Genomic DNA, 133,488 nt, shown 5'->3' with positions numbered 1-133,488 from the left:
GAAGTCCCTCTTTTCTGGGTGTTCAACATTTTTTTATATTAGTTTGACGAAATGTAAATGTAAAATAGAAAAAGAAAATAATGGGGAAATAAGGGAAGAGAAAGGTGTAGGACAAAGAAGAAGAAAGAAAAGCATTGACTTTTAACTCCTTTTGGTGCATTAAGAGAAGAGATTCTCAACTTTTTTGCTTTGATATAATAATGCAAACTAGCTATTTCTGTAGCAACTGTTCTGTCGAGCTCTCTGGCAGAATCATCCCGAAAATTCACAGATACAAATTTCAGACACACACACGTTTGAAAATTCAAAACAATGTTCTTTATACCGAAAAAGCAAATAAACTAAGCACTCTTTGTATAGCAAAGAGCACTCGTCTCCAAACAAACTGGTAATTTGTACAAGTCCCTTATCAGTTCTGAGATACTTAGCTTGCAGCTGTGAGGCAATTCACAGTCCTTCTTTCACAAAGTGAAACACACTTTGCTCTGGTTTAGTTTCAAAGCGGGGAAAAATCAGTACACAAAGGTAGAAGTCAGCACGAAACACAAGGATCAGATAAACCTCCACAATGGCCAAACCCACAGGCTGCTATTTATAGCAGCCTCACTAATGACCACAGCCCCACCCAACCACAGGTGGCCTCATTTTCTTTGATAATAATCTCTCAGTTGTTGTTGCCTATGCATCGCTCTCCGCATGTGTGGCTGTATCATTAACTCTTGTTCTGAATCCAAGGAGGAGCTAGAGAATTGATCTCCTTCTGAGCTGTCTGCCACACTCTCCTCCCTGTCACTCCTGTCTTCTTGGTCAGAGGAGCCTTCATCATCAGATTCCACCGGGAGCAAAACAGGCATGCGGCATGTGGATGTCTCCCCCACATCCACAGTCCTTGGGGCAGGAGCTGGGCCAGAGCTAACCACAACAGCAACAAACCTATCTAATTGGCAAAACCCAAAAATAAAAATTTCAGGGGGGTTTTTCCCTCCATCTCAAGCAAAAAGTCCAGAAGCGGTTTCCACGAAGAAACAAAATCAATTGTCTTCTTTTCTTTAATCAGAGCAGTCGATTTAGGCATCTCTACCCGCTCCATCAACTTTTGTGGTCATTTCATCCATTGTGGGAGAGAAGGCCCTCTTCTTTTTTGAGCAAGGGTGGGTGGATGGCGGATTAGAGAAAGTGGCCTGACACAAATAGGTGAATTGGATATTTGTATTTTATTATCAAATTTGGAAACTACCCATCTCTCACACGACAATGGATGGTGTACAAAACTATTAAAACAATGATGGCTTAACTTTTGGGCACCAATTGCCCAAACCAGAACATGTGTGCATTCGTGTGCGCTGGAGTGCCAGAAACCAAAAACCAGCTGGCTGGTACGTACATGACTGTTTTTTGGCAGTTTTCAGGCTGTTTTCAGCCCCAGGAATAGCCTACATATGACCGGAAAACAGCCCAGAAATTGGCCCGTTTTTCAGGCTTGTTTTCAGGCGGTTTTGGCCTGGAAAACAGATGAAAAACAGCTTGGAAATGGCCCAAAAAGGCTGGGAAACTTTTTGGGGCATTTTCAGCCCATTTTCCATTGCAGTGAAGACCAGCTGGCGAAGGCGTGGGTGCCCACAGAGAGGACTCTGCCTTTCACCTCTGGCATGTGTGCCATAGGTTTGCCATCACGGCATTACGACCATAACTGAGCCTACAACTTACATTGCTAAGTGAGAGATTTTTTAAGGGAATTTCGCCCCATTCTTATTATGACTTTTCTTGCCACTGTTGTTAAGTGAATCCTTGCAGTTGTTAAATTAGTAACATGGCCGTGGTGCGAATGCGGCTTCCTCATTGTCTTTGCTTGTCAGAAGTTTGCAAAAATAGGGATCACATGACCCAGGACATCATGGCAACCGTGATGAATATGAGTCGGTTGTAAATCACGCGGTCGGAAATGTGAAAAGTGATTATAAATCACATTTTTCAGCTTTGAACGTTGTAGCTTCAAAGGGTCGCTAAGCGAGCTGTTGTTAGTTGAGGACCACCTGTAAAAATGTTATAAGTACCACCTCTTTCCTGCTACCATATATATATGTATGTATGTATGTATGTATGTATGTATGTCATTTTTTTTTGCTGAATTTGAAATTTAAGGGAGACTAGGATAGATCTATTTCAGCCTTATTTTGGCCTCATCAGCTAGCCATACCCACTGGGACTTGAACCTGCAAACCTTGTAAGGCAGAGAATTATCCTCTAGGCTACAGTATCCAATCCCTTCAGCTCTGCATCAGGGAAGGGTTACATATTTTTATGTCAAATCAACCTGGTGTATTGAAGGAGCATCACAGCTCCTTATTTGCCTCTCGGCCCAACCCAGGGCCATTTCCAAGGCAGTTAATTTTATTGATAGCCAACAATTCTATCTGTATGCGTCACATGTTTTTTTTGCTGAATTTGACAATTAAGGGAGACTAGATCTATTTTGGCCTTATTTTGGCCTCATCAGCTAGCCATACCCCGTATATATATATATATATATATATATATATATATATATATATATATATATATATATGTATATGTATATGTATACACACACACACACAAACACACACACACAGTGTTCCCTCGATTTTCGCGGGAGATGTGTTCCGAGACTGCCCGCGAAAGTCGTATTTCCGCGAAGTAGAGATGTGGAAGTAACTACACTATTTTGGCTATGAACAGTATCACAAGCCTTCCCTTAACACTTTTAACTCCTAAATTTACAATTTCCCATTCCCTTAGCAACCATTTAGATTATTACACACCACGTTTATTTATTAAAGTTTATTTTAAAAAAATGTTTTTTAAAGGCAGATGAAAGTTTGGCAATGACATATGACATCATCAGGTGGGAAAAACCGTGGTATAGGGGGGGAAAACCGTAAAGTATTTTTTAATTAATATTTTTGAAAAACCGCGATATAGACTTTCCGCGAAGTTCGAACCCGCGAAAATCGAGGGAACACTGTATATGTATATATGTATAAATGTATATATGTATATATATGTAAATAAAAGGCCAAAATATATATAAAAGAACAAGCCAAAATAGTGCCATCCTAGTCTCCCTTAATTTTAAAAAATCAGCAAAAACATGTGAGATACACACACATATATATGCTGTTTTAAAGACAAACAAAACACAATAACAACAAAAACAAAAAAGAATATGCAGCAAAGACATTAAACATGAAAACATTTTAGTTACATTTCTGTTCTTCAGTTTCCCTATTTTTGATTTAATTTACATTTCTCTTATTTCTCATTTTTCTATCAATCCAATTATAAAACTTATCCCACACAGTATAATATTCTTCTTCCTGTTTGTTCTGTAACTCTAAAGTAAGTTTACTTGGTTTTGCTCATTCTAGTATTTTTTAAATTACCCATTGGTTCTGTGCAAAAATCAACCGAGTCTCCGTTAATACATGTACTATCTGATTATTCCTAATAAAAATATCTTGGGCTGCCTTTTATTTTAAAACCTGTGTTAGATTTTAGGCTTACAGTGCAGCTGAATTATAGCAGTCAGAAAATACACCAGGAGAGCCACATAAAAGGATTCACAGCAGTCTATACTTAACCTGACCAAAAGCTGACCACAGCAGCTATAAAAACCTTAAAGTGGGGATAAGATGACAATACAGAAGAAAAATTTGGGTTTGTTATTATTCCCATCCCATTCAGCGGACTGAAATCCCAGATAGGCAGAGAGGTACCGATATACTGCATCAAGCAAAAAGATTCAATACATTCAAGAAAATTGAGCTACTTGCCTAATCTGTTATCACACAGAACCTTGAGGGCTCAGTACAAAACCTTAAAATGTTCCCGTGCTCCTCATTTGTCCTTTCTGTGGCTATTCCAATAATGTGACTTAATCCACTGAAAAAAAGAGTCCAAGCACCTATTTGAAAACTTATTTTGGTCAATAAGCCACTCCCACCCAGCCACATGACTTTTAATCCACCACCCAGTCACATTTATTTATTTATTTATTTATTTTGTCCAATACATAATACATATTGAAGAGAATAGACATGAAGTATTATATATAAAGAAAAGATATAAAAGTAGAGGAGAAGATATATGAAGGAAGAAAAGATATATGATATACGAGATAAGGAGAGACAAATTGGACAGGGGACGAAAGGCAGGCTAGTGCACTTATGTACGCCCCTTACTGACCTCTTAGGAACCTGGAGAGGTCAATCGTGGAGAGTCTAAGGGAGAAATGTTGGGGGTTAGGGGTTGACACTACTGAGTCCGGTAATGAGTTCCACGCTTCAGCAACTCGATTGCTAAAGTGTGGATGCTGTCAAAGTCCCTAGTGAAGACAATGTCCTCAAAAAGTGCAACCCAGCCATGTGGGGTCACTCATGAACGCGAATCCTAGAAAGAAAAACTGGACACATTCTCTCTCTGGGTGAAGTGACATGGTGTAGAGCCAAGTATCCCTTTTTATTTGGGAACATAAGGAAATACATATACATGTCAAATGATACATCCAATAACATAACTTCAAACGTATCTTTTGAGTTCTTCCTTTTCCCATAGATATCAAGAAACAATTTCCTAGAAAACTCTTCCCAAGAGCAGATGTTCCTCACACCTAATTTCTCTGAAGTCTTCTGCCTTATCTCACTAATCTTCCTTAATCACCCTGTCCTGTTGTATGCTTCAGGCAATGTAAATCCCCCCCTGTCCGGAGTGGTGAAAACTTTGTGAGATGTTTATTGAGCCCTTTTGTTTCCCTGTTGTAATTGCCAGGAATGCAGATTAGGCAGGTTAGTGCCCTTCCTGTCCTGGGTTATAGAATCAGGGTAAGCAGGGTATTTTTATGCTAGAGGTCCAGATATATAATTATAATACAATCCTATTCTAACATTTATGCTATACTGCAACACTAAAGTCATATTTTTTACAGTCAAGCTTGAAGCGATTAATATTAAGTTTGAATTTGTTGCATGTTCTTGTGTTGTTGCGGTTGTCAAGCCACTCCCACCTGGTCACCTGGCCGACAAGCCACTCCTACCCGGTCACATGACCATCAAGCCCCACCCCCCCAAAATAAGCCACACCAACAGTGTGGCAGTAAAAGTTTTGGCAGCCCATCACTGCCTGTGAGCATTAGAATAGAATAGAATAGAATAGAATTTTTATTGGCCAAGTGTGATTGGACACACAAGGAATTTGTCTTGGTGCATATGCTCTCAGCGTACATAAAATAAAATATACATTTGTCAAGAATCATGTGGTACAACACTTAATGATTGTCATAGGGGTCAAATAAGCAATGGAGAAGCAATATTAATAAAAATCTTAGGATATAAGCAACAAGTTACAGTCATACAGTCAACATGGGAGGAAATGGGTGAAAGGAATGATGAGAAAAAAAAGTAGAATACAAGTGCAGATTTAGTAGAAAGTCTGACAGTGTTGAGGGAATTATTTGTTTAATAGAGTGATGGTGTTCAGAAAAAAACTGTTCTTGTGTCTAGTTGTCTTGGTGTGCAGTGCTCTGTAGCGACGTTTTGAGGGTAGGAGTTGAAACAGTTTGTGTCCAGGATGTGAGGGGTCAGTAAATATTTTCCCCGCCCTCTTTTTGACTTGTGCAGTATACAGGTCCTCAATGGAAGGCAAGTTGGCAGCAATTGTTTTTTCTGCAGTTCTGATTCTCCTCTGAAGTCTGTGTCGGTCCTGTTGGGTTGCAGCACCGAACCAGACAGTTATAGAGGTGCAGATGACAGACTCAATGATTAGTGGGGATTTTTGCTCTGTGCTTCCTTAATTAGGCTGTTTACTGTCTGAGCTGGAGTTCCTTAATTGGAGCATTGTTTGAATCTTTTAACATGAAACCTTTGCATTTAAAAAAAAAAAGCCAAATCCTTTCTTTGGCTGCCTTTCCAAATACCCTCCGTCTAGCAAATATCAACCAGGGCTACCAGGGTGGAGCCTCCCGAGCCCAGTGCTAAAATGAAAACTTCCAGACGTTCTAAGAAACGCACCTTTTGCCAAGAGGAAACATTAAGAAGCGTTAAGTGCACCGAGAACAATGGAAATCTGGGAGGGTGAGAGAAGCTTTTCCTTAATTGGAAGCAGAAGGCTAGTCATTCGTGAGCGTTTCGGCGGCCTAATTACCGTTTGCAATTTGGCGCAGCCGAAGAAGTGAGGCAAAGATTAAGAATGAAGAATGCTGAGGGGGATTTTGTATATATATATTTTTTGGAGACAGGGTGGGAGAGGCAAAAGCAAGGAACTTGTCCATTCTGCCTCGCCATTCATTGGCCACGCGAAGAATTTCAATAATATCTACGGTATTTAATATCAATTCAAAGTGTTGGTAATGACCTATAAAGCCCTACATGGCATCGGACCAGAATACCTCCGGAACCGTCTTCTGCCGCACGAATCCCAGCGGCCGATAAGATCCCATAGAGTCGGCCTTCTCCGGCTCCCGTCGACAAAACATTGTCGTCTGGTGGGCCCCAGGGGAAGAGCCTTCTCTGTGGTGGCCCCAGCCCTCTGGAATCAACTCCCCCCAGAGATCAGAACTGCCCCCACCCTCCTTGTCTTTTGTAAATTGCTTAAGACCTACCTGTATCGCCAGGCATGGGGGAATTGAGATACCTCCCCTAGGCTTATATAGTTTTATGTATGGTATGCTTGTCTTGTATGGTTTTAATGACAGGTTTTTTTAGATGTGTTTTAAATATTAGATTGGTCATATTGTTATTATTGTTGTGAGCCGCCCCAAGCGGGGCGGCATACATATCTAATAAATAATAATAATAATAATAATTATTATTATTATTATTATTATCATCATTATCATCATTATCATCATCATCATCATTATTATTATTATTATTATCATTATTATCATCATTATCATCATTATCATCATTATCATCATCATCATCATTATTATTATTATTATTATTATTATTATTATCATTTATTAGATTTGTATGCCACCCCCTCCGAAGACTTGGGATATTATTAGATATTAGACATTATTATCTAAGGAGTTTCCCTTGTTAAAATCCTTAATTCTAAACGCTCCCCTGTTTCTCGTGTTAATTCCCCAATTCCTCTTGTATTTTGTATTATTTTACTGTAGTGTGTCACCCTGGGTCCGGCATATAAGTCCAATAAATTAAATTGAATTAAATTAACTTTGCCAAGTTGCAGGGAAGTTCTTTGGGGAAGAAGTGATTGGAAACCACAAGATTTAGTTATGTATTGTATTGTATTGTATTTATATGCCACTCACTCCAAAATGGACTGGAGGATTCTGTTACAGCTTCCCATTTCTTTGGGAGGCTTGGTTGGATTGGGTTGAGTGCTGACAATGACAGGGCCAGAATTAAAAGGCATGACAATAGTCAAAAGTAGACACCCCTATATTTTGTGTATCTCTCCTCCAAGGCCACCTAGCTAGAAGCCAAGAGATGGTGAATTGTAGTCCCACCTTAGCCAAATGGCTGGGGGCAAGAGACTGACTATAAACTGCTTAGACCAGTTAGGTCCCACAGAGTGGGTCTTCTCTGGGTCCTGTCAACTAAACAATGTCGCTTGGTGGGACCCAGGGGAGGAGCCTTCTCTGTGGCGGCCCCAGCCCTCTGGAACCAACTCCCCCCAGAGATTAGAATTGCCCCCACCCTCCTTGCCTTTCGTAAGCTTCTTAAAACCCACCTCTGCCGCCAGGCCTGGGGGAACTGAGATACTCTTTCCCCCTAGGCCTTTACAATTTTATGCATGGTATGTCTGTATGTATGTTTGGTTTTATAATAAGGGTTTTTAACTGTTTTAATATTGGATTGTTATACGCTGTGTTTTATTACTGTTGTTAGCTGTCCCGAGCCTATGAAGAGGGGCGGCATAAAAATCCAATAAATGAGTGAATGAATGAATGAATGAATGAATGAATGAATAAATAAATAAATAAATAAATAAATAAATAAATAAATAAAATAAAGCACTGTAAAGAAGTATATAAGTCTAAGTTATTGCTCGTGTTATTGCCCTTCCTCCCTCCCTCCCTCCTTCCTTTCCAGTGGTTAGATTGCAGTATTGCAGACTGACTCTGCCCACTGCCAGGTGTTCAATCCTGACCGGCTCAAGGTTAACTTAGATTTCCATCCTTCTGAGTTCTGTAAAATGAGGAGACCCAGATTGTTGAGGGCAATATGCCCACTCTGTAAACCACTTTGAGAAGGCTGTAAAGCACTGTGAAGCGGTATATAAGGCTAAGTGCTATTGCTATGAAATTTTTGTTGGGTGACTGGGCCAATCACCAGGAGGAGATGAGTTCCAATCCCATTTTAGGTATGAAAACCTAAATTCTAATCCCATTTTAGGTATGAAAGTTGGGTGGTTTTGGGCCAGTCACTCTCTTTCAACTCAGCCCACCTCACAGGGCTGTTGTGGGAAAAATAGGAGTAGGAAAGAGTATTAGATATGTTCACTTCATTGAATTATTTATATAAATAATAATACAATATATAAATAAATAAACCTGGGATTCCCCCCTCCCCTCTTAGATATATTTTAATGCTTTAGACATGAATTTCCAAAAGAGATAATAACACTTTACGGAATAAATGATAATGCTGTTTTACCCAATATGTTAAATCTTTAATTGGTTCCAGTTTACCATAAATTTGCATCTATTGTGTGCTCTTGTATTGTTGTGCTAGAATCTGAAGCAGTTGGGCAGGTAGGACGTTGTAGCAGATAACTTTGTGTGCTACACTTAAGTTTAACTGAGTTAAGTTTAATTTAAACCAAGTTAAGTTTTAAATTTAACCGAGCCAAATTGTGGCTCAGTTAAATCTTGGGTGACATATTATGGAACCTGCTGTGGTCACTGTTGTGTTGCCCTTTCCAAAGCTGATAGAAATTCGTCGCCCTGTTTCTTTAGCAATTAGTCAGTACGATGAATATCTCTGCGGACCTTGTAAGCGGTTAGGCATTTCCTGGAAAAGGGCTGCATTCATTTTGCACCCTGAGCAGGCAAATTGGAAGCTTCCGCCAGGATGACGGGAAGAAGAAAAATGTTTGAAAAGTTTCAATGCCATGCCCTTGATTGTATTTTTGCTTGCAGGATGTAGCCTTTTCCCGAGAATTTGGTACTCGTGACTGGACCTGACATGCTCTGAGACCTTAGATAGGAAAGTGCTTCGTTTTTCTATCTAAGAAAAAACGGATGTGTGTGGACAAATAGTGGATGGAGATTCCTAGAAAGAGAGAGAGAGACACACAGAGAGAGAGAGAGATAGGGATATAGAGATATAGATGATGGGTGGAAGAGAGAATGGCAATTGTAGATGGATGAATGGGTGGGTGGGTGGGTGGATACATACATACATACATACATACATACATACATATATACATACATACTGTAGATACACAGATACTTAGAATAGATAGACAGACAGACAGATGATGGATGAAGAGAGAGATGGACAATGGTGGATGGAGAGATACGTAGATCAGGTAGGTAGGTAGGTAGGTAGATACATAGATAGATGCTGTAGATAGATAATGGATGGATGATAGATAGACAGACAGACAGACAGACAGATACATACATACATACATACATACATACATACATACATACTGTAGATACACAGATACTTAGATAGAGTAGATAGATAGACAGACAGATGATGGATGAAGAGAGAGAGATGGACAATGGTGGATGGAGAGATACTTAGATCAGGTAGGTAGGTAGATAGATAGTGAAAAGTCTGGACTCCGGTAGTCTTAAATCAAACTTGTTTATTCATGGCAAGAGAGAATACAAACACTGGAACGGTAGAATTGCCGGAATGAGGGCAACGGCTAACCCGTTGCCCTTTTATACTCTTTTTAACGCGGGCTTTTACCAACTGACACACATTTAACTTTCGCGGCTATTTTCTGAATAGCCGCGTCTTAACCAATCGCAGATTTTCTGCGAATATTTTTAAACAAACACAACACCCCTCCCTCTTCGGCTGAGACCATGATTACGTGTTAATCCACGTCACATAGTCCTGCAAGCGGATTGGTGGTTTCACAGATCTCTGGGACCTGCGCAGTTCATTTTGCTGGGAGCTGCTTGCCTGGACGGCTGGCTCCGTTGCTCCGCTAAGGCTAGTCTCTGACGGGCCTGGTTGCGATGATGCATTTTGATCTTCGCCGGCCGCCAGGGGCAACAAGCAGCCATCGCTGGAGTCTCGAGGTGGTTCTGGTAAGTCCTCTATTGGTTTGTCTACAGTAGGTAAAATGTCTGGGTTAGTCTTCATTCTTTTGCGTAGTTGGTCGACATGCCGATGCCAACTGCGCCCATCTGTTAATATTACAACGTATGTTTTTAAACCTGTTTTATCCAATACTGTGCCATCTTTCCATTTATCGTTTGAATCATAGTCTTTGGCATAAATTAAATCCCCGATGTTAAACTGTCTTTCACTTTGCATTTTTATTTCTTTTTGGTCATTCTGGTAATGTGGGTGAATTCTGTCTAATTTAGAACGAAGGTTTCTGCCCATTAAAAGTTCTGCCGGGCTTTTGTTTGTTGACGCTGACGGCGTAATATGCTGAATGGTTAAAAATTCATCAATTTGTTGTTGCCAATCTCCTAGTGGTGCTTTGTTTAATGCTTCCTTTGTGGTTCTAACCATTCGTTCTGCTTGCCCATTAGCTTGGGCAAAATGAGGTGGAGTGAGCACATGTTTTATGCCCTGGTCTGCAAGAAATAGTTCCATTTGACGGGCTGTTAACTGAGGCCCGTTGTCAGATACCAAAATGTCTGGAATACCATGTGTGGCAAACATTTTCCTTAATGCCTTTATAGTTGCACTAGTAGTTGTGGATGCCATGAGTTCAATTTCCAGCCACTTGGAGTATGCATCCACAACCAGTAAAAAGGATTGGCCCCTGATTGGTCCTGCAAAGTCAATATGTATTCTAGACCAGGGCCCTCTTGGTGTTGGCCACTCTGATGGTGTAACTTTTGGTGGGTTGGGTCTTGTTCTCTGGCAGGGTATACAACCACCCACCCATGACTCTATGTCCTTGTCCAACCCTGGCCACCATAAATGACTTCTGGCAATAGTTTTCATTTTGACTATTCCTGGGTGACCTATATGCAATAACTGCAATGCTTGCTTCTGTAAGGCTTTTGGAATAACAACCCTGTCTCCCCACAATATACAATCTTTTAACACATTTAATTCAAACTGTCTATTCTTAAAAGGTTGAAATTGGTTCGGTTGTTGTTCAATTGGCCATCCCTTTAGTATCCATTGTTTAATATATTTCAAAATTGGGTCTGCTTGTGTCTGATTGGCTATTTCTGTTGCTGTTAATAACGTTTGTTTACTAGATTCAATTAATAAAACGCTTGAGGCAGGGGCTGGATCATTGACTAATTCTGTTTGGGGGCACCTGCTTAATGCATCAGCATTTCCTATGTCTTTCCCCCCCCTGTGGATTAATGTATAATTGTAAGCGGCTAGAAAAATAGTCCAGCGAGTCATGCGAGGAGAAAGAAAGGCGGGAGTTTGTTTGTTTCCCGCCAAAATGCCTAAAAGCGGTTTATGGTCGGTGATTAACGTAAAGGGCCGACCACAAAGGTAATAATGAAAACGTTTAACTCCAGCGACAAGGGCTAACGCCTCCTTGTCGAGCTGGGAGTAATTCCTTTCAGCTGCCGAAAGAGTTTTAGAATAATAGGCTATTGGGGCTTCTGTGCCGTCCGGAAAGTTATGGCTGAGGACGGCTCCTATGCCGAACGGTGAAGCGTCGCAGGTTAGGGATAAGGGCATAGCTACATTATATTGCACTAGGACACTATTGGAGGAAAGTAAATTTTTTACTGCTTGGAAAGCGGCTTGTTCTTTTGGTCCCCACGTCCAGGCAGAGTCTTTCTTTAGGAGGTTATGAAGTGGTTCTGCCACCGTCGCTTTCTGTTTAAGAAAGACGGAATAAAAGTTAAGGAGTCCTAGGAATGCTTGTAAGTCTGTCTTATCTGAAGGGGTGGGGGCATTTCTTATGGCATCAACTTTGTCATTTGTAGGGTGAATCCCAAAACGATCTATTGTAAACCCCAAGAATTCAACTTTGGGCACAGCCCAAGAACATTTGTCTGCTTTCAAATGGAGTCCTGTTTCTTTAAATTTGGTTAAAACGCGCCTGATTCTGTCCCATAACTCAGATTTGGATGTGGCAGATATTAATACGTCGTCGAAATATGGAACGACCCCAGGAATATTATTTAAAATGCGTTCCATCAAACCCTGAAAGATACCTGGGGCGGTAGAGACTCCAAACTGGAGCCGGGTGCATTTAAAGGCACCTCTATGAGTTACGATTGTCTGGGCTTCAGAGGTGTCTTGATCTACGGTGAGCTGTTGATATGCCTGTGCCAGGTCCAACTTCGCGAAGATGGACCCATTTCCTAAGGTGTGCAAGAGTTGTTGCACTACTGGGATTGGATAGGCATTATGCTGTAGTGCTTTATTAATCGTGGCTTTATAATCTGCGCAAATTCTAATAGAGCCATCCGGTTTAACGGGCGTTACAATAGGAGTTTCCCATTTAGCGTGGTCAGTGGGAACTAAAATGCCCTGAGCTATTAATTTGTCCAATTGTTCATCCACTTTAGGCAAAAGTGGAATGGGGATTCTGCGGGGCTTTAATCGGATGGGCGAAATATTTGGGTCCAAATTAAACGAAATGGGGCTGCCTGTATATTTACCCAGAGCGCTAGAGAAAACTTCGGGAAATTCTTTCAATAAATCATTTGGGTCAAAAGAGTCACATACATTGTTAACCCCTGAAATTTCAATACCTAAAGGTTGTAACCATCGAAGTCCCAGTAATGAGTGTTTAGGACCGTCAACCACTAATAGAGGTAAAAACCCTTGAAATTTTTTAAACGCAATAGGAACATTTAAGCATCCTAACACTGGAATTGAATGGCCCTGAAAATCACTCAAACCCGGTTCCCACGGTTGCAAGTCAGTTTGTTTTACACGAGGTAAATATAATTTAAGTTTTTCCCAAGGCATTATGGAATGTCTGGACCCGGTGTCTAATTCCATTTGGCAGGGGTGGCCGTTGAGGAAAAGGGAAACAAATAGCTTGTTTTCCGCAGCGGGAGAATTGCAGTTTACGGAAGAAGGGGAGTTACCTCGTTGGTTAGAAGAGGGCGAGTTGTCAGCCGGGCGGGAAACGTTGCGCGAAAACGGTGGTCGTCGATTCCTCGGTGAAAAATAGGGTCGTTGGTTTTGTTGAGTTGCTGGAGTTGGGTTGGCGGCGCGGCAGACTTCGGCGATGTGGCCGCGGCGCTGGCAACGGCGGCAGTAGGCGTCCTTGAAATGGCAGCGAAAACGAGGGTGGTTTCCGTTGCAGCCGGCACATCTGTCTGCACGGGAGGCTTCTTTGGCGTCGTGGTCGGAGGCTCTTCGGATTTGGAGACAGGTGTCGTCTGGAGTAGCGGATTCTGAGTGTTTTTCATCAGAAGGGCAGGCGTGCCAAGGTGATTCATCAGGAATGTGATGAACGGTTGAGGTTGCGCGTTTAATTTCGGCAACAGATGTTTCAGATACCTCGGAGGCTTTTGCTGCCTTAAGAATGTCTTGGAGAGAGGCATCCTCATCAACTAAGTATTTCTTCTGGAGCGTGATATTGGTTAGACCGAAAATAAGGCGGTCCATGAGCTGTTCCTCTGGATCCTTGTATTTGCACTTCGGGAGGAGTGCGCGTAGGCGAGTTATAAAATCGTTGGTGGATTCTCCGTCCGCTTGCCTCATCTGAGCGAATTGATGGCGGTATACGCGGACAGGAGTCGTCGGCTGATAATGGGCGGCAAGTTTTGCTTGTAGAGTTGACCATGCGACGGTTTCCAGGGTGTCTGGGTCAACGAGTGTAGAGGCTAGGCTGTAGACTTCTGTGCCGCAATAAGCGAGGAATATAGCTTTCTTCCTCTCGTCATCGGCGTCATGTAGATTGCTCGCTTTCAAGAAAAATGTAAATTTGGACATATACGAGGTCCAAGCTTCCGTCTCGGAGTTGAATACGGGCGGCGGTGGAGCCATGGCCGAGTTCATGGCTGCGTTAGCGGGAGTTCGACCTCTTCGTCGCCACTGAAAAGTCTGGACTCCGGTAGTCTTAAATCAAACTTGTTTATTCATGGCAAGAGAGAATACAAACACTGGAACGGTAGAATTGCCGGAATGAGGGCAACGGCTAACCCGTTGCCCTTTTATACTCTTTTTAACGCGGGCTTTTACCAACTGACACACATTTAACTTTCGCGGCTATTTTCTGAATAGCCGCGTCTTAACCAATCGCAGATTTTCTGCGAATATTTTTAAACAAACACAACAGATAGATAGATAGATAGATAGATAGATAGATAGATAGATAGATAGATAGATAGAGTACTGATTTCTTTGTAAAAATTAGATAAACAAACCTTCTCCATAGCAGGTTGGGGAAGCTGAGGTCCGCAAGACTTAAAGTGGCCAAGGTTGGAGACCTCCTGCTCTATAGGGTCCCTTACTGTAGACCCCTGCTCTATAGGACCAAGGTTGTAGACTCTATAGCAGTGATGGCGAACCTTTTTTCCCTCGGGTGCCTAAGGAGCATGGACGCATGCTATCATGCATGCGTGAGTGCCCACACCCATAATTCAATGCCTGGGTAGGGCAAAAGCAGCTTCCTCCGTCCCCTGGAGGCCGGAAATGGCCTATTTCCCAATTTCTTGTGAGCCCAGTAGGCTCATGCTTTGCCTTCCCCAGGCTCCAAAGGCTTCTCTGGAGCCGGGAGAAGGTAAAAACGCCCTCCCCCATACCCCCAGAGGCTCTCTGGAAGCCAAAAACACCCTCCCAGAGCCTCTGTGCCAGCCAAAAATCAGCAAGCCAAAACTCAGCTGGGGGGGGGGGACTTCCCAATGTAGGATTTGGATACTTGATGTGCCGAAAAACAGCAGCTAGGGAAATCCTGAGAAAAAATTTAAATAACCGGCCTCAAATTTGTGTTTTCAAGCTGGCCCTTCTAAAAAAAACTTTTTAAAAGCTTAAAGGTGACATTCTTGGGAGTGTACAGATTTCAGCTGGTAGTCAAGGAGCCAATTGTGGACGTCACCCCAATGTCCATTTCTGGAAAACATGTGTCTTTGGTCGCTAGAACAGGAGTGTATTTGCATTGTTCTCTCCCCTCTCTCTGTTTCTTTCTCTCTCTCTCTCTCTCTCACACACGCACACTCTTTCTCTCTCTCTTTTTTATTTTTTATTTTGTCAAGTACATATTGGTAGTATAAAAAGAAAGAACAATATATACATGATATTAGTAAGAGAGAAACATTAGGACAGGGGACGGAAGGCATGCTGCTGCATTTATGCACGTCTCTTACTGACCTCTTAGGAATCGGGAGAGGTCAACAGTGGATACTCTAAGGCAGGGGTAGGGAACGTTGGCTCTTCTGTGACTTGTGGACTTCAACTCCCAGAATTCCTGAGCTAGCATGATTGGCTCAGGAATTCTGGGAGTTGAAGTCCACAAGTCATAGAAGAGCCAACGTTCCCTACCCCTGCTCTAAGGGTAAAGTTTTGGGGTTTTGGTGATGATACTACGGAGTCAGGAAGTGAGTTCCAAGCATCAACTACTCGGTTGTTAAAGTTGTATTTCCTGTAGTCGAGTTTAGAGCGGTTTACTTTAAGTTTGTATCTGTTGCGTGCTCGTGTGTTGTTGTGGTTGAAGCTGAAGTAGTCGTTGACAGGAAGGATGTTGTAGCAGATGATTTTTTGGGCTGTGCTCAAGTCGTGTTTAAGGTGACGTAGTTCTAAGCTTTCTAAACCTAGGATTATAAGTCTAGTTGCATAGGGTATTCTGTTGCGAGTGGAGGGCTCTTCCAGTAAAGTATCTCTGGACATTTGCCATGTATTGTTGTGGTTGAAGCTGAAGTACTCATTGACAGAAAGGACTTTATAGCAGGATTTTATGGTCAATTTTTAGATCACAAGCACCAGCTAACCCACTTGTTTTAAAGAGGGCGAAGTAAGATTTATTTTATTTTATTTCATTTTACTTATCAAACATGTATAGTGTTGTGGTTGGCTCTGGCCCAGTTCCTGCCCCAGGGAATGGGGAGGTGGATGCAGGGGAAACTTCAACATGTCACACGGCTGTGTTATTGCCGACAGTATCAGTTCCTAGTTTTGTTTCCTCGGATGAAGAAGAAGGTGGGAGTGACTCGGCAGAGGAGGGCTTGGCACACAGCCCAGGCAGTCAATCTCCCTTATCTTCCGTTGATTCAGATGATGACGTTTTGGACCCATGCAAGCGTAGAATTATGCATAGAAGAGACCAAATAAGAACATATTACAGGAAATAAGAGGGACCACCTGTGTTTGATTGGGGCTCCAGTAATTAGGGCTGCTGCTATAAATAGCAACATGTGGGCTTGGCTGTTGTGGAAGACTATCTGATCGGAGTTGGTCAGGAATCTTGTGTTGCTGAACTTTGTCGCTTTTTCACGCCTTTGAAACCAAAGCAGAACAACATGTGTGTGTGTGTGTGTGTCTCACTTCATTGGAAGAAGAAGGGGTGTGAAGTTTCTTCACAGCTGCTAGCTAAGTACTTAATGACTGCTTAAGGGAAATTGTACAGACTTTTGTACAGACTACCCGGTTGTGTTGGAAAGAGTGCTCTTTGCAATACCAAAAGAGTGCTTTGTTTATTTTGAACTTTGTGATAAAGAACATTGCTTTGAATTTTCACACGTGTGTGTGTCTGAACTTTGTACCCTTAAATTTTCGGGAGGCTCCTATCAGAGAGCCTGGCAGAACATATAGGATAGTATTTTGTATAAAGATAACAAAAGTAAAAAGCAACGATAAAAGAAGATAATAGAACAGTAGGACAGGGACTGTGGGCACAGTGGTGTACTTATGCACGTCCCTTACAGACCTCTTAGAAATGGGCAGAGGTCAACAGTCTAAGGTTAAATTTTTTTGGGGTTGGGGAAGAAACCACAGAGTCGGGCTGTGCATTCTTAATGAACTCCATCTGTATAGTCTGGAGGACAGAAGGAAAAGTGGGGACATGATCGAAACATTTAAATATGTTAAAGGGTTAAATAAGGTTCAGGGGGGAAGTGTTTTTAATAGGAAAGTGAACCCAAGAACAAGGGGACACAATCTGAAGTTAGTTGGGGGAAAGATCAAAAGCAACGTGAGAAAATATTATTTCACTGAAAGAGTAGTAGATCCTTGGAACAAACTTCCAGCAGACGTGGTTTGTAAATCCACAGTAACTGAATTTAAACATGCCTGAGATAAACATATATCCATTGAAAGACAAAATACAGGAAATAGTATAAGGGCATGAGGTCTTTTTCTGCCATCAGTCTTCTATGTTTCTACGTTTTCTATGCATTCCAGGCTTTGATCACTCTGTTGCTTTAAGTCGTATTTTCTGCAGTTGAGTTTGGAGAGGTTTACATTTAGTTTGAATTCAGAAGAATGGAAGGCAAAACCTTTCTCAAACTCCTTTAAATACAATGAATCAGATTTCAAAAACGTTGCTTGAGCCAGAGCGAAGAACTGGTCATTTTTAGGACAAAGAGCTACAACCGTTTGATTTAGTGCGTCTGTCTTCCCCGGGAACAATTGTGGCTTGTCTTCCAGTTGCATATTACCTCCCCCTCAGCTTGGCCTGCGGTTGACACGTTGCTGCCTTGTTTCCCTCTTAACAATGGTTAAGCATTTGTTGGGTTCCTGCATAGATTAAGCAAAACCTGGATGTGTGAACCTTGTCATGTGAGTTCCCACAGCTTTTAAGCTTAACCCACACCGTGGCTTGATGCAATCTGGAAAAACTTGAGTGCTTTTCCCAAAAAGCAACTGGACTTTTTTTTTTTCCTTTGAAAATATTTCGCTTTTTCTCCAACAAGCTTCTTTGTAAACTGGAGAAGTTTCTGGGATGAGAAGTAAAATGTTTTCCAAGAAAAAAAAAGAATAGAATAAAATAGAACAAAGAATGGAATATAATAGAATAAAGAATGGAATAGAATGGAATAGAATAGAATAGAATTTTTATTGGCCAAGTATGATTGGACACACAAGGAATTTGTCTTGGTGCATATGCTCTCATCGTACATAAAATAAAATATACATTTGTCAAGAATCATGTGGTACGACACTTCATGATTGTCATAGGGGTCTAATAAGCAATGAGGAAGCAATATTAATAAAAATCTTAGGATATAAGCAACAAGTTACAGTCATACAGTCAGCATGGGAGGAAATGGGTGATAGGAATGATGAGAAAAACTAGTAGAATAGAAGTGCAGATTTAGTAGAAAGTCTGACAGTGTTGAGGGAATTATTTGTTTAGTGTAGAATAGAATGAAGAATGGAATAGAATAGAATAGACTGAAGAATAGAATAGAATGTAGAATAGAATGGAATAGAATAGAATAGAATGAAGAATGGTTTGGAATGAAATAGAATAGAATTTTATTGGCAAGTGTGATTGGACACACAAGGGATTTGTCTTTGGTTCAAAGATACATTTGTCAAAAATCACAAGGTACAACAATTATTGATAGTCTACGTATAAATAAGCAATGAAATCATATTAGGAACCAGTCAATATAAATTGTAAGGGTACAAATAACTAAGTTACAATCATGCTGTCATTAGTGGGAGGAGATGGGTGATGGGAACGATGAGAAGATTATTGCAGACTTAGTAAATAGTTTAACAGTTTTGATGGAATTAGAAATATGGGGCTTGGATTGTGGTGGTATGTCAAAGACTACCTGCAAAAGTGAATTCCCTAATATGCATTACGATTGGGTGTCAGCGACCCAGCACTGCTGCCATTAGCGACGGTCTTGTTTGAAAACTTTCTTTAAAAGTTGATGCTCTGGTGGTTGTAACTCTGTTCGAGCCGCATCTCTTTAAAAAAACCAAAAAACTTGGGAAAGGATATCTGTTGCATGAGCCAGGAAAACCCTTTGCCCTTCCCTATCAGCTAAATAGCTTATTATGGGGACAATGATAACAGTCTTTCACTTCCGTACAAATAGACCTTGCCCTTATCGCCAAACCGAAGGCAAGGGTGAGGGGGGAAAAAAAGAAGAAGATAGAAGCCTTGCCAGAGGAGATAAGCGATTCCTTCTTGCCAGATTTCCTGCGATGATTTCCTTGGAGAGGGCAGCCAAGATGTGGCCTGCCCCAAATGCAGCGTGTCGAAGCTGTTCCTACCCTCATTTTCTATCCCTTCGTCTTTTCATATTTATGTATTTATTTTATTTTAGAAACATAGAAGACTGACGGCAGAAAAAGACCTCATGGTCCATCTAGTCTGCCCTTATACTATTTCCTGTATTTTATCTTACAATGGATATATGTTTATCCCAAGCATGTTTAAATTCAGTTAGTGTGGATTTACCAACCACGTCTGCTGGAAGTTTGTTCCAAGGATCTACTACTCTTTCAGCAAAATAATATTTTCTCACGTTGCTTTTGATCTTTCCCCCAACTAACTTCAGATTGTGCCCCTTTGCCCTTGTATTCACTTTCCTATTAAAAACACTTCCCTCCTGAACCTTATTTAACCCTTTAACATATTTAAATGTTTCGATCATGTCCCCCCTTTTCCTTCTGTCCTCCAGACCATACAGATTGAGTTCATTAAGTCTTTCCTGATACGTTTTTTGCTTAAGACCTTCCACCATTTTTGTAGCCCGTCTTTGGACCCGTTCAATTTTGTCAATATCTTTTTGTAGGTGAGGTCTCCAGAACTGAACACGGTATTCCAAATATGGTCTCACCAGCACTCTATATAAGGGGATCACAATCTCCCTCTTCCTGCTTGTTATACCTCTAGCTATGCAGCCAAGCATCCTACTTGCTTTTCCTACTGCCCGACCACACTGCTCACCCATTTTGAGACTGTCAGAAATCACAACCCCTAAATCCTTCTCTTCTGAAGTTTTTGCTAACACAGAACTGCCAATACAATTTTATTTATTTATTTGTTGAACAAGTATACAGTAGGACTGTAGTTTGTATAAGCATAACATAGAAACATAGAAGACTGACGGCAGAAAAAGACCTCATCATCTATCTAGTCTGCCCTTATACTATTTTTTGTATTTTATCTTAGGATGGATATATGTTTATCCCAGGCATGTTTAAATTCAGTTACTGTGGATTTACCAAACACGTCTGCTGGAAGTTTGTTTCAAGGATCTACTACTCTTTCAGTCAAATAATATTTTCTCACGTTGCTTTTGATCTTTTCTCCAACTAACTTCAGATTGTGTCCCTTGTTCTTGTGTTCACTTTCCTATTAAAAACACTTCCCTCCTGAACCTTATTTAACCATTTAACATATTTAAATGTTTCGATCATGTCCCCCCTTTCCCTTCTGTCCTCCAGACTATACAGATTGAGTTCATGAAGTCTTTCCTGATACGTTTTATGCTTAAGACCTTCCACCATTCTTGTAGCCCTTCTTTGGACCCGTTCAATTTTGTCAATATCTTTTTGTAGGTGAGGTCTCCATAACTGAACACAGTATTCCAAATGTGGTCTCACCAGCGCTCTATATAAGGGGATCACAATCTCCCTCTTCCTGCTTGTTATACCTCTAGCTATGCAGCCAAGCATCCTACTTGCTTTTCCTACTGCCCGACCACACTGCTCACCCATTTTGAGACTGTCAGAAATCACAACCCCTAAATCCTTCTCTTCTGAAGTTTTTGCTAACACAGAACTGCCAGTGCAATTTTATTTATTTATTTGTTGAATAAGTATACAATAGGACTGTAGTTTGTATAAGCATAACATAGAAAATAGAAGACTGACAGCAGAAAAAGACCTCATGATCCATCGAGTCTGCCCTTATACTATTTTTTGTATTTTATCTTAGGATGGATATATGTTTATCCCAGGTATCAATCAATCTGTATAGTCTGGATGACAGAAGGAAAAGGGGGGACATGATCGAAACATTTAAATATGTTAAAGGGTTAAATAAGGTTCAGGAGGGAAGTGTTTTTAATAGGAAAGTGAACACAAGAACAAGGGGACACAATCTGAAGTTAGTTGGGGGAAAGATTAAAAAAAAACATGAGAAAATATTATTTGACTGAAAGAGTAGAAGAGTCTTGGAACAAACTTCCAGCAGACATGGTTGGTAAATCCACAGTCACTGAATTTAAACATGCCTGGGATAAACATATATCCATTGTAAGATAAAATACAGGAAATAGTATAAGGGCAGACTAGATGGATCATGAGGTCTTTTTCTGCCGTTAGTCTTCTATGTTTCTAATACTGAACTAAAATGCACAGCAACCATCTTTCTAACCTGGTGCCTGAACCATGTTTTTTTAAAAGAAATCCCGCAGTCTGAATGTAAACGTGTCTATTTCCGTTCGGCAAATAGCTCAGGGCGTTTCTTTGTAATCACAGTATTTCTGTCCCGAAGGCCACTAGATCCCAGCGTAGGATCTCCCAGGCAGGCTTATAATACCCAGCTACCCCATAGTTAGAAACTGCCTGGCCTCCTCTCCAGTTCCTAAGTCAAATCTTTAATTACAACACCGGGCCATTTTAGCCAGCGTATGGAGGTGGGGAGGGATAACTGTGTCCCTATGGTAACTGGGAAGCTTTTGAGGTTGCCTGGCTACCCAACCCTTGTTTAGGCCAGTTCGCCTCCACCCTTGAAGCAGAGAATGGAGCCTCTGGCAATAAATCAAATCCAGGGTTTGTATTATCTCCTGGGCATTTGGAGGATTTTGCAATCCACACTTTCTCCTCCTCTTCCCCAAATAGCCTTGTTGTGACCCTTAAGCTGGTTAGAGCAGGGAGGAAATTCAAGGTTTAAATGACAAAAAGAATAAAAGTTTTTCCTGTCATATCTGGGGGAGGAAAAAAGGGCTCTTCAGCTTTGAGCCCTTGAGGCTTTTGTCTGCTTTTCTGAGTCAGAAAACTCAGAATTGAAACTGCTTTCAACGGCTTTCTTTCTTTCTTTCCTTCATTCTTTCCTTTTCTTTCTTTTATTTTCTTTCTTTCTTTCTCTCTCTCTCACTCTCTTTTTCTTCCTTCCTTCCTGTCTCCTTTCTTCTTTCTTTCTTTCTTTCTTTCTTTCTGTCTCTATCTGTTTCTATCTTCTTTCTTTCTTTCTCTCTTGCTTACTCTCTTCTTCTTTATTCCCATCTCCTTTCTTTCTTTCTTTCTTTCTTTCTGTCTCTATCTGTTTCTATCTTCTTTCTTTCTTTCTCTTTCTTTCTTTCTTTCTCTCTTGCTTACTCTCTTCTTCTTTATTCCCATCTCCTTTCTTCTTTCTTTCTTTCTTTCTTTCTTACTCTCTTCTTCTTTATTCCCATCTTTTTTCTTCTTTCCTTCTTTCTTTCTTTCTTTCTTTCTCTCTTGCTTACTCTCTTCTTCTTTATTCCCATCTCCTTTCTCCTTTCTTCTTTCTTTCTTTCTTTCTTTCTTTCTTTCTTTCTTACTCTCTTCTTCTTTATTCCCATCTTTTTTCTTCTTTCCTTCTTTCTTTCTTTCTTTCTGTCTCTATCTGTTTCTATCTTCTTTCTTTCCTTTTCTCTTTCTTTCTTTTCTTTCTTTCTCTTGCTTACTCTCTTCTTCTTCTTCCTTCCCATCTCTTTTCTTCTTTCTGTCTCTGTCTCTATCTTCTTTCTCTCTCTCTCCTCCTTCCTTCCTGTCTCCTTTCTCCCTCCCTCTCCCTCTCTCTCCCTCTCTCTCTCTCTCTCTCTCTCTCACTTTCATTCATTTTATCTCTCTTTTCTCCTTCCTTTCCCTTCCCTTTCCACCTTCTTTCTTTCTGTCTTTGTCTCTATGTCTCTTTCCTTTCCCACTCTTCCCTTTCCTTCCTATACATCAGTATAAAATAATGGTGAAAATCTATGTGTTCGCTAAGAGTCAACAACAATTTCTCAGGGCCCGCCTTCTGCCGCATGAATCCCAGCGACCAGTTAGGTCCCACAGAGTGGGTCTTCTCCGGGTCCCGTCAACCAAACAATGTCGCTTGGTGGGACCCAGAGGAAGAGCCTTCTCTGTGGCGGCCCCGACCCTCTGAAACCAACTCCCCCCAGAGATTAGAATTGCCCCCACCCTCCTTGCCTTTCGTAAGCTGCTTAAAACCCACCTCTGCCGCCAGGCATGGGGGAACTAAGATACACTTTCCTCCTAGGCCTTCACAATTTTATGTATGGTATGTTTGTATGTATGTATGATTGATTTTTATATAATGGGTTTTTAACTGGTTTTTTTAGTATTGGATTTTGTTGTACTGTTTTACTGCTGTTGTTAGCCGCCCCGAGTCTGCAGAGAGGGACGGCATACAAATCCAATAAATAATAATAATAATAATAATAATAATAATAATAATAATAATAATAATTTGATGCCACGTAACCAAACTCAATCCTTTGGTCATCTCAAGAAGGGGCCCACAATCTACTAATGTCTGGATCACAATTGCTTTTGAAAAGCCAGCCCACGTTGTCCTATGGATGTACGTGCTTATCGTGGCATTACAAAGCTCCTTTGATTCCTGTTAGGTGAGATGGAAAACTCCCCATCCAATTCTCTATATTGCTATATATTCTAACAAAAACAAAGGGCCTCCAGTCAAGGAAGGGGAAATGCTGTCCTAAACATTTTGTCGAAAAAAAATGATTTCCTTTTTCCTTTCCCTGATGACTGTTGCATTTCCTGGTCAAAGAACAGGCAGGTTTGAGCTGGATTTTCTCGGCTGTCCGGAGGGCACCGTTCAAACCCTTTCGTTCACCTTGAATTAATGAATTCTTGATGGAAAAGGAAAAGAAACTGAAAATAAACCTGCAAGAAAAATCCCAACGTTTTTATCTAGGTCAGCCCAGAGACGGAAACAGGCTGTCACGAGAGTGAAAGCAAGGAATGGTGATTAACTCTTTTAAAACAAATCTATTTTTGCAGGATCCGATCTAGTATCGGTCACCGGAACCAGAAGTTTTGTTTTCCTGGCTTTCGGATAGGGCTCCAAAAGTTTGGAGGACAGAATCTCTGATCCCGGTGACTGTCCCTGATTGGCTCCTACAGCATTATCCAGGGACGTGTATATTCGCCTTCCTTCATGAAACCTATTTCTGTTTTAAAAGCCTGGCGGGACCCAGGGGAAGAGCCTTCTCTGTGGCGGCCCCGGCCCTCTGGAACCAACTCCCCCCAGAGATTAGAACTGCCCCCACCCTCCTTGCCTTTCATAAACAACTTAAAACCCACCTCTGCCGCCAGGCATGGGGGAATTGAGATCCTCTTTCCTCCTAGGCCTTTACAATTCTATGCATGGTATGTATGTATGTATGTTTGGTTTTTATATTAATAGATTTTTAATCATCAATACCAAATTACTATTGTACACTGTTTTATTGTCGCTGTTAGCTGCCCCGAGTCTCTGGAGAGGGGCGGCATACAAATCCAATAAATAAATAAATAAACTTCCAAACGGGAAAGACTTTGGGCCAATCACCAGGAGGCTGTGAATTCCAGTTCCATCTTATTTATTTATTTATTGGATTTGTATGCCGCCCCTCTCCGCAGACTCGGGGTGGCTAATAAAACAGCATATAATAATAATCGAATACTAAAAACAGTTAAAAACCCATTATTATAAAAACCAAACATACATATAGATATACCATGCATAAAATTGTAAAGGCCTAGGGGGAAAGAGTATCTCAATTCCCCCATGCCTGGCGGCAGAGGTGGGTTTTAAGCAGCTTACGAAAGGCAAGGAGGGTGGGGGCAATTCTAATCTCTGGGGGGAATTGGTTCCAGAGGGCCGGGGCAGCCACAGAGAAGGCTCTTCCTGGGTCCCGCCAAGCGACATTGTTTAGTTGACGGGACCCGGAGAAGACCCATTCTGTGGGACCTAACTGGTCGCTGGGATTCGTGCGGCAGAAGGCGGTCCCTGAGATAATCTGGTCCGGTGCCATGAAGGGCTTTATAGGTCATAACCAACACTTTGAATTGTGACCGGAAACTGATTGGCAACCAATGCAGACTGCGGAGTGTTGGAGTAACATGAGCATACTTAGAGAAGCCCATGACTGCTCTCGCAGCTGCATTCTGCACAATCTGAAGTTTCCGAACACTTTTCAAAGGTAGCCTCATGTAGAGAGCATTACAGTAGTTGAGCCTCAAGGTGATGAGGGCATGAGTGACTGTGAGCAGTGACTCCCGGTCCAAATAGGGCCGCAACTGGTGCACCAGGCAAACCTGAGCAAACGCCCCCCTCGCCACAGCTGAAAGGTGTTTCTCTAATGAGAGCTGTGGATCGAGGAGGACGCCCAAGTTGCGGACCCTCTCTGAGGGGGTCAATGATTCTCCCCCTAGGGTAATGGACGGACAGATGGGATTGTCCTTGGGAGGCAAGACCCACAGCCACTCCGTCTTGTCTGGGTTGAGTTTGAGTTTGTTGACACCCATCCAGGCCCCAACAGCCTCCAGGCACCGGCACATCACTTCCACTGCTTCATTGACTGGACATGAAAGCCCACTGGGAAACTTTGGACCAGTCTCTCTGTTAGTCCAAGTCATCTCATAGGATTGTTGTAGGGAAGATATGTCCGTCACCTTGACTTATTTGTAGAAAATAAGTTTGTAAAAAAAAGAAAGAAGCATTAATAAATAAACTTTACTTTTCATCACAGGAGGTACGAATACAACCTTCCCTTACTGAGTGCCATTGAGGGGCACTGCAGAGTTATAAACAAGGCACGTGGTCAGCACCAATTTGGAGAACTTGATGTGGGTGCTTTTCACTATTCCCCTCCTTAACGTAACGGCTTTCAAAACACAAATCTTGTTGAGTTTGGCCAGAAAACCATCAATGCCACCTGCTTCCTTTCCCCCCTCTTTCATCCTTGTGTCCCGTTGGTCTTTTCCCCTGGGTTGAAAGCAAACGGATCCCACTGATCCCAAAGGAAATCCACCTTTAACCCACCTGCTTCTGTTGCAGATATTCTAGCCTGGGGGAGTTATAGACGCCGGCTGAATTTTCCAAGGTTATTCCGAGCTGTAACTTTGTTCAACCAGGAATCGTAACTTCGCGAAGAAGTCCGAAAACAATTATTTATTTTATTATTTATTTATTATTTAGGTTTGTATGCCGCCCCTCTCCGCAGACTCGGGGTGGCTAATAAAACAGCATATAATAATAATCGAATACTAAAAACAGTTAAAAACCCATTATTATAAAAACCAAACATGCATATAGATATACCATGCATAAAATTGTAAAGGCCTAGGGGGAAAGAGTATCTCAATTCCCCCATGCCTGGCGGCAGAGGTGGGTTTTAAGCAGCTTACGAAAGGCAAGGAGGGTGGGGGCAATTCTAATCTCTGGGGGGAATTGGTTCCAGAGGGCCGGGGCAGCCACAGAGAAGGCTCTTCCTGGGTCCCGCCAAGCGACATTGTTTAGTTGACGGGACCCGGAGAAGACCCACTCTGTGGGACCTAATCGGTTGCTGGGATTCGTGCGGCAGAAGGCGGTCTCGGCGATATTCTGGTCCAGTGCCATGAAGGGCTTTAAAGGTCATAGCCAACACTTTGAATTGTGACCGGAAATTGATCGGCAACCAATGCAGACTGCGGAGTGTTGGTGAAACATGGGCATACCTAGGTAAGCCCATGACTGCTCTCGCAGCTGCATTCTACACGATCTGGAGTTTCCGAACACTTTTCAAAGGTAGCCCCATGTACAGAGCGTTACAGTAGTCGAACCTCGAGGTGATGAGGGCATGAGTGACTGTGAGCAGTGACTCCCGGTCCAAATAGGGCCGCAACTGGTGCACCAGGCGAACCTGGGCAAACTTGCAATCTTAATCCACGTAGATCGTGTTTTAGAGCAGGGGCGTCAAAACTCAAGGCCCCGGGGGGCCGGATTTGGCCCGCAAGGTGCTTAGATCTGGTCCATCTGTGGGGCCACCCTGGAAAAAAACCAAGGACCGGCCTGCGGTGCCTCTGTTAGCAAATACGGAGCTCGGGAGAGTTGCGCACGGCCCTCCCGAGGCTACGTTTTTGCCGGCAGAAGGTTGCAGGAGGTCGTTGCAGCCATTTTCGCTGCCAGATTTCTCAGATTTGACATCAATTTGGCCACGCCTACCTTAGCCATGCCCACCTCAGCCCCCCGTGATGAAATCGAGTTTGGCACCCCCGTTATAGAGGGTTAGTGTGTTTTCTGGACTTTTATCAAGTTGTCTTGTTTTGTAAAACTTTTGATTCTGTTTTTTTAACATAGAAACATAGAAGACTGACGGCAGAAAAAAACCTCATGGTCCATCTAGTCTCCCCTTATACTATTTCCTGTATTTTATCTTACAATGGATATATGTTTATCCCAGGCATGTTTAAATTCAGTTACTGTGGATTTACCAACCACGTCTGCTGAAAGTTTGTTCCAAGGATCTACTACTCTTTCAGTGAAATAATATTTTATCATGTTGCCTTTGATCATTCCCCCAACTAACTTCAGATTGTGTCCCCTTGTTCTTGTGTTCACTTTCCTATTAAAAACACTTCCCTCCTGGACCTTATTTAACCCTTTAACATATTTAAATGTTTCGATCATGTCCCCCCTTTTCCTTCTGTCCTCCAGACTATACAGATTGAGTTCATTAAGTCTTTCCTGATACGTTTTATGCTTAAGACCTTCCACCATTCTTGTAGCCTGTCTTTGGACCCGTTCAATTTTGTCAATATCTTTTTATAGGTGAGGTCTCCAGAACTGAACACAGTACTCCAAATGTGGTCTCACCAGCGCTCTATATAAGGGGATCACAATCTCCCTCTTCCTGCTTGTTATACCTCTAGCTATGCAGCCAAGCATCCTACTTGCTTTTCCTGCCGCCCGACCACACTGCTCACCCATTTTGAGACTATCAGAAATCACTACCCCTAACCTGTTGCAGTTTTGCACCAATGCAAGACAATTACCCCACTCCATCCTCTTCTCCTCTACTCAATTAAGACACATTTAGTAACTTGAGATTCTCAGATCCAACTCGCTCTCAACTCCATCCCATTGGCTATTTCTGGGAACCCTGTGTGGGCAGTTTAGCCAAACTGCTCATTTTCCCTTCTTATTCCTTCTCTCTATCTGGAGATTCCCGATCGCCTTCACCAGCCTGGATAATGTCATTTTCTGCATCTCAGTCTACGTTGATCCAAACCGATAAAACAAAGTTTAATCAACCTTTTAGTGGCATCACGGATTATATCTCACTTTGCCTGACTTATGGGGCGCTATCTTGATTTTATCTGTATTCAAAAATTTGATGCCTTAGGAAAGGTTAACCAGGAAAGGAAAACCCCCAGAAATTAGAACTGCTCCCACCCTCCTTGACTTTTGTAAGTTATTGAAGGCCCATCTAGGTCACCAGGCATGGGGTAATTGAGAGATCCCGAGGCTATTATGGTTTATGAATGGTATGACTGAGTTGTATGGTTTTTAATGATATTTATTTTTATTTATTTATTTATTAGATTTGTATGCCGCCCCTCTCCGTAGACTCGGGGCGGCTCACAACACAATAAAACAGTTCATAACAAATGTAATAATTTACAATTTAAAATATTTTAAAAACCCCATTATTAAAAAGACATACATACAAACATACCATACATAAATTATATAGGCCCGGGGGAAATATCTCAGTTCCCCCATGCCTGACCACAAAGGTGGGTTTTGAGGAGTTTACGAAAGGCAAGGAGGGTAGGGGCAGTTCTAATCTCTGGGGGGAGCTGGTTCCAGAGAGTCGGGGCCGCCACAGAGAAGGCTCTTCCCCTGGGGCCCGCCAACCGACATTGTTTAGTTGACGGGTTTTAGATGTTTTTAAGTATTGGATTTGTACATTGTTTATTACTGTTTTGAGCTGCTCCAAGTCTTTGGAGAGGGGCGGCATACAAATCTAATAAATTATTATTATTAATTATTATTATTATTATTATGTACACTGATTCCTCATTTATCGTGGGGGTTACGTTCCAGGGCTACCTGCAATAAATGAAAATCCGCGAAGTAAGATTTTCTCTCTCTCTCTCCCCCACACATTGTCCCCCACTTCCTCCCCTCTTTACCTCTCCTCTCTCTGCCTCTGTCTCTCCATCACTCACTCTATCTATCTCTCTCTCTCTGGGGAATCCTCGCGAGGAGCTCCCAGAGGCTCCGAACCCAGCAGCAAAGCATCACTTTGGCAGGGACAAGACAGGTACGCCGCTGAGTTAGCCCCAGCCCCTCCCCTGCTGCCACCAGGACTGGCTAACTCACCTGCAAGACTTTAAAACAGCCTACCCTCCATTCGCTACAGCTGTGAAAGGTGAACCGGGAAGTGGCGAAGGATCACTGTACTGCAAATGCTAGCTCCTTCGAACATTGCAGGGGGTCCTTGACTTACAACCCCTAGTATAGCAACCGTTCAAACAGCACTGGGGGAAAATAAGTGGCAACTGGTCCTCGCACTTATGGCCGTCGTGGCAACTCCAGGATCACGGGCTCAAAATCCAGGCCACGGGGCGTCAACACATATTCAGGACAATTGCAATGTTCCAGGGTGGTAGAACTGGCTTCCGAGAAGCAAAGTCTTTGGGAGATGCCAGATCTGCTTAGCGACCGCGTGATTCACTAAACAACAACCACGATTTGCATTTACGACCACGGCAAAAAAAGAGGTTGCAAAATTGGAACATGACTCACTTTATCAAACGCCTTGTTTAGATTATAAAATTCTGGGGTCTCAATTGTAGTCAAGGATTTACCTGTACAAGTAGTCCTTGATTTACAAAGGTTCATTTTTAGTGACCATTCGAAGTTACAATGGTTACAATCAGTCACCTGCAAAAGGTGACCGATGACCATTTTTCACACTTGTGACCTTCGCAGCATCCCTGGGGTCATGTGGTCAAAATTCGGATGCTTGGCAACTGGTTCATACCTATGACCGTTGCTGTGTTCCGGGGTCACTTGATCCCCTTTTGTGACCTTCTGACAAGCAAAGTCCATGGGGAAATCGGATTCACTTAATCACTGGGTGATTAACTAATCAACAGCAGCAATTTCCTTAACCACTGAGGCAAGGAAGGTCGTAAAATGGGGCAAAATTGACTTAACAAATATAGTGGTACCTCATCTTGCGAACGCCTCTTCTAATGAACTTTTCAAGATACGAACCCGGTGTTTAAGATTTTTTTGCCTCCTATTTTCACCTTATGAACCCAAGCAGCTGCTGCTGGGATGAAGGGGTTTCTTTTTTCCCCCTTTTTTGAAGAAAGAAAAGGGAGGGGTGGCTTGGAGGAGGAAAGATTTTGCAGAGAACAACGTGCTTGCAAAGGCACTGAAAGGGTGTCTTTTGAAGAAAGAAAAGGGAGGGCCGGCTTGGAAGAGGAAAGATTTTGCAGAGAACAGCTTGCTTGCAAAGGCACTGAAACGGTGTCTTTTGAAGAAAGAAAAGGGAGGGGCAGCTTGGAGGAGGAAAGATTTTGCAGAGAACAACGTGCTTGCAAAGGCACTGAAGCGGTGTCTTTTGAAGAAAGAAAAGGGAGGCGCGCCCCCCTTGCCTTTCTTCCTTCCCACTCACCCTTTAGCCTAGCCTTGCTTCTTCCACCCGCCCCCTTTAGCTGCTCCTCCCTGCCCTCTGTTCGCCTCCCTTCTAAAGTTTGGGATTTTCCTGAAGGATTTGCACACATTATTTGCTTTTACATTGATTCCTATGGGAAACATTGTTTCATCTTACGAACTTTTCACCTTACGAACTTCCTCCTGGAACCAATTAAGTTCGTATGATGAGGTACCACTGTATATCGCTTAACAACAGAAACGTTGGGTTCCATTGTGGTCGTTGGTCAAGGATTACCTTTAATCTTTAAGTTGCTTGGATACATTAATATTTTGCTGTAATAAGCCATCTAATTACCATACTTTTTCGGAGTACAAGACACACCTTTTTCCACCCTAAAAGATGCTGAAAATTTGGGTGTTTCTTACACTCTGAATGTAACTTTTTGAAGCTTTTCCCCCCAACCCTAACGAGGCGCTTATGATGTTCCTGGCTATTACCCACTTGCAGGCTTTTTTCATGGTTACTTGCTCCAAATAGTAATGTTTTTTCCAGCCCTAAGGAGGTGCTAACGATTTCCCCACCTCTTACTGGCTTGCAGGCTGTTTCATGGCTACTCTCTCCAAGGAAGTCTTTGCAAGCTTTTTTTCATTGCTATTCCCTTCGAATAAGGTTTTTTTCCAGCCCTAACTGACTGAGACATCTCCCCCGGGCCTATACAGTTTATACATGGTATGTTTGTGTGTATGTTTGCTTTTAATAATGGGGTTTTTAGTGTTTTTTAAATTATTAGATTTGTTCTTACATTGTTCTTGTTATTGTGAGCCGCCCCGAGTCTACAGAGAAGGGCGGCATACAAATCTAATAAATAATAATATTAATTATTTTTATTATAATAAAATACATGCTGAAGCTGACCAGACTAAAGACGCTAGCCAGATGAATAGGCAAGCTGATTTCCCCTCTCTTTTCCTCCCCAAAAATTCCAAAAAATACGGTAAAAGAAGAGAGCTGCAAGACCAGAGAGAAATACAGTAGAGAGCAGAAATGCATAAGAACCATTCTTTTTCCATAGAAAGAAGTGCTAACATGTTTCCCAATAAAGTCCATAATTATTAAACCCTAAATGTTAGCTGGATGCTTTTCCTCACTGGTATGAGCTTATCATTTCACGCAACCCATCCAAACCTGGAAACCAAACCAAGTCCAGGCTGGAAACATCTGGAAAGTGATAGTGAGCTAAAAAAACTGTCTCCCACTCCTCTCAAATACCTGACCATTTACAGCCACGCCTCTTGACAATCTCTTCTTCCCCTGTTAATTGTACTGTCTTGGTCTTTACAGTTGATGGAAGGCTTAAAAAAATAAATTAGTCCTTTAAAAAAAAAAGGTTCAGCAAGTAACATTGAAAATACATGGTACTTTAAAAGCAGGCAGAGAGTTGAGGAAAAAAAATATTGTTCACTTTTTTTGTGCTATCTGAACAAGTCATGTTCTTTACGGATAACCACACCGGACACATGAAAAGGAGGCATGTTGTCATTTCATATATATATATATTATAAATATGCAGCTATATGGAATACAGTATATACCAAGATCCTTGATTTGAGAACACTGTGGATGAAGACAGATTTTACAGTTTGAGAACACTGTTGATGAAGACAGTTTTTAAGTGACAGTGTTAAATAATAATTAAAAAATACAGTACCAGAATTATCCCTGCTCCGACTCCACTGGAAGGAACTAAACATTGATGGTTACCAACGGAAAAAGAACTGGGGTTAACTCTGAATCGGAAATGTTGACAAACAGAACATTCTCTACTGGATTTTAAAACCCCAGGGTGGATTTTTATTTGGCACACACAAAAAATATCGAAACAGGTATCTGGAAACAAAACATCCAGTCCAAATTTCATCGAGTTCTCCCATAACTTATTAAAGATGATAGTTACATCATTTAAAAACAAAACAGTGCAATGAAACACAGACAAATGGCAAACCCACTAAAAAACTTTGAAATTGGCCTGGTGAAAACCAACAAGAAGACAAATAAAAATATTTATTTTTCTTGGAATAAAATCTGCTTTAGAGGAGAAACCGTATAAAAGTAACTGGCTATCTAAATGACAGCCACCAAGTAAGGAATTGCTGTTTAAAATAGGCAGCTCGGAATGCCAAGTCATTTTGTCTAATTTTGTTCAAGAGATGTATTAAAAGAGGGAAGGGAGGGAGCGGGAAGAAAAGTAATGATAGAGAAGTTTAGAAAGAAGGAAAGATTAGAAACGGAAAAGAGCATTCCCATTCCAAATAAAATCCCATTACTTTAATATAATTAATTTGACTTCTATACTGCCCAATCCCAATTGGATTCATTAACACTGGTGCAGGCTCACAACTTTGTGAAAAAGTACCCCCCCCCCCCACTCTCACCTTCACATTACTCATAAAACACAAATCCCTCCGATCATTTTTATATAATATACTCCGAAGCCAGAATCCCCCTCCCACACTTATAGTCACAAGATAAAATGTCCCTTTCCCCATCCCAAACAAGCATGGTCCTCTCATTTTGGCATTCTCCCCCCACCCCGCGAAAAATAACCTAAAAACTAACTTTTACAAAAGGAGAGCTGGAATACCCCAGGAGCTTCCGCAGAAGAAAGCCAAGCAGCCAAGGCACCCTCAATGAGGACTAGTACAATTCGAAGTCCATACAAAGAAGAAGTCTCAAAGCAAAGGAAGAGTCTCAGGCGCGGAGTTTTCCATCAGGTGGCATTGTTGGCTTCCACAAATAGACAACCCCCCTAAAGTCACAAAAGCGAGGAGGAAGGTCTTCATCCGAGGACCACCAGAGTCACCGCTCCGCCAACTCTCCCCTCGGCCCCGCCACGGGTGGATGGATGGCGCTCTAAAAACAATCTCCAAACCTTTGTAAGTTTTTCAGACGTAGTTCTTCTTGTCGTACTCTCCCCCTCCGGCTCCTGCCCCGTTGGAGATCGGGCCGGCGGAGCGTCGGGGGGCCGAATACTTCACCGGGAAGCTGCCGCTGTCGTCTTTCCAAGCCGAGGCACCGCAGATGAGCGAGCCGCCCAGCAGGAGAAGCGTGGCGGCCGCCCAGCCCAGGTAGAGCGCGGCGCCCATCTCCTTCTTCTTGGAGGGCTCGACGTTGGGGTCGTAGAAGTTGGTGATGATGGTGTTGGCGAACCAGGAGGGGGGCACCAGCACCAGGAGGCCGCAGACTAGGAAGAGCGCGCCTCCGAAGCCCGCGATCCAGTCCTTGACCTTCGCCCCGCGCAAGCAGGTGGTGCACTGCGCTCCGGTGACCGTCACCAGCAGGGCCACCAAACCCAGCACGGCCCCGATGACCATGAGCGTCCGCCCGGCTTGGACCTGCGGGCTGAGCGCCAGGATGGAGTCGAAGACTTTGCACTGCATCTGCCCGGTGCTCTGCACCACGCACGCCATCCACAGGCCTTCCCAGGTGGTCTGCGCCACCACCAGATGACCCTCGATGAAAGCCGAGACTTGCCACATGGGCAGGGCGGCCACCAGGATCGCCCCCGCCCAGCCCAGCACGGACAGGGTCAAGCCCAGCAGCTGGATCCCCGTGGACGCCATCCGGGTTCCAAGAAACGCGCCTTCAGATGCGTGCGCTTTTTTTTTTTTTGGGTAGCTGTGTTTTTGCGCGTGCCTTGCTCTCCACCGGCTGGCTTCCTCGCCGTCGATCTCCCGCTTTTTGGAGCAACGTTCCCTTCCACCAACCGTCGGGGGAATCTCCGCTTCTCTGCTTCCACGCGTTGTCGCTGTGGCTGATGCGCAAAGGATGCTCGGCTCCCGCTTTATATAGGCGCGTTGCGCTCCCCGGCTTTGGAGGCGCGCTCTTGCCCTCCCCCCCCCCGTTGAAAGGGAAGGCGAGAGAGACGCCCCCCCTCACTCTCACTCTCCCCTTCGGCCAATAGGAAAAAAGGAACGACTTCCCTGCAGCCAATCGGGAGGCTCGGAGACAGAAAAAGTTGCCAAAAGAAAAAGGAGGTGGGGGAATATCAAAGGATAAGGCGGGTGAGTCAGGATGGGGGCACTGGCGGGTGAAGGGGGGGATCAGGAGAAAGTGTCGGGGGGGGGACGCTCCGGTCTGACACACCACCGGCCCTTCTTCCCCTTTGTAAGGCCGGGAGGCGATGGAGAGGGAGAGCGGGTAATTCCCAGGTTTGCAAAAAATAAAATAATAATAAAGAACATGGGTGCGCAGGCGAGACCGAGCGGCGAACCCGATGCACCGATTCGTGTGCGACGTGAGTCAGGAGGGGAGACGGGGGCAGGATCCGCCTGTTGCAAAACTCGCTCTGCCCCTGATGCCCCCTTAGGAGAGAGAGTCAGGCAGACAGAGGGACAATCGGACAGACGGATAGAGAGAAAGTAAGAGCGAGGGGGAAAAGACAATGGGAGACAAATTGAAAGACAGAGACACAGAGAGACAGAGAAAGAGAAGAGAGAGACACAGAGAGAGACAAATTGAGAGACAGAGACACAGGGAGAGGGGAAAGAAAAAGAGAGAGAAAAGAAAGGAAGGGAGAGAGAAAGAGAGAGAGAAAGAGAGACAAATTGAAAGACAGAGACCCGGGGAGAGAAAGAGAGAAAACGAAAGAGAGAGAGACAGAGAAAGAGAGACAAATTGAGAGACAGAGACACAGGGAGAGATGGAGAAAGAGAGAGAGAGAGAGACAAAGAGAAAGAGGAGAGAGGGAGAGAGAGAGAGAGAAACTGAGAGACAGAGAGAGACAAAGAAAGAAAGAAAGAAAGAAAGAAAGAAAGAAAGAAAGAAAGAAAGAAAGAGTCAAAATCAGTTGGTTTTATTTTTATTTTTGCAATATTATTTTCCGGCAGTGGATTTTTAAGTGGGAATTTTTTGTTACCAAAAAAAACACCCCCTGCAGCCGTACAAGTCCAATAAATAAATAAATTTCAAACAATTTGTTTTGTGTGTGTACTTGGAAAACACCCGCAGTCAAATATATTTCTTTCAATTCTCTTTTTTCCCCCCAACTATGTTTTGTGGACGCTTGGTCAACAATCTCCTTTCTGGGTATTATTAGTCACAAAAAAACAGTAATATGCAGCAAACGAGATTGATATGCTGTATTTCGTATCACAATATCACAAGTCAAACACTTCCCAAGCGTCTAGGACTGTGTGATGTATTTTCGTACGATGCGTGCAGATCCAAGCTTTTTGTAACTGACAGATCATGATTTTGTCAATGTTTATTGTTTTCAAATGCCGGCTGAGGTCTTTTGGCACAGCACCCAGTGTGCCGATTACCACTGGGACCACCTCTACTGGTTTATGCCAAAGTTGTCGATTTTAAGATTATTATTTTTTTTTATTATTATTTATTCAATTTGTATGCTGCCCCTCTCCATAGACTCGGGGCGGCTCACAGCAGTAATAGAAAACAATGTACACAGCAGTAACAGAAAACAAGATCCTGATATCAGCTAAGTTTTTCTTGTTTATCATCAGTTGGATTGTCACCTAGTAGGGCGATATCAATGATCCACATGTTTTTGTTTTCTACAATTGTTCGGTCCAGTGTATTGTGTTCCAAAACCCTATCAGTTTAATTTTGAGAGTCCCAAAGTATTGAGTATTTTGGCATTTGTTTTCAACTACTTTTATTGTTGTTGTTGTTGTTGTTGTTGTTAAAATGATTTATAAAGTTTACAAATCATCCTGCTTCAAGATTCTAGATCATTTGGCTTTCAACCTTCCCAGAGTGCCACTTGTGGAATTAAAGTACAAAAAAAGGCAGATTTCAGACTAATCCAATTAACGTTAGAGAAAAACTTTGCTTAACATTGAGAACAAGCTGGACAGTCCAAAAAATGAGCCGGGTTTCTTGGCTGGAGGTTTTTAAGCAAAAAAATACATAAAAATCTTTTGGGAAGGGGTTTTTTTTTGTTGTTGTCTTTGCTTTTGAGTTGCAGAAAAGATTTGACAGCTTCGGTGAAAGATTTGACTCTTCCAACTTTATGATTTAAGAATTCTGGCCCATTATTTGCTGAATCATTTGATGTTTAGATCATCGGCCGTTCTTCTTCACAGAGTTAAGTTCAGTTTTGAAATATCTAGTGTTTATCTGTTGATTTCCCCCCCCCCTCCACATTGGCTGCTATCCTTGTCTTTTAGCTGTTTATAATAACACACGCACAGACATACACATCTAAAACCAGAAGTGCGAAACAAAGCCATCAAGCAGCGGAGAATATTTGTGGCTCCGGTTTGAATTGTGGAATCTTTGATAACTTGCTGAGTTTATTGGCAGTTCTGTGTTAGCAAATACTTCAGAAGAAAAGGATTTAGGGGTAGTGATTTCTGACAGTCTCAAAATGGGTGAACAGTGCAGTCAGGCGGTAGGGAAAGCAAGTAGGATGCTTGGCTGCATAGCTAGAGGTATAACAAGCAGGAAGAGGGAGATTATGATCCCACTATATAGAGTGCTGGTGAGACCACATTTGGAATACTGTGTCCAGTTCTGGAGACCTCACCTACAAAAAGATATTGACAAAATTGAACGGGTCCAAAGACAAGAATGGTGGAAGGTCTTAAGCATAAAACGTATCAGGAAAGACTTCATGAACTCAATCTGTATAGTCTGGAGGACAGAAGGAAAAGGGGGGACATGATCGAAACATTTAAATATGTCAAAGGGTTAAATAAGGTCCAGGAGGGAAGTGTTTTTAATAGGAAAGTGAACACAAGAACAAGGGGACACAATCTGAAGTTAGTTGGGGGAAAGATCAAAAGCAACCTGAGAAAATATTATTTGACTGAAAGAGTAGTAGATCCTTGGAACAAACTTCCAGCAGACGTGGTAGATAAATCCACAGTCACTGAATTTAAACATGCCTGGGATAAACATATATCCATCCTAAGATAAAATACAGAAAATAGTATAAGGGCAGACTAGATGGACCAGGAGGTCTTTTTCTGCCGTCAGACTTCTATGTTTCTATGTTTTCTTGTAATGAAATATCTGTCAGAACTCAACCAAGTTCAGAGAGCACCAATGATTCCACACAACAATCCAAAACAATTGAAACCAACAATTAAACACTTCTTTTCAAGAGGTGTTGTGTTTTGCAAGTTGCCCCAAAACATTAGAATTGAGATCTGTAGAAATGGAGCAAAAACAATGACAAAAACCCAGAGTTTCAAAGTGAGTCAAATCTCTGCAGGTCTCAAATACAGTAGAATTTTTTTCCCAAAAGCATTTATTCAGACAATTTTATTGTTGTTATATTTTTGTCCAAAAAAAAAAAGCAAGTAAAATCGTTGATGTACTTTTGCAGCTGCTCCCTGTAACCATATCTCGCTTCCCAACTATAGACATCAAGTCAAAAAAGAGAAGATAAAAATTCTTTTTTTGGAGTGTGTGTCACGGGGGAATAGAATTCTTTATTGGCCAAGTGTGATTGGGCACATAAGGAATTTATCTTTGGTGCAGATGCTCTCAGTGTGCATAAAAGAAAATATACATTTGTCAAGAATCATGTGGTACAACACAATGATTGTCATAGGGGTCAAATAAGCAATCAGGAAACAATCAATCTTAATATACATCGTAAGGATACAAGCAACAAGTTACAATCATATAGTCATAAGCAGGAGGAGATAGTTGATAGGAATGCTGAGAAAAAAATAATAGTACCGGTAATAGTAGTGCAGACTTAGTAAACAGTTCGACAGTGTTGAGGGAATTATTTGTTTAGCAGAGGGATGGCGTTCGGGAAAAAACTGTTTTTGTGTCGAGTTGTCTTGGTGTGTAGTGCTCTATAGTGTCGTTTTAAAGGTAGGAGTTGAAACAGTTTATGTCCAGGATGCAGGGGGTCAGTAAATATTTTCACCGCCCTCTTTTTGACTCATGCAGTATACAGGTCCTCACTGGAAGGCAGGTTGGCAGTAATTGTTTTTTCTGCAGTTCTGATTATCCTCTGAACTCTGTGTCTGTCTTGTTGGTCTGCAAAACCAAACCAGACAAAACCGGAGCGTTTATTGGAATATTGGATTCTATCAGGAATATGAAGAGATAGTCAAGATGGAAAAATGTATCATGCTGATATTTGTCCATATCAATATCTATCTATGTATCTATGTATCTATCTATGTATCTATCTATGTATCTATCTATGTATCTATCTATGTATCTATCTATCTATCTATCTATCTATCTATCTATCTATCTATCTATCTATCTATCTATCTATCTACCAATATCTATCTATCTATCTATCTATCTATCTATCTATCTATCTATCTATCTATCTATCTATCTATCTATCTACCTATCAATCTATCTATCTATCTACCTACCAATATTTATCTACCTACCTACATACCTACCTACCAATATCTACCTACCTACCTACCTACCTACCTACCTACCTATCTATCTACCTACCTACCTATCTATCTACCAATATCTATCTATCTATCTATCTATCTATCTATCTATCTATCTATCTATCTATCTATCTATCTAAATTTTATTTAAAACTACTAAAAAATTACACACATACTGTATATATATGTTGAAGAATTACACAATGGCTGCGCCCAAAGCAATTTTCTTTCTCTTAGCTTGTTGACAAAGAGATGTAGTAAATATTTATGATCCAGCAACATGCCCTCTTGTTATCTTAAGTCTGCAAGGGAGCAGCTACCCCATAGAACAGGCAACAATGTTGTTTTGAGAACACCTAATTCCTTTTGGCATGGAAGGATTGGGAAACGGTGGCCGATCTTACATTTGAAAAGTCTTGGTGGGTTTTTTTCCTTCTGTTTGTTAGGATAAAGCATTAGATCTCCCCCTCTCTCTCTCAAGATATATTGGTTTGTTTGAGGACAAGTCCGCTCTCAATAAAACAGAATTTCTAGCATCCTAAGCTGCTTTAAGCCCGTTTGAGGCTCAGGAAAGGAACTTTTGCTTACTACTGTAATAATACAATCGCTGGTACAAACACATTCCATGGAGTCTGTTGGTTATATTCCTCAAATAGATTTTTTTTTTTTAAAGCAGCATCATTGAATTAAGGAGTGGTCTTAGGTGTACCTTGTTGCTTGCTCCTGAACAGTTATCTCCATTTTCTTTTCTTTTTTAAATTATTATTACAGTGTTCCCTCAATTTTTGCTGGGGATGTGTTCCGAGACCGCCCGCAAAAGTCGAATTTCCACGAAGTAAAGATGCGGAAGTAAATACAGTGGTACCTCATCATACGAACTTAATTGGTTCCAGGAGGAGGTTCGTAAGGTGAAAGGTTCGTAAGACGAAACAATGTTTCCCGTAGGAATCAATGTAAAAGCAAATAATGGGTGCAAATCCTTCTGGAAAATCCCAAACTTTAGAAGGGAGGCGAACAGAGGGCAGGGAGGAGCAGCTAAAGGGGGAGGGTGGAAGAAGCAAGGTTAGGCTAAAGGGTGAGTGGGAAGGAAGAAAGGCAAGGGGGGCGCCCCTCCCTTTTCTTTCTTCAAAAGACACCCTTTCAGTGCCTTTGCAAGCATGCAAAATCTTTACTCCTCCAAGCTGCCCCTCCCTTTTCTTTCTTCAAAAAAGGGGGGGGAAAGAAACCCCTTCATCCCAGCAGCAGCTGCTTGGGTTTGTAAGGTGAAAATAGTTCGGAAGAAGAGGCAAAAAAATCTTAAACATCGGGTTCGTATCTTGAAAAGTTCGTTAGAAGAGGCGTTCGTAAGATGAGGTACCACTGTACAATATTTTTGGCTATGAACAGTATCACAAACCTTTCCTTAACACTGTAAACCGCTAAATTACAATTTCCCATTCCCTTAGCAACCATTTAGATTATTACTCACCATGTTTATTTATTAAAGTTTATTTAAAAAAATATTTATTAAAGGTGGACGAAAGTTTGGCGATGACATATGGCGTCATCGGGCAGGAAAAACTATGGTATAGGGAAAAAACCAGCGAAGTATTTTTTAATTAATATTTTTGAAAAACCGTGGTATAGACTTTTCGCGATGTTCGAACCCGCGAAAACCGAGGGAACACTGTATTTATTAAAAAATGGTCACTGGGATTCGTGCGGCAGATGGTGGTCCCGTAGGTAATCAGGTCTTAATTTATTTATTTTATTTATTTATTGGATTTGTATGCCGCCCCTCTCTGGAGACTTGGGGTGGCTAACAGCAATAATAAGACAGCGTATAACAATAATCCAATACTAAAAACAATTAAAACCCATTATAATAAAAAACCAAACATACATACAGACATACCATACATAAAATTGCAAAGGCCTAGGGGGAAAGGGTATCTCAATTCCCCCATGCCTGGCGGCAGAGGTGAGTTTTAAGTAGCTTACGAAAGGCAAGGAGGGTGGGGGCAATTCTAATCTCTGGGGGGAGTTGGTTCCAGAGGGCCGGGGCCGCCACAGAGAAGGCTCTTCCCCTGGGTCCCGCCAAGCGGCATTGTTTAATTGACGGGACCCGGAGAAGACCCACTCTGTGGGACCTAACTGGTCACTGGGATTCGTGCAGCAGAAGGCGGTCCCTCAGATAATCTGGTCCGGTGCCATGAAGTGCTTTATAGGTCATAACCAACACTTTGAATTGTGACCGGAAACTGATCGGCAACCAATGCAGACTGCGGAGTGTTGGTGTAACATGGGCGTATTTGGAACAGCCCATGATTGCTCTCGCAGCTGCATTCTGCACGATCTGAAGTTTCCGAACACTTTTCAAAGGTAGCCCCACGTAGAGAGCGTTACAGTAGTCGAGCCTCGAGGTGATGAGGGCATGAGTGACTGTGAGCAGTGAGTCCCGGTCCAGATAGGTGCACCAGGCGGACCTGGGCAAATGCCCCCCTCGCCACAGCTGAAAGATGTTTCTCTAATGTGAGCTGTGGATCAAGGTGGACGCCCAAGTTGCAAACCCTCTCTGAGGGGGTCAATGATTCTCCCCCCAGGGTAATGGACGGACAGATGGAATTGTCCTTGGGAGGCAAGACCCACAGCCACTCCGTCTTGTCTGGGTTGAGTTTGAGTTTGTCCCCTGCCACGTAGGGCTTTATAGATCATAACCAATAAACCAACATTTTATGAATGAACCAGCTTGGATGACAACATGAGACGTGTCCCAGAAGACGTGATATAAGGAAGCCCAACCTGCTCATCATATCCTTCGATGTGCAATTTCGAAGGATGGCCATCCTGACTTCCACTGCCCGTTCACGTAATGTGCTCAGCCGGTCATGCCTAAAAAAGGGAAACACTCTGGAAAGCTGCCCTTTTCAACCACAAAAGCTTTGTCATTTGTGCACAGGGGAAAGTGACGCAATGCACACCCAGGGTACATGCGAGCAACGATAAACAACTGTGTAGAAACAAGATCATAAGATGACTTGGTCATTGGAAGTGTTCCGCCTCCAGGTTTTTCTTGGTTTGCAACATTGGCAAATATGGGCATCTTCTCTTATTGTTATGCTGGTCGGGCGGTAGGAAAAGCAAGTAGGATGCTTGGCTGCATAGCTAGAGGTATAACAAGCAGGAAGAGGGAGATTGTGATCCCCTTATATAGAGCACTGGTGAGACCACATTTGGAGTACTGTGTTCAGTTCTGGAGACCTCACCTACAAAAAGATATTGACAAAATTGAACGGGTCCAAAGAGGGGCTACAAGAATGGTGGAAGGTCTTAAGTATAAAACGTATCAGGAAAGACTTAATGAACTCAATATGTAGAGTCTGGAGGACAGAAGGAAAAGGGGGGACATAATCAAAACATTTAAATATGTTAAAGGGTTAAATAAGGTTCAGGAGGGAAGTGTTTTTAATAGGAAAGTGAACACAAGAACAAGGGGACACAATCTGAAGTTAGTTGGGGGAAAGATCAAAGGCAACATGAGAAAATATTATTTTACTGAAAGAGTAGTAGATCCTTGGAACAAACTTCCAGCAGACGTGGTTGGTAAATCCACAGTAACTGAATTTAAACATGCCTGGGATAAACATATATCCATTGTAAAATAAAATACAGGAAATAGTATAAGGGCAGACTAGATGGACCAGGAGGTCTTTTTCTGCCGTCAGTCTTCTATGTTTCTATGTTTCTATGCTTCCATTCTGTATCCCATTGAAGACCACGGTCAGCCCAAAAGGATCAATCAAAGAATCTATGCAGATCAAAAACACCAGCTTGGTAGGGGAGACGAAACCCATAAGACATATAATAAGAGCTTATATGTTTGCAATATGTTTTGCAAACATATTGCAAAAATAATGTTTTCAGAAGTCATGTGGCCAGCAGGATTTGAAGCTCTGCTTGCAGGAAATGTTTTTCTTCTACTGATTAAAAAAAAGTAAAAAATGTATTTTGTAGAAAAAAGATGCAAATAACTCACCCTCGAGTATTAAATGTGAGAAAATGAGAAATTATTAAGTGTGGTTATTAAGCAACAGGCCACAAACAATGAAATATTTAGCATGGACCTTTATGTCAGGAAGAACCTATGATGTTATACAATACAGGGAGTCCTAGAATTAGAATTAGAATTAGAATAGAATAATAGAACAGAACAGAACAGAATAGAATAGAATAGAATAGAAGAATGGAATGGAATTTAATAGAATTAGAATTATGGAAGGGAAGGGAAGGGAAGGGAAGAGAAGAGAATGAAGAATGGAATGGAACAGAATAGACTAGAATTAGGGAAAAGAAGAGAGGAGAATAGAAGAGAAGAGAGGAGAATAGAATAGAATAGAATAGAAGAATGGAATGAAGAATGGAATGGAATTTAATAGAATTAGAATTTATTTATTTATTTATTTGCTTGCTTGCTTGCTTGCTTGCTTGCTTGCTTGCTTGCTTGCTTGCTTGCTTGCTTGCTTGCTTGCTTACTTACTTATTTATTTACTTATTAGATTTGTATGCCGCCCCTCTCTGTAGACTCGGAGTGGCATACAAAATTAGGGAAATTAGAATTAGGGAAGGGAAGAGAAGAGAAAGAGGAATGGAATGGAACAGAATAGAACAGAATTAGGGAAGAGAAGAGAGGAGAAGGGAAGGGAAGAGAAGAATGGAATGGAATGAGTAATGGAATGGGATAGAATGGAACAGAATAGATTTAGAATTAGAGAAGAGAAGAGAAGAAAGGAATGAGTAGTGGAATGGAATAGAATGAAGCAGAATAGAATAGAATTAGAGAAGGGGACGGGAGGGAAGAGAAGAGTAGAGAAGAGAAGAATGGAATAAAATAGAATGGAACAGATTATAATTAGAATTGGGGAGGGATATAATTCCATACCTAAGAAAACCCAGATTTTGGAAAATATTTCTTTGCGGTTATTCTTTTTAAGTCCTTTTTGTCATATCCACTTAGATGTGACAACTAGTTGAGAAAGGGGCATGACACCACAAAAGTCTCAATTGCTCAATTTTGTTCCTCTAAAAATAGACGTCTGGTATCAAAAATACTTCCTTTTCTCCCGCTGTTTCCTAAATCTGTAACTTGTGAAATATTGGTGCAAAAGGTTTAAATGAATTCAAAGCTATTGATTCTCTTTCTTAATTCATCAGCGTGACTTTAGACCGGTGCTTCTCAATTATTTTATGTTAGGGCCCCCCTAGGAAGAAATAAACGCACCCCAACTCTCTGATCTGATTTAGTGTGTTAATATTTATTATTTTACTTATTATAAGCTGCAAGCAAACTATTGGCTCGGGAAGGCTGCTGTACCCACTTATCTAGGAGTAAGTCACCCTGAACTCAGTGGAACCTCTTTTCGGTTAGGGAGGAAGAGGTTACCGTGGATAGGGCCCTCTTTGGACACAGGGCCAGGCATGCTCAATCAAGCTGATGTTTGGGGGTCACTGGCCTGGCCCATAAGTGCTGCCTCTGCTGGGCACTCCCAGCTACAAAGGACAATTCCATCTGTCCGTCCATTACCCTGGGGGGGGGGAATCACTAACTCCCTCAGAGAGGGTCCGCAACTTGGGTGTCCTCCTCGATCCACAACTCACATTAGAGAAACATCTTTCAGCTGTGGCGAGGGGGGCGTTTGCCCAGGTTCGCCTGGTGCACCAGTTGCGGCCCTATTTGGACCGGGAGTCACTGCTCACAGTCACTCATGCCCTCATCACCTTGAGGCTCGACTACTGTAACGCTCTCTACGTGAGGCTACCTTTAAAAAGTGTTCGGAAACTTCAGATCGTGCAGAATGCAGCTGCGAGAGCAATCATGGGCTTCCCTAAATACGCCCATGACACACCAACACTCCGCAGTCTGCATTGGTTGCCGATCAGTTTCCGGTCACAATTCAAAGTGTTGGTTATGACCTTCATGGCACCGGACCAGAATATCTCCGGGACCGCCTTCTGCTGCATGAATCCCAGCGACCAGTTAGGTCCCACAGAGTTGGCCTTCTCCGGGTCCTGTCAACTAAACAATGTCGTTTGGCGGGACCCAGGGGAAGAGCCTTCTCTGTGGCGGCCCCGACCCTCTGGAACCAACTCCCCCCGGAGATCAGAGTTGCCCCCACCCTCCTTGCCTTTCGTAAGCTCCTTAAAACCCACCTCTGTCGTCAGGCATGGGGGGAATTGAGATATTCCTTTCCCCCTAGGCTTATAAAATTTATGCATGGTATGTCGATATGTATGATTGGTTTCTTAAATTGGGGTTTTTTACATTACTTTTAATATTAGATTTGTTCATATTGTCTTTTTAGTGTTGTTAGCCGCCCCAAGTCTACGGAGAGGGGCGGCATACAAATCTAATAAACAAACAAACAAACAAACAAACAAACAAACACCTTTCTTCTATTCCTATATCTCTTCTTCTAATCTTTCATTGATATGCTCTATTCCTATAACTTATTTATTTAGTAGATTTGTATGCCGCCCCTCTACGCAGACTCGGGGCGGCTCACAACACTAATAAAACAATATACAGAGAACAAATCTAATATTTAAAATCTAAAAACCCATTATTTAAAAGAACATACAACACAAACAATACCATACATAAAACTATACAGTGGAACCCCAACATAAGAGCTGCTCTACTTAAGAGCAACTCGAGATAAGAGCTGGGAGGGGAGAGATATTTTTGTTCTACTTACAAGCCCAAATTCGAGATACAAGCGCCAAGGAGCTGTCTCCTGAAGCCAAACGCTAACTTCCGCGTTCGGCTTCAGGAGACAGCTGCGAAGCGGCGCGCGTGTTTTAAAAGGTTGCAGCCGGCCTGGGGGGCTCGGGGGGGTGCTTGCAGCTTTCTTTCTTGCTCTTTTTCTTTCTCTCTTTTACCTTCCCTTCCTCTATTTCTTCTTTTCTTTCTCCTTCCCACCTTCTTCCCTCCCTCCCTCCCTTCACTCATTCCTCTCTTACTCTCCCCTTTCATAAGTTTCCTTGCTTCCTTCCTCTGTTCCTGTCCCTTCCCCCTTTCTTTCTTTCTTTCTTTCTTTCTTGCTCTTTTTCTTTCTCTCTTTTACCTTCCCTTCCTCTATTTCTTCTTTTCTTTCTCCTTCCCACCTTCTTCCCTCCCTCCCTCCCTTCACTCATTCCTCTCTTACTCTCCCCTTTCATAAGTTTCCTTGCTTCCTTCCTCTGTTCCTGTCCCTTCCCTCTTTCCTTCCTTCCTTCCCACCCTCCGTCCATTCATTCACCCATTCCTCTCTTGATCGCTTAAAGCCGGTCCCTGGTGCAAAAAGGGTTGGGGACCTCTGTCCTACAGGATTGGGTGGCAGAGAAGTTGAACATATGTAAATTTAAAAGTTTAAGAAAGTTTACAAGTTAAGTGAAAGAAACTTCATTATTCATTTATATGTACATGTACAGTACATTTTTTCATTAAAAACATGTCTTTCTGCATAATTTAGACTAACTTTGTGAGTTTTTTGAGGGCTGGAACCAATTAAAATTATTTACATTAATTCCTATGGGGAAAAGTCGTTCGAGATAAGAGCTGCTCGACTTAAGAGCCCAGGTCCGGAACGAATTAAACTCGTATCTCGAGGTACCACTGTATAAGCCTGGGGGGAAATGTCTCAATTCCCCCATGCCTGATGGCAGAGGTGGGTTTTAAGGAGTTTGTGAAAGGCAAGGAGGGTGGGGGCAATCCTAATCTCCGGGGAGCTGGTTCCAGAGGGTCGGGGCTGCCACAGAGAAGGCTCTTCCCCTGGGTCCCACAAAACGACATTGTTTAGTCGATGGGACCCGGAGAAGGCCAACTCTGTGGGACCTAACCAGTCGCTGGGATTCGTGCTGCAGAAGGCAGTCCCTGAGATAATCTGGTCCATTCCGGTAGCAGGCCACCACTGTTGTTGTTGTGGGGAAACTATAGGAAGAAGTTGTTTTGTTTTATAAGCGCCTTGAGTTGTTTGTAAAAATAATAAAGGCGGGTTATAAATACTGGATAAGTAAATAAGTAAAATAAAGGGATGCTAAGGTGCAGACTTAGCTACTGGCCAATTGCCATCACTCTGGGTGGAGATAGAATTTAATCCAACGGACTTCCCACCGACGAAAATCCAGCCTGTGTTACTGGTTCAGTTTTTTAAAGTCTATAAGTAGCATATTAATTTTCAGAATCCTGAAATAAACATCCCATGACCTTCAGCACCACTTATCTAAACACTATTGTATTAAGAATCTGGTGACAGAGATCAAAAGACAATGGTCTACGCAGACACTTTTGCAGAAATTAGATTAGGACTTATCTGCATGCAACCACAACGGTCCAGCCTATTTTTTAAAAAAATATTTTTATTCTCTCTCTCTCTCTCTCTCTCTCTCTCCAGCTTGCCTAATTTCCCAAGGGAATGGAGGAACTTGAGAAAATCTAAAGGGCTGCCATCCTTTGAGAAGCTCTCTCGCTCAGGGCTTAGGTATGAAAATGAGCAGAGCGGCTCATGTCTGCGCGAAAACTATGTGTAAGGATTTTCTTCTGATTAGGTTGCTCCATACGGGTTGGTGGCAGGCGTGAAAGTCAAACTTTTCCCCTACGGGTTCTGTGTGTGTGGCTTGGTGGGCATATCAAGGGAAGGATACTTCAAAATCCCCATATTTTTTTATGTACACTGAGAGCATGTGCACCACAGACAAATTCCTTGTGTGTCCTTTGGCCAATAAATAATTCTATTCTATTGTATTCCATTCCATTCCATGTTCTGTTCCGATCCGTTCCATTCCATATATTCTATTCTATTCTATTCTTTTCTATTCTATTCTATATTCTGTTTTGTTCTGATCCGTTTCGTTCCATTCTATTCCATTCCATATATTCAATTATATTCTATTCCATATTCTGTTCTGATCCGTTCCATTCCATATATTCTATTCTATTCCATATTCTGTTCTGATCCGTTCCATTCCATATATTCTATTCTATTCCATTCCATATTCTGTTCTGTTCTGATCCGTTCTGTTCCATATATTCTATTCTATTCTATTCTATATTCTGTTTTGTTCTGATCCGTTTCGTTCCATTCTATTCTATTCCATTCCATCTATTCTATTCTATTCTATTTTACAGTATTCCATATTGTTCCGTTCCATTCCATTCCATATATTCAATTCTATTCCATTCCATTCCATATTCTGTTCCGTTCTGATCCGTTCCGTTCCATATATTCTATTCTATTCCATTCCATATTCTGTTCTGTTCTGATCCGTTTCATTCCATTCCATATATTCTATTCTATTCCATTCCATATTTTCTGACAGACAGACAGACAGACAGACAGACAGACAGAAAACGAAGTTGCATTGCACTGAAAAGGTAATTAAATCTGGGAGGACATCCAATACTTGACTCATCCGGCCGTTCCCATTCCAGAATGCCACCCTTCTAATTTTTTTTTTGCCTCTCCCCTGATTTGCAAAAGCGAGCAAAAGGACTCGCCTCCCAGAGTAAAGATGTCGCCGGTAGTTTCATTTTAAGGGAAAAGGACCACAGTAAGAATGGCGCTCTAGGCCTCATTTTCTATGGCCTTCTCCGAACAGCTCATTCATTTTCAAAGCCGGCTTGGGACCATAGAAAGGAGAACGCTAGAAGGGCCGCGAGGGACGTCGGGATAGAGGCGGGCTCAGGAGAGCGAATCCTTCGCCTCCTTCCGCATTTCTGGGCCCAGCTGTGGACGGAGCGACTGCTCGGGAGAAGGGCAAGGTAAGGGGATGCTCGCCCCGGCTGGCTCGCCTTTCCCGGGGCGGGCAAGGGGCGGGTTTGCCCTCAATGCACCAGCGGCTGGCAAGAGCAAAGTTGCTCTGGCTGCAAAATCAATGCATTATATGCATTATATATTGTTATATTCAATATAACAATATATTATTGTTATGTATTGTTGCATTCAATGTTGGACGCCGCCCTGAGTCGCCTCCAGAAGGGCGGCATAGAAATCTAATTAAATAATTAAATAATTAAATAAATAATAAATGGGTCCCTTTTCCCACGAGGCTGGGTGTACACGCGTGTGCCAGTGTCAGAAGCAAATAGAAGGGGGTGAGCGTGCAAGAATGCAAAAGGGGAAGATTGCACCAGGCGGCCCCTGTTGCTTTGAGCATCCTTGGAGAACGCAATCGCCAAAGAGAGGAAGTCCATTCATTTTATTTTTTGGTTGGTTGGTTTAAAATTAGGAAAGCTCAAAGGTGCTTTTTTTTTTTTTTTTTTGGCCAAGAGGTAACTGGACTGTCAGGTATTTCTTGAAAGACCTTTTGTTTCTCATCCTAAAAGCTCCTTCAGATCTGTTTGGAATGAATTCCGTGGTTGGATTAGGAAATTCTGATTTGGTGAATTAAATTTTAATTAATCAATCGATCAATCAGATTAGTCAATTAATTAATCAGATTGTTTTCAGAGGAATCACAGAATTCAGTTACTGCTTATACTCACTATTGATCTATTGTAGCCTTCATGTGACTTCTGCCCATATTGGCTTAGTTTTTAAGCTAGTGTAAGCCAACTTTATGAGGAATTCTGCCTTAATGGTATGAATAGAATAGAACAGAAAACAGAATTCTTAAGTGGCCAAGTATGATTGGACACACAAGGAATTTGTCTTTGGTGCAGATGCTCTCAGTGTACATAAAAGAAAAGATACATTTGTCAAGAATCACGAGGTACAACACTTAATGATTGTCATAGGGGTCAGATAAGCAATCAGGAAACAATAAAAATCTTAAGGATACAAGTAACAGGTTACAGTTCTACAGTCATAAGTTGGAGGAGATGGGTGATAGGAACAATGAGAAGACTAATAGTAATAGTAATGCAACTTTAGTGAATAGTTTGACAGTGGTGAGAGAATTATTTGTTTAGCAGAGTGATGGCGTTCAGGGAAAAACAGTTCTTGTGTCTAATTGTCTTGCTGTGCAGTTATAAGTGGGGGGAGATGGGTGATAGGAATGATGAGAAAAAAATGGTATAAATGGTATAGGGCCGTGATGGCAAACCTGTGGCAGGCGTACCCAAAGTTGGACGTGGAGCCATGTTGCTTGGCACTTGTGGCATCGGCTATTCCTGTTCCATGTTTCTGGCGTGCATGTGCACATGATGCTCAGCTGGCCTTTTTCCATGCGACAGTGCTGAGAAGCGCAAGAGCTGGTCTTCCATTTTCCGGCACGAGCATGCGTGCCGGCCAGCTGATCGCATGCACCGCAGTAACTGGAAATTTGCTGGCCTGCGCATAGTGCTCCCTTTATGGCACACGGTGCCAGCCACGCACATAACATGCTCACTTTTTGGTGCTGAAAATGTTCGCCATCACTGGTATAGGGGCCACTGCTTGAACAGGGGGTTGGAATAGAACAGTGTTTCCCAACCTTGGCAACTTGGAGATATTTGGACTTCAACTCCCTAAATCCCCCAGCCAGCGAATGCTGGCTGGGGAATTCTGGGAATTGAAGTCCAAATATCTTCAAGTTGCCAAGGTTGGGAAACACTGGAATAGAAGACCTCCAAAGTCCCTTCAGCTCTGTTATTCTGTTAATATCCGCAAGTTGCGTGACTTCCCCTAATGCCAGAAATGTCTAAGCCATAAAGCACCTTTGTGTAAGTTTCCAAATAAACCACAAACAGAGAAACGAAGCTTAAGGCAAACCATAGTTTTCATTCTGGGCTCTTACAAGAGAGCCAAAACCCCTGAGTCTTATCTCCATCATTCGCTGAACTGATGCCATTTGATGTGAAAAATCCAATGAAGACTTTTAAGGATGGGGCCAATCAGAATACAGTGTTCCCTTGATTTTCGCGGGCGATGCATTCCGAGACCGCCCGCGAAAGTCGAATTTCCGCGAAGTAGAGATGCGGAAGTAAATACACCATTTTTGGCTATGGACAGTATCACAAGCCATCCCTTAACACTTTAAACCCCTAAATTACCATTTCCCATTCCCTTAACAAGCATTTACTCACCATTATTACTGGTACTCACCATTGAATAAGACACTTAGTGATCCTGATATTTATAAACATAATTATTTATTAACAATAATTATTATTTTTTGTTATTTATTTGCAAAAATTATTAGTTTGGCGATGATGTATGACGTCATCGGGCGGGAATAACCGTGGTATAGGAAAAAAACCACAAAGTATTTTTTAATTAATATTTTTTGAAAACCCATGGTATAGGTTATTCCCGAAGTTTGGACCCATGAAAATTGAGGGAACACTGTACTGGATCACCTCTATCATGCAAACACATTTACTGATTTACTAAAGTGCTTTTGAAGTATGGCTGTCCAGCTAGCTATTCTGAATTTTTGAACCTTTTTACTCTCCTCTCTTCCTTCACTATTCCTCACCAGCTCCCAATCTATGCTCCCTTTTGCAATTCCAAAAGCATTTAAGGAATGCCACATCCATTCAGAACTTCCTGCTTGGGTCCCCGCCCACTTCTCAGCTTTGGGATATGCAGCCTTTAAAGGGTTTTGGGGTTTTTTTGCAGCTCTTTGGCAAATGAGTGAAGCTTTGATATTTGCAGAGGTCCTCGCCGTTGTTTGAAAAATAATTTTAAATCAAGAGGGACTAACATTTCCTTCTGTCTTGCCTTTAATTGAGTCTCCATTCCAGTTTCCTATAAAATAGGTGGTTTAGAGGTTAAGGTGAAGCTGTTGAATTCAGGCAACCAGGGTTTGAAAACATCAGGATTTAAGATGAAGCTGTTGAATTCAGGCAACCAGGGTTTGAAAACATCAGGATTTATTTTATTTATTTGTTTGTTTGTTTGTTTTGTCAAGTACGTATTGGAAGTATACAAAGATATAACAATGTTTATCAACATGATACTGGTAAGAGAGAAACATTAGGACAGGGGATGGAAGGCACATTGGTGCACATATGCACGCCCCTAACTGACCTTTTAGGAAATGGGTGAAGTCAACAGTGGATAGTCTAAGGGTAAAGTTTTGGGAGTTAGGTGATGAAACTACAGAGTCAATATGTGAGTTCCATGCATTAACAGGGTGTCCAGCAAATCTGGAAAACTGGGAAATTAGGGAATTATCAGGGAATTCGTGAAAAAAAATAAATCAGGGGAAAAAAATAAACTGTATTAAAATGTTTAAAAGTCAGGGGAAAATCATGTTTTAAAAAAACAGACTGTGCTGCCTGGCAGAGTCAAGCAAAAATGATCATAACTGTGGCAAAATCTTGCTTCCTCGGCTGCCGATATTTCTCCATGGCTTAGCCGTTTGGTATGACGTCATCTACGACCGCGCCTTAACTAGATCCCAAGTTACAGGGAAATGTCAGGGAATTTCCATCCTGATTAACTACTCGGTTATTAAAGTCATATTTCCTGCAGTCGAGTTTGGAGCGGTTTACCTTGAGTTTGTATCTGTTGTGTGCTCGTTTGTTGTTGTGGTTGAAGCTTAAGTAGTCGTTGACAGGAAGGATGTTGTAGCACATGATTTCATCGCCTGTGCTTAGGTTGTGTTTAAGGCGACATAGTTCTAGGCTTTCTAAACCTAGGAAGAGGGAGATTATGATCCCACTATATAGAATGCTGGTGAGACCACATATGGAATACTTCAGTTCTGGAGACCTCACCTACAAAAAGATATTGACAAAATTGAACGGGTCCAAAGACGGGCTACAAGAATGGTGGAAGGTCTTAAGCATAAAACATATCAGGAAAGACTTCATGAACTCAATCTGTATAGTCTGGAGGACAGAAGGAAAAGGGGGGACATGATCGAAACATTTAAATATATTAAAGGGTTAAATAAGGTCCAGGAGGGAAGTGTTTTTAATAGGAAAGTGAACACAAGAACAAGGGGACACAATCTGAAGTTAGTTGGGGGAAAGATCAAAAGCAACATGAGAAAATATTATTTTACTGAAAGAGTAGTAGATCCTTGGAACAAACTTCCAGCAGATGTGGTAGATAAATCCACAGTAACTGAATTTAAACATGCCTGGGATAAACATATATCCATCCTAAGATAAAATACAGAAAATAGTATAAGGGCAGACTAGATGGACCATGAGGTCTTTTTCTGCCGTCAGACTTCTATGTTTCTATGTTTCTATGTTTCTAGGATTTGTAAGTCTAGGTTGCGTAGGGTATTCGGTTGCAAGTGGAGTGGAGAGCTCTTTTAGTAAAGTATCTCTGGATGTTTTCTAGAGTGTTTATATCCAAAATGCGGTGTGGGTTCCAGGCAGATGAGCTGTATATGAGGATTGGATTTGTGAAAGTTTTGTATGCTCTGGTTAGTAGTGTGAGATTACCGGAGCAGAAGCTATGTAGGATTATTTGGACCGGGACTCACTACTCACAGTCACTCATGCCCTCATCACCTCGAGGTTCGACTACTGTAATGCTCTCTACATGGGGCTACCTTTGAAGAGTGTTCGGAAACTTCAGATTGTGCAGAATGCAGCTGCGAGAGCAGTCATGGGCTTCCCTAGGTATGCCCATGTCACACCAACACTCTGCAGTCTGCATTGGTTGCCGATCAATTTCCGGTCACAATTCAAAGTGTTGGTTATGACCTTTAAAGCCCTTCATGGCATCGGACCAGAATATCTCCGAGACCGCCTTCTGCCGCACGAATCCCAGTGACTGATTAGGTCCCACAGAGTGGGCCTTCTCCGGGTCCTGTCAACTAAACAATGTCGGTTGGCGGGGCCCAGGGGAAGAGCCTTCTCTGTGGCGGCCCCGACTCTCTGGAACCAGCTCCCCCCAGAGATTAGAACTGCCCCTACCCTTCTCGCCTTTCGCAAACTCCTTAAAACCCACCTTTGTCGTCAGGCATGGGGGAACTGAGATATCTCCCCCGGGACTATACAATTTATGTATGGTATGCTTGTGTGTATGTCTGTTTAATAATGGTTTTTTAAAAATATTTTATATTGTAAATTATTAGATTTGTTATAAACTGTTTTTATTGTGTTGTGAGCCGCCCCGAGTCTATGGAAAGGGGCGGCATACAAATCTAATAAATAAATAAATAAATAAATTAGGTTAACAACTCTTGAAGCCTTTTTGGCGATGTTGTTGCCGTGGTCTTTGGCACTTAGGTCATTGGATATGAGTATTCCAAGGTCTTTTACAGAGTGAGGGTTGTCTGTAAGGTCTTGTTTATTCAGCTTGGATTTGGTGTTCTGATTCTTGTTGCCAATGTGAAGGACAGAGCAACCAGGTTTTGAAAAGATAAGGATGGGTTGGTTATCTGTGTAAAATGTTAAGTCCCTTCGTAATTGCAGAAGCTTCAAGGGATGCAAGAAAGGGTGGGTTTTACTTACCTTCCCTACCTGTCCGCATTGCGACAAAAGTGCGCATTTTTGCGTGCAACATGCTTGCTTCATCATATTGCGCAAAACACTTGGAAATGACGCATGGGGGGTTTGCAAGTTGTGGTGACTGGAGGACCGGTTCATGAGCGTGGTCCACCGGTCATCACTGTAATTTCCACTGGCAGCAACCCACCACTGGATACCAGCCATTATCTGGTGACCGACTCTCTGCAGAAGTCTGTTTACTGCGAAACTCGAGGTTTGGAAATTGTATTAGTTTCTCAGAATGCAAAATACAAAGGAAGTGAATGAACACAATGGGAAACTAAGGGAGGAAAAAGGTAGAAGTATGGAGGGGGGAAGACAAAGGGGAAAAAAGGCAGTGACTTTAGGCTCTCTTTAGCACAGTAGAATAGAATAGAATTCTTTATTGGCCAAGTGTGATTGGACACACAAGGAATTTGTCCTTGGTGCAGATGCTCTCAATGTACATAAAAGACAAAGATTTATTTATTTATTTATTTATTTACTTATTTACTTATTTACTTATTTACTTATTTACTTACTTACTTACTTACTTACTTACTTATTTATTTGATTTATATGCCGCCCCTCTCCGAAAACTCGGGGCGGCTAACAGCAATCATAAACAGTGTACAATAATAATCCAATACTAAAAGCGAATTAAAAACCCCTTAATATAAAAAACCAAACATACATACAAACATACCATGCATACAATTGTAAAGGCCTGGGGGGAAAAGGAATCTTAGTTCCCCCATGCCTGGCGGCAGAGGTGGGTTTTAAGTAGCTTACGAAAGGCAAGGAGGGTGGGGCCAATTCTAATCTCTGGGGGGAGTTGGTTCCAGAGGGCCGGGGCTGCCACAGAGAAGGCTCTTCCCCTGGGTCCTGCCAAGCGGCATTGTTTAGTTGACGGGACCCGGAGAAAGCCAACTCTGTGGGACCTAAGTGGTTGCTGGGATTCATGCCGCAGAAGGTGGTCCCTGAAGTAATCTGGTCCGGTGCCATGAAGGGCTTTATAGGTTATAACCAACACTTTGAATTGTGACCGGAAACTGATCGGCAACCAATGCAGACTGCAGAGTGTTGCTGTGACATGGGCATACTTGGGGAAGCCCATGATTGCTCTCGCAGCTGCATTCTGCACGATCTGAAGTTTCCGAACATTTTTCAAAGGTAGCCCCATGTAGAGAGCGTTACAGTAGTCAAGCCTTGAGGTGATGTCAAGAATCATGAGATACAACACGTAATGATTGCCATAGGGGTCAAATAAGCAATGAGGAAACAATCAATATTAATAAAATTCTTAAGGATACAAGCAACAAGTTACAGTCATACAGTCATAAGTGGGAGGAAGTGAGTAATAGGAATGACGAGAAAAAACTAGCAGTAATAGTAGTGCAGATTTAGTAAATAGTTTGACAGTTTTGAGGGAATTATTTGATTAGCAGAGTGATGGCATTCGGGAAAAAACTGTTCTTGTGTCTAATTGTCTTGGTGTTGGGATGTTTTGAGGGGAGGAGTTGAAATAGTTTATATCCAGGATGCGAGGGGTCTGTAAATATTTTACCCGCCCTCTTTTTGACTTGTGCAGTCTACAGGTCCTCAATGGAAGGCAGGTTGGCAGCCATTGCTTTTTCTGCAATTCTGATTCTCCTCTGAAGTCTGTGTCGGTCTTGTTGGATTGCAGAACCAAACCAGACAGTGATAGAGGTGCAGATGACAGACTCAATGATTCCTCTGTAGAACAGTATCAGCAGCTCCTTGGGCAGTTTGAGCTTCCTGAGTTGGCGCAGAACGAACTTTCTTCGTTGTGCTTTTTTGATGACATTATTGATGTTAGGGGATTAGTAGAAGGCAATAGCATGACAACCTTAACTCTTTACTTTTGCTCAATAATATAAATTATAACACTGTTTCCCAACCTTGGCATCTTGAAGAGATCTGGACTTCAACTCCCATAATTCTGGGAGTTGAAGTTCAGATCTCTTCAAGTTACTACGGTTGGGAAACACTAAATTATAAATATAAATAGGGGTAGGCTGCTACGGGTGTAGCTAATGGAAGGATAGAAGGCTGAGTCAACCGGAAGGAAGGAAGGAAGGAAGGAAGGAAGGAAGGAAGGAAGGAAGGAAGGAAGGAAGGAATTGCAATCTCAATTGCAATCTCCCTTAGACTTATATACTTCTTCATAGCTCTTTTACAGCCCTCTCTAAGCGGTTTTACAGAAACAACATATATTGCCCTCAATAATCTGGGTCCTCATTTTACCCACGAAGGATGGAAGGCTGAGTCAACCTTGAGCCGGTGGCGAGATTTGAACTGCTGAACTACAGCTAGCAGTTAGCTGAAGTAGCCTGCAGTGCTGCACTCTAACCATTGCGCCACTGTGCTTTCTTTGAAGGCAGGGGTCCCTAACCCCCAGTCCATGGAGTGGCACCAGTCCACGACATGCCGGAAACTGGGCCGCACAAACAAGTGATGCCCCATCCATGGGATGCAGGCTGCACACAAAACGATGCCCCCTCCGGTCCACGGAAAAAAACTCTCTCCATTGAGCCAGTCTCTGGTACCCCAAAGTTTTAGAGTAGAGACCAAAATCAGATGTTGCTAAGCTACAAATCTCACTATAGCCAGTTGCAGCTGGGAATTGTAGTATCAGCAGCATCTGGAAAGTTTTGGGCTCTCCGCCCTGCCCAAGAACATTCCCTGGAAATGTTTTGAGTACAACAGTGTTCTTGCTCAATACATTGTATGCCGAGAAGCCCGAGTCTTGTTACAGAACCTACAATGTTGTAAATAAGTTGAGTTGCTGGCGGAAAGGCTCCAAGCAATTAATACCAGGGTGCCTGGCCAAATACAGAGCCATGTTTCTGAGATGGGCAAGCTTATACTACTACTACTACTACTACTACTACTACTACTACTACTACTACTACTACTAAATAATAATAATAATAATAATAATAATGCTACATCACACAGTCTTAGGTGCTTGGGAAGCACCCAACTGGTGATGAAGTATGAAATCTAGCATAGTGATCTTGTTTACTGTGTTGTATTGTTGAAATAACAACAACAACAACAACAACAACAGACTTAGAAGGGACCTTGGATGTCTTCTAGTCCAACCCCCTGCTTAGGCAAAAAAAAAAATCTACACTACTTCACACAAATGGTAATCCAACAAATTCTTTAAAACTTCCAGTGTTGGAGTATTCGTAACTTCTGGAGGCAAGCTGTTCCACTGGTTAATTGTTCTATCAGGAAATTTTTCCTAAGTTGCTTCTCTCTTAATCATTTCCACCCATTGCTTCTTGTTCTATTCTCAGGTGCTTTGGAGAATAGCTTGACTCCCTCTTTTTTGTGGCAACCCCTGAGATATTGGAACAATTCTATCATGTCTCCCCTGTTCCTTCTTTTCATTAAACTAGCCATGCGCAGTTCCTGCACCCATTCTTCATATGTTTTAGTCTCCAGTCCCTAATCCTCTTTGTCGCTCTTCTCTGCACTCTTTCTAGAGTCTCCAAATCCTTTCTGCATCGTAGCGACCAAAACTAGATGTAATATTCCAGGTGTGGCCTTACCACGGCATTATAAAGTGGTATTGACACTTTGCGTGGTCTTGATTCAATAAATATTATTTATTTAAATAATATTTTTCAAAGATTGAGTCGCTGCAATTTTTTTGGTTTCTGAATTTTTCTTTTGACTAAGGTTAAGCCTGCAACATCATTTCAGTTTTTAGATTTCGCTAAGCTACAACAAAGGAGTTGGACAACATAACGTCTTACGGCAGTGTTTCCCAACCTTGGCAACTTGAAGATATTTGGACTTCAACTCCCAGAATTCCCCAGCCAGCATTCGCTGGCTGGGGAATTCTGGGAGTTGAAGTCCAAATATATCTTCAAGTTGCCAAGGTTGGGAAACACTGTCTTATGGGAAAGATGGTTTTAAAGGACTTGGGTGAGGGAGGAGACGAGACAGAAATAAACCATGGTTTATTGTGACACAAAATGCCTGCTTTTTTTCCCCTTAAGTCCACACTGCATTTTATTTTATTTATTTATTCATTTGTCCAATACACAAATACATAGGAAGAAAAAAAGACATGTGGTAATATATAAGGGTAAAAGTGAACTTAGAGGAGAGGATATATGAAAGGAAGAGAATATATATGATAGGTGAAAGAAAGGAAAGACAATTGGACAGGGGACGAAAGGCACACCAGTGCACTTATGTACGCCCCTTACTGGCCTCTTAGGAACCTGGAGAGGTCAATCGTGGAGAGTCTAAGGGAGAAATGTTGGGGGTTAGGGGTTGACACAATTGAGTCCGGTAATGAGTTCCACGCTTCGATAACTCGATTGTTGAAATCATATTTTTCACAGTCAAGTTTGGAGCGGTTCGTATTAAGTTTGAATCTGTTGCGTGCTCTTGTGTTGTTGCAGTTGAAGCTGAAGTAGTCATTGACCGGTAGGACGTTGCAGCATATGATCTTGTTGGCAATACTCAAATCGTGTTTTAGGCGCCTTAGTTCTAGGCTTTCTAGGCCCAGGATTGCTAGTCTATTTTCGTAGGATATTCTGTTTCGAGTGGAGGAGTGAAGGGCTCTTCTGGTGAAATATCTTTGGACATTTTCAAGGGTGTTGATGTCTGAGATGTGGTATGGGTTCCAGACAGATGAGCAGTAGTCTAGGATGGGTCTGGGAAAAGTTTTTTAGGCTCTTGTGAGTAGTGTGAGATTGCATTGGTCCTAGGCATCTTTAAAAAAAAAAGGTGCTGTGAACTTGAACACTTTATATAATATTTCATTTTGCTGCGGTCAGAGAGGGAAATCCTCAGATACCAGCTGGTATATTTATTTTTTGGCATCCTGGAGTTACAAAGGAAATGAGTTGGCTTCCTTCCTGAAGGAGGCCACCATCTCATACTGGGATTCTGGCATGACGGCATCTTCCAGGGGGCTCGAGTTTTTGCGCTGAATAAGACAGGCTGTCCTTGATCATTGACCTTTTTTTTAGTTCTTCATGCTCCAAAGGCGGTTCTGCCAAAGTCCGGAAGTCTCTTGGTACGAGACATGTAGTTCGTACTGGAAGCAACCCGCTACCGAATGGATTCCTTCCCATTCTTAATAAATATTACTTAAACATCAGAGAAAGTTTTTTTTAAGAAACAAATCCTTGGGGAAAAGGAATCCTCAATCTGAGTATTGCACTGGCAGTTCTGTGTTAGCAAAAACTACAGAAGAGAAGGATTTAGGGGCAGTGATTTCTGACAGTCTCAAAATGGGTGAGCAGTGTGGTCGGGCAGTAGGAAAAGCAAGTAGGATGCTTGGCTGCATAGCTAGAGGTATAACAAGCAGGAAGAGGGAGATTGTGATCCCCTTATATAGAGCACTGGTGAGACGCCATTTGGAATACTGTGTTCAGTTCTGGAGACCTCACCTACAAAAAGATATTGACAAAATTGAACGGGTCCAAAGACGGGCTACAAGAATGGTGGAAGGTCTTAAGCATAAAACGTATCAGGAAAGACTTCATGAACTCAATCTGTATAGTCTGGAGGACAGAAGGAAAAGGGGGGACATGATCGAAACATTTAAATATATTAAAGGGTTAAATAAGGTTCAGGAGGGAAGTGTTTTTAATAGGAAAGTGAACACAAGAACAAGGGGACACAATCTGAAGTTAGTTGGGGGAAAGATCAAAAGCAACGTGAGAAAATATTATTTTACTGAAAGAGTAGTAGATCCTTGGAACAAACTTCCAGCAGACGTGGTTGGTAAATCCACAGTCACTGAATTTAAACATGCCTGGGATAAACATATATCCATTGTAAGATAAAATACAGGAAATAGTGTAAGGGCAGACTAGATGGACCATGAGGTCTTTTTCTGCCGTCAGTCTTCTATGCTTCTATGTTTCTATGTTTGTAATTTTCTCGCTGGTCTTGGACCCAAAGATTTTTCCTTAATTAAATTACAAATATTTTTACTACAACTCACAGGGCTGAGTGTCGGAACTTTTGGAGGCAAAAGGCTTCAGGATTGGCTACCGTTCAGGGCTTAAAGCAAATCTGATTTAACTATCCAGCTGACTTCCAGGGAAAAAAAATATATCTGGGAATTAATCCAAAGACTACTGAAAGCTGTGTTTGTTCAGCTGCGGTGTTTTTTGCTGCGTGTGTGCGTTTGTATGTGGGTGGTGGTCGGGGATAAGCGACAATTGAAAATGCGTTGCGGCGAAAATAATTGTCTTCATCGATCCAAAGATGCCGGAATGGATTTGAAAAATAAGCCCCATTTAATTGCTTGTTTGCTTTTTGAAGGAAAAGCATTTATTGCAAAAGAAAAGCATTGGATACAAAAATGGAAGCGTTTGATACAAAAGTATTGACTACAAAAGCCAAAATATGGCCACAACAATGTTTTGATACAAAGCAAAAATATCGGATACAGAAAGATTTGATACAAAGCAAAAGAGTTTGATGCAAAAGAAAAAATATTTGATGTAAAATGTGATGCCTCAAAGAAGAGTTCTATTATAACTGCAGAAAAAACAATTGCTGGCAACCTGTATACCACACAAGTATATGAGGACATGTATACTACACGAGTCAAAAAGAGGGCTGTGAAAATATTTACATTCGCATCCTGGACACAAATTGTTTCAAGTCCTACCCTCAAAACATCGCTACAGAGCACTGCACACCAAAACAACTAGACACGAGAGCAGTTTTTCCCCAAATGCCATCACTCTGCTAAACAAATAATTCCCTCAACACTGTCAAACTATTTACTAAGTCTGCACTACTATTACTACTAGTTTTTTCTCATCATTCCTATCACCCATTTCCTCCAACTTTTGACTGTATGACTGTAACTTGTTGCTTGTATCCTTAAGATTTTTTATTAATATTGATTGTTTCCTCATTGCTTATTTGACCTCATTAAGTGTTGTGTCTCAAGATTCTTGACAAATGTATCTTTTTCTTTTATGTACACTGAGAGCATACGCATCAATGACAAATTCCTTGTGTGTGCAATCACATTCAGCCAATAATGTATTCTATTGTTGATCTGTTTCACCCTTAAAATTCAGGATTGAGCTGTGCTGAATTTAAGGGATATTCCTTTCCTTGGCCTACAGGTAATCCTCCACTTACAACAGTCCATTTAGCGACTGTTCAGAGTTGCAACGATGCTAGAAAAAAGTGATGTAGGACCGTTTTCCACACTTATTTATTTATTTATTTATTTATTTATTCATTCATTTATTGGATTTGTATGCCGCCCCTCTGCAGACTCGGGGCAGCTAACAACAATAATAAAAACAGCATGTAACAATCCACTTAATAAAACAACTAAAAACCCTTATAATAAAACCAAACATACACTCAAACATACCATGCATAACTTGTAATGGCCTAGGGGGAAGGAATATCTTAACTCCCCCATGCCTGGTGGCATAAGTGAGTCTTGAGTAGTTTATGAAAGACAGGGAGCGTGGGGGCAGTTCTGATCTCCGGGGGGAGTTGGTTCCAGCCTGCCGGGGCCGCCACAGAGAAGGCTCTTCCCCTGGGGCCCGCCAAACGACATTGTTTAGTCGACGGGACCCGGAGAAGGCCAACTCTGTGGGACCTTATCAGTCACTGGGATTCGTGCGGTAGCAAGCGGTTCCGGAGGTAATCTGGACCAATGCCATGTAAGGTTTTAAAGGTCATGACCAACACTTTGAATTGTGACCGGAAACTGATCGGCAGCCAATGCCCATTGTGTCATTCCGATGGTCACGTGATCATAATTGAGATCCTTGGCATCTGGCTCATATTTATGGTCTTTGCAGCATCCTTGTGGTCAGGTGATCAAAATTTGGTCAGGTGATCAAAATCTATGGCAACTGGCATGGATTTATGACAGTTGTAGTGACCTGGGCTCATCTGATCACCTTTTATTATCTCACCTGGTTTCCGATGACTGCCTAACAATACGATTCGCTTAACAACTGTGGCCAGAAAGCTTGTAAAATGGGGCAAAATTCATATCTGCCTTGCTTAGCAGCAGAATTTAGGTCATAAGCCGAGAACTACCCATAAGATGGGCATTATTTCCAAATAAAATTGTCCTGAGCGTTCAGTCTGTTTTCCTTGTCACAAGCAGCTAATGACAGAAAGCTTCAATAGACATAGTGGTATGTAAGCATCACCCAAAAGACCTCTGTGTGTTTAGAGTTAGAACTTTGGAGGTCTTCTATCCAGTCCAACCCCCTAGTCAGGCAGGAAACACTATATACTATTTCAGAAAAATGGCTGTGCAATCTCTTCTTAAAAACTTCCAGTGTTGGAGCACTCGTAACCTCTGAAGGCAAGTCATTCCACTGGTTAATTGTTCTAAATGGCAGGAAATTTCTCCTTGAATCTAGGTTGTTGGAGAATAGTGTAGAATTAGAGTTGAGTAAGGAAAATAGAACAGAACAAAGAGGAGAATTAGAATAGAATTAGAGCAGGATAGAGAAAATAGAACAGAACAGAGAGTAGAGTTCAGAAAATAGAACAAAACAGAGAGTAGAATTAGAGGAGAGTAGAATTATAGAGTAAATAGAACAGAACAGGGAGTAAAATTAGTGTAGGGTAGAATTATAGAGTAGGGTAAATAAAACAGGAGTAGTATTAGAGTAGAATAGAATTAGAGTGGAGTGGGATGAAACAGAATAGAATAGGAAGGGATCTTGAAGGTCATCTAGTCAACCCCACCCCTAACCGGTCGCTGGGATTCGTGCGGCAGAAGGCGGTCCCAGAGATATTCTGCTCTGATGCCATGAAGGGCTTTATAGGTCATAACCAACACTTTGAATTGTGACCGGAAACTGATCAGCAACCAATGCAGACTGCGGAGTGTTGGTGTGACATGATATGCTCCAGCAGCCCCCCCCCCCAAACGTTAAGGGGAAATGTGCAGTGAAGGACTACAACATTTTTACTACCACACTGTCTATGGGCATGTCTTATGCATTTTCTTTCAACATCTTTCAATGCAAATTGGGTGCTCTGGGGTGGAGCTCCATTTTTGCTACCCCACTGCGTCCCTCCCCCACTCCCCCCCCCCATCCAGGCAGTAACCGACCCCTGGAAATGTGTCAACCACAATAGAGAAGTAATTTTTCCTGGAAGAAACGAGACGACAAAAAAACCCCTGCTTTACAGATTGCAGTACTGTATATTGGTTTATATCACAGTGTGTTAAATAAACCAGAGTTGGCTGCATTCATATGAGATTTCATTTCATTTCATTTTATTGGATTTGTATGCCGCCCCTCTCCGTAGACTCGGGGCGGCTAACAATAGTAATAAAAACAACGTGCGACAATCCAATACTAAAAACTAAAAACCCTTATTTTAAAACCAATCATACATACAAACGTACCATACATAAATTGTGGAAGCCGAGGGGGAAAGAATATCTTAATTCCCCCATGCCTGATGACACAGGTGGGTTTTAAGAAGCTTGTGAAAGGCAAGAAGGGTGGGAGCTATTCTAATCTCTGGGGGGAGTTGGTTCCAGAGGGCCGGGGCCGCCACAGAGAAGGCTCTTCCCCTGGGTCCCGCCAAATGACATTGTTTAGTTGACGGGACCCGGAGAAGGCCAACTCTGTGGGACCTAATTGGTCGCTGGGATTCGTGCGGCAGAAGGCGGTCCCGGAGATAACCTGGTCCGATGCCATGAAGGGCTTTACAGGTCATAACCAACACTTTGAATTGTGACCGGAAACTGATCGGCAACCAATGCAGACTGCGGAGTGTTGGTGTGACATGGGCATATTTAGGAAAGCCCATGATTGCTCTCGCAGCTGCATTCTGCACGATCTGAAGTTTCCAAACACTTTTCAAAGGTAGCCCCATGTGGAGAGCGTTACAGTAGTCGAGCCTCGAGGTGATGAGGGCATGCGTGACTGTGAGCAGTAACTCCCGATCCAAATAGGGCCGCAAAGGGGTGCACCAGGCGAACCTGGGCAACACACACAAAAATCGGAGTTGTATGTGAGGGTTTATCCTCTAGATTGTGGTTGAATGTGTTGCATCGTTTGATTTGCCCTCACTGCCAGAAAATTTCTCCTTATTTCCAGGTCGACTCTCTCCTCGATCGGTTGCCACTGTTGAGGGTGTGTGTAATGACTCACACTGCTTGGCAATAGGGGAAGCTGAAAAAAAAGGGGGCAAAACACAGGCCATTTATCCATTTTCCTGGAGTGCGAGCAGCTCCCTGCTCTGTTGGGTCTTCCCCTTCCCCACTTCTGCATCCTGCCGCCCTCCGCACAGGAAAGCATCTGTTTGGAGCCTCGCAGGTGTCTTTCTATAGGTCACTTCCTCCCTTTCAGGCTGAGGGACGTGTGACAAAACCCCACAGCGCTGATCTGTCTTCTGCCTTTCCTCTTTCTATAGGTAGCCCAAATAAAGAAACAATGAGTGTGTGTGAGCAGTGTGGTCGGGGGGGGGGGGGTAGGAAAAGCAAGTAGGATGCTTGGCTGCATAGTTAGAGGTATAACAAGTAGGAAGAGGGAGATTGTGATCCCGCTATATAGAGCGCTGGTGAGACCCCATTTGGAATAATACCGTGTCCAGTTCTGGAGACCTCACCTACAAAAAGATACTGTATTGACAAAATTGCACGGGTCCAAAGACGGGCTACAAGAATGGTGGAAGGTCTTAAGCATAAAACGTATCAGGAAAGACTCAATGAACTCAATCTGTATAGTCTGAAGGACAGAAGAGAAAGGGGGGACATGATCGAAACATTTAAATATGTGAAAGGGTTAAATAAGGTTCAGGAGGGAAGTGTTTTTAATAGGAAAGTGAACACAAGAACAAGGGGACACAATCTGAAGTTAGTTGGGGGAAAGATCAAAAGCAACGTGATAAAATATTATTTTACTGAAAGAGTAGTAGATCCTTGGAACAAACTTCCAGTAGACGTGGTTGGTCAATCCACAGTCACTGAATTTATGGCTAGTCAGAGTTAGCCCAGAGTCATAAAAACTGCAATTAAAAGCACACAAGGCATAGCTTATATTCGGAGCTGCTTGAAAAACCCTCCATATTTCTCAACGACAGATTGACGACTCAACTCTTCTTTTCCGCTGACACCTGTTAATTAACCCGTTCCTCTCCTTAATATTTCTTCTCTGACACTTGCTCTCTTCGCCTCTGCAAGCGTCTGAAATAAGGATTTACCCATCTAGCATCTGCTTCCCCTTCACTTGAATCTGAACCCATAAAAACGTCCTGTGGTTGGTCTCCTACTTCTTCTGCCTCTAAATCAGGCCCTACCACTAATTCATAACCACTTTCTGAATCAGAATCTGAAAAATACATGACATGCCTTCTGCCGCACGAATCCCAGCGACCGGTTAGGTCCCACAGAGTTGGCCTTCTCCGGGTGCCGTCGACTAAACAATGGCGTCTGGCAGGACCCAGGGGAAGAGCCTTCTCTGTGGCGGCCCCGACCCTCTGGAACCAGCTCCTCCCCTGAGATTAGAACTGCCCCCACCCTCCTTGCCTTTCGTAAACTCATTAAAACCCACCTCTGCCGTCAGGCATGGGGGAACTGAGATAACGTCCCCAGGCCTATACTGTTTATGTATGGTATGTGGTGTGCATGTTTTTTAAATTATGGGTTTTTAGCTTTCTAATTATTGAATTTGTATCATATATTGTTTTCTGTTGCTGTGAGCCACCCCGAGTCTGCAGAGAGAGGCGGCATACAAAGTAAGTAAGTAAGTAAGTAAGTAAGTAAGTAAGTAAGTAAGTAAGTAAGTAAGTAAGTAAGTAAGTAAGTAAGTAAGTAAATAAATAAATAAATAAATAAATAAATAAATAAAATCCCCAAACTGAACAGGAGTATACATAACAGAAAGTAAGATTCATGCTTTTAAAACAAGTTGGAATATGTCAGTGAAGATTGTCCCCCTTGCTTTGCTTCCTGAACAGTCCACCTTTTAAACAATACGAAAACCAAACTGAACTTGGTTTCTCTTCGCTTTTGCTAATGAAGGAGATGTGATTTTACTCTTTTATGGCTTATAAAACAGAATTGTATGGTTTTCTCTATATGAACTGAACTTCCCTCTGCCCAAATGGATTATACAATTCACATTCTGTGTGTAATTCACATTTTGGTGTTCAGTTTGTACTCTGTTATTCACTGGAATACACCCTTCTGGGCGGACTCAGATGAAAAACTTAAACATTTGTCATGTAATGATGTATTGTTTCGCATGTGACTCACCCCTGAATACTTAGCCTTCTATGTTTTATACCTCACTTTTATTTGAGTTCAGGAAAACACACATTCAGTATACAGGAATATATTTGACTCTGTCTGGATTCCAAGAATCTTAAAATGGAAAGATTAATTAATAGGATTCAGTTTTAGCCTTCTAAATGTTCTGTATATATTTTTTCCCCCCTCTCTCTCCAGGTTTTAGAAATTTGGAGGGCAAGAACATGACTCAGCCTGCTGAAAAAGTAAAGGTGAGTTAGAACTTGGGACGTAGCCCATCAAAACAATTCTTAGCTTTCAATGTTTTATTTTGGGTTTTGGGGCTTATAAAAGACTGTGTTTTGCAATCTCTTTGCGGCTAGAAGCAGGGAAAAGAACAGCTGGAATAAATTTTAGAGAACCAGCGTTGTCTAAATAAATAACCCAATTTAATAACTTGAAATCATCCAACTTTTTTTCAGTTCTACTCTGCTTATTTTCTGTAGAATAGACCAAAGGGGGGGAAAATGAGAAAATTCTCAATAAACTGCTGAATCCATTGTAGAAAACAATAGATAACAACTGCAGGACAAGATGAGAATAGAATAGAATAGAATAGAATTTTTATTGGCCAAGTGTGATTGGACATACAAGGGATTTGTCTTGGTGCAGATGCTCTCAGCGTACATAAAATAAAATATACATTTGTCAAGAATCATGTGGTACAACACTTAATGATTGTCATAGGGGTCAAATAAGCAATGAAGAAGCAATATTAATAAAAATCTTAGGATATAAGCAACAAGTTACAGTCATACAGTCAACATGGGAGGAAATGGGTGAAAGGAATGATGAGAAAAACTAGTATAATAGAAGTTCAGATTTAGTAGAAAGTCTGACAGTGTTGAGGGAATTATTTGTTTAGTAGAGTGACGGCGTTCAGAAAAAAACTGTTCTTGTGTCTAGTTGTCTTGGTGTGCAGTGCTCTGTAGCGACGTTTTGAGGGTAGGAGTTGAAACAATTTGTGTCCAGGATGTGAGGGGTCAGTAAATATTTTCCCCGCCCTCTTTTTGACTCGTGCAGTATACAGGTCCTCAATGGAAGGCAGGTTGGCAGCAATTGTTTTTTCTGCAGTTCTGATTGTCCTCTGAAGTCTGTGTTGATCCTGTTGAGTTGCAGCACCAAACCAGACAGTTATAGAGGTGCAGATGACAGACTCAATGATTCCTCTGTAGAACTGTATCAGCAGCTCCTTGGGCAGTTTGAGCTTCCTGAGCTGGCGCAGAAAGAACATTCTTTGCTGTGCTTTTTTGATGATGTTTTTGATGTTAGGTGACCATTTTAGGCCTTGAGATATGATAGAACCTAGAAATTTGAAGGTCTCTACTGTTGATACTGTGGGAGTCCTTAGTATAAAATTGGCTGAAGATCCTGGTTTCCCTCTCTCCCACAGCTCAACACTTAATCATGATTTCTCAGTGTGAGTTTCCAAGCAAAAGGATAGTTAACAAAGATTTTTCTTGGTTTTCTCCACTATTATGAGTCCCAGCGCCTGGTTAGGTCCCACAGAGTCAGCCTTCTCCAGGTCCCGTCAGCTAGACAATGTCACTTGGCGGGGCCTAGAGGGAGAGCCTTCTCTGTGGGGGGCCCGGACCTCGGGAATAAAGCTCTGCGAGAGATTCACACTGCTGCCCTCACCCTCCTCGCCTTCTGCAAGGGTCTCAAGACTCATTTATGCCACCAGGCTTGGGGCCATTAGATTCTAGCCCCCTGGCCGATGAATATGTTGTGTCAATTGAATGGGAATGAGTGTCTTTTTATGGACTTTAGGTTTTTTAGATTATTAATTAAAATTAATTGGATTTAGGACGTTATATATTGTTCCGTTGTAAGCTGCCCTGAGTCCTTGGAGAGGGGTGGCATAAAAGTCCAATTAATAAACAAGGGTCATTCTTTGTCAAGTGGACCAGGTGTCCACTTGACTGGTTTTTTGCAGCCTTATTTGAAAAGAAACCATCACAAAAACAACATATGTGATAGGAAAAAACGTGTTATTTCTAATAAAAATGAAGGTGATTGAAGGTGAGAAAACAGAGCTCTCTGTTCTCCGTACTGAAGGAGCGGGTACAGCAGTCACATGGGTTGCTCATGTCCAATCCGGTGGAACTGAGCCTAGTATTAAAAAAGCTTGCCGGATCCGCCCCTTCCCCAGAATTCGCTCAGTTCGCATATCCTGCGGTTGTATTGTGATAGCTCGTTCAACATTCTAACACCTTCCCTTCGATCTTTTTCTTCAAAAGTAGTAAGAATTGTTTTATCATTATTATTTACTTGCACTAATAGCGCCAGCCGTTTGTGGCTCGGCTTTTTTCCTTTGGAGAAGTTGCGGTTTCGTTTCCCCCGGCGGTTTTGCCGTGTACGATCCCCGCGGCCGCTTGTGGATTCTTTTAATCCTTTGGCCTGGAGGTTCTGGTGCAAGTATTAATCTATTGATTTATTGATTCTTTATTGTATATAAAATATTAAAGGGCTTAAGAAATCCTCCTGCGGAGTGAGACGTCTTCTAGTCTCCTGGACTTAGTCGATCGCTTCCCCTTTAAGAAATATTACGGAGCGATTTTTCGGCGCGAAGGCCTTCGCGCCCTTTTTAAAATTTAGGCCTCTCGTGTTGGCCTCCTGCCAGCCGCGTAGGCCTCAGTCCACCGCGTGGATCCCGGAGCGGGCCTTGGGGGTCCCAGGCTAAATTCTCCACCGGCTAAGCCTCCAACCAGAGTGCCTTGGTTTACTTAATTAAAAAGTTTAGGGAGGCTGGCCCCGCTGGATTTGGGGACACGAACTCTGGGTTTGCCCAGATTGTCCTCAAGTCTCAGCAGCTTCGAGGCCTCGAAGCAGGATCCATTCCTCTTGGGAAGTCCTTGAAATTCTTCTCCTTATTTATTCAGTTATTGGCTCAGCCTTGTCTTCTGTTAATTGTCAGACTATGGCTACCTTTCCCAAGAGAGGCACAACTAAAGGTCCCAGAGAGGCCAGGCCTACAGGCGATGAGATTACTAGTATCCCCCAGGCCTCTTCCTCCTCTTCTCCAGGGGCCCGCCCCTCGACCAAGGTCACCAGGGCCGAGAAGAGAAGGGACCTAGCCCTACAAAGAATCCATGACAAATCAGCAAAACGTTTGAAAGTGCAGGCCCAAGTAATCAGTAGTCAAGACCCCCCAGAGGCTTCTAGTCTACCTCCTTCTGGGGTCCCTGTGTTATCTCTGGATGAGCCTAACCTAGACAGACCCCAACCTAACCTATGGGGCATAGGGCCAGAGGAACCAGATATTATTGAAGATTCCCCCCAGCCAGGATCCTCCCAGGCCTTTAGGGATTCTTCTGCCATTCCTGCTGATATTTCCAGTTTACCTCCTGAGTTCCAATCTATTTTTGCTGTGTTGTCCAAGGCCATTGATGCCAAACTCTCCACCATCAATGAGCTTCCCTTACCTCCTCCTCCTTCTCGTCCCTCCCGCCCCTTGGGTTCTTCCCCAGCGGTTAGAGCTCCTATTCAGGATGATTCAGATTCCTCCCAGGACGAATATGAGGATATGGAGGATGAGGAGGATCCTTTTCAAGGCCTATCAGATGATGAGGAATCCCAAATAAAGGTTCCTTCTCCAATTACCATTTTCCCTTCTCAATTATTCAAATCTCTCCTCCTCAAAGCTAGAATTTCTACGGGATTAGCGGCCCAGGAGAAACAAGCCTCTACTTCCACTGATCCCCCGGAGGAGAATTTACCTTACTTCACAGAGGAACAGGAGGATAACGAGGTAATTCCTATGCCTAAATTGTTTAAAGATGCTTTACTCAAACAATGGGATTTCCCAGCCTCTGGCCTTAATCCCTCCACCAAGGACAGAAAGTTGTACAAACTTTCCTCTTCCTATGAAGAGCTTCTATCCTTTCCCAAACCGGATGAACCTGTCAAGATTCTTCACTCGGCAGCGGCTGTGCCAGGCGAGGCGGAGGAAGTCCTCCGCCCAGAGGACAAGCGCATTGAGCAAATGCTCAAAAGAGGATTCACCGCTGATTCCTGGGCCATTAAAAGTTCGGCAGCGGCTTCCTTTTTCTCCAGAGCCATGCTGCTGTGGCTTCGCCAACTTCAACAGCATATTCCTCCCGATGACTTGAGAGGTCAACAAGACTTCAACAAGGTCTTTGCAGCTGCCCAGTACGTGGCTGATGCCACCTTGCAATCTACCAGATTTTCTGCTAAGTCTATTGCAGCTTCTACAACGGCAAGAAGACTCCTATGGATTCGCCCTTGGCAAGCGGGAGTACGCCAGAAGTGGCAGTTATCCCAGGGCCCCTTAAAGCGCGACCTTCTCTTCGGTGATCTTCTGGATCCACTCCTCACGGAAACCACGGACAAGAAGAAAGTTTTGGGCCCAACCACAAAAAAGGCTACCAAAACGCAGTCCTTTCGTCGCCCAGGGCGCCAGCAAGATCAAGCGGCTTCCTATCAGAGATCTCCAGGTCAGTATTCCCCCCGCTTTCGTTCCCAAGGTAGGAACTCCAGGGGTAGAGGTTTTCGCTTTCAAAGGGGAGCTTCCTCTAACAGGGCTTCAAAAAAACCTAGATGGTAATCTTTCCTCTATTCCCATAGGGGGTCGCCTAGCTCATTTCGCCTCTAATTGGCGTCTCACCTCCAAGGACCCCTGGGTCATTGACACTGTTCAAACAGGCCTTCTTTTAGAATTTATTTCTCCTCCCCCTAAACGTTTTATTTCCTGCCCTTCTCCCAGGTCCTCCTCAGATTGTAACCGTATGGAGGAGGCCATTTCTCATCTATTGTCCATCAGAGCCATTCAACCGGTCCCTTCCGGTCAGAAGGGCCTAGGTTTTTACTCCATCCTATTTATGGCTCCAAAGTCCTCCGGAGGTTGGAGAGCTATTTTGGATTTAAAGAAACTAAACCTATTCATCAAATATAGGAAGTTTAAAATGCACTCCTTGTCTTCTATTTTGGCCGCCATTCATACGGGAGATTTCATGGTCTCCTTAGACCTCACTGAGGCCTACCTTCACATTCCTATAGCCAAATGCCACAGAAAATTTTTACGTTTTTCCTTTCAAGGCAGGCATTTCCAGTATAGGGCGATGCCATTTGGCCTTTCCTCGGCCCCTCGGGTCTTTACAAAGCTCTTGGGGTCCCTGGCGGCCTATATCCGGGCGTCTCCCATCCACATTTTATGTTATCTTGATGATATTTTGATTCATGGGAACTCCCTAGAGAAAGTAAAAACAGACCTTTCTGTCACCATGTCAGTCCTTCAGGACCATGGTTTTTCCATCAACTTTGATAAAAGTCACCTCCAACCTTCCACATCCATCTCACACCTGGGATCCATCATTGATTCAGAATCCTCCCAGGTTTTTCTCTCTCCCGAGAGAAAACTCAGTATAGTGGAGTTAATTTCTAACATTTTATCTAATTCTTCAGTATCCATAGTAACTCTGTCTTCCCTTTTGGGGAAGATGGTGTCATGCATAGGCATCATTCCCTGGGCTCGCCTTCATGCTAGGGAACTCCAGTGGCTCCTATTACCCTTTCAGAGATCGGGGCACAGCAACTCAAATCGGCGCATTGTCATCCCACTAAGTGTTCGCAGATCCTTCAAGTGGTGGAAGTCTCCGGCCATGGACAGAGGATCCCCGTTCAGGTGTCCGGATCAATTTGTCATCACCACAGATGCCAGTCTATCGGGATGGGGCGCCCACGCCCAGGGGATGATAGCCCAGGGCACGTGGTCCCCGGAGGAAGCTTCCAGGCCAATCAATTGGCTAGAGTTAAGAGCCGTTTCCCTGGCTCTGAAGCATTTCTCTCCTCGCATTCCCAACCGGCACGTTCTCATTCTCACCAACAACATTGCCACAAAAAGCCATATCTGCAGACAGGGGGGCACGAGATCCAAGGCTCTCATGAGGGAGGCCCTCAAGTTAGGCCTTTGGGCGGAGAAACATCTCCAGTCGCTCCTAGCCGATCACATCTCGGGGAGCCTCAACGTCCAGGCGGATTGGCTATCCCGAGCAACGATAGACCCAGGAGAGTGGAACCTCCATCAAGACCTGTTCCATCAAATCAGCCTCAGATTCGGCCTACCAGTCCTGGATCTCTTCGCGACCAATGCGAACGCCCAACTCCCTCGCTTCTTTTCCAGATTTCCATCCCCGGGAGCGGAAGCAATCAATGCCCTCCGGAGTCCATGGCCTCCAGGCCTACTCTACGCATTTCCTCCAATTCCAATCCTCCCGGACGTGATTCACAAGGTCCTCACCGAGAGGGCCCGAGTAATCTTAATCGCCCCTCATTGGCCCCGCCGGCCCTGGTTCGCGGATCTCCAACAGCTGTCCGTCCAGGACCCTTGGCGACTCCCCGTTTCGGGGGATATGCTGCGGCAGGGGGCCTCTTTCCATCCAGACCCGGAGTGGTTCCACCTCACCGCCTGGCTGTTATCAGGAGAGACTTAGAACTGCGTGGTCATGACCCCGATTCAGTGGAGGTCATTTTAAAGGCCAGAAGGGGTTCGACCAATCGAATCTACGACCACACGTGGTCCAAGTTTCACCAGTGGTGTCTACAGGAAGGTCTCTCCCCTCTGTGCATCCCCATACACAGAATTATTTCCTTCCTTATGCAAGGCTTCCATAAAGGACTTTCCACCAGCACCCTCCGGCGTCATCTGGCAGCCATTTCATCTGTCCTAGGGGGTCCCCGCAGACAGCCTCTCCGATCCTTCCCTGAAGTTCAGGAATTCCTCAAGGGCATAGCCAACCTCAGACCTTCCAAGGTCCACAGGTATCCATCCTGGGATTTGCCACGGGTTCTCCATTCCCTCACGCAGGCACCATACGAACCCCTAAAATCGGCGTCCCTCAGGTACCTATCCTTTAAGGTAGCATTCCTGGTGGCTATTACCTCTGCCCGACGCATTTCGGAGCTGGCTGCCCTCTCAATCAGGCAGGACCTTTGTCAATTTCATCAGGACAAGGTAGTCTTGCGACTGGACCCCACCTTCTTACCCAAGGTCAGTTCCATGTTCCACAGATCTCAGGATATTGTCCTACCTTCCTTCTGCCTCCAACGAGACCATCCCTTGGCAATTAGATGGCACACCCTGGATCTCATCAGAGCGCTGAGAATCTATATCCAACGCACAGGACCCTTTCGGAGGTCAGAAGCACTTTTTATAGCCTATCACCCCAGAGTCATGGGTGCTAAAGTGTCTTCAACAGTAATAGGCCGTTGGATCAGAGGGACTATATCTAAGGCCTATGAGTCGGCCTCCCTCTCAGTTCCAAGGAACATCACAGCGCATTCCACCAGGAGCGCAGCCACCTCGGCCGCTTGGGCGACTCAAGCCCCGTTGGAGGAGGTCTGCAAAGCAGCCACTTGGGCCTCGCCAAATTCCTTCATCAGGCACTACAAGATTGATTCTTACGCTTCAGCGGACGCTGCCTTCGGCAGAAGGGTACTCCAATCCGTTATCTCACACGATAGCAATCTAATCCCACCCTAGGGACCATCTATTGGGTATGTCCCATGTGACTGCTGGACCCGCTCCTTCAGTACGGAGAATAGGCGTTGATTGCTTACCTGAACGCCTCTTCTCGTACGGTGAGCGGGTACAGCAGTCACTTCCCGCCCTTGTATGTGTCTTCTTTACCTTTCTATATCTTTCTTCCTCTAACAATGAGAGTTGAACACTACAGAGCTTCACAACTGAGCCTAGTCTATGGATTCGCGAATTCTGGGGAAGGGGCGGATCCGGCAAGCTTTTTTAATACTAGGCTCAGTTCCACCGGATTGGACATGAGCAACCCATGTGACTGCTGTACCCGCTCACCGTACGAGAAGAGGCGTTCAGGTAAGCAATCAACGCCTATTTTCTTACCTTCAATCATCTTCATTTTTGTTTCATTAGAAAGAGCATGTTTTTCCTATCATATATGTTGTTTTCTGATGGTTCCTTTTCAAACAAGGCTTCAATTTCACCTGGTCCACTTACATAGAAACATAGAAGATTGACGGCAGAAAAAGACCTCATGGTCCATCTAGTCTGCCCTTATACTATTTCCTGTATTTTATCTTAGGATGGATATATGTTTATCCCAGGCATGTTTAAATTCAGTTACTGTGGACTGACCAACCACGTCTGCTGGAAGTTTGTTCCAAGCATCTACTACTCTTTCAGTCAAATAATATTTTCTCACGTTACTTCTAATCTTTCCCCCAACTAACCTCAGATTGTGACCCCTTGTTCTTGCGTTCACTTTCCTATCAAAAGCACTTCTCTTGACAAAGAATGACCCATAAATAAATTATCTGGCAATGAACACGTAAACCAGCAGTATGTGCTGAAAAGGGAGCACTTTGCACGCACTCGTCAGGGCCTTGACCAAGAACAGGACTTGTCCAGGGAACATGCGCTTGCCAAAAAATGTATTTCTGGTTTCCAGTGTTACTGCCGCGCATGCTCATGCTCACAGACCAGCTCTTCCAGTTTCCGGCACTTTCACATACAGAAAGGTCAGCTGATCATTCTGTGCGCATACGTGCTAGAAACCCAGAAGAGGAACGGCTAGGCGACATGGCTCCAGGTGCCATTTTGGGCACACGCGCCATAGGTTCTGTTCTGCCTGGCCCCAGGCCACCCAGAAACGAAGTAATTAATCAAACGAACACACACACACACACAGGATTGTAAAAATAAAGCACGGGTTATTCTTTATATTCAGAAAACTGCAAACCACGGAGTTTCAGAGCAACGTTAGTTTCAGAGTTCAGTAGGTCAATTTACTCCAGTCAGTGCAGAAGTCTTTCAGGCTTACGCCAGCCAGAAATAACTCACAGCTTAAATGTCAGAATGTCCAGAAAGCCACAGCAAACACGCAACCACAATTCAACAAACTTTCTTCAAAACTGAACGATAGACTCCCACACAGGCCTCTGCAACCCTCCCCTTTTTCAAGGTTGCAGCAGCGTCATTAATTCTTATCACCTGTGACCTATAATCTGTTTCTGCGTTTGCACAGCTGCTCTTGTCCCCCCAGCATTCTCCTGACCCGAACAGTGCAGAAGTCTTTCAGGCTTACACCAGTCAGAGATAACTCACAGCTTAATAGGGCTGTTCATTAACTCCTCCCCTTCTGATTCAGATGAAACTCTGGCTGGAGATCTGACTGACTCCCTTCCCCTGTCTGCCTCTCCAGTCCCTTCCTGCTCCATTTCTCTCTCTGTCTCTGCTTCTGGTTCACTGTCTGATTCGTCCTCCAGCTCCCACGCCTCTGCGTCAAAATCAACAGCCACAGGAGCTGTCCTGAAGCCAACCACAACAGGTTCGCCATCCCGGTTGTAGGTGGCGGTTGTTGTGTAGCCAATTCAATTTGAGTTTAAAGCAGGTTTTGGGTTGAGGTCTCCCTGCAGGGTGAAATGAAATGCTCCCACCCCCCCAAACGTTCTTTTGCAGCCTCATGGTATGGAGAAGCAGTAAGAGAGGAAATAGAATTAACCTCCCACTTCCTTGCAATTCTTACAAAGAGATCTTCTCCTTAAGCCATGTTCCTTATCCTCTCCCACTTGTATTTCAGCCAGGAAAAGGAAACAGGAACAATAATACTTCTGCTAGAACTTAGTCTGGAGTATTTCTCAACCTTGTCAGCTTTGTATCTTCTTCTTTTATGTACACTGAGAGCATCTACACCAAAGACAAATTCCTTGTGTGTCCAATCACGGCCAATAAAGAAATTCTATTCTATTCTATTCCATTCCATTCTATTCTATTCCATTCCATTTCTTCATTCCACTGTTGCATTGCGTTCTATTCTATTCTATTCTATTCTATTTTATTTACTTATTTATTTATTTTGTCCAATATACAATCAGGGTTTTAGTGGATATGGGTATATATACAGTATATATATACACATAGTAAAATACATGATGAAAGTTATAGAGGAGATACTCATAGTAAAATATATCTAAGAAAGAATAGAAAAAAAGATATAGTAATAGAACATATCAATGAAAGAATAGAAGAAGAGATATAGGAATAGAAGAAAGGTATAGGAGATATAGGAGAGCAATAGGACAGGGGACGGAAGGCACTCTAGTGCACTTGTACTCGCCCCTTACTGACCTCTTAGGAACCTGGAGAGGTCAATCGTGGATAGTCTAAGGGGAAAATGTTGGGGGTTAGGGGTTGTTACTACTGAGTCAGGTAATGAGTTCCACACTTCGACAACTCGACTGCTGAAGTCATATTTTTTACAGTCAAGTTTGGAGCGGTTGATATTATGTTTGAATCTGTTGCGTGCTCTTGTGTTGTAATAGAACATATCAATGAAAGAATAGAAGAAGAGATATAGGAATAGAAGAAAGGTATAGGAGATATAGGAGAGCAATAGGACAGGGGACGGAAGGCACTCTAGTGCACTTATGCACGCCCCTTACTGACCTCTTAGGAACCTGAATAGGTGAACCATAGATAAAATAAAGGTAAATTGTTGGGGGTCTGGGGATGACACTATGGAGTCCGGTAATGAGTTCCACGCTTCGACAACTTGGTTACTGAAGTCATATTTTTTACAGTCAAGTTTGGAGCGGTTAATATTAAGTTTAATATTATTTCTATTCGATTCAATTCGATTCCTCTTTTAAGAAGCTGTTCTCAAGCTTGCAACTTTCCAATGTTGGTGCATTTTCATGAATTCCACCTCCCAATTTGTTGCTTTCGTTCTTGATTTCTCATTCCAGTTTTCTGACTCGGCTGGATATGTGGGGTTTGCCAATCTCCCCAACCAAGTCCACCGGAAGTCGGTCAAGAAAGGCTTTGAATTCACCCTCATGGTTGTCGGTATGTGGATTTGATTTTCCATATCATGCATGTTTGACAATTCAACCGTATCAGTTTAACCATTGAATGTAGGTAGTCCTTAACTTACAACAGTCCATTTAATGACCGTTCCAAGTTACAACAGCACTGAAAAAAGTTACTTACAGCCATTTTTTCACACCACAACCGTTGGGCATCCCCCCGTGGTCACATGATCAACATTCAGGCATGGTCATCTCGATCCCCATAACAGATGAATGGCTGCAAAAAGTGATGGAGTTAGCAGAGGTGGTTAAATTGACTGTTTTGATTGAAGGGGAAAAAAAAATACCGTATTTTTCAGAGTATAAGACGCACCTTAGTTTTTTGGAAGTAAAATAGGGAAAAGAATCTGCTTACCAGGTATTCATCTGGCTAGCGTCCTTAGTCCGGTCAGTTTCAATTGAATTGTTTTATCCCCTGGTTAGGGCTTAAAAATAAATAAATAAATACTAAATAAAATTAAATATTCCTCTTGTGTATAGGAGAATCTGGTTTGGGCAAATCCACTTTAATTAACAGTTTGTTCCTGACGGATCTGTATCCTGAACGCTACATCCCAGGAGCTGGAGGTAATTTGTTTTTCTTTTCTTTTTTTCTAAATTGGCATTTCTCAATCTCAGCCTTTTTAAAGATGTCTGGGCTTCATCTCCCAGATGTTTGCAGCTGGGGAATTTTGGGAGTGGAAGGCCTCTCTTCTGAAAATTGCCAAGGCTGAGAAACACCATTCTAACAAGAGAAGAGAAGAGAAGAGAAGAGAAGAGAAGAGAGAGAATAGGAAGTGGAGTGGAAGAATAAGAATAAGAATTAATAATGGAATAGAATATGGAATGGAATAGTATAGAAACATAGAAACATAGAAACATAGAAGACTGACGGCAGAAAAAGACCTCTTGGTCCATCTAGTCTGCCATATTCTGGTCCGATGCCATGAAGGGCTTTATAGGTCATAACCAACACATAATGGAATGGAAGAATAAGAATTAATAATGGAATGGAATGGAATAGAATAATATAATGAAAGAATAAGAATTAATAATAGAATGGAATGGAATAGAACAGAATAATGTAATGAAAGAATAAGAATTAATAATAGAATGAAAGCGAATGGAATGGAATTAGAGTAGAATAGAATAGAATAGAATAGAGTTGGAAGGGACCTTGGAGGTCTTCTAGTCTAACCCATTCTAAGTGATTTTATATGATTCCAATTTCATCTTCCTTTCTTTAAGCTGAAAGAGCCAACCCTCAACCTTGCTGAGGTCCCAAGTCCCTTTTGGTAGCCTATCCCAACGGATTCCCAAACCTTGGGCACTTCCAGGCATGTGGCCCTTTTAAATGCCCCCAGGATTCTTATGAAGAACATTGCAGAACTGTGGAATTCTGGGGTTGAACATCGATGGAGATTCTCAACCATCCAGGTCACCGGTTGTCCCAAAGGTGCTTTTTCAGAAAGCAAGTGGACTGCACGGATCCCAGCGACTGATTAAGTCCCACAGAGTTGGCCTTCTCCGCGTCCCGTCGATAAAACAATGTTGTCTGGCGGGACCCAGGGGAAGAGCCTTCTCTGTGGCGGCCCCGGCCCACTGGAATCAACTCCCCCCGGAGATTAGGACTGCTCCCACCCTCCTTGCCTTTCGCAAACTCCTGAAAACACATCTAGCTCGCCAGGCATGGGGAAACTGACATACCCCTAGCTGCTAAGATTTATGTATGGTTTGTCTGGATTGTATGATTGTTTTTATAAGGGTTTTTTAAAAATTATTTGGGGGTTTAACATTTCCATCTCTCTCCGTCTTTCTCTGATAGAAAAGATCGAAAGGACGGTTCAAATCGAAGCTTCGACGGTCGAAATTGAAGAGCGAGGGGTCAAGTTGCGTTTGACGGTCGTGGACACTCCAGGCTACGGGGATGCCATCAACAGCCAAAACTGGTCAGTGTCGATCTGGTTTCAAAACATAATAAAGCCAACCCGTATCTCGGCTTCCTTGTGCCATTCTGCCCGTCCCTCCAATGACGTCGCCTTCTCGTTGCCAGTAAATCGGACTTGACCCTTTCCCTTTGAATCTCTGAATGGCTGGACCTCGTCCATTGTGTGGCCAGAATTTCCTGTTGATTGTATTCCGCTGGTTGTGTTTATGCTTTAGAAAGATTTCTGGAACTTCTGCACAACTGAGAATTCTGTTTTTTTTCTTTTGGTCTGGGAGGGAGACGCTAAAACATTGGGCGGGAGCCACAAGACGTTCTAAAACCCGTCGTTACGTCGCACGGTTGAACTTGCTACCGAGAATTCAAAGGCTGGTAGAAACAATCATTTATTTTTATTTTTTATTTTTAAAAATCCCTGTCTGCTGGAGTCTTCCTTTTCCTTTCTCTCTCCAACCAATAAGAAGGCGATATTTCTTTTCTATTCATCATCTTAGAAGGTTTCTCACGACACTGAAGATGACGCAGGACCAGTAGCGGGTTGCAGCCATTATGGGACAATACGGTGTCCCGGTAGCAAAAATGGAACTGTGCGCGCAGTTCCAGCTGCCCGGTGGGTGGGCAGGTGCGTTGGCGTGAAATTTAGCTTCTGCACATGCGTCAGAAGCCAAATATTGCGTGAGGACACGTGCGTGAGCGAGATTATGGCAATTTTCTCCGGGACCGCTTTCTGCCGCATGAATCCCAGTGACCGGTAAGGTCCCACAGAGTTGGCCTTCTCCGGGTCCCGTCGATGAAACAATGTCGTCTGGCGGGACCCAGGGGAAGAGCCTTCTCTGTGGCGGCCCCGACCCTCTGGAATCAGCTCCCTCCAGAGATTAGGATTGCCCCCACCCTCCTTGCCTTTCGCAAACTCCTCAAAACCCACCTCTGTCGTCAGGCATGGGGGAATTGATTCCCCTGGGCCGTTTCCATTTTATGTATGGTTTGTATGAGATGTATGATTGTTTTTATATTAAGGGTTTTAAATTGTTTTAATAATTGGATTTGCACTGTTTTGAATTGAATTATGGGTGTGGGCACTCGCGCATGTGCGATAGCGCACCCGCACGCTTTTTCAACACCGGAGGGGAAAAAGGTTCGTTATCACTGTAATAGAGGGAATAGATGGGGTTTTGTAGCTAAAGTTTTCCTGTGGGAACCAAGAACAGGTGGCTGGCCAGAGGAGGAGCAAGTAACCTAGCAACTGGCCAGCACCTGGATTGGACAGCATGACCAGTGACTTATCAGGGATGAGGGAAGGAAAATTAATTAAGTGAAAGCTGTTGGAAACCTCAGAGTTGGTTTCACTAGTTGTGCCAATATGATGTACCCAATAATAATAATAATAATAATAATAATAATAATAATAATAATAATAATCGCAATCCCAGGAGACAGCAGAATTGAGGAGAAGCAGCTAGAGAAATTAGTGAAATACGAAGATCTAAAAATTGAGCTGCAACGACTCTGGCATAAGCCAGTGAAAGTGGTCCCAGTCTCAAAGGATCTCAGCGGAAATTTGAAAACCATCGGAATTGACAAAATCTCCATCTGTCAATTGCAAAAGGCCGCTTTACTGGGATCGGCAAACATAATTCGCTGCTACATCACATAGTCCTAGGTGCTTGGGAAGCGCCCGACTGGTGATGAAATACGAAATCCAGCATAGTGATCTCATTTGCTGTGTTGTACTGATATAATAATAATAATAATAATAATAATAATAATAATAATAATAATAATAATAATAATTTATTAGATTGACTCGGGGCAGCTCACAACATAACAATAGTGCAATGCATTACAAATCTAATATTAAAAATTTAAAAAATCAATTAAAAAACCATTAATATAAAATAATCAATATCATAAAATCACAACTACGCACTCGTACACACTCAACCCAATTAATCATACTACAGAGGTCAGAGAAACAACGAAGGGGGGAGGTAATCATCCCCACGCCTGGCAAAAGGGGTGAGTCTTCAGCATTTTACGGAAGGCAAGGAGGGTGGGGGCTGTTCGAATCTCTGGAGGGAGTTGATTCCAGAGGGCCGGGGCCACCACAGAGAAGGTTCTTCCCCTGGGCCCCGCCAACCGACATTGTTTAGTCGACGGGACCTGGAGAAGGCCAACTCTGTGGGGCCTAATCGGCCGCTGGGATTCATGCGGCAGAAGGTGGTCTTGTAGGTATAATAATAAAGTGTTCTTTGAATTTCTCGGAGTTAGTTTTCCATAGGCGCACTACTTGGAACACTCACAGAGTGTATTTAGAAACCTAGAAACATAGAAGTCTGACGGCAGAAAAAGGCCTCCTGGTCCATCTAGTCTGCCCTTATACTATTTCCTGTATTTTATCTTACAATGGATCTATGTTTATCCCAGGCATGTTTAAATTCAGTTACTGTGGATTTATCTACCACGTCTGCTGGAAGTTTGTTCCAAGGATCTACTACTCTTTCAGTAAAATAATATTTTCTCATGTTGCTTTTGATCTTTCCCCCAACTAACTTCAGATTGTGTCCCTTTGTTCTTGTGTTCACTTTCCTATTAAAAACACTTCCCTCCTGGACCTTATTTAACCCTTTGACATATTTAAATGTTTCGATCATGTCCCCCCTTTTCCTTCTGTCCTCCAGACTATACAGATTGAGTTCATGAAGTCTTTCCTGATACGTTTTATGCTTAAGACCTTCCACCATTCTTGTAGCCCGTCTTTAGACCCGTTCAATTTTGTCAATATCTTTTTGTAGGTGAGGTCTCCAGAACTGAACACAGGATTCCAAATGTGGTCTCACCAGCGCTCTATATAAGGGGATCACAATCTCCCTCTTCCTGCTTGTTTTACCTCTAGCTATTTGCCATCATTCGTTCAGGATAAATGGCACATTCATAAAAATCTCTCCCACACAAAGCAGTTTATGAGAACGAATGTGTTTCCCCGAACTTCCTTTGGCTCGGAAGAGTTTGATCTATCTCCCTGATGTGAGAGGCCTGCCGTTTCCCTCCCCACCTCCCCCAAGTAAAAAAAAAAACCTCGTCTCCCTTTGCTGTTGTAATGCACAGAACAGGATATGACCTCTGAAGGCTGCTGCCTCATTTAAAGACAGGTGCTTCCCCAGTCACAAAGCCAGATGCCGTTAAAGAGGAACGATGGAAGATTCCTTGAAAACGACCTTTCCTCCGAATTTCAGAGCGCAAGAGAAGCTTATAAAAACATGGCCATCGATTTTCTTTTGTATCCAAATTTTATTTTATTCCAAACATTAAAATTCAAACTTGCAAAAAGGGGGAAAGAAAAAAAAACACATACAAAAGCAAAAAGCCAGATAAAATATGCATTTAAAAAACCCAATCAATCTAAAATGACACATATGGAATCTTTATTAGTGATAAGATAAGCTGTTAAGGGTCATATGAACGTTTGAATTAAGATTCAGATAAATGAGATTTTTATTAATGCTTATGTTGATGTAATATTGTAAAGTAGAGGGAAGATTTTTATTTAGAGGTTTATAATTTACAGTGGTAAATGACTTGACTATACAGTGGTACCTCTACTTACGAACTTAATTCGTTCCGTGACCAGGTTCTTAAGTAGAAAAGTTTGTAAGAAGAAGCCATTTTTCCCATAGGAATCAGTGTAAAAGCAAATAATCCAAGCGATTGGGGAAATCACAGGGAGGGTGGAGGCCCTGTTTCCTCCCAGGAGATTCCTAGAGAGGCTCCACAGAGGCTTCTCCCCAACTTTTCCGGCCCCGTTTCCTCCCAGGAAATTCGTAGAGAGGTCCCACAAAGGCTTCTCCCCACCTTTTCCAGCCCTGTTACCTCCCAGGAGATGACTAGAGAGGCCCCACAAAGGCTTCTCCCCACCTTTTCTGGTCCTGTTTCCTCCCAGGAGATTCCTAGAGAGGCCCCACGGAGGCTTCTCCCAACCTTTTCCCATTACTGTTTTGGAGGCTCGGGTTTGTAAGTGGAAAATGGTTCTTGAGAAGAGGCAAAAAAATCTTGAACACCCGGTTCTTATCTAGAAAAGTTCATAAGAAGAGGTGTTCTTAGGTAGAGGTACACAATTTTGATGTCTGCTTTTTAGTATGCTGTCTAGATTTGCCATGGATTTCTTATCATAAGTCACCACAATCACTTTATGGGTCAGCTTTGAGAGATAGGTTCAGACGAGAAGCACACCCAAAGGAGCAGCATTGTAAAAAATTGTGTCTTCCCTCTCTCTCTTTTTGACCCAGTTTCAAAACCATCATCCATTATATCGACAATCAGTTTGAAAGATACCTTCATGACGAGAGCGGATTGAATAGGCGCCATATTGTAGACAACAGAGTCCATTGCTGTTTTTATTTCATTTCCCCTTTTGGACACGGGTAAGTATGAAGGTGGTGTTTTGTTTTTTTTAATGTTGCAGGAGAAAAGTTTTATTTCTATGCCTTGCTGAATAATTTTCTTCAAGGGGGCTTTTCGTATTGTTCAGCCAATTCTGTTCTGTCGGGCTCTCTGGTAGACTCCTCCCAAAAATTCACAGGTACAAATTTCAGACACACACACGTTTGAAAATTCAAAACAATGTTCTTTATAATGAAAATTCACTTAAACCAAGCCCTCTTTTGGTATAGCAAAGAGCACTTGTCTCCAAACAAACTGGTATACTTAGCTTGCAGCTGTGAGGCAATTCACAGTCCTTCTTCTTTCACAAAGTGAAACACACTGTGCTCTGGTTTAGTTTCAAAGCGGGGAAAAATCAGCACACAAAAGGTCAAAGTCAGCAAAGCAGTCACGAAACACAATGATCAGATAATCCTCCACAATGGCCAAACCCACAGGCTGCTATTTATAGCAGCCTCACTAATTACCACAGCCCCACCCAACCACAGGTGGCCTCATTTTCTTTGATAATAATCTCTCAGTTGTTGTTGCCTATGCATCGCTCTCCGCATGCGTGGCTGTATCATTAACTCTTGTTCTGAATCCAAGGAGGAGCTAGATAATTGATCTCCTTCTGAGCTGTCTGCCCCACTCTCCTCCTCCCTGTCACTCATGTCTTCTTGGTCAGAGGAGCCTTCATCATCAGATTCCACTGGGGGCAAAACAGGCCTGCAGCATGTGGATGTCTCCCCCACATCCACAGTCCTTGGGGCAGGAGCTGGGCCAGAGCTAACCACAACACAATTCAATTAAAATCATCTTTGATGATTATAAAATTCGGAAAAGGTGGTATGACTGGCAGAAACAAAACAAGATATTTAAAGATATAAAGTAGAGTTATTCACCACCACCCCACACTTTGAATGGAAATATAGGCATGTAATCTTACATTCCTATCTGAAAGAACTGAATATAAATGTAAATTGTTGTTAAATTCACGTTCTACTAATATAAAAGGGAAAAGACAAGTCATTGAATTTAAAAATTACTGTAACTAAGGAAAAAGAGTACAGAAAGGAAATAGAATAGTTGACCTTCTATTCTATAGAAGAAGAAAAAGAACAGGAACAAAAGAAAAAATCATCTATCCATCATCTCTTGTCTGCTTCAATATTTTAATTGCTACGCTTTAAAAGAAAGAGAGAGAAAAGGAAAGGCAAATCAGAACAATTTTTTAAAAAACAAAATCATCTATCCATCGTCTCTTCTCTGCTTCTAAGCTTGGTTGTTCTCTTGGAGACATTTCATGACCCAATTAGATAACATCATCAGTGCTATAAGGGAGTGGGGTTTATCTGTCTATCTATCTATCTATCTATCTATCTATCTATCTATCTATCTATCTATCTATCTATCTATCTATCTATCTATTTATTAGATTTGTATGCTGCCCCTCTCCGTAGACTCGGGGCGGCTAACAACAATAATAAAAACAGCATATAACAAATCTAATATTTAAATTACTAAAAACCCTTATTAAAAACCAAACATACACACAAACATACCATGCATAAATTGTATAGGCCTAGGGGGAAGGTATATCTCAATTCCCCCATGCCTGACGACAGAGATGGGTTTTAAGGAGCTTACGAAAGGCGAGGAGGGTGGGGGCAATTCTGATCTCCGGGGGGAGTTGGTTCCAGAGAGCTGGGGCTGCCACAGAGAAGGCTCTTCCCCTGGGCCCCGCCAAACGACATTGTTTAGTTGATGGGACCCGGAGAAGGCCCACTCTGTGGGACCTAACTGGTCGCTGGGATTCGTGCGGCAGAAGGCGGTCCCTGAGATAATCTGGTCCGGTGCCATGAAAGGCTTTATAGGTCATAACCAACACTTTGAATTGTGACCGGAAACTGATTGGCAACCAATGCAGACTGCGGAGTGTTGGTGTAACATGGGCATATTTAGGGAAGCCCATGATTGCTCTCGCAGCTGCATTTTGCACGATTTGAAGTTTCCAAACATTTTTCAGAGGTAGCCCCATGTAGAGAGTGTTACAGTCGAGCCTCGAGATGATGAGGGCATGAGTGACTGTGAGCAGCGACTCCCGATCCAGATAGGGCCGTAACTGGTGCACCAGGCGAACCTGGGCAAACGCCCCCCTTGCCACAGCTGAAAGATGTTTCTCTAATGTGAGCTGTGGATCGAGGAGGACGCCCAAGTTGCGGACCCTCTATGAGGGGGTCAGTGATTCCCCCCCCCAGGGTGATGGACAGACAGATGGAATTGTCGTTGTTCTTTACTCTCCACAAGCAAGCTATTGTATATAAACAGAGATCAAACCCCACACTCCTTTGCAGCACTGATGATGTTACTTAGCTGGGTCACGAAATGTCTCAAGAAAACAGCCAAGCTCAGAGAGCATCAAGGACCCTACAGTTCACCTGAGCTGCAAATAGTTTACTGGTAAACATGCCATTAAAATCATGTATCTGCTTCTTAGCTTTTCCTTTGAGAATTTAAAGGGATATTCAGAAGTGGGAACCCCACTCATTTTAACCATAAAGAAACAACCCTGCAAGGTAGGATCCATTGCAAACAAGAGAATAATACCCGGCCAGAATCCTGAAAGTGAATTTCTATAGCTTGGGGTAAAGTCGTGGGTCTTCCTGGCCCAAATACGATCTATTAGGTTTCCTAAATATATGTGATCCAGGCAGTGTGGCATTTTGGACAATCCCTAAATAGATCCTGGCTTGATGTTAGGTGAAAGCAGCCACTGCATTTATTTTTTTATTGTTGTGGTGGTGGCGGCGGTTGTATAACTTTTTAAAAAATGTATTGTTTTCCAGACTGAAACCTTTGGATGTGGAATTCATGAAGGCAATCCATGGAAAAGTGAATATTGTTCCTGTCATAGCAAAGGCAGACACTTTAACTTTGAAGGAAAGGGAACGGCTAAAGAGACGGGTAATGTGTCAGTTTTTCTGGGGAATTCTGGGAGTTGAAGTCCACCCATCTTAAAATGCTAGCTGGGGAATTGTGGGAGTTGAAATTCACCCATCTTGAAGCGCACTGACTGGGGAGTTCTGGGAGTTGAAGTAAAAGGGGGGACATGATTGAAACATTTAAATATGTTAAAAGGTTAAATAAGGTTCAGGAGGGAAGTGTTTTTAATAGGAAAGTGAACCCAAGAACAAGGGGACACAATCTGAAGTTAGTTGGGGGAAAGATCAAAAGCAACGTGAGAAAATATTATTTTACTGAAAGAGTAGTAGATCCTTGGAACAAACTTCCAGCAGACGTGGTTGGTAAATCCACAGTGACTGAATTTAAACATGCCTGGGATAAACATATATCCACCCTAAGATCAAATACAGGAAATAGTATAAGGGCAGACTAGATGGACCATGAGGTCTTTTTCTGCCGTCAGTCTTCTAATTTTCTATGTTTCTAAGTCCATCCATTTCAAAACATACTGGCTGGGGAATTCTGGGAGTTGAAGTCCATCCCTCTCAAAACATACTGGCTGGGGAATTCTGGGAGTTGAAGTCCACCCATGTTATACTGCTTGGGGAATTCTGGGAATTGAAATCCACCATCTTAAAGCAGGTTAGCTTGGGAATTCTGGGAGTTGAAGTCCACACTAAGTTGCTAAGTTTGATGAAAAACACTGAATTAAGTAGTCTTCTTTACATTTAAAGAAATGGAGAGCTTTAAAACTCTTTCTTTGAGCATCTTGCCCTCCAGAAAAATCACAGTCGCTTAGTTAGTTTCACCTTCTTTCGCCTTGGCGTTGCCGGCTTGTAAATTTTCGGTGCTTATTTTTGCATTAAATGTTCACGGAGAGTTTAACAAAAGCCCCGGCCCTATATAGAGCCACAAAAGGGCAAATAAACATCTAGGCCATTGTTTGAATTTTGGTCCATTTGAATCAGCCTAAAAAAATTATTTTCCCCCCTTTATAAAGCAGAATGTTTCATGTTGATCCAAAGCTTTGAAATTTCAGCTACTGTATATTTTTCTTCCTGCAAACTTCTCTTCAGTGCAAAATCTCTAATCAAAGCAGGGGATCAAAATTAGCCTTTTTTGGCACAGCTTCGAAGGTTTTTGGGTTGAGGTTTTTTTTTAGATGTTTGGCAATCTATCTAAAGTAAGGATTAGGGGTATTTTTTCCCCCTTCTGGTTTTTTTTAAAAAAATATTTGAATAAGCAGAAGCCTGAATGCTGTCTTTCTGCTAAGGAAACTCATCCTGAAGGAATTCCTGTTTTGCCTTACTGGAATTAAATCTTCTTTTTCTTCCTTTTTCTTAAAAAAAAATAATAATAAAATTGAACATCTCTCTTTTTTAAAAAAAAAATTATTTTTATTAAATTTTATTACAACAAACAAAAAAATCTTTAAGAAAAAGTGCCCAACACCAATAAACCCCACCACCATTTAGGGGGTTAAATTATTTGCAATAAGTTTCAATTTCTTCCTTAGCTCCGGTTTACATTTCTTTACATACAAAAAGTGATTGGAATTTATTTTTCACATTGTCGTCATAAATTCTACTTAAGATATAATTTTTCACCTTATTCCATCGTGCCATCAGCTTCTCCAATTTATTTTCATCAAAGTTATTTAATCTTATTTCCATACGTTCGAAGTGGATGTGGTCCACCATGTACCAGTACCAATTCTGGATTGTCCTTTTATTGCTATCCTTCCACCCTAATACCACTACTGCTTGAGCGCTTTCCAAAGCTGCTGTTTTGATTTCTTTAAATTCTCGTAATTCCCCTATATTTAACTAGTGTTGCTAATTGAACCTCTCAAGTGGGAACCAATGCATGCCCGATTCACAAGCCACACGCTTCCGATTTTTCAAGGAAGTTCAAAAAAAAAAAAGAATGACTCTGCATGAAGGGAAACTTTACATTTTGACTTCTTTTTTTTTCTTTTTTTCCCTGGGAAGCCTAATCTTTAAGACACACGGAGCCTCAAGGGACCCATAAACTGATGTCTGAAGAAACAAAATCCAGTTATATTGTTGGGAGTATGAAACGCAGTTTGTTTTCCTTGCGATTTTTCCTTTCTTTTTAGTTTTTCCTTTCAGGAAAGCACTTGGCTGAACAGCTGTGATATATTATTTAGGCACCCCTTGCTGTTTTCCCGCCATTGTTTCGGTTTTACAGTTTTATCAGCCAAGATCTCTTTGCCGGGAGAAACTGAGCTTTCTTTTCCCCCATCAATTGACAAACAGCAAACTAGCCAATGTTGGCCAGTCCCCTCGTGTTAGGCTGTTCCTGGGAGGGCCTTTGTCTCCTGCAACGTATTATTGATTTGATTCGATTTGATTTATTGGATTTGTATGCCGCCCCTCTCCGGAGACTCGGGGCGGCTAACAACAATAATAAAACAGTATACAAAATAATCCAATACTAAAAACGATTAAAAAACCCATTAATATAAAAACCAAACATACATACAGACATACCATGCATAAAATTGTAAAGGGCTAGGGGGAAAGAGTATCTCAGTTCCCCCATGCCTGACGGCAGAGGTGGGTTTTAAGTAGCTTGCGAAAGGCAAGGAGGGTGGGGGCAATTCTCATCTCTGGGGGGAGTTGGTTCCAGAGGGCCGGGGCCGCCACAGAGAAGGCTCTTCCCCTGGGTCCTGCCAAGCGGCATTGTTTAGTTGACGGGACCTGGAGAAGACCCACTCTGTGGGACCTAACTGGTCACTGGGATTCGTGCAGCAGAAGGCGGTCCCTGAGATAATCTGGTCCGGTGCCATGAAGGGCTTTATAGGTCATAACCAACACTTTGAATTGTGACCGGAAACTGATCAGCAACCAATGCAGACTGCGGAGTGTTGGTGAAACATGGGCATATTTAGGGAAAGCCCATGATTGCTCTCGCAGCTGCATTCTGCACGATCTGAAGTTTCCGAACACTTTTCAAAGGTAGCCCCATGTAGAAAGCGTTACAGTAGTCGAGCCTCGAGGTGATGAGGGCATGAGTGACTATGAGCAATGACTCCCGGTCCAAATAGGGTTGCAACTGGTGCACCAGGCGAACCTGGGCAAACGCCCCCCTCGCCACAGCTGAAAGATGGTTCTCTAATGTGAGCTGTGAATATTAAAATTACTGTGTGCCAGTTGCTAATTCTTTTAAGTCCTGCCTTTGGAAAATAACCTGCCAGATTTGCAAAATGTGTGTCCGCTTGTGCTTCGATGGATTAGGCCTGGATGTTCTGTTTGGTTGATATTATTATTATTATTATTATTATTATTATTATTCACAAAAAATAGTAATATACAGCAAACGAGATTGATATGCTGGATTTCGTATCACAATATCACAAGTCGAACACTTTCCAAGCATCTGGGCCAGTGTGATATATTTTTATATGATGCATGCAGATGCAAGTACAACTGACTGATCGTGGTTTTGTCCATATTTATTGTTTTCAAATGCCGGCTGAGGTCTTTTGGCACAGCACCCAGTGTGCTAATTACCACTGGGACCAACTGTACTGGTTTATGCCAGAGTCATTGTAGTTCGATTTTAAAATCCTGATATTGGCTAAGTTTTTCTTGTTCTTTTTCATCAATTCGACTGTCACCTGGTATGGCGACATAAATGATCCACAATTTTTTCTTTTCCACAATCATGAGGTTTGCTGTATTGTGTTCTAAAACCTTTCCTTTCTCCTTCCCTTCCTCCCTTTCTTTTTTCTTTCTTTCTTCTTTCCTTCCTTCCTTCCTCCCTTTCCTTTTTCTTTCTTTCTTCTTTCCTTCCTTCCTTCCTTCCTTCCTTTCTTTATTTTTCCTTCCTTCCTTCCTTCCTTCCTTCCTTCCTTCCTTCCTTCCTTCCTTCCTTCCTTCCTTCCTTCCTCTTTCTTTATTTTTTCTTCCTTCCTTCCTTCCTTCCTTCCTTCCTTCCTTCCTTCCTCTTTCTTTATTTTTCCTTCCTTCCTTCCTTCCTTCCTTCCTTCCTTCCTTCCTTCCTCTTTCTTTCTTTATTTTTTCTTCCTTCCTTCCTTCCTTCCTTCCTTCCTTCCTTCCTTCCTCTTTCTTTCTTTATTTTTCCTTCCCTCCTTCCTTCCTTCCTTTCTCGACGTTGACAGGTGTTAGATGAAATAGCTGAGCATGGCATCCGGATTTACCAGCTGCCTGATGCCGATTCCGACGAGGACGAAGAGTTCAAAGAACAGACAAGGGTCCTGAAGGTGAGACCATGCAACTGTGTCTTTACCAACGTACGACCATTTGTTGAAACAACTGTTCGAAGTTTGGAATGCCGCGCAAAAGCGAGGAGGAACAGTTGCAAATCCCAAAGGTGCTTTTTTTTTTTTTTGCAAGAGGCAACTGGACTTATCTTGTTTTTCTTTGAAGGTTTTGAAAACCAGAAAGTCCAGTTGCCTCTTGCAAAAAAAAAAAAAAAAGCACCTTTGGGACAACCAAAGCTGGCTGGGGAATTCTGGGAGTTGAAGTCTGCCAGGCCTAAAGTTGCCAAGGTTGGAGACTCCTGACCTGGATGACTGAGAATCTCCATAGACGCCAGTGTTAAGTCCCTTTTCCCCCCTCCCAGCGCCATGATAACTTAGATAACTCTAGGCGGTGGCCTAGAGGGGGAGCTCTCACCTCACAATCGGGAGGCTGTGAGTTCAAGCCTAGATAGTGGCAGAAAACCTCTCTTTCTAGGCATGGTGAGAATATATTTGCTGAACAAAACTCCACATTGGCGACAGGACGGGCATCCGGCTAGGAAACACTCCGCTCCATTCCGTTGCCCAGACTCCATCCTGCAAGGGATTATTGTGGGCTCATTAAATAAACACACACACACATATACACACCCACCAGTGCTGTCCCCCCCCAAAGTATTTTTTTTAAATTATTTTTTTATTAATTTTTAACAAATTTATATACAGTGATCCCCCGATTATCGCGAGGGTTCCGTTCCAAGACCCCTCGCGATAATCAATTTTTCGGGATGTAGTGGTGCGGAAGTAAAAACACCATCTGCGCATGTGCGCCCCTTTTTCCATGGCCGCACATGCGCAGATGGTGGAGTTTGCGTGTGGGCGGCGGGGAAGACCCGGGGAAGACTCAGGGAAGGTTCCTTCGGCTGCCCAACAGCTGATCTGCTCCGCAGCGCGGCGGCAGCGAGGAGCCGAAGATGGGGTTTCCCCGTTGCCCAGGCAACGGGGAAACCCCATCTTTGGCTCCTCGCTGCTGCCGCGCTGCGGAGCAGATCAGCTGTTGGGCGGCCGAAGGAACCTTCCCTGGGTCTTCCCGCCGCCCAGGCAAAGGGGAAACCCCAAGATCGCTTGCCGCTTGCCCGTTCGCCCGCCCGCCCGGCTGCTCGCTTGCCGCTCGAGAGCAAGAGGGGGAGAGATAGAGAAAGAGAGAGAAGGAAAGAAAGAGATGAGAGAGGGAGGAAGAGAGTGTGAGAGAGGAAGAAGCAAGATAGAGAAAGAGAGAGAGAAAGAAAGATGAGAAAGGAAGGGAGTGACGTCATCGGGTGGAAAAATCGCGATATAGCGTTTCGCAATGATCGAGATCGCGAAACTCGGGGGATCACTGTACACACAACATAAAACAGTGCATAGTGAAATGTGCCCACCACCCAGACACACACACACATTCCCCACCACCAAATCGGGGGTGTTTCTTGTATAGTCCCCTTGACCCAAGAGCAATATATCTATTTACATATTATAGAGTGACTCTTTGTTTCCAGATAGTAAGTCATCGGTGTATCAGGTTTGGTTGAAATTGCTCAAGGTGTTCTAGAGTTATGCTGGAACATACATTCATACATACATATATATACATATAGCCATTTTTATACATATAGATCCTTGACGTATGACCCACAATGAAGCCCTCCCTGTGGCTAAGCAAGACAGTTATTAGGTTTTGCCCCACATTATGACCTTTCTTGCCCTATTTTATGATCTTCCTTGCCACTGGGACACTGCAAAAATAATGTATTTATTCATTCATTCATTCATTTATTTTATTTTATTTATTTATTTGATATTTATTTATTATTTATTTATTTATTTATTTATTCATTCATTCATTCATTCATTCATTCATTCATTCATTCATTCATTCATTCATTCGATTTTTATGCCGCCCTTCTCCTTAGACTCAGGGCAGCTTACAACATGTTAGCAATAGCACTTTTTAACAGAGCCAGCCTATTGCCCCCACAATCCGTGTCCTCATTTTACCCACCTCGGAAGGATGGAAGGCTGAGACAACCTTGAGCCGGTGATGAGATTTGAACCGCTGACCTTCAGATCTACAAGTCAGCTTCAGTGGCCTGCAGTACAGCACTCTACCTGCTCTGCCACCCCGGCTCAAATATGAGATGCTTGCATAAATAAATATGAGTTGTTTGCCAAGCGTCCGAATTTTGATCGCACGGCCGTGGAGATGCCTGCAACGGTTGTTAAGTGTGAAAAGTGGTCCTAAAACACTTTTTTCAGTGCTGTTGTAACTGAATGGTCACCGAGGGAATGTTTGTAAATTGAGGATTGAGATCCCGCTATAGATTGTGATCTCGCTATATAGAGTGCTGGTGAGACCCCATTTGGAATACTGTGTCCAGTTCTGGAGACCTCACCTACAAAAAGATATTGACAAAATTGAACGGGTCCGAAGACAGGCTACAAGAATGGTGGAAGGTCTTAAGCATAAAATGTAACAGGAAAGACTCAATGAACTCAATCTGTATAGTCTGGAGGACAGAAGGAAAAGGGGGGACATGATCGAAACATTTAAATATGTTAAAGGGTTAAATAAGGTTCAGGAGGGAAGTGTTTTTAATAGGAAAGTGAACACAAGAACAAGGGGACACAATCTGAAGTTAGTTGGGGGAAAGATCAAAAGCAACATGAGAAAATATTATTTGACTGAAAGACTTGTAGATGCTTGGGACAAACTTCCAGCAGACGTGGTTGGTAAATCCACAGTCACATGCCTGGGATAAACATAGATCCATCCTAAGATAAAATACAGGAAATAGTATAAGGGCAGACCAGATGGACCATGAGGTCTTTTTCTGCCGTCAGTCTTTTTAGATCTATTATTATTATTATTATTATTATTATTATTATTATTATTATTATTACTACTACTATTATTATTATTATTATTATTATTATTATTATTATTAATTAGATTTGTATGCCGCCCCTCTCCGTAGACTCGGGGTGGCTCACAACAGTGATAAAAACAATACATGGTAACAAATCTAAAATAACAGTTTTACATTAAAAAGTCTAAAAAGAAAAAAAACCCCAATAGATAAAATACATGTTCTATGTTTCTATGAGGACTAGCTGTGATACAAAGGAAGAAAAGGAAAGGAGTGTAAACAGAACAGAAATGAAACAACAGAACAATAAAATGAGAGCCAAGGAACACAACGAGAATAATTACATCGACAGGATAACCGAGGGTCTGTCTGTTTTCCAATTTGGCACGTGACTTTTATTTTTCTTCCCCCGCTTGACTCCACCAGGCCAGCGTTCCTTTTGCTGTGATCGGGTCCAACCAGCTGATTGAAGTGAAGGGAAAAAAGATCCGAGGTCGCCTCTACCCCTGGGGGGTGGTGGAAGTGGAGAACCCAGAACACAACGATTTCCTCAAGTTACGCACGATGCTGGTGTAAGTCCCGTGCCTTCTTTGGCAAGCGCTGTGCATTATGGCAGCTAGCAAAAATCTCATGGATATCACTTAGATGGACGGATGGATAAATATGGATGGATAGATGGATGAATGGATGGATGGATGAGTGGACGTACAAGGGGGCAGGCAGGCAGACATAGATATAAAGAACTTGGTATAAATAGGGATGGATGGATAGATGATACAATAGATATACCATTAGATGACTCTATGATGAACATAGATATGATAGATCCATATCTATCTATCCATATCTTTCAGTCTATCCACTTCTTTTATTTTCTTTGCTGTCTCCTTTCCTTCCTTTTTCTATCCATTGATGAATGGATGGATCTATATAACCTATATAGCCAAAATTGAAGCAATTGTATATTTATTTATTTTATTTATTCATTCTTTGTCCAATACACAATACATATGGAAGAGAATAGACATTGAGTAATATATATAAAGATAGTATGTAAAAAAGAAGAGAAATATATGAGAGGGAGAGAATATATATGATATATGAGATAAGGAAAGACAATTGGACAGGGGACGTTAGGCACACCAGTGCACTTATGCACGCCCCTTACTGGCCTCTTAGGAACTTGGAGAGGTCAATCGTGGAGAGTCTAAGGGAGAAATGATGGGGGTTGGGGGTTAACACTATTGAGTCCGGTAATGAGTTCCACGCTTTGACAACTCGATTGTTAAAGTTATAGCTTGTTATAGATTGTTATAGCTTTGTCCACAACAAACAAAGCTTTGTCTGTCTCCACGAAGTATTATTTAAATAAAAATATCCAGCAGGGGTACTAAAAATTGTTTAAAAGATTGTTAAAATAAAATAAAATTGTAGGAGGAATTGCTGCAAAAAAACCCTCCACCCAGTATAGATTTTAAAAAGTTAAAAGTATAAAATATTTTGTTAAAATGTTAAAATGTAAAAACAGAATTAAAAATTTAAAAATAAATTAAAAATGTAAATATAAATGAGTTAAAAAGAAAGCCTATTTATTTTTGGAGGAGCTCTTTAGAGCCAGTGCTGTCTGTCCTCCATCTTGGCTCCTCCCCTCTGTATATATAGTGTAAGAAATGTGAACCGAAATTCTATCTGTAGCTCACTGGCGGCAAGCATGCTATGTCCCAATTGCTAAGCTGGAAAGGCTTTGGCTTCTATCTGGATGGGTGACTACATGTGAACGGTGTCTGCTATGGAGAACTGACAAAAAAAAGAAAAGAAATGTGAAACGAATGAATTATCATAAAATCCATCCATGTCTATATCTCTGTCTCTATGTCTGAAATTAATAACAACAACAATAGCAACAACAACAGAGTTGGAAGGGATGTTGGTCTACTAAAAGATGGATAGAAAGATGGACATGATAACAAGGAGATTGAAAGGGAAAGAGGACTCAGAGTATTACAAAATATAGGATAAATTTTACAAATGGTTAGAGAAAATAAATAATGTGGGAAACTGAATTATAGAGAAATTAAAAATATCTACATATTCCAAAATTGGAGCAATTGTATATATAGTATAAGAAATGTGAACCAAATAAATTATCATAAATGTTTGCTATAAAATAGCAAAGACATGTACAAATGTATAAGTTACAGATAACAATTTCGTCAACACCTCCGACAGGAACTCCTGAGAAAAACCAGGGTTGTAAATAACCCAATTGCTTGTTGTATTTATTTATTTTTATTTATTTATTTATTAGATTTGTATGGCGCCCCTCTCCATAGACTCGGGGCGGCTCACAGCAATAATAAACAATATATAACAAATCTAATAATTTAAAAGAAACACTAAAAGCCCCATTATTAAAAGCAAACATACACACAAACATACCATACATAACTGTATAGGCCCGGGGGAGATGTTTCAATTCCCCCATGCCTGACAGCAAAGGTGGGTTTTAAGGAGTTTACGAAAGGCGAGGAGGGTGGGGGCAGTTCTAATCTCTGAGGGGAGCTGGTTCCAGAGGGTCGGGGCCGCCACAGAGAAAGCTCTTCCCCTGGGTCCCGCCAAACGGCATTGTTTAGTTGACGGGACCCGGAGAAGACCCACTCTGTGGGACCTAATCGATTGCTGGGATTCGTGCGGCAGAAGGCGGTCCGGGAGATATTCTGGCCTGATGCCATGAAGGGTTTTATAGGTCATAACCAACACTTTGAATTGTGACCGGAAACTGATCGGCAACCAGTGCAGACTGCGGAGTGTTGGTGTAACATGGGCATACCTAGGGAAGCCCATGATTGCTCTTGTAGCTGCATTCTACATATGTATGTTTGTTTTTGTTTGTTCTGTTATATGTTATTATCAATAAAAATATATAAAAAGGAAAAAAAAGGAAGAAAAGAAGGAGACAGGAAAGAAAATGAAAAATGGACACATTGGTAGATATAATAATAATTTATTAGATTTGTATGCTGCCCCTCTCTGCATCTATCCATATCTATATGGATAAATAGATACGGATGGATGGATAGAGAGAAAGAGGGAGAAAGAGAGATAGAGTGAGCAATTCCTGGCCCTATATTCTTAATTCCACTTTGCATATTTGGAAAGAATAAATGCCAGTCCAAGTGTTCCCTCTACTGGACAATTTTTGTGCTACACTTGAAGATTTTGTCCTGTTTGTTGCCCATACAGTGGTACCTCTACTTAAGAACTTAATTCGTTCCGTGACCAGGTTTGTAAGTAGAAAAGTTTGTAAGTAGAAGCAATTTTTCCCATAGGAATCAATGTAAAAGCAAATAATGTGTGCAAACCCATTAGGAAAGAAATAAAATCTCGCATCTCAGACATTAACACCCTTGAAAATGTCCAAAGATACTTCACCAAAAGAGCCCTTCACTCCTCCACTCGAAACAGAATACCCTACGAGATTAGACTTTTAATCCTGGGCCTAGAAAGTTTAGAACTAAGACGCCTTAAACAAGATCTAAGTATTACCCACAAGATCATATGCTGCAACGTCCTGCCTGTCGGCGACTACTTCACCTTCGACCAAAACACAAGAGCACACAACAGATTTAAACTTAATATTAACCGCTCCAAACTTGACTGTAAAAAGTATGACTTCAGTAACCGAGTTGTCGAAGCGTGGAACTCATTAACGGACTCCATAGTGTCATCCCCAAACCCCCAACACTTTACCCTTAGATTATCTACGGTTGACCTATCCAGATTCCTAAGAGGTCAGTAAGGGGCGAGTACAAGTGCACTAGAGTGTCTTCCGTCCCCTGTCCTATTGCTCTCCTATATCTCCTATACCTTTCCTCTATTCCTCTATCTCTTCTTCTATTCTTTCATTGATATGTTCTATTACTATATCTTCTTTTCTATTATTTCTTAGATATATTTTACTATGAGTATCTCCTCTATAACCTTCATCATGTATTTTACTATGTCTATATAGATATATACCCACTAAAACCCTAATTGTGTATTGGACAAAATAAATAAATAAATTTGGGTGGGAGGAGGAGGAAGAAGAGGAGGAGGACAGTTGCTGCCAAAGGAAGAAGGTTAGGTGAGGGGAATAAAAAAAAAATCCAAAACTTTAAGGATTTTTTTAAAAAAAAGAGGGACTGAGGCGGTGAGGAGGAGCACGCGCCTCCCTCCATTCACTCTGGGCTGCCAAAGCCTCCTTAAGTGCCACCAAAAGGCTCCTTTGGCGGCCCAGAAAAGCCCGAGATGGCCGGGATTAAAGGGGGAATGGCAGGAAACTGACCATGCCTTCGTACCGCTCTCAAATTTCTTGGGAAATTTTTCCATGCTCAGGTTCTTAAGTAGAAAATGGTTCTTAAGAAGAGGCAAAAAAAATCTTGAACACCCGGTTCTTATCTAGAAAAGTTCTTAAGTAGAGGCCTTCTTAGGTAGAGGTACCACTATAATTGTTTGGGCTGCACAAGCTTTTTAAAGAAGTCAAACAGAAGACATATCGTTGGCTTAATGTCCATTCTGATCAGCCCCCTATTGTGTTTCTTCTTTCAGGACACACATGCAAGACCTTCAAGAAGTGACCCAGGATTTACATTACGAAAGTTTCCGGTCGGAGAGATTAAAAAGGACTGGCAAGTAAGTTCTTCCTTTGAGTCTCGTTGCTTTCCTAGGTTGGCTGCAGCTTCGAATCTCCCTAACCTCTGTGCTCTGTGTTACTAGGAAAACTGCAAAAAGGGGCATCGGTTTCCTCTTAAATGACCCCTTGGGAAGGTTAATTAGCAGAAACGAGCTATTTATTCGAGTGGCACAATGCCCTTTAAAAGCATTTGGAGACTACAGCTGGTCCAGAACATAGCCACGCGAGCTGTAGTGGGTGTGCCTAGGTCAGTGATGGCGAACCTATGGCACGGATGCCACAGGTGGCACCTGGAGCCAGATCTGCTGGCACGCAAGCTGTTTCTCCAGCTCACCTCCAACGTGCAGGTGTATGCTGGCCAGATGATATTTAACTCACAAGAGGCTTTGGGAGGATGTTTTTGTCTCCCAGAGAGCCTCCAGGGCAGTGGTTCTCAACCTTTCTAATGCCATGGCCCCTTAATACAGTTCCTCAAGTTGTGGTGAGCCCCAACCATAAGTCTAGTGCTAATTCTCCCAACAGAGCTTTAAGATGATTGGCAGGAAGGTCAGAAGGACACCCCCACTGTAAACACCTGATTGGTCGGATTGTAAAAATACAGTATGTTCCAAGGCGCCAGAATAGACGCTTTAGTTCCTAACACTGTGAGAAATTTGTCTTTTCCCATGGTCTTAGACAACCCCTGTGAAATGGCCATTCGACCCCCCAAAGGGGTCCCGACCTCCAGGTTGAGAACCACTGCTCCAGGGGGATGGGGAGGGCATTTTTACCCTCCCCTGCCTCCAGGAAAGCCTTTAGAGCCTGGAGAGGGCAAAACACGAGTCTACTGGGCTCACCAGAAGTTGGGAAACAGGCCATTTCCGGCCTCCCTCCAGGATTTTGTTTCAAAGGGCCAGGGCCACCACAGAGAAGGCTCTTTCTCTAGGTCCCGCCGGGCAACATTGTCTGGCTGACGGGACCTGGAGAAGGCCGACTTTGTGGGACCTAACCGGCCGCTGGGGTACATGAGGCAGAAGACGTTCCCGTATGTAATTTGTTCCTAAGCCATGTAGGGATTTGTAGGTTATAGCCAGCACTTTGAATTGTTATCTATAGATTCAGCAAAAAATAAGGATTGTGATGGCAGGTGCTTTACCCAGAGGTAAAGATCCCAATAAAGAGGGATGTCAGAAGTACCATTTTGTTGGAAATTATGTCCTACATGTGAGAATAAACACGATTTATAAATTCAGAAAGCTGTCATAGAACAGGCTATTTTTGGAGGTGGAGATGGCTCAGCTTTTGACAGCTCAAACACCAACGAATCTCCTGATCCTATAAAAACTGACAAATCCTTGCATAACCTTGGGGGTTTTTTGTTTTTGTTTTTCTGTAACTCAGCTTGATCAGGATACCACTCCAAAGACTCTAAAGCCAGACTTTTTATCCATCCAATCCTGTTGTATTTTTGATTTCACCACCTTGTTTTACAAAGAATTCTGGAAAAATTGTACACTTTCTATTTTCTAACTTTGAGTTTGCCTGAAGAGTAGCTTGATGTGGGTGGCTGTTCTTTGATTATTATTATTATTGTTTTGTTTTGTTTTGCATTGCACCTTTCTAGGGACAAACCGTTCCTTTGCTTCTCTTTTGACACATGAAGAGCATGAACTGAAATCTATTTCTAATTAAAAGAGTGAGCGTGTAGGCGTGAGTGTAGTTCTTGCCTCTGTGCACTTGGGCGTCCTCCTCGATCCACAGCTCACATTAGAGAAACATCTTTCAGCTGTGGCGAGGGGGGCATTTGCCCAGGTTCGCCTGGTGCACCAGTTGTGGCCCTATCTGGACCAGGACTCATTGCTCACAGTCACTCATGCCCTCATCACCTCGAGGCTCGACTACTGTAACACTCTCTACATGGGGCTACCTTTGAAGAGTGTTCGGAAACTTCAGATCATGCAGAATGCAGCTGCGAGAGCAATCATGGGCTTTCCCAAATATGCCCATGTTACACCAACACTCCGCAGTCTGCATTGGTTGCCGATCAATTTCCAGTCACAATTCAAAGTGTTGGTTATGACCTATAAATCCCTTCATGGCATCGGGCCAGAATATCTCCGGGACCGCCTTCTGCCGCACGAATCCCAGCGACCAGTTAGGTCCCACAGTGTTGGCCTTCTCCAGGTCCCGTCAACTAAGCAATGTCAGTTGGCGGGACCCAGGAGAAGAGCCTTCTCTGTGGCGGCCCCGACCCTCTGGAACCAGCTCCCCCCAGATATCAGAGTTGCCCCCACCCTCCTTGCCTTTCGCAAGCTCCTTAAAACCCACCTCTGTCGTCAGGCATGGGGGAATTGAAATTTCTCTTCCCCCTGGGCTTATAGAATTTATACATGGTATGCTTGTATGTATGAGTGTTTTTTTTTTAAATTGAGGTTTTTTAGATTGTTTTTAATATTAGATTTGTTTACATTGTCTTTTTATATTGTTGTTAGCCGCCCCGAGTCTTCAGAGAGGGGCGGCATACAAATCTAATAAATAATAATAATAATTAAAAGATACACTTGAAATAGAGAATAAGGATAGGAATTAGAATAGAAGAATGGTATGGCATGGCAGGGAACAGAACAACAAAATAGAATAGACAATATGGAATGGAATGGAATAGAATACAATGGAACGGAACAGAACAGAACAGAAAAAAATATGGAATGGAATAGAATAGAATATATGGAATGGAAAGGAGTGGAACGGAACAGAACAGAATAGAAGGAATGAAATGGAATATGTGGAATAGAATAGAATATTGGAATGTACAATAGAATAGAATACTTTAATGAAGAATAGAATAGAATAGAATAGGTAGAATAGAATAGAATAGATGGAATAGAATAGAATAAAATAGAATGTTGGAATGTAGAATAGAATAGATTAAAATACAAAAGAATAATTGTATTGTCACTTTGAATGTACGTTAATGGACACACATTAAAAGGAAATTTTGTTGCTTACAGCTCTCAAAGGGTCTCCTCTCCACCTCCAGTGTATACTAGATAAAGATGACAAAATAAATAAATACAAAATTATGCATATACTCACATATATGACCCAGAGAAACGATATACTGTACTGTAGTTTAGTTTGGGTGTATACACATACATGGTGAGAAAAACGAAGCTTGCGTTTCCAGTAGTTCTCTTCGCCTGAATTTGGCCAGGTTTTACAGGGAAAAAATGTCTACAATACAGGTAGTTCTTCAACTCGATCTAACTGAGATTAATGCCTGTTCTTTGCTTTTAATCCTGCGGTCCATCTTATATTTCACAGGCCTGCAGAAGAAGAAGTCATGGACAAAGACAGGATCCTTCAGCAGAAGGAGGCTGAGGTAAGGACCTAAAAGCCAAGCTGGGGGATATCGGTTGAGTTCAAATTTAGTTGGTGTTAACCAACAATGGTAGTCTTTTGAAGGATTGCATATTTAACCATGGTTAAAGAGCCAAGCAGAAAAACAGTAAACTGGCAGTAAAGATGCCTCCCAAACTGGTGGTTGAATTTACAGTAATACTTCGTCTTACGAACTTAATTGGTTCCCGGAGGAGGTTCGTAAGGCGAAAAGTTCATAAGACAAAACAATGTTTCCCATAGGAAACAATGTAAAATCAATTAATGCGTGGAAGAAAAAAACGTGGACTCTTTGTGACGTCAAAGCTCCACCCATGGAATTCCCTACTGGGATTCCCCACCTCCGTTTGAGCCTCTTACTGGCCGACAGCTCCGCAGCTCTTTTGCAAAGCTGACAGCCGGGCGGCGGGGCTTCTCGGCGTCCTCCCGAACCTGAATGCCGAACCCGAACTTTTGCCGAACTTTCGGGTTCGGCACTCGGGAGAACGCCGAGAAGCCCCCCGCTGTTTCAAAAGGTGACAGCCGGGCGGCGGGGCTTCTCAGCGGCCACCCGAACCCGAACTTTTGCCGGACTTCCAGGTTCGGCGTTCAGGTGGCAGGTTCGTAAGGTGGAAAAAGTTCATAAGAAGAGGCAAAAAATTTCCGAAGCCCAGGTTCGTATCTCGGAAAGTCCGTATGACGAGGTACCACTGTATTGTAAACTGTATCTTCATTTATTTATTTACAAGGGATTTTATTTAAAAATCGCAGAGTTCTTCAAGGCTCTAAGAGTCCTCTTTTGAAAACCCAGTGGGGAACAAAAAATTATTACCCAGATCATTTTCTTGGTTTCTCCTTTGTAATTGTTCCATTTGAAAACCTGAGCCAGTTTCTTTTGCGGATCCAGCCAAATATCCTTTTCCAAATCATTCTCCTGGCCTCTCCGACATAAATCCAATTTTCAGGACCATCTCTATCTTGTCAAATAAAATTCATTCTAAATCCTCAATAACATCTTTTAAACCCAATCTGTCCACAGAAGCAGACCACGCAACTGAGTTTATTGATATTGTGGCTATTCTTCTTCTGATTCTATTCTTCAAAAAACATCCTTCGGAATTCTTTTTTTTTTAAATTAAATGTTTATTATTTTAAAAACAAACATATACATCGTATTTACAAGTATAAATACGAATCAAAACAAATAAAGAAGAAAGAAAAAACCATGATTAAAAACAAGAGAGAAATCCTAATTCTCTCTTTACTATCTCATTCTCATTTATATCTTTCTATATTTTATGCAGTTATTCATATCGTTTAGTATATTTACATCCTCATCTTTGGTGGGTGTCCTTAGTCATAAGTTATAGATATTAAATAATATGTGACTATAATTAATACATTTCACCTTTATATTCTAATCTTTATTGTCTTCAAATTTTCTTTTTTTAAATAATAATTTTAATTGAATTCTTTAAAAATGTACGACAGACAGAACTAACAACATTTAACATATAGAGCAGTTATTTTCAACCTTTTTTGAGCCGCGGCACATTTTTTACATTTGCGAAACCCTGGGGCACATTGAGCGGAGGGGAGGGGGCTAAAAAAAGTTTGGACAAAAAATTCTCTCTCTCTCTCTTCCTCCCCTTCACTCTATTTCTTTCTCCCTCCCTCTTTCTCTCCCTTCCTTCCTCTTTTTTGCTCTCTTTCTCTCTCCCTCACTACCTCCCTCTATGTCTTTCTCTCTCTCTCCTTCCCTCCCCTCTCTCTCTTGCTTTCTTTCTCTCTCTTTCTCTCTATCTCTTTATCTTTCTTTCTTTTGTTTTCTCTCTCTCTTCCTTTCTTTCTCTCTCTTGTTCCCTTTCTCTCTCTCCCTTTTTCACTCTTTCTTTCTTTCTCTTTCTCTCTTTCTTTCTTTCTCTCTTTCTCTCTCTCTTGCTTTCTTTCTCTCTAAGCTTCGCGGCACACCTGGCCATGTCTCGCGGCACACTAGTGTGCCACGGCACACTGGTTGAAAAACACTGATATAGAGGACCTACCATTGCTCCTCTTATTATAGAAGTCTTCCTAATACAAAAATAAAAAGCTAATTCTATTTTAGATCAATACAGAAAAGTAAACTTATCAATGAAATATCTGTTTGTATACAATACTAATATGCAAAGAAAAATAAACCTACAACTTCAAACATTTTCTATTAATTATATAATTATGATTAAATAGTTAAACTCAGTTATTAGAAACAGTGTTATTGATTGAGTTTCACTGTAAGTTGTATTCAAAAATATACATTTTACTGTTTCATACTTTGTTTTATTATATTCAATAATCTTTTTTTCTCAAATTCCACCATTTATACACTTTTCCCCAAATTTTATAAAATTTATAAAATTCAGATTCCACTTGATTATTTAACCTTCTCGTCATCATATCTAATCCTGCACATTCCATAATTTTCCTAAAAATCTCTTCGTCTTTTGGAATTTCCTTTTCTTTCCATTTTTGTGCAAATGCAATTCTAGCTGCTACTAATATATGAATTATTAAATAATATACTTCTTTTTTATATTTAATATCCGTGATACCTAATAAAAAGAATTCTGGTGTCTTCCTAATTTCCTTATTTGTAATTTCTTTCAACCATTTTTCTACCTTGTTCCAATAAATTTTAGATTTTGGACATGTCCACCATGCGTGGTAGTATGTCCCAATTTCCTTTTTACATTTCCAACACATAGGCGAAGCACTAGGAAACATCTTTGAAATCCTGTTTGGTGGAAGATGCCATCTATAAAACATTTGATAATCTGATTCTCTTTGAAAGAAATTGATCTAGTTATCTTCCAATTATATGTCAATACCTTTCCCCATGTATCTAAGTTTATTTCTTTTCCAAAATTTTTACACCAACTAATCATATTGTCTTTCAATATCCAGCCTATCATCCTATACTTTATTAAAAATTTATATAATCTCCCAATCAATTTCCCTTGATTTTGTATTGGTAATTTCCCAAGTGCATTGTTATCCTTCCTGAATATAAATGTTCTTGTGTCTTTTTGATATCTAGAGTTAATCTGGGCGTACTACCACCAATCAATTTCTACCCCAGATTCTTGTAATTCTTGTTTTGTTTTTAATTTTAATTGATTGTCAAGTAACTCGCTATATTTCCATATTCAAATTATCATATATCCATGTATTCTCCTTAAAGTCACCTCTATGTAATGTAGTTAATTTGATTTTCTTCTTTTTGTCTAACCAATTGTACCATTTGTCCAATATCTTGTAGCAATCTGTATCTTCTTTCTTTTTTATTCTCGGTATTCTTAGTGTCATAACCATTTTGCAAGGCAGTTTATCCTTCCTCTTACCTAAGAAACCGTCTCTTCTCTAAATCAGTATCTATAATGCTCGAGGTAGATGGAAAAGCAGGATTAATAGACACAGGAAATGGGTTTACATTCCTTGGACTTTGTTTGGAGCACAAACATCAATTTCCCTTGTAGTGTTTTGCATTCTGAGCAGTAACAGCGCTTTGGAATTCTGTTTACAAATCTGGAAAGTTTATATAACCTTCTGAATGTGTGTCACTTTGTACATGTGATCCCACTATATAGAGCGCTGGTGAGACCACATTTGGAATACTGTGTTCAGTTCTGGAGACCTCACCTACAAAAAGATATTGACAAAATTGAATGGGTCCAAAGACGGGCTACAAGAATGGTGGAAGGTCTTAAGCATAAAACGTACCAGGAAATACTTCATGAACTCAATCTGTATAGTCTGGAGGACAGAAGGAAAAGGGGGGACATGATCGAAACATTTAAATATGTTAAAGGGTTAAATAAGGTTCAGGAGGGAAGTGTTTTTAATAGGAAAGTGAACACAAGAACAAGGGGACACAATCTGAAGTTAGTTGGGGGAAAGATCCAAAGCAACATGAGAAAATATTATTTTACTGAAAGAGTAGTAGATCCTTGGAACAAACTTCCAGCAGACGTGGTTGGTAAATCCACAGTAACTGAATTTAAACATGCCTGGGATAAACATATATCCATTGTAAGATAAAATAGAGGAAACAGTATAAGGGCAGACTAGATGGACCACGATGTCTTTTTCTGCCGTCTATGTTTCTATGTGTGTGTGTGTGTGTGTGTGTGTGTGAGAGAGAGAGAAAGACAGAGACAGACAGACAGACAGATCTTGGAGCAATGCCAAATTTATCAGGATCAAGTTATCAACTCATTGCTCAATAGTCATTCTGGATTTTATCAAAGGATAAAAATTCTTGACTTTTTAATCTTTTCCATGCTTTGTTTCAGCTGCCAAACTGCCCTGTTTCTTACCGGCCTTTGTTTAGTTTTGTGTCTGGTGGAATTTTTTGCATCCTGAACTGCCCTTAAATATCTTATCTCTTCTTCCAAATATAAAGCTAGCTACTTTTAAAAACAAAACAAAACCGAAATTGAGTCTGTGAGACAGGGTGGTTCTTCAGAAATAAAAAGCACGTTTTGACTCTCGGGTCTCAAAAATCCATCGGTTGGGTTTTTTTTTTAAAATCTGATCTCCAAAACATAGAAAGATGCATTCTCTTCCTTTAACTCGGCATCATCCTTTCAGAACTTCCTCTGTTCACTTTGGTTCAAATAATATCTCCGGGACCGCCTTCTGCCGCACGAATCCCAGCGACCAGTTAGGTCCCACAGAGTGGGCCTTCTCCGGGTCCCGTCAACTAAACAATGTCGTTTGGCGGGGCCCATGGGAAGTGCCTTCTCTGTGGCGGCCCCAGCCCTCTGGAACCAATTCCCCCCAGAGATCAGAATTGCCCCCACCCTCCTCACCTTTCGTAAGCTCCTTAAAACCCACCTCTGTTGTCAGGCATGGGGGAATTGAGATATACCTTCCCCTAGGCCTATACAATTTATGCATGGTATGTTTGTGTGTATGTTTGGTTTTTAATAAGGGTTTTTAGTAATTTAAATATTAGATTTGTTATATGCTGTTTTTATTATTGTTGTTAGCCGCCCCGAGTCTACGGAGAGGGGCGGCATACAAATCAAATCAAATCAAATAAATAAACAAACAAACAAACAAATAAAAATAAATAAAATAAAATAAATAAATAAAATAAATAAAATAAATAAAATAAATAAAATAAATAAAATAAATAAAATAAAATAATAAATAAACTAAACTAAACTAAATAAATAAATAAATAAAATAAATAAAATAAATAAAATAAATAAAATAAATAAAATAAACAAAATAAACAAAATAAACAAAATAAATAAAATAAATAAAATAAATAAAATAAATAAAATAAATAAAATAAATTCCAATCAGAAAATTCAATGGGGCTCGAAAGAAACAAATAATTTGTACCTGAGTTTAGGCCAATGTTGGCTAGAGATCAGAGGTGAAATTATTATTATTATTATTATTATTATTATTATTATTAATAATTAGATTTGTATGCCTCCCCTCTCCGTAGACTCGGGGCAGCATACAAATCTAATGCTCACTTTGGCCCAGTTCAGGTGTAAGTGTAAAAGCCTTCTGTGCATGTGCAGAGGTTGAAAAAGTGTGTGCGACGATGTGGCCTCCGAGGCTGTCACGGGCGCACGCGCCCAACAGTGCAAGACTCAGCTTTTGCACTTATGCACGAGCGAGCGACATTTCAGCGATTTCCACTGATATTTTTGCTTCCATGCATGCACAGAAGCAAAAAAACCCAGTGGAAATCACCGATATCTCACAAACGTCCTCACGCGAGATTTCGCTTGCTGCGTATGCAAAGAAGCCAAATCTCACGCGGGGGCCTGTGTAGCGCATCACGCACACAGCTCCCATTTTTCCAACTGAAGCTGTGCATCGGTCCGCGTAACCAGCAGCCCATGACTGGGCAAACGCTTCCAAACCAGTAGAGAAGGTAAGTAGATTTCACCGCGGCTACAAATAGCCCTCGACGTACAACTACAATTGAGTCCCATAATTTTTGTTGCTAAGCGAGACCTTTATGAGTTTTGCCCCATTGGATGCCTTCTTGCCACATTTGTTTGTTTGTTTGTTTGTTTGTTTGTTTGTTTGTTTGTTTGATTTGATTTGATTTGTATGCCGCCCCTCTCTGTAGACTCGGGGCGGCTAAAAAGACAATATGAACAAATCTAATATTAAAAGTAATGTGAAAAAACCCCAATTTAAAGAACCAATCATACATACCATGCATAAATTTTATAAGCCTAGGGGGAAAGAATATCTCAGTTCCCCCATGCCTGACGACAGAGGTGGGTTTTAAGGAGCTTACGAAAGGCAAGGAGGGTGGGGGCCATAGTTCCCTCTAAGCTGAGCAGTGAGCAATCGCTCACTTAAAAATCATCATCAACTCAGAGTTTTCCAAACCTGCCCAGAAGCCGAGAGGGAAAGAGTGAGAGGGAAGGAGAGAGAGAGGAAGAGAGGAAGAGAGAGAAACAGATAGAAAAAAGAGAGGAAGGAAAAGTGAAAGAAGAAAGAAAATCAAAATCTAGTTTGAAACTAGCTCAACTATTTAAGTGGCATTTTGATATTGATAGAGTTGCCCTATTATGAGCTCACTGATATAGACACACAGTACGGTATTTTATTTTGAAATTCTCTGAGGCAAAACAGGGTGGGTTTTTTATTTGTTTGTTTGTGTGTTTGTTTGTTTGTTTGTTTATTTATTTATTTATTATTTCTGTGCCGCCCAGTCCCGAAGGGAATGCCGCTCAGACACTGTACTTTTTCGCCCACCCCCCCAAAAATTAGAGGGAACACTGGTGGGGGCAACTCTGATATCTGCGGGGAGCTGGTTCCAGAGGGCCAGGGCCACCACAGAGAAGGCTCTTCCCCTGGGTCCCGCCAAACTACATTGTTTAGTCGACGGGACCTGGAGAAGGCCAACTCTGTGGGACCTAACTGGTCGCTGGGATTCGTGCAGCAGAAGGCGGTCCCGGAGATATTCTGGTCCGATGCCATGAAGGGCTTTATAGGTCATAACCAACAGTTTGAATTGTGACCAGAAACTGATCGGCAACCAATGCAGACTGCGGAGTGTTGGTGTAACATGGGCATTCTGCACGATCTGAAGTTTCCGAACACTTTTCAAAGGCAGCCCCATGTAGAGAGCGTGAAGTGAATCACTGCAGTTGTTCGGTTAGCAACTCATCTGTTCAGTGAATCTGGTTTCTCTGTTGATTTTGCTAGCCGTCACAAATATGAAGCAGCTGCCGGCCAGTGTCTGAATTATGCAAGAGTTAATAAAGCCCCAAGAGAGCAGGATGTTGTACAGACTTGGTGGCCGCTAAATCCCTGGGCCTCTTAAAATATGTAGATTATGCAGGAATTTGGAGAAGATAGTGATGATAATAATAAACCACGTAGTGAAGCAGGAACAAAAATAGAGATGTTTATTATCTGTGCTGAAATTATTGTTCATGTTGGAATTTAGCAATAGCCCTTATAATGGTATATAGACTTATACAGTGATACCTTGTCTTACAAACACCTCGTCATACAAACTTTTTAAGATACAAACCCTGGGTTTAAGATTTTTTTGCCTCTTCTTAAAAACTATTTTCACCTTACAAACCCACCGCCGCCGCTGGGATGCCCCACTTCCGGACTTCCATTGCCAGCGAAGCACCCGTTTTTGCGCTGCTGGGATTCCCCTGAGGCTCCCCTCCATGGGAAACCCCAACTCCGGACTTCTGTGTTTTTGCGATGCTGCAGCGGAATCCCAGCAGGGGAATCCCAGCATCGCAAAAACGAGCGCTTTGCTGGCTACGGAAGTCTGGTGGTGGGGTTTCCCAGCGAGGGGAGCCTCAGTGAAATCGCAGCATGGCAAAAACATAGAGGTCCAGAGGTGGGGTTTCCCATGGAGGGGAGCCTCAGAGGAATCCCAGCAGCAGAAAAACGGGCGCTTCGGCTGGCAAAAGAGGTGAATTTTGGGCTTGCACGCATTAATCGCTTTTCCATTGATTCCTATGGGAAACATTGTTTCGTCTTACAAACCTTTCACCTTAAGAACCTCGTTCTGGAACCAATTAAGTTTGTAAGACAAGGTATCACTGTATACCTTTTCACAGTAATTTACAGCTCCCTCTAAGCATTTTTTTAAGAGTCAGCATATTGTCCCCAACAATTTAGATCCTCATTTTACTGACCTCAGAATGATGATAAAAATAAGAACATGATAGCAGGGTTCCAATATCTCAGGGATTGCCACAAAGGAGAGGGAGTCAAGCATTTCTCCAAAGCACCTGAAGGTAGGACAAGAAGCAATGGGTGGAAACTAAACAAGGAGAGAAGCAACTTAGAACTAAGGAGAAATTTCCTGACGGTTGGAACAATTAATCTGTGGAACAGCTTGCCAACAGAAGTTGTGAATGCTCCAACACTGGAAGTTTTTAAGAAGATGTTGGATAACCATCTGTCTGAAGTGGTGGAAGGTTTCCTGCCTATGCAGGGGGTTGGACTAGAAGACCTCCAAGGTCCCTTCCAACTCTGTTATTCTATTCCATTCTCTTCTACTTTCTATTCTCTTCTACTTTCTCTTCTCTTCTCTTCTCTTCTACTTTCTCTTCTCTTCTCTTCTATTCTACTTTCTATTCTATTCTATTCTATTCTACATTCTATTCTATTCTACTTTCTATTCTATTCTGTTTTATTCTACTTTTTATTCTATTCTATTCTGTTCTATATTCTATTCTATTCTTATTCCATATTCCATTCCATTCTATATTCTATTCTACCTTCTATTCTATTCTATTTTATTCTACTCTACTCTATGCTACTCTACTCTACTCTTATTCTTATTCCATATTCCATATTCCGTTCCATTCTATATTCTATTCTATTTTATTCTACTCTACGCTATGCTACGCTACTCTACTCTTATTCTGTATTCCATTCCATTCTATATTCTATTCTATTCTACATTCTATTCTATTCTATTCTATTCTACTCTACTCTACTCTTATTCTTATTCTATATTCCATTCCATTCTATATTCTATTCTGTTCAGAAGACTTGAGACGGTGAGATTCAAGCATATTCACATTTTATGAAGCCACTAGCAAAGTAGCGGTTTTTTTTAAAAAAAAAATGTTTTTATAGTAACACAGACATGATCTTGGCTGAATTCTTCATCTCTCCCCCTCTCCTCCCCCCCAACTTTCCTGCCGTGGTTATTTTTATATAAAAAAAATTCTTCTAGGTCTTTTCTTGTTCGCTTTACCGTAAGCGCCAGAATGGATGGGGGAAAATTGCTGTCCATAAATAGCATGGAGCGAGCCGTGGGTCATACTTGAGGAATGTGGCTTCTGCAATACCCACAGAAGTCCCATGGGAGTGAAGCATTCCCACGGGAGAATTGAAGAAAGTAATAATTGCACGCAGGCCGTGTGTTTTGGCCATAGGCCTTCAGATTAGCAGCTAGTTAAAACATACCTTGGATACCGAACAGCCTGTTACAGCATCGTGGGATAATTTTCTTGGTGGTTTTCTGCATGGAAATTATATTATTATTATTATTATTATTATTATTATTATTATTATTATTATTATTATTATTTAGATGTGTATGCCACCCCTCTCCGTAGACTCGAAATTAGCATTTAGATGTATAGACCACTTCATGGTTTATTTTATTTTATTTATTTATTTAGTCAAACAATTATAGGGTGGTAATTTGTACAAATAAAACATTATAAAAAATAACAAAAGAAGACAATAGGACAGGGACGGTAGGCACAGGGGTGGGCTTATGCACGCCCCTTGCAGACCTCTTAGAAAGGGGAAGAGGTCAATAGTGCTTTTACATAGAAGAAGATTGGCGGCGGAAAAAGACCTCATGGTCCATCTAGTCTGCCCTTATACTGTTTCTTGTATTTTATCTTAGGATGGATCTATGTTTATCCCAGGCATGTTTACATTCAGTGACTGTGGAAGTTTGTCCCAAGCATCTACTACTCTTTCAGTCAAATAATATTTCCTCACATGGCTCCTGATCTTTCCCCCAACTAACTTCAGATTGTGCCCCCTTGTTCTTGTGTTCTCTTTCCTATTAAAAACATTTCGCTCCCGAACCTGTTACAGCCCTCTCTAAGCGGTTTACAGAGTCAGCCTCTTGCTCACAACATTCTGGGTCCTCATTTTACCCTTCCTTCCGTCCTTCCAGTTGACTCAGCCTTCCATCCTTCCGAGGTGGATAAAATGAGGACCCAGATTGTTGGGGGCAAGAGGCTGACTCTGTAAACCGCTTAGAGAGGCTGGAAAGCACTGTGAAGCAGAATAGAAGTCTAAGTGCTATTGCTATTGCTACCACATCTGCCCTTGCTAGTGCTTTTCCTTCCTTCCTTCCTTCCTTCCTTCCTTCCTTCCTTCCTCTCAATCTCATCTCCTTTTTCCATTCCTTCCTCCCTTCCTCTCAATCTCATCTCCTTTTTCCATTCCTTCCTTCCTTCCTTCTCTTCTTCCCTTCCTTCTCTCCCTCCCTCCCTTCCTCTCAATCTCATCTCCTTTTCCATTCCTTCCTTCCTTCCCTTCTTCCCTTCCTTCTCTCCCTCCCTCCCTTCCTCTCAATCTCATCTCCTTTTTCCATTCATTCCTTCCTCTCAATCTCATCTCCTTTTTCCATTCCTTCCTTCCTTCCTTCCTTCCCTTCTTCCCTTCCTTCTCTCCCTCCCTCCCTTCCTTCCTCTCAATCTCATCTCCTTTTTCCATTCCTTCCTTCCCTTCTTCCCTTCCTTCTCTCCCTCCCTCCCTTCCTCTCAATCTCATCTCCTTTTTCCATTCCTTCCTTCCTTCCTTCCCTTCTTCCCTTCCCTCCCTCCCTCCCTCCCTTCCTCTCAATCTCATCTCCTTTTTCCATTCCTTCCTTCCTTCCTTTCCTCCCTCCTTCCCCTCCTTCCCTATCTCCCTCCATCCCTCTCTTCCTTCCTGTTGACTCAGCTTTCCATTCTTCTGAAATGGGAAAAATGAGGACCCAGATTGTTGGGGGCAAGAGGCTGACTCTGTAAAGTACTGGGAATCGCTGTGAATCAGTCTATAAGTCTGCCCTTGGTAGTGCCCTCCCTCCCTCCCTTCCTTCCAGTTGTCTCAGCCTTCCCTCCTTCCGAGGTGGGTAAAATGAGGACCCAGATTGTTGGGGGCAACAGGCTGACTCTGTAAACCTCGTAGAGAGGACGGTAAAAGATTATGAAGCGGTATATAAGTCTATATGCTTTTGCTAATGCTAAAAGAAAGACTATGAAGATGGACGGCTGCTTGGCAGTATGAAGCGGTCTATAAGTGTAAGTGCTGGTGTTATTGCTAACTGGGCTCACCGCATTTTTTTCTCTTTTTCTTCCCAGTTGCGTCGCATGCAGGAGATGATCGCTCAAATGCAAGCCCAGATGCGGATGAAACCTGCAGACGAGTAAGACGTTGACAGTAAGTAACGGCTTTGCATTGCTCAGCTTCAGGATCGCACGGCGGGCGTATTTTCTTGGAGTTGATGCAGGAGACAGAGATCAGGTTCCTATCCTTTGAAGTAGGGAGAGCAACAGCGGTCAGCAGGGGAGGCTCAGAGTGGCCTAACAACCCCCTGATGGGTGGGGATATCAAAGGTCTCCTTATGGTTCTTAATTAGGGGTTTTTAAAAATTTATTTATTAATTTATTTAATTTATTTAATTTATTTAATTTATTTATTTAATTTATTTAATTTATTTATTTATTTATTATTCATTCATTCATTCATTCATTCATTCATTCATTCATTTATTGGATTTGTATGCCGCCCCTCTCCGCAGACTCGGGGCGGCTACCAAAAATGACAAAAAACAACATGTAACAATCCAATTTAATAAAACAACTAAAACCCCTTATTATAAAAACCAAACATACACACAAACATACCATACATAACTTGTAATGGCCTAGGGGGAAAGGATGACTTAACTCCCCCATGCCTGGCGACAAAGGTGGGTCTTGAGTAATTCGCGAAAGACAAGGAGGGTGGGGGCCATTCTAATCTCTTGGGGGAGTTGATTCCAGAGTGCCGGGGCCGCCACAGAGAAGGCTCTTCCCCTGGGCTCCGCCAAACGACATTGTTTGGTCGACGGGACCCGGAGAAGGCCAACTCTGTGGGATCTTATCGGCCGCTGGGATTCGTGCGGTAGAAGGTGGTTCCAGATGTATTCTGGCTCAATGCCATGTAGGGCTTTAAAGGTCATTACCAACACTTTGAATTGTGAACGGAAACCGATCGGCAGCCAGTGCAGGCCGCGGAGTGTTGCAGAAACGTGGGCAAATCTAGGAAGCCCCACGATGGCTCTCGCGGCCGCATTCTGCACGATCTGAAGTTTCCGAACACTTTTCAAAGGAAGCCCCATGTAGAGAGCGTTGCAGTAATCGATCCTCGAGGTGATGAGGGCATGAGTGACTGTGAGCAATGACTCCCTGTCCAAATAGGGCCACAACTGGTGCACCAGGCGAACCTGGGCAAACGCCCTCCTCGCCACAGCCGAAAGATGATGTTCCAGTGTGAGCTGTGGATCGAGGAGGATGCCCAAGTTGCGGACCCTCTCTGAGGGGGTCAAAAACAAATGTTTTTGTTTTCTTTTTAAACATTGGATTTGTATATTGTTGTGATTGTTGTGAGCCGCTCCGAGTCTCCGGAGAGGGGCGGAATACAAATCTAATAAATAAATTAATTAATCCCTTTGCACAGCAGTTGACGGATCTGCTGGGAATCAGAATTAAAAATTGCTGATTGTGCACGGAACACAAAGATGATGAGACCCTAGAGCAGAGGTTCTCAACCTTTCTAATGCTGCAACCCCTTCATACAGTTCCTCGTGTTGTGGTGACCCCCAACCATAAGAATAGCGCCAGTTCTCCCAACAGAGCTTGAAGCTGATTGGCAGACAGGTCAGAGGGACACGCCCACTGTAAACGCCTGATTGGTCGGATTGTAAAAATATGTTCCAAGGCGCCAGAATAGAAGTTTTAGTACCTAACACCATGGGAAATTTGTCTTTTCCTATAGTCTTAGGCAACCCCTCTAAAACGGTCATTCGATACATACCTCCAAAGGGGTCCTGACCCCTAGCTTGAGAACCACTGATCTAGAAAGAGTGCAAGAGAAGAGCCACAAAGATGACGAAGGCTCTGGAGGCTAAACAGTACAATGAACAGTTGAGGGAGCTGCATGCGTCTCTTTCCACAATGAGCCACAAAGGTCCTAACCGGAATCCCTCCCATGCAATTCTGGAGCTAGAATACTGACGGCAGAAAAAGACCTCATGATCCATCGAGTCTGCCCTTATACTATTTTTTGTATTTTATCTTAGGATGGATATATGTTTATCCCAGGCATAAAACGCATCAGGAAAGACTTCATGAACACAATCTGTATAGTCTGGAGGACAGAAGGAAAAGGGGGGACATGATCTAAACATTTAAATATGTCAAAGGGTTAAGTAAGGTTCAGGAGGGAAGTGTTTTTAATAGGAAAGTGAACACAAGAACAAGGGGACACAATCTGAAGTTAGTTGGGGGAAAGATCATAAGCAACGTGAGAAAATATTATTTGACTGAAAGAGTAGTAGATGCTTGGAACAAACCTCTGCAGACGTGGTTGGTAAATCCACAGTAACTGAATTTAAACATGCCCATCCTAAGATAAAATACAAAAAATAGTATAAGGGCAGACTAGATGGATCGTGAGGTCTTTTTCTGCCGTCAGTCTTCTATGTTTCTATCTGTGTGCCAGCCAGCTGATTTTTGGCTCGCACAGAGGCTCTGGGAGGGCGTTTTTGGCTTCCAGAGAGCCTCCAGGGAGGATGGGAGAGGGCGTTTTTATCCTCCCCCAGCTCCAGGGAAGCCTTTGGAGCCTGGGGAGGGTGAAACATGAGGCTACTGGGCCCACCAGAAGTTAGGAAACAGGCCATTTCCGGCCTCCAGAGGGCTTCCTGGGTGATGGGGGAAGCTGTTTTTGCCCTCGCCAGGCATTGAATTATGGGTTTGGGCACTCGTCCACACGCGATAGTAGCATCCAAGGAATAAAGGGTTGGCCATCACTGCCATAGAGTCTCCTCCTGGCGCGTCCTGTTTCCCCTGCCCCTAAACCGGAAGCTCCTGTCCAAATTGTGGTGCCGACTGGCGACGGAGCTGCAGCAAGGGGATGAAAGAGCCACATGCGGCTCGAGAGCCGTAGGTTGCTGACCTCTGGTTTAGATTGTAGGATGTTGGATGCTGTTTAAATGGTCAATTGTGAGCACCAGCTGTCCTCTGCTGACCTTTTAAAATGCAAAACCTTAAAGCAATGTGGCTTGTATTCCACCCCAGGTCTTTGCAACAGTTTCCACATGGAAAGAAGTTTGTTTATTTATCTTTCGTTGCTTTTTGCTTTCCTGGTTTGAAGTACTGTATATACGAAGCCAAAACATTCATGTGGTTGGGAGAATGTAACATTGATGTCAAGCATTTCCCACAACTTGGAAAGTTAGTGTAATGACTGAAGTCTAAAGCTTACATTTTCTTCTGATGATTTTGCTCCAGTCAATGTGGGATGTGCACAACTTTTGGGGAGCAGAGGAGCAGGATTCCCTGGAAGTAATATTAACTGGGTTTATACATTTCTTTTAACCATGTGACATTTTAATATTGTTGGCTGACTTAGCCTCAGTCCTAAGGCATAGATTTTGCACACCACAATGGTGGATGGACTCAACATTCTGTGCAGAACGAAGAAACATCCACTGTCGTGTCTATTTATTTTTAATTTTCATTAAGATAATAATATAAATCACAAATGAAAATAAAGATCGAGGGGAAATGTGGAAGGAAAGAAAGAAGGAGGGAGGCAAAGAAGGAAGAAAAGAAGGAGGGAGGGAGGGAAGGAAGGAAGGGAAGGAAGGAAAAGGAAGGAAGATAGATAGAAAGAAAGAAAGAAAGAAAGAGAAAGGAAGGAAGGGGAAAGGAAAGGAAGGGAGGGAGGGGAAAGGGAAGGAAGGAAAAGGAAGGAAGGAAAGAAGGAAGATAGATAGAAAGAAAGATAGATAGAAAGAAAGATAGATAGAAAGAAAGAAAGTTAAAGGAAAGAAGGGGAAAGGAAGGGAGGGAGGGAAGGAAGGAAGGGGAAAGGGAAGGAAGGAATAGAAAGAAAGGAAGGAAGGGAGAAAGAAAGAAAGAGAAAGGAAGGAAGGGGAAAGGGAAGGAAGGGAGAGAGGGAGGAAGGGAAAGAAGTATGCAATAAAGAGGGGGGGGAAGCACTGACTTCTAACTTTTTTCAGCACAGTAGAATAAAAAAATAAAATTACAGCCTCCACTTTTTTACTTTTACATACTTGATATAACCACAAAGTAATCTAATCAGCAAATCCCAGAGTCAAGATTTCATTTTTTTTTCTTGCCTCAAGTACAAAATCTAGAAACGATTTCCAAGGAGAAACCAAACTCAATATATCCTGTAATATCCACTCTTAACCCCCAAAGATAACAGGTGAACCTTGACACCAAACAGCTAGGATGGAGAATACTTTTGGCTTTCAATTGGGAGACTTTTGGCTTCTTCCACGCTCTGGAAGAATGGAAGATTAAAATTTTGGGGAAAGCAAGCTCCTCCCATGCTTATAGCTCCACCCAGGAAGTTGTTGGCGATTGGCTGGCCGCCTTGTTTCAAACCGACGATGGGCGGAAGCATTCTGAAGAAGCCACTTAAAATCTTCGCCGGCTTCCTGTTTTGCAAAACAGATTTTTTACAAACGAGTTTCATCTTAACGGTTCCCAGTCTAGACACAGCAATGAGCCAGGATTCTGTGGGATCCACATTTTTGGGGAATGAGAGATCCCGATGCACAAGGTCTGGTTTGAGGTTGTTTTTTTTCCCCTTAGCTTGGCTGCTCCTGCAAAGAAAACCCCAAAAAACACAAGGAAGAAAAGCTAGTTGTACGTTCGCTTCGGAAAACTTGTAAACTGGAGCGATCAGAATGGAAACTTTTCTTGGGAAAGGAAGTGTCATAACTAAACTTGGCTGGAGTCGGAGTCAAAAAGGGCAGCCAACTTTTCCCGCATGGTTGCAGCCAAGAAGGGGTAGCTGTCTGCTGCTGGGAGAGCGAGAATAGCCCAATTTTGCGGGCTACCAAAAATGAAATCAGTGTTTTTTAAAAAGCTGTTTTCAATACGCAACATGGAATATTTCAAAAAGCAGTTTTCAATATGCAATACATATAATAATAATAATAACAACAACAACAGCAACAACAACAACAACAGCAACAACAACAAAGCCCGTCCAAAGACGGGCTACAAGAATGGTGGAAGGTCTTAAGCATAAAACGTATCAGGAAAGACTTAAATTACAAAAAACGGGTTCATTTTGAGCTAGGGGCCAGAGCTTTATGGTAAGAACATATGTTTTCCATGAAGAAGGTCCTTGGATCACTTTTATTTTATCATGGGGTAGTGATTTCTGACAGTCTCAAAATGGGTGAGCAGTGTGGTCAGGCGGTAGGAAAAGCAAGTAGGATGCTTGGCTGCATAGCTAGAGGTATAACAAGCAGGAAGAGGGAGATTGTGATCCCCTTATATAGAGCGCTGGTGAGACCACATTTGGAATACTGTGTTCAGTTCTGGAGACCTCACCTACAAAAAGATATTGACAAAATTGAACGGGTCCAAAGATGGGCTACAAGAATGGTGGAAGGTCTTAAGCATAAAACGTATCAGGAAAGACTTAATGAACTCAATCTGTATAGTCTGGAGGACAGAAGGAAAAGGGGGGACATGATCGAAACATTTAAATATGTCCAAGGGTTAAATAAGGTTCAGGAGGGAAGTGTTTTTTAATAGGAAAGTGAACACAAGAACAAGGGGACACAATCTGAAGTTAGTTGGGGGGAAAGATCAAAAGCAACATGAGAAAATATTATTTGACTGAAAGAGTAGTAGATCCTTGGAACAAACTTCCAGCAGACGTGGTTGGTAAATCCACAGTAACTGAATTGAAACACGCCTGGGATAAACATAGATCCATTGTAAGATAAAATACAGGAAATAGTATAAGGGCAGACTAGATGGACCATGAGTTCTTTTTCTGCCGTCAGTCTTCTATGTTTCTTTGTCCCGCAAAGCCCCCTCTCCCTACACTTTGGGGACTCTCCACATGAACAGAGGAAGGGGTGAAAAGGGCATGGGATCGTCTAGATGCCCACAGCATGAACGGACCTCTCTCTCTGCAAACAGGGAGGGATCATTAGCCCTCCAACTCTTTTCCCCGCAAAGCCCCCTCTCCCCACACTTTGGGGACTCTCCACAAGAACAGAGGAAGGGGTGAAAAAGGCATGGGATCGTCTAGATGCCCACAGCATGAACGGACCTCTCTCTCTGCAAACAGGGAAGGAGGCGAACTGTCCCAAAGTAGCATTTTGTTAGGACCATTCTGATTGGATGGTGGCGAAGTGTCCCATCTGGCCAAAAGGCTGTGGTTGAATGTGGATTTTTGTGATGAAAGGGCTGGGGCCAAAGAGCTAGGGGCCTTTTGGCCAGGAAGAAAGAGCTTCATCCAACTGGCGGAGGCAAAAAGTCCCATCCCCCTCCCCTTCTCCCTAGGTTTTTCCTACATAGCATTACAGCCCTCTCCTTTACATCCCAAGAAACTAGGGAGCATCCCTTCTGAGTATCTTTCTCCACCCATTACGGAGCTATGGGTTGTGCCATCTCTTATCTGACTGGTCCCTTATCAGTTTGTCTCCCAAGGTTATTCCTAACCATGCGTTGGAAATTCTGGCATGAATTAAATGGGAGGAGGTATATTAATTAGGCTGCCCTGGGCTGTCTGAAGAAGAACAGGTTGGAAACACAACACAAAAACCTAGAAACATAGAAGACTGACGGCAGAAAAAGACCTCATGGTCCATCTAGTCTGCCCTTATACTATTTCCTGTATTTTATCTTACAATGGATCTATGTTTATCCCAGGCATGTTTAAATTCAGTTACTGTGGATTAACCAACCATGTCTGCTGGAAGTTTGTTCCAAGGATCTACTACTCTTTCAGTGAAATAATATTTCCTCACGTTGCTTTTGATCTTTCCCCCAACTAACTTCAGATTGTGTCCCCTTGTTCTTGTGTTCACTTTCCTATTAAAAACACTTCCCTCCTGAACCTTATTTAACCCTTTAACATATTTAAATGTTTCAATCATGTCCCCCCTTTTCCTTCTGTCCTCCAGACTATACAGATTGAGTTCATGAAGTCTTTCCTGATACGTTTGATGCTTAAGACCTTCCACCATTCTTGTAGCCCGTCTTTGGACCCGTTCAATTTTGTCAATATCTTTTTGTAGGTGAGGTCTCCAGAACTGAACACAGTATTCCAAATGTGGTCTCACCAGCACTATATAGCGGGATCATAATCTCCCTCTTCCTGCTTGTTATACCTCTAGCTATGCCGCCAAGCATCCTACTTGCTTTTCCTACTGCCCGACCACACTGCTCACCCATTTTGAGACTGTCAGAAATCACTACCCCTAAATCCTTCTCTTCTGAAGTTTTTGCTAACACAGAACTGCCAATGCAATACTCAGATTGAGGATTCCTTTTCCCCAAGTGCATTATTTTACATTTGGAAACCTCATTTCGTGTTGTGTCTAATTTGTCTACGATAGCAGATTTTATTTTATTTTTTTGTAAAGGAGTCTCAAACATTCTTCTCCACCCTTTTGCTTAAGATTGCAAAAAAAAAAATCTGACCAAGGTTTTTATCTCACGATGGATCCCAAGCTTCGGAATCTGCCAGGGCTGCAGAAATTGCTCCTGAATGATGGAATGTCATTTTTGTTTTTCTTTCTGGAATGTGAAGCACATCCCATAAATCCTGGGGTTTTTTTTCCCCTCCCCCCTGGGAGAAGGGAGAATAGCAAAAAAAAAAAAAAAGGAAAAGAGAATTTTAAAGGAGACGAGTCCTTTTAAATTCTCCTGTATCTTCAGTTTGTTACAGATTTATTTATGTATGTATGTATGTATGTATGTATGTATGTACGTACGTACGTACTTACTTACTTACTTACTTACTTACTTACTTACTTACTTACTTACTTATTTATTTATTGGATTTGTATGCTGCCCCTCTCCAGAGACTCGGGGCGGCTAACAGCGACAATAAAACAGTGTACAATAGTAATTTGGTATTGATGATTAAAAATCAATTAATATAAAAACCAAACATACATACATACATACATACCATGCATAGAATTGTAAAGGCCTAGGGGGAAAGGGGATCTCAATAACCATCTGGAGCAGCTCTGAGCATCAGCAAATCATTTCTACATCTGGTCCAGATGCTAATAAACGCATTTCTTTCACTCGGAATTAAACACGGAAGGACATTTAAAGCAAGGGGAAAAAGAAAGATGGAGAGGACGCCTTCTTGGGAGGAAAAAACCCCCCCAAACCTTTTACATAATTTTCTCAGTTAATCTCAAATTGCTTTTTTTGCCAACGCCCGTCGCTCTGGTTCCTGCCAAGCCCATTTTTTGCTGAAAAAATAACTCTCTCGGCCTCTTGCGATAACGGATGTGCCGGGTTTTCAAAAAAGACGAATGGGTCTGGCATCGCCATAGCAACCAGACGTGAGTCTGTGGTCTGCTCTGATGCCAGTGGGGGGGGGGGGGTGGGGTGATGAGGGACATAATCTGGGGGGAGAAAGTTGCAGAATGTCTTTCGGGTCCGAATGTGAAACTTAGCCGGGAGTTTAGACCATCTTTGGAGTAATTATCATGTTGGAGTTTCCAGTAACTGTGGTTAACGGGGGTTTGGTGAATTGCTTTATTGTTTGGGTAGATCCTGTCTCCTTGTGAGTCATGCTGGTTTGTCACTTTCTGTGTGTAAGCTGAGATCCCTTCCCTTTTTCCTTTTTTCCTTTCTCTATCTCCATTTCCTTTCACTATTTCCTTTCTCTCTTCCTTTCCTTTCTCTGTCTTTCCTTTCTCTTCCTTTTGCTTTCCTTTCTCTTCCTTTCCTTTCCCTCTTTCTTTCCTTTCCTTTCTCTTGCTTTCCTTCCTTTGTCTTCCTTTGCTTTCCTTTCTCTTCCTTTCCTTTCCCTCTTTCTTTCCTTTCCTTTCTCTTTCTTTCCTTCCTTTGTCTTCCTTTGCTTTCCTTTCTCTTCCTTTCCTTTCCCTCTTTCTTTCCTTTCCTTTCTCTTGCTTTCCTTCCTTTGTCTTCCTTTGCTTTCCTTTCTCTTCCTTTCCTTTCCCTCTTTCTTTCCTTTCCTTTCTCTTGCTTTCCTTCCTTTGTCTTCCTTTGCTTTCCTTTCTCTTCCTTTCCTTTCCCTCTTTCTTTCCTTTCCTTTCTCTTGCTTTCCTTCCTTTGTCTTCCTTTGCTTTCCTTTCTCTTCCTTTCCTTTCCCTCTTTCTTTCTGTCTTTCTTTCTTTTCCTTTCCTTTCTACCTTTTCTTTATCCTCCTTTCCTTTCTCTCTTCCTTTCCTTTCCCTCTTTCTTTCCTTTCCTTTCTCTTCCTTTCCTTCCTTTGTCTTCCTTTGCTTTCCTTTCTCTTCCTTTCCTTCCTGTGTCTTCCTTTGCTTTCCTTTCTCTTCCGTTCCTTTCCCTCTTTCTTTCTTTCTTTTCCTTTTTTTCTACCTTTCCTTTATCCTCCTTTCCTTTCTCTCTTCCTTTCCTTTCTCTCTTCCTTTCCTTTCCCTCTTTCCTTTCCTTTCTCTTCCTTTCCTTCCTTTGTCTTCCTTTGCTTTCCTTTCTCTTCCGTTTCTTTCCCTCTTTCTTTCTTTCTTTCTTTCTTTCTTTTCCTTTCTACTTTTTCTTTATCCCCCTTTTCTTTCCCTCTTCCTTTCCTTTCTCTTCCGTTCCCTCTTCCTTTCCTTTCCTTTCTCTCTTCCTTTCCTTTTTCTCTTTCCTTTCCCTCTTCCTTTCCTTTCTCTTCCTTTCCTTTTCCCTTCCCCTCCCTTCCTCCCCCCTTTCTCTCCCCTTCTCTTCCCCCCCATTTCTTTTCCCCATTCCTCTTCTCCCCTCTCTTTTCATTTTTCTTTTCCCCTCTCCCAACCCTGATCCAAAGTGGAGAAGACCATTCACTGGAATTAGAAGTCCCAAGATATCTTTTGCTAGAAAATCTTCACTTGCTTCACCCTCGTCTGTGTGAAAGCCACATCCCTGTTCTTGCAAGCAGCACAATAGATCTCGTGGAACCATTACACCTCACCGCTGAATTTTTAAAATAGGCACGCGGCGTATTAACCTGCCGTTTCGGACTGTGATCCGTGCGAGCACGGCGCTTAGGCCACCCCACGACCGTTGCATTTACCTCTACATACAGGAGGTGGACCAAAAAATGGAAACACCCTGCAGCTCTTCCGAGGAATCCAGATTTGTGAAGCTCCCTTCGAACAGTTTTTGTGGAAACTGGGTTCTGTACGTGTCTATTGAGCTCTGCCGTGATTTTAGGAGCTGCGGTCTTGCGATCCGCTCTAACAATTCGCTTTAGAGTCTGATGGTCTCTCTCAGACAACTTCGACTTTCGACCAGACCTGTGCTTGGCTGAGGACGTTTTCCCTTCTCTTTCAAAAGCTGTCATGACTTTTGAGACATGACCTCTTGAAACGGCAAACATTTGGGCACCAACAATTTGGCCTCTTTGAAAGTCTGAGAGGTCTGCCATTTCTAGAAGGTTATCACCAATTTCCTTAAATTTCTGTAAAAAAAAAAAAAAGGTAGTTTTTAAAAAACACATCAAATAACAGAATAATAAAATATGTCTCAAGTTTTGATTGATTTGAATATGTTCAAACATTATGCCAAAAAGTCAAGTGTTTCCATTTTTTTGTCCACTCCCTGTACTTCCTGTCTCCCTTCAAGTAGCCTTCCTGAACTCGGTTCCCCTCTGTGTCTTCGCTCGGCCACTTCCAGTGGGTGCTCACGCATGCTCAATAGCGCGCGCATGCATGCTCTTTCCGCACCCGAGGGAAAAAAGAATTGCCATCGCTGCTCTAAACTCTTGCCTTGTGCTCTTCCTTTACAGCGGGGAACTCGACGGTCTTAAAGACAAAGGGGCCATGAATTGAAATTGAATTTCAATGACGACACTAACGGATTTGAGAGGTTCACTCACGCATGGATGCCGGACCAGGACCTATGATCCAGTGCAGCTAAAAAAACCTTTAAAAACCCTTGAAATTCACAATGGAAAATCGAACCCACCTGTCTGCGTATAACACTGCTTATATCTTCTATCACGTCTTGCTATGCATGAATGTAGCATCACAATAGCATCACAATATTTCCTCCACTCCACCTTCCTTTGTATTCTTCCTTGTGTCTCTTTGTATTGTTTAAAATCCCCCAATTTAACACGGCACCTTGTGTTATCCGCTAAGCTTGAGAAGCAAGACTTAATTCCATTTTTCTCTTCTGCCCAGGTGGCTCTCGATACCTGTCTTACCTTTCTCCTCCCCACTTTTTTTTTCATTAAGCAAATTCCTGAAATCTTTACCCTCAAACGTGCCCTGTTGGAATTATATTTTAGTTAAGACTTGCCCAATTCTTCTGAACCTTGTGAGTGGTATACACCTTGATTTGTAGCCCTAGGTGAGTTTATAGCATTCTTCTCTCTCCGCTTCGTAAACAAAAACAAAAAAAATGTTTGCTGGTCACACGGGATCAAATTCTTCCTTTCTGGTGCTTTCTTAAATTAATAAATGTGTGTGTGTGTGTGTGTGTGTATGTATATATATATTTGTTTTCGTAGATTTTCACGGGTACAGGTATGACGGTCTTGGTATATTCAGGTTTCTTCCCGTGTAGGATTTCATATTTTGGGGATGTTTTTCTATCTCGATGGCTTCCATGATTATTCTTTTGCTGTAGTGTTCTGTTTTGGAAATTAATTTAGTACTGTCAAAATCAATTTCATGTCCTGCAGTTTTGAAGTGTTGGAAAAGGGAGGAGGTTTTTTCTTTTTTTCTTAATGCATTCTTATGTTCTGCAACACGTGCATAAATTAATTTCCAAAACAGAACACTACAGCAAAAGAATAATCATGGAAGCCATCGAGATAGGAAAACATCCCCAAAATATGAACAAGCGGGATGATACCTCCCGCCTACCAGACATCTGGAAACCAGCCCTCATTAACAAATGTATCCCAGCCATAGAAACTGAAACCAGACTCAGAACACACATTGCAAAACAACCAAGTAACCTGCAAGCTCCAACTACTCAGGATATCACCCCTAATCCACAATCATTAACTAATCAGCATATCTCAGTTACATCAACGACCCCAGGTGTTACCCCACTGACTCACCAGGATGTTTCTACACCGCAGGCAATTGCTGAGCCATCAAACCACACCCAACCACCAGTATTTATAGAAGGAAGGCAGCTCAGGTCTCGCTGTGTTCACCCTAGAACAAGGACAGAAGCACCAGCCTGAAGATGACGAGTGGGACCTCGTCGAAACGTCGCCAGAAATTTCTGAATCCTACACGGGAAGAAACCCGAATATACCAAGATCGTATATATATACTTCTTAAAAAAATAAACACTCAGATAACACCTCCTAGATCTGAATGAATGAAATATTCTCATTGAATACTTTGTTCTGTACAAAGTTGAATGTGCACAACAGCAGGTGAAATTGACGGTCAATCAGTGTTGCTTCCTAGGTGGACAGTTTGATTTCACAGAAGTTTGATTGACTTGGAGTTATATTGTGTTGTTTAAGTGTTCCCTTTATTTTTTTGAGTAGCGTATATATGTTTTCATAGATTTTCACGGGTATATGTATGTAGATTGTTGTTAACAAAGCAGCACAAAGGCAATAACTTCAGCCTGATGATGGCGAATATGATTTTGCCGAAACGTCGCAAAGACATTCAAAATATTACACGGGGAAAAACCCGAACTCACAACAATCTACACATATACGTACGTATGCACATTCATACGTATGAATATATGTAGGTCTTTGTGTATTCGTGTCTTTTCCTGTGTAAGATTGATAGAATCATGGTTATGTTTCGACAAGGCCCCACTCGTCATCTTCAGTTGGTGTTTTCGGCTTCGTGCTAGTGTGAAAAAAAGCTTTGTTCGCACTAGCACGAAGCTGAAAACACCGGTCTGAAATGACTAGAGTACCTTGTCGAAACGTCACCAAGATTCTATTAATTTTACACGGGGAAAATACCCGAATATGCCAAGACCTACATACCTATACATGTGAAAATCTACAAAAACAAATACACACACACACACACACACATATGGTACAGAACATAAAACTTGCCAAGGATGTGAAAAAATTGGAGTGTTTCACCCACAATGCCTTAAAAATCATGGTTTGAACATTACACACCTATCTTTTGTATTTCTAAAATTTCTTTCTTAAAAAAACAATCATGGTTTTTTTCGGGGGTATTAGGTTCTTACCAAGTTTTCTCTCCAATTTAAGCTCTGCTCAATTGAGAGAACAATGATATAAATCCTCAAAGGTTTTTGTAGGCATAAGGACACTAAATTTCTGGACCTTTTTTGTAATAAACGGAATTAACCTTACAAAACTTTGTGAGTTTTCCTGTTGTTCTTTTCTGGAGGGGGGGGGCAGTTTGAGAGAACTTGTGGGCGAAATCCCTAGAGCTTTGAACGACGTTGGGAAGGTAAGTAGATGGACGTGGCCAATCACTCAATATTCATAACTTTTTCTTTTTACCTTACTTTATTGTCATTGCACCTTGTACAATGAAATTAAATGGCATCTTCACTGTACATTATACATAAAAAATAAAAACTCCCTTCACATTCTTATACAATTTAATTGAACCAACTTACCTCGTTGCCGGTTTGCTTCTCCCTGTGGCCATGCCGTGTGGCTGTGCGCAGTACACAAAACTCTGCTTCTGTGCAAGCGCACCAACAAATACAGTAATACCTCGTCTTACGAACCTAATTGGTTCCGTAAGTCGGTTCGTAAGGCGAAACGTTCGTAAGATGAAACATTGTTTCCCATAGGAAACAATGTAAAAGCGATTAATCCGTGCAAAAAGAAAAAAAACGCAAAATGGCGCTTTGCTGGGCGCCGCCACCCGGCTGTCACCTTTTAAAACAGCCGGGGGGCTTCTTGACGTTCTCCCGAACCTGAACCCGAACTTTTCAGGTATGGGAGGCCGCCGAGAAGCGCCGCCGCCCGGCTGTCACCTTCTGAAACAGGCGGGGGGCTCCTTGGCGTTCTCCCGAACACCGAACCCGGAAGTTTGGGTTCGGGTTCCGGAGGCCGCCCAGCTGTAACCTTCTGAAACAGCCGGGCGCTTCTCGGCAGCCTCCGGAACCCGAACCCGAACTTCCAGGTTCGGCGTTCGGGAGAACACCGAGAAGCCCCCCGGCTGTTTCAAAAGGTGATAGCCGGCCGGCGGCCCCCACCGAAGCGCCATTTTGCGATCTGCAGTGGGTTCATAAGCCGAAAAAAGTTCGTAAGAAGAGGCAAAAAATTTCCGAACCCCGGGTTCGTATCACGAGGAGTTCGTATCATGAGGTACCACTGTACCAGGAAAAAAAAATTCCAAAAAGATGATGGTGGCGTCCATGGACCGGCATCAATAAACCAGTGGTGATTTCACTAACAGTTTACTACTGGTTGTATAAAACCGATGTGAATTAGGAGGAAACCACCTCTGCCCTCTTATTGCAATGATATTGCCCTAATTCAGTAGAATTCAATATAGTTACTGCTCTGGGATAGAAGCTGTTGAACAAATGATACATGGATTTATTTAGTGCTTCTCTTAAAGCATGGGACCCAAATATCTTAAACCAGTGGTTCTCATCCTGGGGGTCGCCTAAGACCATAGGAAAAGACAAATTTCCCACAAAATTAGGAACTAAAGCTTCTATTCTGGCGCCTTTGAACATATTTTTATAATCCTACCAATCAGGCGTTTACAGTGGGGGCGTCCCTCTAACCTTCCTGCCAATCAGCTTAAAGCTCTGTTGGGAGAATTGGCACTAGACTTATGGTTGGGGGTAGTGATGGGCTCCTACAGGTATGGTCAGGGATGCAGAACTAGAAAAAGTTTGGTCAGGGACGCAGAATCGGTAGAAAAATGTTGATTTTTTTTTCTTTTTTTCCCTTCTGGGCTCTGAATAGGTTTTTCCTATCACAGTAAATGAAGTTGAATGTGTATAATTTTGGAAGGGGTGTGCAAAAGTACATACACATACAGTTTATATAGTAGATAATGTATATTTGTGTGTGCCTGTGTGTAATATGTATGTACCCACATGGCATAGATACATAGAATTAAATGGTATATTTTGGCTGTTCTGTAATAATAAATAGATAGGGAAATTGAGCCGCTCCGAGTCTTGGGAGAAGGGCGGCATACAAATCTAATTAATAATAATAATAATAATAATAATAATAATAATAATAATAATAATAAGTTCTGTCTGGCTCTCTGGTAGATTCCTCCCAAAAATTCACAGGTACAAATTTCAGACACACACACGTTTGAAAATTCAAAACAATGTTCATTATAATGAAAATTCACTTAAACTAAGCCGTCTTTTGATATAGCAAAGAGCACTGGTCTCCAAACAAACTGGTAATTTGTACAAGTCCCTTATCAGTTCTGTGATACTTAGCTTGCAGCTGTGAGGCAATTCACAGTCCTTCTTCTTTCACAAAGTGAAACACACTTTGATCTGGTTTAGTTTCAAAGGGGGGAAAAATCAGCACACAAAAGGTCAAAGTCAGTAAAGCAGTCACGAAACACAACGATCAGATAATCCTCCACAATGGCCAAACCCACAGGCTGCTATTTATAGCAGCCTCACTAATTACCATAGCCCCACCCAACCACAGGTGACCTCATTTTCTTTGATAATAATCTCTCAGTTGTTGCTGCCTATGCATCGCTCTCTGCATGCGTGGCTGTATCATTAACTCTTGTTCTGAATCCAAGGAGGAGCTAGATAATTGATCTCCTTCTGAGCTGTCTGCCACACTCTCCTCCTCCCTGTCACTCATGTCTTCTTGGTCAGAGGAGCCTTCGTCAGCAGATTCCACCGGGGGCAAAACAGGCCTGCAGCATGTGGATGTCTCCCCCACATCCACAGTCCTTGGGGCAGGAGCTGGGTCAGAGCTAACCACAATTATTATTATTATTATTATTATTATTATTATTATTATTATTATATTGTATCTCTTTGAGGCGAGGAGAGGCCAGGCACCCTAGCCCTAACCCAAACCCTTGATGTGAGTGACATCAAGTTGACCACGTTTAAGCCAGTCACATGACCTTTAAGCCATCCGCCAGTCACATGATCATCAAGCCACTCCCACCTGGTCACATGGCTGGCAAGCCACACCTACAAAATAAGCCACACCCACAGTGTAGCAGTAAAAATATTTTAGCCCTTCACTGATTGGGGGTCACCACAACAGAACCACTGTCTTAAACCATGGGACCTTAAGACACGCACTTACAAATAAATTCAGTAAATTCCCTTACACCCAATGTATATTAACGCTCAACCATTCAGTCCAATAATACATTTAAATAAATGCCCAAGGATAGGACTGGGTGTCTAGACAACTATCGTAATGAGAGGTGTTAACCTGCAGCTGTCAGCTAAACGAAGAATAGGCGGAATAACATACAACCTTATAGTAACCTACTAATCAAATTAAAATCTCCATCGCCCGATAGTCTACTTCTATCCTCTCCGGAGTGCCCTTTTTTAATGGACATTTTAATGGACATTTATTATTACAAAGCTCTAGGTTTGTAATTGTCCATTATGGTTATTTCTTAAAGGGGGCTTGGTGGACTTCCAAGGCAGAGGAGACCTTGGGGGTTGTGGGAGACTGGGGCCTTGGCTTCTATTATACCAGTTCCCTGGCATTCGTATACCCACATGTGCCCTAAAGCGGTTGTCAACAGGAAGAATCTGGACAAGATAAGAATTAGAATAGAATAGGATAAAATAGAATTGGGAATAAGAATTAGAATAGAATAGAATAGGAATTAGAAATAAGAAATAGAATAGAATAGGAATTAGAATAGAATTAGGAATAAGAATTAGAATAGAATTAGGAATAAGAATTAGAATAGAATAGAATTGGGAATAAGAATTAGAATAGAATTAGGAATAAGAATTAGAATAGAATTGGGAATAAGAATAGAATAGAATAGGAATTAGAAATAGAATAGAATAGGGATTAGAATAGAATTAGGAATAGGAATTAGAATATGAATAAGAATTAGAATAGAATTAGGACTAGGAATTAGAATTAGAATAGAATAGGAATTAGAATAGAATAGAATTAGGAATAGGAAATAGAATAGAATAGGAATTAGAATAGAATAGAATTAGAAATGATAGAAATGAAGAATAGGAATAAGAATAGAATAGGGATTAGAATAAAATAAAATAAATGATAGAAATGAGGAATAAGAATAAGAATTGAAGACAAATAGCGTAGAATAGAATAGAATTAGAAATGATAGAAATTAAGAATAGAATAGAATAGGATTTAGAATAGAATAGAATTAGAAATGAGAGAAATGAGGAATAGGAATAAGAATAGTACAGTATAGCGTAGTATAGCACAGAATAGAATAGAATGGAATAGAATGGCTTTATTGGTCAAGTGTGATTGGACGGACACACAAGGAATTTGTCTTTGGTGCAGATGCTCTCAGTGTACATAAAAGAAAAGATGCATTTGTCAAGAATCACGAGGTACAACACTTAATGATTGCCGTAGGGGTGAAATAAGCAATCAGGAAAATAAAAAGAAATAAATAAATAGAATACTCACTGTCTACCCTGCCACAAATCCTGGCTAACACCGTCACTCCATCTCTGACGGGAAACGAGAAGATGCTTGCTTTCCCTTACCAGTTCCAGAGAGGCCCGCTTATTATTATTTTTTCAGCCAAATCATGAGGACTAGCACCCGCGATGATCAGGATGCAGTTTTCATCCTTGGGAGAACTGAGAAAAATAACTCTGATGTTGGGAAGGAGGAGGGGGGGGAACACAGATCGGCCGGCTGGGAGTTCGGGCTTTGATTGGCTGCCGGCGACCGAAGGGGCGGGGCCGAGCATCCTTTGGCTCCGCCTCCTTCTTAGTCCTCCCTCCCGCCCCCCCACCCGACCTTCCTCGGATCTCCGCTTTGCTGCAGCCTCTTCGCGGAGCCGCGTTTTGCAAAGCCGGGAGTGGCTCGCTGCCTTTAAAGCGGGGTGGGTGGTTGGGGGGGGAACCCGGCCCGGATTGTAGGGCGGGGAGGGGGGGGCGAGGAGGAGGAGGAGGAGGAAGCATCCTCCACCCTTAATCCAGCAAGCCCCACATACCCTCTTTTGGGTGGAGGGGGGGGCGAGGGTCTTCGAGATGAGCACAGCCCTGCGGTACAAGAGCAAGCTAGTCAACCCAGGTGAGGTTTGGTTTTATTTGGGGGAGGGGGGATTTTAATTTAATTTGATTTATTAGATTAAAGAGGGGGGGTTGAGAATAAGGCACGGAGTTTTTTTTACAACCTGCCTGCCTTGTTTGGGGAGGGGGTCTTGAGAGCGTCAGACGGTTTTGTGGGCGGATGGTTTTTTTCCTTCTTCTAATTTTGGCTTTTTTTCTTCCCTCCCCTCTCTCCTCTCTCTCTCTCTCTCCTCTTTCTCTCTCTCTGTCTCTCTTTATTTCTCTCTCTCTCTCTCTTTATTTCTCTCTCTGTCTCTATTTTTTTCTCTCTCATTCTCTATTTCTCTGTCTGTCACTCCCTTTCTCTCTCTCTCTCTCTGACTATTTCTCTTTCTCTCTCTCTCTTTCTCTATTTCCTTCTCTCTCTTTCCCTCTGTCTGTCTCTATTTCTCTCCCTCTCTCTGTCTCTCTCTCTTTCTCTCTTTCTTCTCTCTCTGTCTCTCTCTCTATATATATATTTCTCCCTCTCTCTCTGTCTTTCTTTCTCCCTCCCTCTTTCTTCTCTCTCTGTCTATATATTTCTCTCTCTCTTCCTCTCTCTCTGTCTCCCTCTTTCTTTCTCTCACTCTCTTTCTTCTCTCTCTCTGTCTCTCTATTTCTCTCTCTCCCCCTCTCTCTGTCTCTCTTTCTCCCTCTTTCTCTCTGTCTCTATATATTTCTCTCTCCCTCTCTGTCTCCCTCTTTCTTCTCTCTGTCTCTCTCTCTATATATTTCTCTCTCTCTCTCCCTCTTTCTCCGTCTCTCTCTTTCTTTCTCTCTCCCTTTCTCTCTTTCTCTCTCTTTCCCCGCCCCCTGCATCTGCCCATCTGGTGTTTCTCTTCCATAGAAGAAAAACAGGTAAGGTTTGCCTGCCTTAATTCTTTCTCTCCCTTTTTTAAAACATCCCTTTGGCATCCCAGATGATGCTAAGAGAGTGGGGTGGAGGCGCACTTCCATTTTTCTCGCCTGCCTCAAAGGAGGACAAGCGGAAGCCCTCCCTCCCCCTCCCCCAGCCCCTCAATTTTACGGAGACCCTCGCTGGGTTGAGGTGAGCCAATTTCCAGTTTTTTCCTCTGGAGGATTTAATAAGCAAACACCCACAGACAGACTGCACTAAAGGATATTGGTTTCGGTCACGTCCTAGCAATGGGATATAAAAGGAAAACAGGCGGGTGATTAATGTATAAAAGGTGCAAATTAAAATGCCATGAAATAGAAAGGTATCACTATGTATTTTGTAAAGAATTAAGGTACGTGTATGTTGTAGAGAAAAATAATAACAACTATTAAAATAAAATATTGCTTTTGGCTGTGGGCTGTGCAGAAAAGCAGGATTTTTAAAAGAGGGTTGTGGGTTTTGGTTTTTTCTTTTGCAAATCCTAAATCCTGTCCTTTGATTGGCAGCTAGCCACTCTGCTGAGCTACTCCTTGGCCATGTGCTGGGGCCAAGCCAAGGCAGTCCATGTTCTGACAATTCTCTCTCTCTCGCTCTCCTGGAGAGCCATTTGTGCGATTTCAAAACTGGCTTCCTCGTTATGGTCTGAGGCTTACACCCCCCCCCCCCCTCCACACTTCAACATCCTTTCGGCTTTGTCGTGCCCCCGGAGGGATGCTAGGGTGTGTGTTTGTGCAGGGGTGGGGTGGGGGGAAAGCTGGCTAGGGTGATGTAATTCCGTGGCTTGGAGGAAGGTTGTTTATCTGCAATTTGGCTGGCTGGCTTGAGCTTTGTGCAGGGATGGAGAGAGAGGGAGGGAGGGGATAGAGAGGGAGGGAGACAAAGAGAGAGGGAGGGATGGAGGGAGGGAGAGAAAGAGAGGGAGAGAAAGGGAGGGATGGAGGGAGGGGAGAGAGAAAGAGGGAGGGAAACGGAGGGAGACATAGAGAAAGGGAGACAGAAAGAGGGAGGGAGACAGAGAGGGAGAG

At 42.3% G+C, this 133,488-nt stretch overlaps 2 protein-coding genes across 3 annotated transcripts; one reads left to right on the top strand and one right to left on the bottom strand.

Moving 5' to 3' along the window:
* Window positions 1-32,503: 32,503 nt before the first annotated feature.
* Window positions 32,504-34,504, bottom strand: CLDN5 (claudin 5). Its single transcript, XM_070762168.1, has one exon. It carries the CDS (start codon window positions 34,297-34,299, stop codon window positions 33,622-33,624), a length of 678 nt encoding a protein of 225 aa, XP_070618269.1. The 5' UTR covers window positions 34,300-34,504; the 3' UTR covers window positions 32,504-33,621.
* A 14,306-nt stretch (window positions 34,505-48,810) lies between these two features.
* LOC139173228 (septin-2) lies at window positions 48,811-126,674 on the top strand. Of its 2 annotated transcripts, none has more exons than XM_070762847.1 (13): window positions 48,811-48,856; window positions 66,924-66,976; window positions 77,502-77,601; window positions 78,105-78,191; window positions 79,429-79,552; window positions 83,832-83,966; window positions 86,814-86,931; window positions 91,079-91,180; window positions 94,492-94,637; window positions 98,656-98,739; window positions 102,044-102,101; window positions 113,473-113,551; window positions 124,136-126,674. In XM_070762847.1, the coding sequence occupies exons 2-12, from the start codon at window positions 66,950-66,952 to the stop codon at window positions 113,539-113,541; spliced, it is 1,050 nt and encodes a 349-aa protein (XP_070618948.1). In that variant the 5' UTR covers window positions 48,811-48,856; window positions 66,924-66,949; the 3' UTR covers window positions 113,542-113,551; window positions 124,136-126,674. The 2 variants fall into 2 exon arrangements, with proteins under 2 accessions (XP_070618948.1, XP_070618949.1); XM_070762848.1 differs by lacking the exon at window positions 48,811-48,856 and adding an exon at window positions 66,200-66,219 and having other exon boundaries at window positions 124,136-124,821.
* Window positions 126,675-133,488: the final 6,814 nt, after the last annotated feature.

This window comes from Erythrolamprus reginae, chromosome 10 (assembly GCF_031021105.1).
Source record: "Erythrolamprus reginae isolate rEryReg1 chromosome 10, rEryReg1.hap1, whole genome shotgun sequence".
Lineage (NCBI taxonomy): Eukaryota > Metazoa > Chordata > Lepidosauria > Squamata > Dipsadidae > Erythrolamprus > Erythrolamprus reginae.
Note: the sequence above shows the minus strand (reverse complement) of the source record. Positions and strands in the feature narration are given on the sequence as shown.

Excerpts from the sequence above, each read along its gene's own strand:
- CLDN5 (XM_070762168.1), bottom strand. The coding sequence starts at position 34,299 with ATGGCGTCCACGGGGATCCAGCTGCTGGGCTTGACCCTGTCCGTGCTG.
- LOC139173228 (XM_070762847.1), top strand. The coding sequence starts at position 66,950 with ATGACTCAGCCTGCTGAAAAAGTAAAG. Across the intron at positions 78,192-79,428 it reads CTACATCCCAGGAGCTGGAG|AAAAGATCGAAAGGACGGTT; the intron begins GTAATTTGTTTT and ends TTTCTCTGATAG. Across the intron at positions 102,102-113,472 it reads TTCAGCAGAAGGAGGCTGAG|TTGCGTCGCATGCAGGAGAT; the intron begins GTAAGGACCTAA and ends TTTTCTTCCCAG.